At 41.4% G+C, this 144,179-nt stretch overlaps 1 protein-coding gene across 3 annotated transcripts; it reads left to right on the top strand.

The window, feature by feature from the left end:
* The first annotated feature begins 25,686 nt into the window (after positions 1-25,686).
* STK39 (serine/threonine kinase 39) lies at positions 25,687-134,654 on the top strand. Of its 3 annotated transcripts, XM_075430189.1 has the most exons (18): positions 25,811-26,014; positions 48,903-49,015; positions 53,996-54,104; positions 55,420-55,561; positions 57,711-57,766; positions 63,726-63,835; positions 63,937-64,038; positions 64,233-64,366; positions 67,721-67,769; positions 67,876-67,941; positions 87,861-87,983; positions 88,111-88,143; positions 90,085-90,152; positions 112,304-112,356; positions 114,273-114,341; positions 129,075-129,139; positions 133,194-133,252; positions 134,223-134,654. In XM_075430189.1, the coding sequence occupies exons 1-18, from the start codon at positions 25,900-25,902 to the stop codon at positions 134,224-134,226; spliced, it is 1,470 nt and encodes a 489-aa protein (XP_075286304.1). In that variant the 5' UTR covers positions 25,811-25,899; the 3' UTR covers positions 134,227-134,654. The 3 variants fall into 3 exon arrangements, with proteins under 3 accessions (XP_075286306.1, XP_075286304.1, XP_075286305.1); XM_075430191.1 differs by having other exon boundaries at positions 25,687-26,014; positions 133,194-134,654; XM_075430190.1 differs by lacking the exons at positions 25,811-26,014; positions 48,903-49,015 and adding an exon at positions 50,095-50,194 and having other exon boundaries at positions 133,194-134,654.
* Positions 134,655-144,179: the final 9,525 nt, after the last annotated feature.

The following is a 144,179-nucleotide window of genomic DNA, read 5'->3' as shown; positions in this document are numbered from 1 at the left end:
GTCATGTAGTTCATATAAAAATACATACCAAGGACACCTATGTTAATTCATCTGTACACTAAAAACTGTATTTTCCTGATGACAGAATCATCTTGTCATCTTCAATAGATGCAAGATTGAGCCTTATTATCTATGCATTAAAAACCTAATGGTTTTTGCTGAATACGTATCTGAGTAAGAGCTTGATCTCAATGCCATTTGGATCAAATTAAAAAATCTCCCACTAACTTGAATGTTCAAGGTTATTATGTCCTGCAGTGGCAAAGTACTATTTAAGTAAAATTACTCTTTTTTCCAGTATAAAATAAGCTCATTGAGCTCAACATAGATACATAGCCTGAACATGTATTTGATTTGAAAATCACATAATGCTGGGAAATACTCTGTATTCTCTCTTCTGTAGCATTGCAATATATGATCTATATTCAATGTTTAATATTTTTAATTAGGATCTAATTTCACCAGGATAGCTCCTAATCCAGATGGAGCATGCTGCTTGGAAGAACTAGTAAGAACACAGAATTGTGAATGGTGCTGCCTCATAGCTGTGGGTGAGTTCCTCTTGTATCTACCCTGCTAATTAGCTTTCACAATGAGTACCTTCTGCATGGTGCCAAGAAGCCCACATTCAGATGGAAGGGGAACTTATTTGCACCTTGTTATGAGTAGCTGGTTATCCTGAAGGAACAACATCTTTGTTATAGTTTGGCCATGGCTGGCAACAGAAGGGTCACGTGGCCGCCCTGCCGCCCTTCCCCCGCTGGGGTGCGCTGGTGGGTCGGCATAAGGGCAGTTTAACAGAACAACAAAGAGAACAGTAACAACGATACTGATAAGGAGAATACACAACACAAAATAGCAGAACCGACAGAGCAACTCTCACCGCCCGCTGCTGCTGCACGCTCCCGAGGCACGACAGAGTTCCTGCCACCCAGCTCCCCCCAGCCAGCACCCAGCATGGTGGCACATGGTATGGAATATGCTGCTCTGTTTGGCCAGGTTGGGTCAGCCCGCCTGGCTGTGTTCCCTCCTGGCTTCTGATGAAAAATTAACCCTCTCCTGGCCGAACCCAGGACAATCTTCCAGTGTCTTTTGAGATGCAACCTACAACATGATGTGTTTGACGTCACCCATTTATAAAAAGTCGTGGGGAGGAGATTTCCTATTCTTTTCATATTCAGACCTTTGATATTACTGCTTGCCGGGTCTTACCTATGCTCAGCAGTGCTACTTGCATTTGGCTGTCCATCTGGAATGTCCGTATTTACCTTAGTGCCTTTTTAGCAGATAACTTCTGAGCACAGCAGGTACAAAACCTCACTCTCCCTCCCACCAAATATTGTCTTCATATAGGACTTGATAACTTACATCTGGAAGACTGAAGTATATAGGAAGTTAAAGCTGCACTCACACAGACTTCTCCTGGGAGCCGGCATTTTCTGGCCACTTTAGGAACAGAGGGTGAGGTATCAGCTAGTTTCCTTCTATTTTGTAGTGTAAAAGAGGACTGTGTAAGGGACTAAGGCATCTTGCATCCCTCTGTTTCCTTTCATAGAATCGTTGAATCATAGAATCATTAAGGTTGGAAAATACCTCTAAGATCATCAAGTCCAGCTGTCAACCCAACACCAACATGTCTGCTAAACCATGTCCTGAAGTGGCACATCTACACAATAAACCATTGATTACTTTCTGTAAGAGACATATTGTCTAATACAGAAATAGTTTCTTGCCAAGACACCGAATTTGACATTTTCACAAATATTGTTCTAATCTTACTGATACAAACTCCTACATAACATCAACTTCACACAATAGAATCAACAGGACAGAAACAGACAGGAGGCTAATTTTGTTTCTTTAGCTGCTGACGTGCTGCTGTTACCGCTTACCAAAAATAAGTTGTCTTTTCATTTCTTGGTGCCACCGTACAGTTTACCACCAAGACGCTTATATACACCAAGACATACGGAATGCCTGAAAAATGTAGGGCAAGAAATTAGCAGATATAACTTCTCTTGCTTGGAGCAGAGTTTTGAAAACAAGGTAGGAAAGAGATGAGAGGGCAGATGACCACAGACTGTGCTGCTAAGCAGAAATAGCAACAGAGGTGGCTAAATCATCTTTAGCGAAGTGTACTTTTACATGTTACTGGGAGGTTTCCTGGAGAACTGTACTTCACTAAATTAATAATAAAAACTACAAAACAAGTAAATAACAGTCCAACACCTTACATGCTGTGTCAGGTGGACTTTTACATCACATGGTCTAAAGGAGGAGTTCTTGCAAGTAATTCTTTACATAATAATTAAAGGGAATTCAGAAATCCACTGCAAAACATTGAATGCTGCTTTTACCTGAGTGTACTCACTGTGAACCCTGTTTTCAGCTCTAGTTTGGGCACATGACAGAGCCCCCAATTCCTTCAAAAACAATTTTAAAATCCTCAAGAAATCTCCATTCAGATATATACTATCTTGGGTTTTGAGTTTTTTCAGACAAATCTGTTCCTCCGTACAGACCAGGCATTGGTTCAAGTTGTTGTCTCAGACCTGGAGGACAGCATTTTCTGCAGTCTGTCTGTCTTTACATGATTATTAGCCAACATTTTCTGAACTAGGATGACCTTTTCTATTGGTATTGAGGCATACGAAGTGGATAATCCTAGCAGAGGGAGACAGAAAAAATCTATGTGGTGAGCAAGTCCATTCTCCTTTAAGGACAGACTGCAGCCCCAGAAATGGATGTATCAGATTAAATTGTCACTACAATTTGATTTTGCCAGGCATCTGCAAAAAATATTTATTTACGTAAGGGAGAGCTTCAACTGTAGAAAGGGGAGTAACAGCTCTCAATAAAAAAAATCACCTCTCTTAAAATTGTTTTTGTTTGAAAAATGATGTTTTCATTCTTTCCTGAAACAGTTAAAATATTTTAATTATTAGTGGAACTGCAGAGGTTCCGTGTCTCTGTATAGCCACCATAATAAGTACCCAATCAAGAGCAGGAAGTCAAAATAAGAGAGAGAAATCACAGTTAATCAGGGCATAGACAATTAAGAATCCACTAGCACCACTTAATTTTTCTAGGCTGATTGATCACTTTTCGCTATGAGGGAAGAGAAAAATTTCCACCTTTTAAATTTGAATGATGTTTTCTAGGAAAAGCAAAAGCTCACTTAATCTGTGAATTCATTACCAGAGACATAAAGGTTGATCAAAGCATAGAAAAGTAGGACATTTGAGACAGAGTGGAAAATCATACCACTGCCTCCTTGGCGTGTTACCATGGATCAAATAGGACGAAACTGGTTAAAACAATAGGAGCATACAGCCAAAAGCCTGCCCAAGCAATCACACGGGCAATGATTCTAACTGCCAGGAAATACGTGATTTGCAGTATCTGATGGCTGCATCAGTTGGCGAACCACCTGCTATTATGTAATGCAAACAAAATATTTATTGCATTTTCCCTCTGTACTTCAAAGATCATGCATTAAAAAAATCTGTATGTTTTGCACGTAGGAACTCTTGTGATAAAGTATCCTGTCCACTGTGCTGTAAGAACTAATATTTTGCCAGTGTAAGAAGTTTTATTGATTGTAGATTTGTCTCAAACAATTTGGTACTGCTATTCCTTTTGAGACCACTGCTTTTAACTGCATAGAGCCATCATCTGAGCTTAGAGCTGGGAATCACTCTTCAGCTCCAGTCACTGCATTAACTCTGTAAATTTTAATACTTTATTTTTAGTCAAAGCCTGAAGAAAACAAGTATTCCATAAAGGCTGTAATATGAGTATGATAGGACTTGTGAACTCCTGGAATAGGGTTAGTAGAATACAAGAAGGAGCGTTTATAGATTTTGCAGAAAAAGACCAGATCAAAAAACAATTTAAAAAATGTTGATTCAATAAGGGATTCTGAAATGCAAGCTGAAACTACTTCAATAGTCAAGAGATTGCGTAGGTTCTTCTTCTCTTGCTTACATGCACCTACAGTGGTTTGTTAAAATTGCAATACTTATGAAAAGTGCTGTGGTATATCTGATCACCAAAGAGACTACAGCATCCTTTTTTAAATCCAGTTTCATGGAAAAGTCAGGACGAGAGGCGACTACCCTAGTGCTTGTTTCTCTGTGTGCCTTAGCCACTGTGTCATTGTGCCTCCCTAAATTTCATCTGCAATTTCAACATCAAAATGTAAAGTTCATATGTAAAATTGCTTTACTGGATACTTTTATCCACAAAATATAAATATTGCATACTTAGAAATCTAATTTAACACATCAAGTTCTTACAAGCAATTATCTCTCCAGTACCATAGGAAAAAGGTCAGGAAAAATAAGAGCTCAACCTTTACACATCTTGCCTGGGGGAGTGGAGAAGGAGGGAGGGACCTACCTGCTTGAGGTCCCAGGAGGTCCCTCTCTGTTGCTGTGGAGGTCAGGCAGGTGACAGCCATCTGACTGCTACCTTCAGCCTCCCTCTAAGGAATCAGTTGGTTGACTCCCAATGGTTTGATTTTCACTGCAGAGGTGAAATGAGCATTGATTTTAAAAGTAATCTAGGGCCTTGGATTAGCCTGGGAGAAGAATAGCTGAAAAGGACTGTTATGACATGACAGATTTCAGGTGAGAAGAGCATCTGAAGGCATTTGGGTGCCATCTGAACCAAAGATGACTAGACTGAGGTTTGGAAGGGGTAAAAGGCTGGGGAGACACAAATATCGCAGCGGCAATGGGGGGAAGGGGTGTTTAGGCAGCAGGAATCAGGTCTCAGGATTTTTATGGGAAATTCAATAGCTGAAAGCTTGACTGTCACTGTACAGGACATAGAAAGGTTAGAAAAGTGCAACTAGAACTATTAATTGAGTTAGAGAACATTATTCTGTTACCTGGGTGTTGAGAAGGGGAATTAACATTGCTGCTGAAACCGGTGCATGCGCATCTTGTATACGAACCTCACCCTGGTATCACGCTTTGATCTGGTGTGATCCTAGCTGCCTTTTTAAAATAACTGTGTTATGCAGAGCAGTGTCCATCCCCAGGGTTACTTTCTGTTGGCCTTCCCAAATGGAGCCAGCGCTGGTAAGGAATGAAAGAATTCGTTCTGGACATGAGGTAGAACCTGGGATTTCCTCAACAACCCCAGAAAATTGTATTCCAAAGCCAAAATGCAGACAAATGGCAAGACACAGGTTTTAGGTAACCTTGGTGGAATTTAGAATAATGCTGATTAAAATAAATACATGCCTTCAAGTCTATAGTTTTGGAAAATGAAGTGATTTCCATTTTCTCTTCTTTGCCTCACTCTCTCCAAGACTTGAATCACAGTAGTGATGATTGGAACAGAAAAGGAGGTCTTTTTTCTTTTTAAATTTTATGGGAGTCACTTAAGAAGCCAAAATAACATTGCAGAGAGATTACCTGGTTGATTCTAAGATTTGTGGCATACGGTAACTATGTCAAGGCACTTCTTACAGCACAAGCTGTAAACAGATTTAAAACATAAACCATAAAGAAAAACTGAGGACATAATTGTCAGAGTTGGTATTTCATTAGAAGTTGTTACCTCATTCACAGCTCCTATTTCAATAGTTTATCACTTCAAGTGTTATGTGGTCCACAATTTCTGCTTTCTGACAGAGGATTTTGTTAAGTCACTTAATAATGAAATAGGTATAAATTTTAGCTCATCAGCCTAATTTAATTAGTTGTTTTGCTAAGGAACTCTTGGCACAATCAGAGAAACTCACAGCCCTGTTCTCTTGGATAGCACCAGGCTTAGAAGACTTTCCTGCTCGCGGCAGCACCTGGTGCAGTGCTGATGCCCCTGTCTCAAAGAGACTGATCAAGCTGCCTCTAGGCAAGGCCATGCAGTGGAAGCAAAATCCAGCCTCCCCATGCCCTGAGCAGCAGGTCCCACAACCACTGGTGTATCTCAGCAAGCATACCATAGGACAGTGGTAATGGAAGGGCACACTTTTTCTGTGAATCTGTTTTATATTTGTCTCACTTGCCTGTGCCTCAGCGTGCCCCTTCCCCACAAAGGCAAGAGGAGTGGGCCCTTCTGGGAAGACCCAGGTCTCTGTTCTCCATCCCTCTAGGCTCTGGGGAGTGTTTGAAGTCTGAGGGTAGGTTCTAGACTGGGGTGTCTTTTTGAAGGAAAAATCAAAGCATTAGGAATAGTTTAAACAAATCACTCTTCATGCAAAATACTGTATCTGAAGAAAGATAAACTGCGGAAGGCTTTATCTTGTTGGTATGCCAGCATGATAGTGAGGTGGCTTTTTTTACACTTCCAGAGAGCTGTGCAAAACAACTATTCAACCCTCCAATGTGAATGTTGGAACAGAAGGTGATAGGGTTATTCCAGTAACTTGCAACTTCTCTGAGTGCCTTCACATTGGCAATCCATCTGGTTTTGGAGTTCTCTGACAGAGCTTTGTTTACTGCACTTATACCAACCAAATGATGTTGCACGTTCATTACATGTGCATATATACATCAAGGAATAAAGCTGGTGCGATTGAATACATTGAAAGCTTTCTTGAACAATTAAATCTTCAGTGATTCTTTCTCCCCCTGTCCTCTCTTCCTGTCCAGTTGAATACAGATTTTTATAACACTTGTTTAAAAGACATGTAAAGTTTAGATGTCCTTTCTTATTAAAGGAAAATGTTTCAGATGGTTGTTCTCAGCACTCAGATTCTGCTGTTTAACTTCTCTTTTTTCTAAGACAAGGAAAAGGAAAGATAACTTAAAAAACAGATAACATGATGAGAACAGGATAAAGAGCACAGATAAATAAAAGAGCAGTGGAGTGAACACACATTGGGAGAAACATTACGTTGACATACAATTTCTGTCCACCCTTCCCATCTCACCAGGTCATGTTCCAGTGCTCAGAAGAGCCAGGTACAGCTGTGAACTGTCTGGATCCCTGCGTGTGATGAAAATTTTGAAAAAAATTACTATAATTACACAAACGACCACTGAATTTTTCAGTTTGATCACCATTAAGCATAACAACATAACTAGTATAAAATGTTAACCTCATCAGCTTCTCTTCAAATATTAAAGCATTTGTGAAGTTCTGGTCCTAAACTTCAGAGCTGTTAGATGCAACAGACCCATGTCAAGGAGCACCGCTTCTCCTTTGACTACAGGTCCCCCCAGCAGCCCCTATCCTTTGCAAAGCTGAAATCCCCATGGACAAAACTAAGTAAAACGAAGCCATAGGACTGTCAGGGCCCTGAGTGCATCACCAAGCAATGTCCCCTCGCAGGGGTTTTGGTGCCTGTGCTCAAGGCCCGCTCCGATACAGCATGGCTTGGTGACCTGGACCAGCCTGCTGTGAAGAGCAGTAAGATGCCTCGCCTGGGGTCTCTGGTCCTCGGCTTGGAGATGCACCTAACCTCAGGCCCTTGCTTAAGCTGCAGATTTGCCTGTGCCTCACTTGTTCCTTTCCCATCCTGACCCTGCCTGGACTTCCTGACTCAACCTTCAACCTGCCCTGTCCCTACAGACTCACCCAGCAGTCGTCAGACTGTCACCGACCCTGGCTGTCATCCCTGGGCCTGCCCCCTCACCGGGCTGGGGTCCTGCCAGGATGCTGCCTGCTTGGTGCGCCCACTGGCCCTGTTGCTCACTGCTCCCTGATAGACACAGCTTGCACACAGTCACCTTCCAGAAAGCTCCAAGTCTGGGAATAAAGCCAATGCTAAAGCTAAACACAAGATGTATTTTCTCTCCCTTGCACGCAGATAACTGCACGTGCACTCACCCCCCAGTCTGTGATAAACCCCAGAAACAGCCCATGGGGAAAAGTAATCGAGGTATATGGAAGAGTAAGGAGTGGTATCGTAAAGCTATGGTGGGATACAGATGAGAGGTCACATCTTTTACAGGGCGATGATACTGCCGGAGGGAATAAACGACTGCTTGAACACATGGACTTTCTTCAGTCCTGGAACACAGTCACTACTCCTCAGGCAAAATACAGGTAGGGAGCAACTACTCGGAGTTTAAACCCTTTAAACAAGCTGAGGCAGAAGGGTACTTGGCACCTGTGAGGCTCAGATGCCTGACAGCAAAAAGGGAGGCAGAGAAGCTGTCAGGACTGTAGGATGTAGAGAGTCAGCACATCTGGAACAACAGCAGGCACAGTATGGCAAAAATTATCTGTACTGGATTTATGATTTTTAATAGCTGGTGAAATGATGTTTTGCTCTTCCTAGACTCATCTCTGGAAAGCAGCCCAGGATGAGACTGAGAAGGCAGAGCTGCAGTGGCTGTTCCCTAAACAAGTTCTCCTGAAGGCAAGGGGTGTTTCTGTCCTTGCCAGCTGACTCCGGTTCCGACCTGCACCCATCTCCAAGCTTGCTGCTTCTGCTTCAGCACTGAAGAAGCTGTGACCTAGAAACTTGTCTTCCCTCTTCATCCCCCCAACAGTACCAATTAGAATGGTAAGAGATCACTCCCTCCCACAACCTTGTTTCTCAGAGTATAAAGATATGTATGAGCTATCGTCTAACAAAACCTCTCTGACTGAACAGACTATAAGTAGCAGAAGGATGTACACATCCACCTGCTAAAAATAATTCAAGCTTCTGCAAATTTCTTAGATAGCTGAACTTATAAGCAAAGAGTAGGCAAGGGTGGGAATTAAAAATTAACTTATGAATCTAGAAACGGACGGTCTATTTGCCTCTGATTACAGAGTGTGCCTGGCCCTGTCGCCTGGCCGAGTGAGCAGCAGCTCCTCCAAAATCAGTTCATTGCCTCCCTGCAGTTTGAGGCTGCTGCTAAATGACGTTTGGTGGCATTCTCTGCAGAGAGACTGAAGACTGATGGGGTGGTGGAGTCTGAGACCGTGTTGACTCTGCAGACGGAGGAAGCCTGTCTGTCTGCCTGCGGTGTTACTCTTCTTCCATTAAGCAAGTGGTTCTAGCATCCAGGCTAGCCAGCTTGGCAACTTTCAGGGGCACAAGGTTAAGAATACTTCAAAACTTGCGAAAACAGGCTCTTTCTGTTATGAAATCTCTCGTCTGAAAGTCGTAGTTCTTTGGGTTTGTCTGGCTTGCCTCTGCAAACAACATGAACTTCTAATTCATCAAGAGAGTGGAAATGTCACCTGAACCTTGCTGAGGAATATGAGATCAGCACTAATACAGATCAATATGGGTTACTTTCCTGATTCACAATGCATGTGTCAGGTTGTAATTCCCCTGGCTGAAGGCAGCCTGCCTGATATATTTATCTAGTACTTGAATCAGTGCCCAGCTCTGCAGAATATAAGATTTCCATTTAAAAGTAATAGTAAGTTTTGAGCCCTGAGGCTTGATCAGAGATCTCACATTGTCACTGGGGTGCATAGGTGTTTAAATATGGTTGGATATGTGCCCTAAGAAAACAGTCCTAATGGTGATGGTGAGTGAGCAGCACTATTTCCAGCTCGGGGTCCATCACAGTCAGCAGGGGCGGTTTCTTGAAAGGTCTCCTCATCCCTATGCTGATGCTTCACTTGTACTGATGTCAGTGAGCCTTAGACACTAGGGATGAGTCCTGCATCTCTTGTGAGTCACCTTTATGTTCTCTGCAAATACACCTTGCAAATGCTTTTTCTTTTTTGTTTTTTTTTTTTTTTTTTAAATCTGAAATATTGGTCAGTTGGGGGTAAAAAACATTTAAACTGATTTAAATTCTTCTCCCTGCTTTTTGACTAGTTCATATACCACTGCTTCACAGAAGTTACACAGTTGGATAAATACTTTGCCAGAATTTCTAAATAGCTTTGATGAGGACTAGTACTATCTGCAGTGCAAATGCTAATTTAAGCAAACAAAACAAAAACTATTTTATTGAGGGAACATCTTGTGTAAGCCTACAGTAGTTAATCTACTTTACAGCCCAGAATCTAAGGCACTAATTAAAAGTATAAGTCTTCATTATTTGATTTAAGGCATTTGGCAGACAAGATCTGAATCTAAAAAAGCAAACATCTTTTCTAATGTCTCTCTCTGTTTCTATACATATGCTGTTGTTTAATTGTTCAATACAACATTCATACAGTGACCTCTATCAGGGAATATCAATAAATATGCACACAATTAGTGAGAAAAGAAACCTTTTCTGTTGTTTGCTTCATTAAAAATAGTAGCATTTTACTGCAGCAGAAGAAATGTCTTGCAAATGTTATAACTCCTACATATTTTGAGGTTACATATTGCACTGTTTCAAGCAGCAAAAAATGCTGTTATATAACTTCAGAAGTACAACAAAGAGACAACATAAACTTGTCCCTTTAAGGGAGAAACAACAAAGAGTCCTTTACATATTGTCACTTGCTCGGAGTCTTGGGAGAATTAACAAAAAAGAACTCATACTTTATTCCTTGTCTGACAAAGCAGCGGAGGAAATATTAATTTCCTTTCCCATTATTAAAAGGCTTCTGCTGATTAGAGAAAAACTATCAGATGTAAAAGCAAGTACGAAACCTGTTTGGTCTTCCTTAACCATGGTAACTTTAGAAAAAGGGGCAGGCCACTCAGGAGGACTACAAGGATACCGTGAGGTTATGCAGGGAGAAAGCTAGAAGAGCCAAAGCCCAACTAGAACTTAGCCTGGCTACTGCCGTAAAAGACAAAAAAAAATGTTTCTATAAATACATTAGCAGCAAAAAGAGGGTGAAGGAGAATCTCCATCCCTTATTAGATGTGGGGGCAAACTTAGTGACAAAGGATGAGGAAAAGGCTGAGGTACTTAATGCCTTTTTTGCTTCAGTCTTTAACAGTAAGGGAAGTTGTTCTTCAGACATCCAGCCCCCTGAGCAAGAAGACAGGGATGGGGAGCAGAAGGAAACACCCCAAATCCAAGGGGAAATGGTCAGTGACCTCCTATGCTGCATAGACACACGCAAGTCTATGGGGCCGGATGGGATCCATCCAAGGGTGCTGAAGGAGCTGGTGGATGTCTTTGCCAAGCCACTTTCCATCATCTATCAGCAGTCCTGGCTAACTGGGAGGTCAAAGTTGACTGGAAGTTAGCTCATGTGATGCGCATCTACAAGAAGGGCCAGAAGGAGGATCCTGGGAACTACAGGCCTGTCAGTCAGGGAATATTATGGAGCAGATCATCTTGAGTGTCATCATGCAGCACACACAGGACAACCAGGTGATCAGGCCCAGCCAGCATGGGTTTATGAAAGGCAGGTACTGCTTGACCAACCTGATGTTCTATGACCAGGTGACCCACTTAGTGGATGAATGAAAGAATGTGGATGTTATCTACCTGGACTTTAACAATGCCTTTGACACTGCTTCCCACAGAAATCTACTGGAGAAGCTGGCTGCTCATGGCTTGGTTGGATGTACACTTTGCTGGGTAAAAAACTGGCTGGATGGCTGGGCCCGAAGAGTGGTGGTGAATGGAGTTCAATCCACTTGGTGGCCAGTCACGAGTGGTGTTCCCCAGGGCTCAGTTTTGGGGCCAGTTCTGTTTAATGTCTTTATCAATGATTTGGATGAGGAGACTGAGTGCTCCCTCAGTAAGTTTGCAGATGACAGCAAGTTGGGTGGGAGTGTTGATCTGCTTGAGGGTAGGAAGGCTCTGCTAAGGGATCTGGACAGGCTGGATCAATGGGCCGACACCAACTGGATGAGGTTCAGCAAGGCCAAATGCCAGGTCCTGCACTTGGGTCACAACAACCCCATGCAGCGCTACAGGCTTGGGGAAGAGTGGCTGGAAAGCTGCCCAGCAGAAAAGGACCTCGGGGTGTTGGTTAACAGCCGGCTGAACATGAGCCAGCAGTGTGCCCAGGTGGCCAAGAAGGCCAACGGCATCCTGGCTTGTATCAGGAATAGTGTGGCCAGCAGGAGCAGGGAGGTGATCATGCCCCAGTACTCGGCACTGGTGAGGCTGCATCTCCAATACTGTGTTCATTTTTGGGCTCTTCACTATAAGAAGGACATTGAGGTGCTGGAGTGTGTCCAGAGAAGGGCAACAAGGCTGGTGAAGGGTCTAGAACACAAGTCTTGTGAGGAGCAGCTGAGGGAGCTGGGGCTGTTTAGTCTGGAGAAGAGGAGGCTGAGGGGAGACATTGCTCTCTACAACTCCCTGAAAGGAGGTTGTAGTGAGGTGGGTGTTGGTCTCTTCTCCCAAGGAACTAGCAATAGGACAAGGGGAAACAGCCTCAAGTTGCACCAGGGGAGGTTTAGATTGCATATAAGAAAAAATTTCTTCGCAGAAAGAGTGGTCAGGCGTTGGAACAAGCTGCCCAGGGAAGTGGTTGCAGCAACATCCCTGGAGGTATTTAAAAGACGTGTAGATGCAGAGCTTAGGGACACGGTTTAGTGGTGGAATTGTCAGTGTTAGGTTAATGTTTGCATTCGATGATCTTGAAGGTCTCTTTCAGCCTAAATGATTTCATGATTCTATGGTATTAATAGACTCTTGGAATACATTCAGATATCTGCTTGCTAAAAAGCTTGTAGCAAAGAGAGGAGTTCCTGCCCTTCAGCTGAGGTGGTGTAAATGACCATAGGAAAGTCCTTAGCTAATTTTGGTGCTTCAACTTTCTTTCTGGACAACATTTAAAAATATATGGGTATTTTTAAAATTTCCAGGTGATAAATGGAGCTTACTTAAATGGCTTACAACTTAAAAATGACAGTGATTCTCAGCTGAAATACCACTGCCCCTGCTGATATGGAAAACTCATTAGTTCTGCTTGTTTTATATCAGGGGACTTGGCAGTCTTGACTCAGTTCTGCAGCAAACCATCACTCTTACATCTCATTCTGTACGTGTCTGGTCTCCCTCCTTTCTGGGAGCTGGGCAAGGTGCCATATGTTCCTTTCACTGTCTCTGGCTGCAGATGACCTTATCTGTCATCTCTGATATCTGTGATGACTTATTTCCATTTTTGTCTTTTTTCAATGAGGCATTAATTCTTAGGTACTCACCACCTTTGTTATTTGAGGTTTTCTACTTCTTCGTAGGTCTGCATGTCTCATCTTTTCTTCTGCCTCCAGCTTCTTCCTCATTAGTATTCTAGTTTGGAGTTTTCTATCAAAAACATCCGCAGGTTACCAACAATGATTCATTGTTAGAACTGTTAAATTCTACTTTGCACTATCAAATAACAGGAGATGGCATCAATGAAACTGAATCTGATACTGTTTCACTACAACCCTTTTCAGTATGGATGGTATTACTTTAAAACGACTTTCAGATATCCCGCTGAATTAAGGGTAAAAGACGACCTGCTCAAATTTGTGCCACGTAAAGTGCAACCTAGAATATTTATCCACGTAAAAAAGTCTGACTTTGACTGCCTAGTTGAGATACTCCTTTAGCAGATCTGTCCCAGCAAATTGAGAATATTAAATTATATATTTTTGCCATCAACATAAACAAGTCTATGAAAGATTTTGCCCATGCCTTTTCTTTTTGTCATGAGGACATACTATTTTGTCTCACTGAAGTTGTGTCTGTGGCATATCACAAGCCTCCACAGTTAATCTGATGTCACAGAAGCTACAATGAGGCCAATATAAAATTTGACTAACTCTTTTGTTTGCTTTTTATATGGATATATAGCCTGTAATTTTTTATATATTTTTCTCTAACATTTTAAAGATCAGTGCTCTGCCGTTTTTAAACAAAAATTTGACATAGGGGTGGGATCTTGCTCCAGAATCAGTAAGTGGAGCTGGGCACCTGTCGCAACCTGTGCTAATCACAGACAGAATCACAGAATAGTAGGGGTTGGAAGGGACCACTGTGGGTCATCTAGTCCAACCCTCCTGCTGAAGCAGGGTCACCTACAGCAGGCTGCACAGGACCTTGTCCAGGCGGGTCTTGAATATCTCCAGAGAAGGAGACTCCACAACCTCCCTGGGCAGCCTGTTCCAGGGCTCCGTCACCCTCAGAGGGAAGAAGCTCTTCCTCATGTTCAGACGGAACTTCCTGTGCTTCAGTTTGTGCCCATTGCCCCTTGTCCTGTCACTGGGCACCACTGAAAAGAGCTTGGCCCCATCCTCCTGACACCCACCCTTCAGATATTTATAAGCATTTACTAGGTCCCCTCGCAGCCTTCTCTTCTTCAGGCTGAACAAGCCCAGCTCCCTCAGCCTCTCCTCGTAGGGGAAATGTTCCAGTCCCCTCATCATCCTTGTAGCCCTCCGCTGGACTCTCTCCAGTAGCTCTTCATCTTTCTTGAACTGGGGAGCCCAGAACTGCACACAGTACTCCAGATGAGGCCTCACCAGGGCAGTGTAGAGGGGAAGAAGAACCTCCCTCGTCCTGTTGGCCACACTCTTCTTGATGCACCCCAGGATTCCATTGGCTTTCTTGGCAGCCAGGGCACACTGCTGGCTCATGGTTAACTTGTTGTCCACCAGGACACCCAGGTCCCTCTCCACAGAGCTGCTCTCCAGCAGGTCCGTCCCAAGACTGTACTGGTGCATGAGGTTGTTCCTCCCCAGGTGCAGGACCCTGCATTTGGCTTTGTTGAACCTCATCAGGTTCCTCTCTGCCCAGCTTTCCAGCCTATCCAGGTCACACTGAATGGCAGCACAGCCTTCCGGTGTGTCTACCACACCTCCCAGTTTGGTGTCATCAGCAAACTTGCTGAGGGTACATTCTAACTCTTCATCCAGGTCGTTGATGAAGAAGTTAAACAAGACTGGGCCCAGTACTGACCCCTGGGGGATACCACTTGTTACCAGCCTCCAACTAGACTCAGAGCCGCTGATGACAACCCTCTGAGTTCTGCCATTCAGCCAGTTCTCTATCCACTTCACCGACCACTCATCCAGCCCACACTTCCTCATCTTCCCTAGGAGGATGTCATGGGAGACTGTGTCGAAAGCCTTGCTGAAGTCTAGGTAGACAACATCCACGGCTCTCCCTTCATCTACCCAGCCAGTCATGTCATCGTAGAAAGCTATCAGGTTGGTCAGGCATGATTTCCCCTTGATGAATCCATGTTGACTACTCCTGATAACCTTCTTTTCTTCCACTTGCTTGATGAAGACCTCCAGGATAAGCTGCTGCATCACCTTTCCCAGCATGGAAGTGAGGCTGACCGGCCTGTAGTTCCCTGGGTCCTCCTTCTTGCCCTTTTTGAAGATTGGAGTGACATTGGCCTTTCTCCAGTCCTTGGGCACCTCTCCTGTCCTCCAGGACCTCTCAAAGATGATGGAGAGTGGCTCAGCAATGACATCCTCCAGCTCCCTCAGCACTCGTGGGTGCATTCCATTGGAGCCCATGGATCTGTGGGTCTTCAGATCGCTTAAGCGATCCCTCACGCAGTCCTCCTCGACCAAGGGAAAGTCATCCTCTCTGTGGGCTTCTTCTCTTACCTCCGGGGCCTGGGATTCCTGAGGGCCTGCCTTGGCACTGAAGACTGAAGCAAAGAAGGCATTCAGTAGCTCTGCCTTCTCCGCATCCTCCGTCAACAGGACACCCGTCTCATTCAGCAGCGGCCCCACATTGTCCCTAGCCTTTCTTTTGCTGCTGATGTAGTTGAAGAAGCCCTTCTTGTTGTTTTTGACATCCCTTGCCAGCTTCAATTCCAGGTGGGCCTTGGCCTTCCTCGTCGCATCCCTGCATGCTCTCACCACATTCCTGTACTCTTCCCAAGTGGCCTGCCCCTCTTTCCACATTCCATGGACCTTTCTCTTCTGCCTGATCTCTGCTAGAAGCTCCTTGTTTAACCATGCAGGTCTCCTGCCTCCTTTGCTCGATTTCTTTCTCAGGGGGATGCATTGCTCCTGAGCATGGAGGAAGTGATGTTTAAAGAGCGACCAGCACTCTTGGACCCCCCTGCCTTCGAGAGCCCTGGCCCACGGGATTCCTCCCAGTAGCTCCTTGAAGAGGGCAAAGTCAGCCCTCCTGAGGTCCAGGGTTTTGATCCTGCTTATCGCCCTGCTTCCTCCACGCAGGATCCTGAACTCGACCATTTCATGGTCACTGCAGCCGAGTCTACCTCCGACCTTCACATCCTCCACCAGTCCCTCCTTGTTTGTTAACACAGGTCCAGCAGAGCGCCTTTCCTTGTTGGTTCCTCCACCACTTGCATCAGAAAGTTATCATCGATGCTCTGTAGAAACCTCCTGGATTGCGCCTGCCTAGCTGTATGGTCTTCCCAGCTGATGTCAGGGTGGTTGAAGTCCCCCATGAGAACCAGGGCCTGTGACTGTGAGGCTGCTTGCAGCTGCCTGTAGAAGGCCTCATCAACCTCCTCCTCTTGGTCAGGTGGCCTGTAGTACACACCCACCGTAATGTCACCCATGTGAGCCTGTCCCTTAATTCTAACCCACAAGCTTTCAACTTGTTCCTCATTTGCCCCCAGGCCAAGCTCAATGCATTCTACTTGCTCCCTCACATATAGAGCAACTCCACCACCTCTCCTTGTTGGCCTGTCTTTCCTAAAGAGTCTGCAGCCGTCCATGACAGCATGCCAGTCATGCGAGTCGTCCCACCACGTTTCTGTGATGGCGACCAAGTCGTAGCCATCCTGCTGTATAATTGCTTCCAGCTCCTCCTGTTTATTGCCCATGCTACGTGCGTTGGTGTAAACACACTTGAGCTGGGCTGTCAATCTCACCCCTGGCCTTGGCACGCCAAGCCTATGCTCATCCCTAGTGAGCTGGGCAATATCCCCTTCCCCCTTTGAACCTAGTTTAAAGCCCTCTCAATGAGCCCCGCCAGCTCGTGGCCAAGAATCCTTTTTCCCCTTTGAGACAGCTGAGTTCCACCTGTCGCCAGCAGGCCCGGTGCTGTGTACACCTCCCCATGATCAAAGAAGCCAAAATTTGACCGATGGCACCAGTCCCTGAGCCACCTGTTAACCAGGTGAGTTTTCCTGCCCCTTTCAGTGCTGTTCCCTGCCACTGATGGGATGGAGGAAAACACCACCTGCGCCCCTGATCCCTCAACCAGTCACCCCAGTGCCCTGAAGTCCCTTTTGATGGCCTTGGGACTTCTTTCTGTGATCTCGTTCCCGCCAACCTGCATTACCAAGAGGGGGTAGTAATCAGTAGGCCGCACCAGACCAGGGAGTTTCTTCGCAACATCCCTAACCCGGGCCCCAGGGAGGCAGCAGACTTCCCTGTGGGATGGGTCCGGTCGGCAGATCGGGCCCTCTGTTCCCCTCAGAAGGGAATCACCTATGACAATTACCCTCCTTTTTTCTTAGCCGAGGCAGTTGTAATACATGGGGCTGTCTGACTTGTTCTAGGCAACACCCTGGATGGAGCCTCACCTTCATCCACATCCTCTGTGGCCGGTCCCTCACATTCCAGAGCCCCATAATGGCCTTAACTTTGCAGGCTCTGCTCTTCAGATATGTTTTTTGCAGTCACAGTCCACATATTGTTCAAGTAAATTATCTGGGTTTTTTTAATCTAATCTTTAGTTTTCTCCCTGCATTTCAAGCCTTTCATTCCATTTCTTTGTTTTCTGTATGTTGGGCATTGCCCTCATTTGTGCTGCTGTTGTTGGAACCATCTGCAGGTCTTTGTGGATTTTGAGCTCTGCCACCTTTCTCCCCTCGGGGCGTTTTCCACCCTCTGCGGATTTCTTCCTGAGTGGACAACCTCAGTTGTCTCAGCATGTCAGCAGGCTAGCCAAGATTTTGGACTACTGGAAGACCAGGAATGAAGTTTTGTTCACAGTTCCAGACACAACCCAATGCACTGTAAGGAACCAGAGCAAGTTCCTAAAGGCGCACTGCTTAGACAGGTTGCATATTGCCTTATAGTTCCAGTTTCCTTTGGTTAAAAGACATCACACTTGTGCAATTCAAATATGCATGTAGAACATTGCTCAAGTCTTCATAATAGAACTTTGTAGTAAACCTATTCTAAGTAAACAGTGTCTGATGCTCATGATGTGTTAAAGAGTTTTTAGCTACTATAGGAAATGAGGTGATACTCCAATAAGTTGTTTTTTTTTCACTGACACTGCAGATTCAGATGAAAGCTCTGTTTAAGCGCCTTCCTGTTGTCTTTTGTACTGTCAGATACTTAGTTATCCCAGAGCTTCCAGCTGCCCCATTCTGCCCATCAAATACTATTCTTGCTTTTTGGTTGTTACTCAGCAATATTCATCCTGGGCCCTACACATCACCGAGCAAGCTGTGCCTGCTCCCCTTGCTTGTAGCATGCTCTTCCCATACAGCTCTCTCTGGTGCCACTCAAAGATCACATCCCAGAACTACACCACTTCAGCTGACGCTTGTGTAAGTGGTATGACCTGTATCAGCGAGTACTTTCATACTGGAACTATGCCACGTGTAAGCGTAATCACTGGTAAAACAAAGCTGCACCTACGCTAGGACTTGTTTACCAACGGAGATAAAACTGCATTTTACTGGCATCAGTTCCAAATATGCTTTCCTGTATATCGGCATAATTAGGCTTTTATATTAGTTCAGTAACCCCCCTTAGATAAGCATAGCAAACAGAACCAGGCAAAGAGTGGTTTCTGCTGCTATAACTAGTTTTGTATGTGCGATTACACTGGCCAGAGTGCCGCGTCAGAGCTCTGACTTTGGTTGCTGTGTTTGCAGAGGACGCATTACAGGTTATAACCGCAAAACCTGCTTATACCAGGGTATCTGGTTTTCTGTATTGGTAATGATTGAAACTAAATTAGGAGTGCTTTCTTGGCATGTTATACCTAGTGGTATATACTAAATGGAGGGCTTTTCTGGGTACAGCATCTGTGAATAATGATGTCTGCTGTGGGTGTTCTGTTTGTTTTAACGATATGCTAGTAACACTTAAAAAGAGGTTGTGCCTAAACTGTCTAATTTCTGTTTCTTGTCTATTAAAATCACAGTGTCGATGAGCTTAGGTTTCTGTTATTGATGGATAAATTAGATTTTTAAAGAAATCGTAAACCAAATAAGAGATGCGTTAGAAAACACTGTTGTTTATATCGCTACATTTAAAGCCTTCTTTGCTTCAATTACACAAACGATGCAAGACCAAACGCAATTGTTAAAGGTCTTTTAAAGAAGACTAAAATCTAAACATGTGAGTCAACAAATGTTTTTTTAATACTGTGAGCATTTAAGGAGATTATTACTGTACGTTTTAGCTTTTGTTGCAGACAGGAAAGATAGGAATTATTGTTTAGGAATTTTAAAGCACCTCACTGTTCTGAGGAAGAGAGATTTTTCTTTAGATTTTGGTTCTATTTTAATGCCTTAACTGGCATTTTTCCTAGAGTGGAGACTACTCACTTGTTACCAAATTTTTGTTTCAGACACTATTCCACAGCTTTTCTTGGTATCAAGAAGCTTTGTGAGCTTTAATTGATTAACAGGAAAGGATGGCAACTTCTGACCTTTCCCCTGTGGGTAGATTGCCATGTTTCAGCACTTTATTAGAGTAGAAGAAATTAGAGCAATAGGCATTTTTCTGAATCAGAACATGCAGCTATGCTGACAGTACTTTTACTCTGCCCTGCAACTCCGGAAATTAACAACGCACTCCCAACAAGAGAAACACTCGAGACTTCATGTTGCTAAGCCCATGTTGCTAGGGTCTGAGCACACCAACTGGATTTGCAACCTCCTCCCCTGCTCCTAGGGGTTTCGCTGACTGTACTCAAGGTCAGCTTGGATATGGTGCTGCTCTGTAACCTTGGATCAGAGTACTGTGAAAAAGCCAAGCTGCAAGAAAGAGCTATGAGAAGCCTCGTCTGGGTCCTCTTCTGCATTCAAGCTCTTGCCCACAGTCTTTGCCTGTGTTACACCATAGCTATGCTTGGTCCATGCCTGAGCCTACTGCATGGTAGTAGTGCCCAGCCTTGCACCCTGACCTTGCCTTGCTGACAGAGCTTCCCAGCTGCAGCTTGGACCTGCCCTGTCCCTACAGGCTCGCTCAGCAGTTGTTGGACTGTCACCGACCCTGGCTGCGGTCCCTGGACCTGCCCCCTCACCAGGCTGGGGTCCTGCCAGGGTGCCCCCTGCTTGGTGTGGCCACCGGCCCTGCCGCCTCGCTGGTGCCTGTGGCTCCCGGCTCACCTGCCCTCACGGCTCCTTGGCACGGCTTGCTCAAGCAGGAGCTCTCCCTTAATCAGCTTTTTTCCTTGAGGATGGCCTAGGTTGAGGAGCTCTTGCAGTCCTGTAAAAGCAGAGCAAGCTGCCCTGAGAGATAGGAGCCTGAGCTTTTTACAACACTCAAGCTGGACTGGGAATCTTGTTGAATTACTTGAGGGGAAATTTAGCCAGCAGCTCTGGACAGTTTAATTTCTCATTTGCAAATCATAATGCTGGAAAGAAAGCATAAAATACGAGCTAATTTTATTTTAACTGCCCTTTTGATTTCCCAGAAAATGCTGCCCATCTGACCCCAGGTTTTCCATCAGAAAAAAAAATTTGGAAATTTAAATGTAATCACAATTTTTGTTTAATTGTTTGGTTTCATATACAGATGGCATTTAGATTAAAAATTATTTAATCTTACATTCCCAAAACTAAAATGAAAACATTTTAAAGTGTTTCAATCCCAAGAACTCAAGCACTTTATAAACATTCCTGAATTGAAGCTTGTAGCTTTCCAGGAAAGTATGAACCATTCCTTCCTTAATCCTATAAATAGAAAACAAGGAAAGGCTAGGGTCATTTACTCAAATGACGAATAGCATTTTATAATTATTTGTTTTGGATTTACTGTCATTTTATGACCATCTAACAAAGCTAAAACTGTGCTTCTGCTTAAATGGTGGCACATCCCATTCCCTGCTATTGGTCACATTTTTCTCATGTCTCTCCTGTTTATCCTCTCTATCACTTGTTTGACTGCCCGCTGAACTAGCTAATATTTTCATCTGAACCAATCCAGGAATTAGCTGTCAGCCAGGTTAGGTCCCTGATCTTGCTGTAAGGCTGTGTGAAATACAGTCCTTTAAAAATGTGTGTTATATTCCCAGTTTTGCTACAGATTTCTTGTATGACCTTTAGCAAATCCCTTCAGCTTTCTCTGTTTCCAGTTGTGAAATTGAGATAATTATACTCCCCAGCTTCTTGGTATATGAAGATTAATTTATTAATATGCATGAGATGTTCATATCCTACAGTGATGAAAGCCATGGAAGCTCCTAGATCAGCTCTTCTGTATGTCTGAGTTTTATCCATTCACAGCTACAGAGTTCATTCCTGCTAAAAGCCTCAGTAAGCTAGACACCTCCACAACATCTTAATGATATTAATCCAGAGTTCAAAAGCAACAACAATCTTTTGTTCATTGTCATCTTCACGGTGACTGTATCCTAAATTCATTTCAATCAACATAGCGGAAAGTGTGATTCCTGCACGTTCCCAAAGGCATTTGTTGCAAAAAGGATATTGTTGCCACTACATGAAGGGCTAGTGTGTAAATACTGTAAAAGCATGCACAGTTCTGAATTTTGAATGTTTTAAGTGTATAATCGTTGATGTGCCATCGTGATTTAGGTAATGAGACACTGGTGCTTATGGTGCTGGAATGAGCTAGTCATTCTTACACTGGTGATTTTCAAGTTTTGGCTGGTTTGGTAGCAACAGCAAGTTAACTGCAAAATGCATTCCCATGGTCTCATCTGAAAAGTTGGATGAGGAGGATGTGAAGACTTAACTACCTTAACAGTGGCTACTACCGCACAATGCCAGCCATGACGTTGAGGAACGAGCTCTGTCGAGACTGAGGCTGCATTCACTCTCCAGCTCTGCAGAGAAGCTCACATAGGCTCCATTATTCTCAAGTGACATCTTCAATATGCCTGTCCAGGCCTCTCACATTCAAAGCGGCTGAGACAAAGATGTGAGCGGTTCCTACATCTGTGGCCTGAAAAATAGGATGGTCAAATAGGAAAACACGTAAGAAAAAGTTTTGGTGTTCACTTGAAAGAGAACAGTACTTCATTCTGTTTCTAATAGAAAAAGTCACTAATCACAGTGGCGTGTGTTGTGGCACTGACTGTACTTACCAGAAAGGCAATGGAAGTTTCTATTGCAAGGACCGGTAACAGCTTGGGGTATGGCACACAAGGAAATTACAAGTCTCATTTGACTATATAACGATCAACTCTAGCTTAGTGGTAACTGGTCCAACAATCATGAATATCCAGAACACAAAATATTCCTACCTGAGTTTAAGGAGTCAATTTGCTGAGTGGAACAGCTTGCAAGGGTTAACAAGGAGGAGGGGAAGAGAAGAAACAAAGGCATCAAGGCCTTCAACCTAGGAAAAAAAAAAAAGTGGTTCATTTTGTAAGGTCACTATGCTCTGACAGACATTAACGTCAGTGAGACTTAATAAGAATGCAGCTAACAGTGACTTTTGAATCAAAAGTTTTCCAGTGTATTAAGCAAGATGCTTTTTGTAATGTGAATTGCTAAGATCCTCATGTCTTCTACGTGAGCAGCAACTAACCTAAGCTGCAAGCTTTGATGGAGGCAAGCATCCTAGTGACCATAATGGGCGTATTACCTATTTAACTGCACATTCACTGGAAGAGAAAGGGAGGTTTAAAGCATTTAGTCCACTCCCGTTAGCACCAGCTGCTGTTGTGTCCGCCTTCACATCCCATGATGTCCTTTCAAGCACAGCTGTCCCTCACTGCTACCGAACTAGAGGCTTTCAAACCTTACCTACATAATCGCAGAGGGCTGTGCTACACCGTGTGACAGTAACTGCAATATTAGGCCATTTTTTGGGAGAGAGGATGGCCTTACTTCACTTCTTTCTTTGAGGCAGAAGAGACAGCTGAGAGAATAATTCCTTCTCACTCTGGTTTATTCTATGCTAGGTTACATGGCTGCTTAGGTTGCATCTGCTGCTTTTCTACTCAGGAAAAAGAAAAGGAGTAGGTGGTTGTCATCCCTTGCATATGCTACTATGTTTATGAACCCCAGACCTCACGCTTGTCTCTGACTTTATACTGGTATGTTTATGTTTAAAGCTAATTAATTGGTCTGAAATGCTATTGTAAGCACCAATGTTATTCCTGTCCAAATCCTTCAAACCTAGAAATGAAGTCTGAGTTATTTTGCTCTAAACTTTTTTTTTTTTTGTCTCTATCTGCAGAGGGTACTGCTGGGGACCATCGAAAGGTCTGAGCATTGGCTTAACTCTTCTGCCATGGTGGCCTACAGGTTTTTAAATATTTAGCCTGGCTATGTAAAGCCTTTTTTTTCACTTTAGAATCAATCATTTTGTCACTGGACTCAGTGGCCCAGACAATCTCTTGGAGTCCCATGTCCTCAAGCAGTAGGAAAGGCCCAGCTGTGTTTAGACAGGACCGTTCTGAACGGTCTTCAATTCAGAGAACAGTGATATTAACTGAATCCTAGCTTTTTCTCTAGAATCTCCCAAATCTGCAGATTACTATTCTTTTTGGTGCCGGAAGAGTCTTGTGGAAGAGCTATTGCCTGCAATGCTCCGAAGAGCAGGCAGAGCCCCCAGCTCTGCAGGGCTCTCCTCCTGTGCCCCCAGCAGGAAACCTACTTTCCAAAGGCAGCTGGACCTGCTGGTGGGGACCTGCCGCTGCCAGGCCCTACTCCTGCTGCCTCTTCTGTCATCTCACCCGACCCCGAGGCTCTGATGTTTTTCTTGAGTTGTACCCTGAACACACAGAGCACTTTGCACAGGACCCACTGTTTGTAAAACTGCTATCCTGGAAAGTTCTTCCTGTAAAAGCTCTCATTTCAACAAATTGCAGAGTGCACGTGCACTCCAGAAATTCCCAAAGTTGCAGGATTAGTGGGACAAATGGGGACAATAATCGGCACAAAAATGACTACAGTGACATCAGATGTAAGCCAGCAGTTCAGACAGTGGTATGGCAGGAGCATCACAGAAATTCATGGCTTGGGAACTGAAACCACCCCTGCCACCACCCGCAACAATGCAGTACAGATGCAGGAGCTGGCTGTTTTCCATCAGCAGTGAGTAACCCATTTCTCTGTGCTGATTGATTTGGCCTGTGCTGTTGCTGTCTTACTCATTTTTTTTTTCCATGCTATTGCTGGCAGAAAGGCCTTCTCTACTAAGAAGAGGTTTGTCTAGTCTTGGCATTAAGCTTAATATTGAATGACAATTTAATACTTCCTCTTCCAAGTCTTGCTGACCTTTAGTTTTGTGGCAGGTAATTTCTAATGCATGTATATGAAAATATTTTAATTGCCTAGCTTTTAAAAATCAGATTGAGAGGAATCATTAGCTTAGCACAAAAACATGCAGTGCTTTGTTCTACTACTGGGAACCTCCATACTGACCTTAACTGTCCCATGTGAGAAACAGAAGTTCAATGCACAAATGATTCCATGCTTGTAAGTTGCTGATACACCTCATGAAATGCCAAGCAGTGGTGAGGAGTTTGCGCCTCATTCAGCTTTCTCAGCAACACAGCAAAACAGAAGTAATTTGCTTTCCTGTTTGGGATAACTGTCTATGAACTGAAAGTCTTCATTGAATAAGCTACACAAAACAGGTTAGTTGGTAAAAGAGGGTTAACCTGAACTGAAATAGGACTGAATAAAGTATCTAACAGGTTCTGTTATGTGTCTTTTTATGACTTTAAATCATTCTTCATCATACTTCCTAACAATTTACGAGATTCAGTTCTGCTTTTAATCAGTGCTGTCTTTGAAAGCTTTCCTGCTCATGTATTTTCATTATTAATTCTACTCACCTTCAATTCCTGCTGTAGTAGGAAGTGAGATTTTAAAATCTATGGAAATCTGTTCTTACTAGCCTTCCAGATCTCCATAAATCTTAAAATACAAAGCATTCAAAGTAGGAGTGAGACTATAGACTGCACAAATAGCTACTTCCTAAATTACTTCACAGTAAGTAAAATCCTGCTGCTATTATACCAACAGTGGCACTACTAAGAGGGTGGAAAGAAAAATAAATTCTCTACTAATAATAACAGCAGAGTTCCACCTAACCACAGATTGTTTTTAACCTAGGTTTTTTATAATGGGAAGCAGTAGAGAAGTTTAATGATAGCCTTCAATATTTGTTTAAACCACTTGGTTCTGGCTAGCCAAGGGGAAGGTTCCCGGGCCGCACAGAGTCCTCGGTGGCAGCCAGGCAGCACCCACCCTGAGGCGCAGGGCCGTTCCCGCCACCCTCCCTGCTCCTGGCAGGCAGCGACTTCACCGCTCCGCGGGCCTGGAGCCCTCACCGCTGACGAAAACAAGTGGGGTTTTTTGCGTCCTCAGACTGAAACGCGAGTCGTCTTGCGGCAGTGGTGCTCCCGGCTGTAAGGCTGCCGTGCCCCACAGACGCCGGTGCGCTCACGCCGCCGGCCTCACAGGTGCCTTCGGGCATCCCCGCCATGCGGTGCGGCCTCCTTCGCGCCCTTCCCCGGCCCCCGGGGCTCTGCCGGCGGGGCTGTGGCCTACACGCGCGCAGCCCACCGCCCTTTGCGGGACCTCGCTGCGCTCCCGGCCGCCGAGAGCCCCGCACGAACCCGCGGGAAGGAAGATGGCCGGAGGTGCAGCGGCTGACCGGCAGGTTACGAGGCGGCGAGCCCGCGGGGTGCCTCCGCCGGGAACCCCGCGCTTCTCCCTCAGGCGGGGGAGCGTGGGGGGAGCGTGACGCGAGCGACCGCGGCGCTCCGCCGGCGCCGCGCACCGACCCCGGGCCGGGAGCGCCGGGCCCGTCCGCCGCTCTCCCGCTCCTCTCGGCGGCGCGGGGCGAGCGGCCGGGGTCGGCGGCGGCGCCCGCCTCTGCCTCCTCCCCCTCCGTGCCCTGCCTCCTCCCTCCGCCGGGCGGCCGGCTGCGCCAGGAGGCAGGGAGGGAGGGAGGCAGGGAGGGAGCGCGGGCGAAAGGTGTTGCTGGAAGGGAAGTTTGAAGAAGGTCGCCGGGTGCCTGGGCGCTCCGGCAGCATCATGGCGGAGCAAGGCGAGTCACCAGTCCACGTCCAGCAGCCCCAGCCGGCGCCCGCCGCCCCGGCCGTCGGCTGGCCCATCTGCAGGGACGCCTACGAGCTGCAGGAGGTTATCGGTCAGTGGAGCGGGAGAGCGGCGGGGGGCGCCGCGGGGCGGGGGATGGCGCGGCGGCTGCCCGGCCGGCCCCGGGCCTACCGGCGCTCGCCCTCCCGCAGGCTGGGGCTTGCTGCGGCGGACGCGCCCGGCACTGCGGTGGCGCCGTCGCCGGCTGCTGCAAACTTTATCCGCCCGGCAGCGGGCGGGCGGGCGGCGCGGCCCCGGGGGCGGCGGCTCCTTCTAGAAACGCCGCGCCCCGCCCGGTGCGGCCCGGCCCGGCCGAGGGTGCCGCCGCCTTGCGGGGCGCGTCCTCATCCGCTGCACCGGTCCGCGGCCACCGCCTCAGCCCCGGGCTGCTGCTGTGCGCCGGGACCCCGGCTGCTCTGCCGCTGCACGCTCGGCGCGTTGTGCCCGCCTGTCCGTCCGCCTGCCTGCCTGTCTGTCCGTCTGTCGGTGGGCGCACACGTGCTTGTGTCCGCTTGGATTACGCTGCGTTTTTCCGGTGGTTTCGTGGGGGAGGTGAATCTCACTCGAGATCTGCCGCTGCGGCCGCCGTGGTGACTCCCCTTTAACATGTTTTTCATGTCGATGTTTAAGCCCTGTGCTTCTCTCCTGCGCCGTGCGTTCGCGCCCCGGTGCCCGCGGGCCGGGGGGGATGGGTGGCAGCCGCGCCTCGCCTCGCCCCGCCGGCCGCCGTGGTCCCGGTTTGCCGGGCAGGGGGGCGCTCGGCGGGGTGCCCTGCTCGCCCGGCCGGCCGACACACAGCGCGGGTGCTCCTGCTCCTTCCCCTGCCTCTGGGCTGGGGTATGCTGATTTCTGCTGTGTGAAAAGGTGACCGTTTTTAACAGTACGTGTGATGGAAAGTTTTTTGTGTCCTGACCTAGATGTTGCTTGTTGCTAATGAACTACTTTAGGAAAACTTGCTTTTATTTGTATGTAGCATTTGCAACCACCAGCAAATACTGCAGATGGCAAAGGCCGGCTCTAAGGCTGTGATGGCTATTCCTCGTGAACAAGGCCGCTTAAATGAAAAAAATCTGGGAGTCTTGCCTGCTGGTGCCGTTGGTTGTCTTCGGTATTAGACGCCATCTGCTACTTGTTGCCAGGCTGCTGACAACCGGACCTGCGTGTTATTGGTCTGGGTTGTGAGTAGCGTGTCCTCAGCTTTGTCGTGAAGCTTTTTATTTTCCATGGGCAGAAACAAACTGGTTGGGAAAAGTACTTCTCCCTTAAAACGGGATGGCTTTCTGTTGACCCAGGTGGTGCCTTTGTGTTTCTGTTTGCGCTGCCGAGTCTGTGAAGAGGGACTGGGGAGGGATGAGGGCGCAGGTGTTGAGGTCCCGGCGGTGGCCGGCCTGGACCAGACTGGTGCTCAGCGTAAAGCGAGTGCTGCCGGCGGAGGACTCCCGTGGGCACGGGGGTACTGGCCAGAGGCCTTGGCCTTAGCTCTGTCTGGGGAGTGGACCTAAATCAGGGAAGTGGAAGCGATTCTACTAGCATAAGCTACATCTTTGCTGAGGAGCCAAATCCCTCTTCTAAGGTAAAAAAGGCCTCAAAGGTATTGGATTAATCCTTGTCTAGGGTGTGACATGAGTCACAAGAGTTATTTGCATAGTAGTTATTTTCTGTTTCAGTCCTATACAATACCTGAGTGAGAGTTTAATGTAGAAACTCCCATTTTACCTTCTGCTTGCCACTTAAAAAGCTTGTGTCTTTTGATATGCAAAATGTATTTCTCAATATTTATATATAAGCATCCATCCGTTGTACAGGTGGATGCTAAGTAGTAGTAGCAAATACCTATCTGTAGAGAATCATAGCGTGTTTTGGGTTGGAAGGGACCTTAAAGATCATCTGGTTCCAACCCCCCTGCCATGAGCAGGGACAACTGGTGCTATTAAATGTTGATATTATTTCTTTAACTACAGTGAATGCCTAGTGAGGACATTAAAGTCAGGTTATATTGAATTGGATTCTTGGACACACTGAACTTGTCTGACCAGTGGAACTTTCACTAAGCTTAGGTTCCTTACATGATTTTCTCTCAAACTCAGTGAGATTTATTTTCTACCACTTGACTTAAAAATCTTTTTCTTAGTCAAATATGTCTTTTTTCATTAACACTTTGTATTTGTTGTCTTAACTTACAGGAGACCCACTATGAGATTAAATTTAGTCTCAATACTATCAAAAAATAGTAAAAAAAAAACCCAACAACCCCCCCCCCCCACTTCCTGTGGAAAAAAAAACGCTTATAAATTCTATGTGTTAGACTAAATGTGGATGTAATTTTGGAGAAGTTGGATGATTGTTGTTGCGATTAATGAACCTAGTGAGGGACTCCTAAAGCATCTTTTTTATGCGGGAGGGGAGAATGATACAGTCTGAATTGGTTCAGCAGCAAGTTATATCCCTTTGCATTGGCCATACCAGGGTTAATTGCAGTGTGAACATGAGTTTTTACTACTTGCTGAAGCAGAGCCCTTTACTTCTGGAAAGCACTACATACCTCTCCCTGAGGAGCTGGGTCATGGCTTTGGGCGTGGGTTCAGTTACAACAGCCCTTTGCCCGTTAAATGGGAAAAACAACACCACATTGAAGCATCCTTATGGGCTTTGCAGGAGGAACGGTACGTAGGGTGAGGTACATCAGCAGGGTTTATCACAGTGCTTCCCAACAGAATAGGCTTTATATCGTGTGGTAACTAAAACACAGATGCACAGGTACTTCAGTGGCCTGTTTTAGGGGGCATTTAGAAGTTTTGGTGGTGATCATAAAATGAAAATCATTGTTAGTCATGTGGGCTGTCTTCATCCTGTGGATTTAGCAGACTGGAGAAGTTCTGCTCTTTTTCTGTGTGAGAAGGTGAACTTTTCTTATTGCTCATCTGTGTCTAGCCAAATGCTATATTGAAAACCAAGGCCACACGATAGCAATTTCAAACGATACAGCTTTTTTTCCTGCTCACCATCTGTTGCTTCCTTCGTGATGGCTGGGAGAGTCAAGTGCCTGCTAAAGAGACAATGCTGGATTTAAGGAGCGCTTCATACGAGATGTTACTGTTTGCTTTATTTTTAAGGTGGCTAGCCAGTTCTTTGTAACTCTTGGTGTGCGGTTTCATGATATGTTTAATCTGCTCTAATAGGCAGCTGTTGAAAGGATCGCATTGATCTGACAGAGAACTAGTTCTGCTGCTGGGTTAGTTTTCTGTCGGATCGGGTTCCCTCTGACTTGCTGCATGGCTGCGTGATTGATGGATCTGATGAAGCAAGGAAGAGGCCCTTCCTATTAATGTCTATGTACAAATCTTTTCTGGAGCAGGAGGAAACTGTTCTGATTGCTATCTGTAAATGTGTAGGTTAGAGTGTTAAGAGAAGAGAAAATTCTTACCTTAGTTCAGATTGATACAGGCTGTCCATACATGTACCTATCTGGAAGTAGGAAGGGGATGCCTAACTTAGGGCAGAAGGATCCAAAGCAACCTTTGGGTAGGAGTTAAAGAGAGAAGAACTGTAACTGCTATTAAGGGAGAGCTGGATTTAATTTAGTGAAGACTTGGGAGATACGTTTCTGTGATTTTAATGCATGAAGTTAAAATGTGTAGTGGATTTTAATGTATGTGTTGGCATTTTTTGTAAGCTAGATATGACTTAGATTAAAAAGAAAGCTAATAAAAGCAATACTGTGAGAGATGTTCTTCTTTAGTTTGGGTTTATAACAAAGTATTCCGAATAAAATAACTGGAATAGATTTCTCTGAATTTATGTCACTTACATATAAGAGTTTTTTTCCTCCTCACAAGCAATAGAAATCTTCACAGAACAAACGTTTAAATGGTAATCAATGTAAAAACCTGAAAACTGGATAGTGTTAAAATTATATTTGTACCTTTCAAATTGTAATGAGCCCTACATCGCATGGATGAGACAAAGCAGTGTTAAATCTAGATGTTGGGTTTTTTGTGTGTGTGTGTTTTGGTTTGGTTTTTTTGTTGTTGTTTTTAAAAAGATTTCTTAAATTGATATGAACAAGGGGCTTTGCCTTGTTTTTGGAAAACTGCATTGGAATTGAGGCTCTTCTGCTAGATGTAACTTCATGTTTGTCATCCTGCGTTGATAATTGTGAAAGGAAGATTCTGTTACTGAGAAGCAGTGGAATATCTTGTGATTAGGCTGGGTGCTAGCTTTCATTATAAAATTATATTTTCATCTCTCCCACTGCAACTGACTTGGAAAATTAATTTGGCTAGAAAACAGCCAGAATTAATTGGAAAATAAAGGGTTACTGCTCCGTAATGGATTATCTGTATTGGCTGCAACTCATTAAAAAAGTTACCTGAGTTGAACTGAGACTTTCATATAGTTTTGTCTTGCTGACTTTGAGCTCAAAAATATCTTGTGGTTTGTTGCCTTGTAAGGTGCAATGGTGCTAAGTCAAAAGGGGTGGGATTTTGAGCAGAACTTAAAAGTTATTGCAGCAGCGTAAGCATATTGTATGTGCACAGATTTAATATAGCCTTCATAACATTAATCATAACTTAATACATCTGTAGCTTGACAGGAAGAGTTTATTATCGTGTAAATTAAGATTTTATGTTTTGGGAAGTAATTGGTCAAGATTTTCTGTCAGCTAATAACCGTTTGAAGAAATTACAGAAATGTTAAATCCACATTTAGTATTTTTATAAGGAGTGGCTTTTAATTCAGTTGTTAAAGATGGTCACGGTGCAATTTAAAAATACCTTGTAGAGCACTCACAGTGCTGTGCTGTTAATGAGGCTGTGCAGAGCTGGTAGTTGATTATTTGCCTTGTCGCCACATGATAGTAATAGTGTTGGGGGAGGGAGCTCTGTCTTGGCTTTTTTGAATGAAAATGAACTTTCTGCATTATAAATACCCATATTGGAGACAAGGCTGTATTTTTCGTTGCTTCAAAGAAGTTAGGCTTTGTAAGTAATTCAGTGATCAGACTTTGTTATATAATTTAGTGACTTTTAAAAAAAAAAATTAACTCATGCAATTGGAATTCAGACTTGTCGCGAAGAAGATTAATTATATTTTACAAGAAACTGAATGATGTGAAAATGAAGAAAATTATGCGTACCTTGCTTTGGATTTGTCACAATTGGAAATAAGAAGCAAATAAAGCTTGTTTTAAAGTTAATTTGTTAACTGGAAGGGTAGAGAAGCACATAATCAACACATCAGGCAGTTGGCTGGTGCTATGTGGGGCTAATTTGCAGAAAGTATGCTATGCTTTCCTGTGCTTGGACTCTGCCTACCTGCTTTATGCATGGCCCTCCTGCCCGTATCCTTTCTCTCTCCCCCCATCCAAGTTATTCCTACAAATGCGGTCCAAAACCTCTGAGACCTGGGAAGTCCTAGCTCCACTTCTCACTAAGCTTTTCAATAGCAAGGCTTTGCATCTTCAAAGTCTGCCCGCTGCTTGTGACCAGTGTTGCGAGGGCACTTTGGTAGCAGGGGCCAAGTGCAGACCTGGGAGAGCAGTTTTAGGCTGGTTCGTGTGTTGCTCTGAAACAACATTAGAAGTGTTTTACTTTTTTTTTCCTTTCAATGAAGAATCACTTTCCCTTAGGTCAGAGACCAGTTGTTTTTTTCCAGAATCTGCTTGTCAAATGGAGCTTCTCTTTGTGAATTGGAAACAAAACCACATCTGTTCTGACTGGCTAGAGGGCCAAAACCAGTGGGCTCTCCATGCAAAGGAGATGCGAGTGGCTGATATCGTGGCTACATGGGTAGGCCATATTTCATTTTTGTGTGACCCATTTGGTTCTCTCTCTCTTCCCCCTTCCAAAAAAATTCAGAACTATAAGGCAGCAGTAAATGGAAGCTGGTTTTATTTCCAGTAATAATAGCAATTCTTGGCATTAAAGAATGGACCTTAAAACTCAAGTGAAGTTAGTTACTCTGGTTAACTTCTTGGGTTTGCTGAAGTCACTGGGATACTGCTGAGCAGCAGCAGCAGAGGAGCAGTCTTGGAATATGTCCTAGATATGTCACTAGGAAATTTACTGGTGCCTAAAATTAAAAGTGAGATTTTTTTTAAATTTTTTTTTTTTCCCCCTAAAGAAGTTGCAGTTGACAGAATTTTATACTGCTTACCCTGTCTACTGTCAGGTCAGAGTTACTTTGTGAGGGTTGGTTGCCTGTCAGAGTCACCATCCCTGGAAGTGTTCAAAAAACGTGTAGACGTGGCACTTTGGGACGTGGTTTAGCAGGCATGGTGATGTTGGGTTGATGGTTGGACTTGATGATCTTAGAGGTCTTTTCCAACTTTAATGATTCTATGATTCTGTGATTCTATGATGATAGGTAGTTGAGGGATGGCAGTAAAGGGGAAGAAGCTTAATCTTCATTGAGAAGTGTGTGTGCTTCCTGGCATTTAGGTAGACTTGACTGGTGACTCTTTTGTAGAAAGTTTCCATGGCAGTGGTGAGATGCTGACAATGCTGATGAAGGTGGTGGGTTTTTAAAGGGTCCCTCTGAACAATTCCCAGGTGCGATTTTCCAGGGTTGCTGTTTGTGACAGTCCTGCAGCTTGCTCCTGAGAGAAGCTCAGTGAAAAGTTTGAACAGTGTTTCTCGGTCATTAGCTGAAGTATTAAGTCTGTGGCATTGATGGAGTTAATATTTCCAGTCCTTTGCCCCCTAGGTATTTGACGAGGTACTGACTTTACTCAACAGTTTAGTGAAACCCCTGTATGGTAAATTAACTGTCTCCATTAATCCTTTGTCTTTACGATTAACAATTTCTGAATTGTTTTATTAGCCTAATTATTCCTGTGGATATCTAGCTACCTCTGAGACATTCTGATCAGAAGCAAAATATCGGTGAAACTTGAGCATGCCCTATAAAGCTGCCTTAATGATTATGTTGCATAGCTTTTAAGCTGAGCTATGCTAATGCACTTGAAGAGAAATGAGGACTAGAAGCAGACAGAAAATTGAAGGGTTTTCTGTTCCTAGTCATGCTTTCAGAAGTAGTGTGAACTTAAAGGTCTCGAAGGTCAAGATCAATGCTAAATGCCTGAGGGTTTTCTTAATAGGAACAAATCAGTACTATAGATGTAAGCAAACTATGTGCCAAGTATACCCGCCTCAGGGTAGAGGTACAAAAATAGTTAATTTACCAGACCAGAAGAACATTGTGTATATACTTACTGATCATGGTTTCTGTCTTGTAAGTGTAACATGCACAAGATCATAAGCTTGAGCTATTGCTTTAGTCTTCTGAGAAGAAACATTCAGATTCAGAAGGATCACATTTCAGTTAAAAAGCTGCTTCCCTTCTTCTTTGCTTTGAAGACATCTTATTGCAGGGACTGAATTTAAACTAATAATTTATTGCTGTTAGTGTCTTGTACTTCCAGCCTCTGAGCTACTTCAGACTAATAATAGGAACTTCACTAGAATTAGGTTAGAATCACCTGATGAAAATGTAATGATATGATAGCATTTATATTTCTCTGGTGCTTCCATTGTTTCATGAGAAGCAGGATGAGAAGTAGGTAAATTTTTTGTTTGCAGTGTGTGGCCACAATGGACTCACATTCTAGCAGGCGTGTTCTGTTGGAGTGAACTAGCTGAAGACGCTTTGTAGCTCAACACTGCAGTATTAATTAGAGGTCTTCATGACAGTGCAGTAGCAATACTGCCTTTGTTTTGGTAGATGGCTATTCTTCATTCCTGGAAGAGAACGTTGCGCTATGTGATGACATCCGGAAGACGTAGAAAATATTACATTCATGGTATTAGAATTGTTCCAAGTGTTTACTTTCAAATTAAATGAGAAACAATAAAATATGCCAACTAAATCAACACCAGCATTTGTTTATAGTGCTACTTCAGGAATGAACAGTAATTCTCTTTTGACAGCTTTTTTCTAGGCAGGAAGTCTCGTTCAGCATAGCAAATCTTCAATTTATCCTGCTTGTATGAGGTGAAGTGGAGTTAAGCAGAATTCTGTAGAGTTCACATGGTACCCTGGTGAGGTAACTTTTGGTCCCACCGTCAATACCAGATATCAAGTTCTTGTGTAGTTATGCAGAGGTGTTTCCGGTGTGAGTTTTGCCTTCCAGATACCGGGATCTGTATGCATATTGAGTAATGGTTTCTGTATTTATGATGGACCAACAGGGAGAATGAAATGATCACAGTACATATGTCTTTTCTGAAGATATTTTAACTTAAAATTAGATCGTGCAGTTTATCTTAGGGGAAAAATATCTGGCCGTGTAACATAATAGAGTATTTAAAGATTGTAGTAGAACATATGACAGGAAGGGGGTTTTGTTTTTATTTTGCATTTTATTAGGAAGAACTGGTTCCGTGTTAGAAAAGTGCTGGAGAAAGAAGACATTTCCTTACATCTGTGAACTTCGAAGGAAAAGCTTTATTTCTGGTGCAGTGTCATGAACCTATATTTGGTATGATACGATGACATTGCTGTTGTAGACTATGATTCAAATTAACTGCTAGGTTAACTTTTTTCTTCCTTAATACAAAAAGGTTATTTCCATTTTTTTTTTTTCTTATAGATCTTTGTTGTGTAGACAGCTGTAGCTCAAAATAGCTGTTTCTTCCAGATAGGTTATTCAGAGTATGTTACTCTAGGGCTTTTCTTTGTGGTGTTCTGAAAACTCACAGCTGAATGAGGTTTGGACAGGCAAGTAAGAAGGAGATGGGGAACAGCAGCCACCTTAGCCCTGTTGGTTGTGTCTCAGCTTGGACAAACTACACCTTTTCAGGGAGTCTCTTCTGTTGTGTGAGCCTGCAAAACTTCAGCATGTCCATGGCCACAGAGGTGATTAAGGGACTGGAGCATCTTTCATTTGAGGCTGAGATCTGGGACTGTGCAGTGTGGAGTAAAGGTGGCTCAAGGGTTCTTACCAACATGTATAAAGACACGATGGGAGGAAATGAAGAAGAGGGAAGCAAACTCTTCTCTGTAGTGCCCTCAGACAGGGCAGGAGGCAGTGGATACAAACTAAAAGCAGTGAATCTCGATCTTAACACAAGAAAACTTACTGTGAGTGTGATCAAACACTACAAGAGGTTGTCTGGTGAGGTTGTGGAGTCTCCATCTGTGGAGATACTCAAAACCTGTCTGGGCAACCTGCTTTAGCTGACTCCGTTGGAGCAGGGGGATTGAACTACATGATCTCTAGATGACACTTTCAACCTATATGATTCTGTGATTCCATGGTTTGAAACAATTCTTGGTGGTATCTTTGTGCGAAATGGCAGAAAAATACTTGGATGGGGCTTTGTTATTTCAAAAATCATCTTAAATTTAGGAAGCAACTCTGACAAAAATGTCCCTGCTAAGAGAAAGGCAGATTTGGAGGCTATATGTGGATTACAAATTGGTTCCACGATAGAATTTCATTGTTATCTTAGCTGTGTCGATGTCTATAAGTTTCTGGTGAAATGGGAGTGAACCAGTTAATGTCGAGGTGTCTACAGTGTATTTGGGTCTGCAATTTTACTTCAAACAAGACATACGCTAGTTCCTTGGACCAAACATCCTAGCTGTCCTTGTTTTTTGAAAATATCCAAAGACTGGTCTGGACTATTACCTCTTTCAGGGGTTTGATCATGTTTCTGCTGGCGCAGAACATCCAGTTCAGGTTCCTCCAAAAGGGGTTTATTTTGCACACACAAGAGCCACTCTGCAAAGCAACCTAAAGCCCTGTGAGGAAGATCAAGGAGAGGATATTCACTTCAAAACTGCCCTGTTTGCTCTGAACCAAAATGCAGATGTACAGGCAACCAAACAGTATGAAGTGCAGATTGATGCTCTTTTTTGAATTTCCCGCTAACTTCAGTTTCTTTACATTCTGTTGGTTACTTCTCTGTTTTTTCTACTCTCTTGAAATTTTGAATTCACTTGTCTCTGATCGGACGCTTTGCCCTGGAGTAAGAACTGCATCCCAATACACGTATTTCTAAACCGCATTGTTGGTCTTTTTAATGTTTGAAGTTTTACTGTTAAGATTTTCCTGGGAGACCCTTTTGTTGATTGTTCACACTTAGGATAAAACTCTAGACCTTTGAAACAACAAATTTGGATACAAAATTTTTAAGGGAAGAATGATGTCAGCTTTCCCATTCTTTTCTAGATAAGCTTCTTCAGTTTAAATTGAGATTTATTACCCGATGTTCTTCTGTTATGTAGCTGACTGAATGATAAGGAAGTTTATTTTAGCAGCTTTTCATATGAATGTAGAAAGAAGTGCTACTTTTTGTGATGCATGTGTCTGAGTGAAGTATTTATGTTTCTTCAGATCAGTAAAGGACAAATGTAACGCCCCTGCTGGTATGCTTTCTGGAGGGCTAATTAGGTAGAGGAGGATTGCTCAGATTGCTTGTAGAAACACCCTCTTCTGTGAAAGTACTGGAGATTTTGCTTTTCCTTTTGGTGACAGATAGATTGAAGTCCATGAATTTTTTTTTTAAGTGTTTCAAAAAGTATATTGTAATTAGTGATGAGAAGAACACACTTTTGGATTAACCTGGTAAGAACAAACTTATTCTCCCCAAATGTGAGCAAAATTCACCTAATTTTATCACACCCTGTGAAAATGAAAGCTGTCAAGACCTTGTACACATTTTGGTTCTTTTTTTCCTGTGTAACATTGTATGAATGACAAGGATAAGTTTAAAATAAAAAAAAAAAAGTGAGACCTGTTAGATCATTGATACAGTCTTTGACCTAACCACAGCATATTAAAACAGCAAGGAACTGTCTCTGTTTTACACAGATGTTCTTTTGTATGGCTTTTGATTCTGTGAATTTGATTGCAAGTTTTTTGGTACAACTGTAAGCAGAAAAAAAAAAAATCCGGATAAAGACGTTTACATTATATTACCTGCTTATCTAACCTACTTTGTGAGGATGAATGGATAATAACACAACAGACGAAATCCATTTTAGTGTTGATAATAAATTCTTAAACCAAGTCATATCCTTGACCTCAGCTCTGTTTCATGCCTTTTGTTGGGAAAATGCAGAATGAATAGGGATTTGCTGGATTCATTCACGTCAAGTACAGTACATCCACGAGCCTCCTTGTCACCCGACGGCCCCAATGCAATCATACAACGGGAGGGACTCCTTCCTGCAGTGTGCCAGCCGGGTGGCTGTGCAGCACCGCTGTGCTGCTGGCCTTGCTGCGGGAGCAGGGAAAGTGTGGGTGAAAAAGCCTGCTGCAAGTTCTTAGGCTACTGCTTTTTCCGCTTCTTCTTCCCTAACAAATCTGCAGTGTGAGTGAAGTCGGATTTTTTTGTGTTTTGCTGGAAGGCAGTGCAGATCTGATTAGAAAACTAATGTTAACTGCAGAAGGGCTTGGGTACCTTGGAGCTTTTCTTCCCCCACTTCTGTCTTGTGAGCTAGTTTAACAGATAATAATGTGTCTTACCTATGTGCTGTTGTTACCTGTGGTTAAGTTCTTTATTTTGGTCTTCTCAAGAGCGCTTTCAGAGAAGCTTTAAAGATAATCCATGCTCCTGCCAGCGTATTCTTTACACAATCTAACCTAGTGACAACCCAAGAGAGTAGATCTTCCCTTTTCTCCCTTGGGTGCTGGACTCAAATGGATTTGTTTATTTAGTTCAATATTTTTCATCATGCCCAAAGAAATGTATTCCTTTAAATCTCTATGTAATGAACTGTTATATGTAATGATACTGACTGTTCAATGGCACACATATCTTCTAGATCGTAAGTTTGGTGAATTCACAAGTTACCTTTATATACTGATATGAAAGCGGGAGGCATTTTAGGCATTTGTTAGGTGAGTACAGCTAAGCAACCTCTTTGCGCTCTGACCTGATACATGCTATTTCTTGGTGGCATTGAATTCTCAATTTCTGTTGCCCAGCTTTTGGAAATTAGAGTAAAGTTAGTGTTGAAATGGAGTATAGTTTATTTTACTCCTGTGCATAACGCCTTGTTTCACTTTTTTTCCTTTTTAACAATGGCAGCTCATATGGAGGGTAACGTGATTGAGAGGAGAGATCATTCCAGGTATAGAACTTGACTTTTCACTGCCAAGTTCAGTTTCGTACTCTTTAGTTCATTAAGCCCTTATATGCAGTACTTTATATTACTTAATAATCACAACCTTGGAAAAATGATAGTGAAGTGGACTAGGTATATGAAGTGATGATAAGATACCCCAAGAAGGCTTGAATGCTGTGGGACTTGTGGGGAAAATGTTAAGTTCTGCAAATTGGAACAGAGACACTTGCTTTGCATTTCACGTTTGATGCCCATTCAAATTGATATATTGTAGGTTTTAAGTAGCATATTTTATGAGAGATTCAATGTGTTTTGGAGTCAGAACTGAATGTTTTTAGCTTGTTTACTTGTTTGTTTTAGATTCAGCTGTATTTATTAAGTTTTCTCTGTGTGTTAGTTGTTCCCCGCCATACTCTTTATTAGCACGTGAGCAGGGTAATTTTGCGGTGTGTGAGAAGTAAATTCTGCACCAGAGAATAACATCAGTGTGCTCCCAAGAATCTGTTAATCAAGCTTACCAGTTGTCAACCGACACTAAGGGGACAGCAAGTTCTTTTAGGGATCCTTGGCAAAACGTTGATGGCACTAAAACAGAGTTACAATTAAAGTTTTATTTTCTTGACAAGATATGGTTAGTGTAGCACAGAACTTATGATTGGAATGGCACAGGATTTCTACAAGCAGAATCAGTATAGTACAATTTATAAGTAATGTAATACAGAATTTACAATATGACAACTTACGATTTACAGTCACCTAGATCCTAACTCATAATTTCTAATTACCTAAGTAATATAGAATTTATAATACAACTTAACTTACTATTTCTGATCACCTGGACCCTCTGTAGTTCAGGTCAAATCTTAGTACATGGTCTGCATCAATATAATAATCATATTCTAGACTTGAAAATCATATGAAAGCACACGAGTTGGTCACTCAGTCCTCAGAGGAAGCAGATGATGGTGGAGGCGTCCCTGGGCGGGGGTCATGGGCCTCACTGTCCAGCAGTGGTTCTGGTCCAGGTGCCTCACGTAGGACTTGTAGCTGCTTGATTTTGTGGACAGTGCTCTGTGTGCTGTGACGGGGTCGTCACCACCGCCACGTTGGCTGGGTGCCTGGGACCTTCAAGGCCAGTGAGCCAGGGAGTAATCAGCCTGGTGCCCGGGAATCTTGAGGCTGGTAGGGAGGGAAAGAAGAAATCTGTTTGGTTTGTCTACTTGGTTCACAGGACCTTCAGGGCCTGATAATGAGGGAAAGGGATTGAATACGTGACCTGCTCAGTCATAGAGAATGGCTGCTTGCCCTATAAAATGGTGTTAGTTTTGCTAACCTTATTACCAGGGGTCAGGAACAGGGGGTAGTAGTCACACCAGCCTTATCTTATCACCTCCACAAGGCAAATTCCAGTTCTGATGACTGCAAATTCTGAAATAGTGGTGATTGTGGATTTTTTTTTATATACACTTTTTTACAGTTATAAATAATACTTCTTATGAAGAGATTTCAGATGTGGAGCAGAGCAAAAGGAGTTTCATCTTGGTTAGTGTTTTTAATATCGGGTTTGCCTAGATAGTCTGACTTGGGTTGCTGTAGTTCCCTTTCAGCTTCTTTATTTAGACAATTCATCCATTTTAAATGACAAGTCAGGGAGAAGATAAAGTGGACTGCTTTTGTTCAGGTTTTCCTTACCTGCTGTGGTACTGATGTTTTCTAGGTGTAGAGTTCTAATGAATGGGAAGATGCTCTCATGCCAGATCTGGAAACGTACCAGGCTCCTCATGAGCTCCACAACTAGCATGTAAGAGGACTCAATGCCACGGAGTACTTAATTAAAAGATAATTTTGGTGATGACACACACAGATGAGCATTAAACTGCCTTCACTTTCCTTTGCAGCACAATTAAAAGATAATTTTGGTGATGACACACACAGATGAGCATTAAACTGCCTTCACTTTCCTTTGCAGCACATCTACAACTTTCTTTCAGTGTGAAGTACCAAGGTGTGTTTGGAGTATGTGCGGCTTCCTATTCAAAGACAGGCAAAAGGAGAAGCATTATGGCTACTGTCTGTTTCTGATGCACTTCTAAAAGTTGATCTTCAACTTTGTTAGCATCTTATCTTACCCAAAAGACTTGAATTCCTTTATAGGTACCTTTTTAAAAAAAGGACCACCTGCCTTATCTAATTTTTGTGATTGATCGGGCTAAAAGTTTTCCAGTGTTGAAATGCGGGACTGTCATACGGGTTGCTAATTGTGTCTCTGGCTGGGTGTTGTCACTTTGAACACTAATCATAGATAGCACAAGGGGGTAAAATCATGTTCTGCACTAAATAGAGTGGAAGGAGGTAGTGGGCATAGTCTCTGCTTTTCTTTCGTCCCTTTCTGGACTGTGTGCTTATTGCCAGGTTTACTTGAATGCCCCAAAATTAGTTATTGGTCGTCCTTGGACATTTTGATCTGATCTTAGTGTGGTGGTGTTGCACCAAGCTGAGAAGTGCTGAGCTCTGTATGGCCCTAGGCGGAAGTCTCCTTACCGAGAAGGTGTCTGAAAACAAAAAGCCATCAGTTAGGCTGATACTTTATTTCAAAGCTGGACACAGTTACTGTTAAATAAACCTATGCCTAGTCTAACTGTATCTGGTTTTACTTTCTACCCATATTTCTTTGATGCCTTTCTCAGTCAAAGTAGAGTTCTTTTAATATTCTCTTAACCGTGACTGGTGGTGATAGCTGTTTATTCTTCAGATAAGACAGACAGTTAGGAAGAGTTGCTGCGATATAGTGTGTCCAGCCTCACTGATGGAGGGTAGGAAGACTTTTACATTTTCCAGATCATTGGTATGGGTTCTCTGCTTTCTTCTACAATATTGATTTGTCTTATTTCCTGAATAATTAGTTTGTGAGTGATAGTAATTTGCTGTACTCTGATGCTAGAAACCTCTGTGTTCGAGAAGGTAGATTCCTGTTCTCCTGTGCTTTCGGCAGAAGAATTTATTTTTTTCTCCAGATTTGATAGGGAGGGAATTGTAACATAGTACTGCATAACAAACCTCAAATTATTTCCTATAATTTATCTAGCCAAAACATCTGATATAACCAGTCCTTTTACTATTTTATGAGGGTGGGGGGAGATAAAGAGCATAGTTCAAAATGCCAAGTCATTCCCATCTGCTCCTGTTTTTCTTGTATGTGGGGTTTTATTGCTGATTGTGAATCCCTCTGCCTTTTTTTTTCCTGCATGGAGAGTATGATGTATGGTTAGTGGTCAAACTTGCTGTATCTTAGCCTTAGTACAGGTTGGTTGAATGCTTTCATAGAAATTCTCTTATACATGTTCTATAATATACAATAATTTTGACATGGACGTTTCGGCTGCTTCTCTAAGAATTAAGTGGGATCACAGAAGTATTTGTATACTGTTATCATTGTTGGAGAGGATTTTTTGGATTATTTATGCCATATGGTTTTGAAAAGTAGTATGGGATAAGCTAGACCTCAGAGACTTTAAGCTACTCTCTCACAGAAAGGTAAGTACAATAATTGGGTAACCCAGTGTTTCTGTAACCACAGTGGTGATGATTTTAAATGTCCAGTGGCAGAACTAATTCATTTTGTATAGCTCCATAAAGAATTAATGAGATTAATTGTTGAATGATGAATATGTGGAAGTAGCAGTTCTATGTATGGATATAGAATACTTAGTGTATTTTAAGTGCATTATGCCATAATCCTAATGACTGGGATGAAAACCCCTAGTACTCAATGAGGTATAAGGGGAGAGGTTTGATCCTAGCATGAATTGAGAATGTAAAGTGGGTGGGAATTGTTAGTAAATTGTATTTACGTGCTTATCCTGAGGTTCTTAAGAACACAAGCATTTATGTTGTGTGAAGATGGAGAGAGAAAACATGAGTTCATTTTCTGTGAAGAAGTTAAGTTTCAGAAAGATTTAGTTTTAGTATGGTGATCTAAGAGAGCTTTAATGATCTGATTTATAACTTATTTTTAACCAGTGAAAGTAATGTGAAAGAAATTGAGTGATACTGAAAGATCCCTAGAGTACTGTGGAGTAAAAGCTAGAAACTGAAAGAAGTTAAAGGTTCTTTGTTCTCTGTTTCTTAACTAAAAGTATTGCTTTGCCACCGACAGAATTGATTCTTTCAAGACTGAAGAGACTAGTTCTGCCCAATGCTGCCATGGAGTATGTTGAAGTACTGAACAGTTCAAAACGCACACATAGTAATGCTGGAAATATGCTACACAATATTGCATGCAGTATACAACATATACAACATAGCTTTCAAAGCTTATATATAAGCACAGATGCTTTGCACGCTGCATGAAAAAAAACCAGATGTTTTTATGAGTGGAAACCTAAGCTAGATTGCATTTGCGCAGGCACAGTATGTGTGCACAAGTGCATTCTGCTTTGTGCAAAATGAATCCTGTGGTTACATTGCGTATGAGTTCTATTAGGGGACTCTGTTTTTCAGAACTGGACTGTGTAAAAGAATAAAAAAAAATACTTTCGTAGACGCTTCGTCCATTTTCACAGATTTATTTCTATTTACTACTAGCTTCTTTTACAGACAGTTACAATTTAGTCTTGGATTTGAGCCTGACAAAATTTGTGTGCACTGATTAGCTACATTTAGAAGCTTCTGTATGTTGGGGGAGCAGAAGAGTTGTGTAAAAATGCAGATGGTATAGGTCAGTATGTAAGAGTGTGGATAGACTCTGAGGTAAGGTATTTAGTGTTTTCCAGTTATGACTGCTGCCTAACCCTTCAGATACTTAGTCAATAAGAAAACTTAATATTACCAACAAATTGCATCCTCCTCTTCAGAGATTAGGTAGAATGATGGGGTTGAAGAAGCTGACTTTGGGTGGAGTGTCTGAAGGGACCTAATGAATGCAGAAATCTTTAAAAGAAGCTTGCACTGAGCTACTAAAAAAAGACTTGGTAAATCATTATGGGATAATGAGGTTACTGACTTGCATTTTTGAGGATAAGAAAATTGAAAGGAATAGTTCTAGATTTATTTTGAATAGACTTACTGCGCAGTGGTGAATGAGTGGGAAGTGTCAGACCTGTATACATAACAGGGAATAACTGAAGTGCCACATGCTTGTATGAAGAAAGATGTGTGCCTGTGTGATGTGCAGGTCATAATGTCCAGCCATCTCACCTCACTGTCTGTCTTTTTGAGACTTGACTAGTGGAGGGTATATAAAATGTTAGTGTCAGTTATTGATCACACTTGTTCAAAGATCCTTCTTCTGTTTACCAGCTGGAGACAGATTCTGTGAGAGGTAAATTCCTGTTTTTTGTTTTGTTTTTTAAGAAGAGAGAGAAAAAATGCATTTATGTCAGGTTTAGAACAAGTTGAAGGAACTTACTCAGTTAAGCTTAAATCCTTCATGAGTATTTGTGTTTGTGGGGTTTTCGTATGCTTTCTGTGAAGCATGTACAAAGTGGAATGCAGAAAACTGCTTTTAGGTTATATCCTTTCAGAAGTAGTGAAGTGTGGCCATGTGTAATAGCTCTTGAGAAGGTTTCTATTGCATGAACCCAAATAGTTGAAAGCAATGGTGACAGCTCTGCTGCACTGAGCCCAGGATGGCAGGGTGTGTGTGGTTCATAGCATGAAGGAACAGGTTGGCTGTAAGGGCACGCTTTCACTAGAGAGGAGGATGGCAGCAAAAAACCTGAGGACAGGATGAACCACTCTGACTTGATGCCTACCACTCCAGTTTCACAAGAGACAACTTGATGTGGACTGAAATTGTGTTATTTCACTGCTAACTTTTGAAAGTGCCAAAGAGAACTTGTCTGTAGCAGCAGAATGACTTTTCCAGTAGTGGAAAAACCCCATCTTTCTTACAAAGCTGTTTTTCTGAGCCTGACAATTGATAATGCTTTGTTTTGTTCTTCTGCAGGGGACAGCTGGGTGTAAAGGCTTTGTAGTTTATACAACCTGAGCCTTCGTTATACTAGCTTGGTTTGCTAAATAGAGACTGGATGCTAAAACCAGTCTGTGCTTTAGTAGTGGTGTGGTTAGTATGTTCTCTGCTGTGAGGGTTAGTTTTTAGAAGATTTGTAAGGTTCAGCTTACCTGAAAACGTCAGGCCTTCTGACCAGGAATGCTTGGCTGTAATCTGTTCGACGCAATCATTTTCTGTGACCCGAGTTTGTTATGCTGAATGGTTGGCCATGACCGTTTTCTTTCACTGTATGATAGTGCATTATTCGTGTAGTGTTATCTCTCGACTGAAATGCTTATCTGGGTAGTCCTGTTTATAAGAGCTACTCCTCTGGAACACTTCACATTTCTACTTGTTTAGTAGACTAGAGAAGGGCATTTCTTTATTGACACAAAAGAAGTCTTCTGACCTGATGGGAAAGCTGCAGATTTTCCGCATCTTTATCCCTGGCTGTTCACCTTGTGAGCCGGAGGAGGGCAGGGGGACATGTGCTAAGAGGAAGGAGGCACATAGCCACTAAGTAGCTGGCTCCTTTCAAGGGTACTTGAAACTGCTTTTTCGAATGGGTTTTATATGTAGGACCCACTGAGAATGCCAGCGGCAAAAATTGCCTTTACTATCAAAATACTGTATTGCATAGAGTATTCAGAAGGCAGGAGAAAGAAGAAACCAAGGTAGATTGGCTTTATGCTAAACATAGAAAGCTTTTTGCATTGTCAGTGCATCATATTCTTGTGGTGTAGAATGTCCCCCTGCAAGTCATCTGAGGAGAAAACACAGGAAAATGCACTGAAAAGCTTTTCATATAAGTAAACTTCAAACTCTAGTTTATGTCCTAAAATCTTGCATCTTGTCCTCTTTTAGTACGCAGAAGAGGAACAGATCTTCAACTTGCGCTTAAGGGTAACTCAAGACTAATTTTGCAATCAAGAGTTTTTAAGTAGTAGTAAGCACATAGTCTTTGGTTTGGGGTCTCACAGAACTTTAGCAAGGGAGATAGTGGGATGGGGTCAGGGATGTGACAGTACTTTTTTTTTTTTTTTGTAATCTGATTTTTCCAAAATATTTTGAAGTGTTACTTACTGTCATTTTACTTTAACTTGAGGAAGCAGTCAGGATTTCATTCTGGTGTTGGCTGAATAATTTTTATGCGTGCTTTTTCCGTTTGTCCTTTATGTGGCCTTTGTATATGAATCTATTTTGAAAGTGAAGATCCGGTTGTTTCCTACAAGTAGATAAAACTACTGGCATAGATGAAAAAGATACATCAAGAAAAATCTTGGTGTTTGTTCCTGTATCCTGAATAGCTTAAATTTGGTTTCTTCCCCCTGCCTTGACCTACAGTTGTGTATCCAAAGTAACAAGAGGATTTGTGTCTTGATGTCTACCAAATGAGAACTTCATTAAAGTCATGTAGATGAGTCTTACCTGAGCTGAATTGTGCTGACTTGGTAGTTCCTTCCTTGGGATGTCGTATTTAATTTTAAAAATCTCTCTTGAATTCTTTTATTACTTATATTATTGGAGTTTTTAAAGGCTTTGTTCTGCAAGCAGACAGAACAGGACATGTCAATATTTGTCTGTGACCGCATCCTGCAAAAACATGACTAGTTAGTCCTGTTGAGACTCTTTTTTTTAAGATGAGCTCAGAATTTTGTAATGAAATTTCATACACCGAGTTAAAAAGCTTTGTGATTTGAGTGAAAACATCATGTGAACAAACAATACATGAAAATAGCTAAGCAAATAGTAGTTAAAATATGGACAATAACTTTCAGTCATGAGGTATTGTCGGTGCCGTTTTCAGATGTGCAGAGGGAAAAGCTCTCAATTGTTCTTAAGTTGGCTGGTAACTGAATCCATGTTTGTAGAGCTTGACAACAAAAGGCTTTTTGTTCACAATTTGTATTCATCTAAGACATGCCAATTACTGAGCATAAATAGAACATAGTGTATGAGCAGGCCAATATAACATGTTGCTCAATTCGTGACTTACCAGAAATTCATAATTTATATTAAAATAGAATTACAGGTAGAAACTACTCGTCGGGGGATTTTAGATTTCTGCATGAATGAGCACGATGTAATTACTTTGAGGAAGTACACACTGCTGTATTTGATCTGGCAGCAAGATGTGCAACCCGGGCAAAACTCCTTCTGAATATTACTTGCAATCATTTCATTAATTTAGTGAGGCAATACTGACTGGGGAAAAGCCAGTGGGTGCTTGATAAAAGAGGCAACAAGACCTTTCACTCCTCCTGTTTGCAAATAAAGCAAACCAAAGAAAATTAATGCTTTCCCCAATATTTGTTCAATTCCGCCAGGCTTTGTTATCGTTGTAGCTGTATGACCATATGTGATTTGCATGTCAGGTAAGCATGACTGACTGCTGGGCCATGCAGCAATGTGCATCTTCTTATTGTTGGGGTGATGCTTGTGCCTCCCATGCTCTTCTTGAGAATCAGCATGCTTTTTGTACGATGTTACCCTAATCAAGATGACTAAACAGGAACACAGGTGAAACTGTAGAAGATTTGGCATGTACAATTTTACTGCTATTTTTCTGTTCATTGCATAGTGGGAACAAAAACCTGGTTAAACAGGGACTGACCTGAAAGAACGGAAAGAAATAATGTTTGATAAAGCATATACTTCCCACCCCCCTGTGTAATGTTTTTAATTGTGTTAACTGTGCAAGTCATGTTCTTGATTAAACAGATGTGTCCAAAAACAAAAATGTAATGGTTCCCAAACTGTTGGGGTTGATGTAGCTTGAGAATTAGCATGACTAGGCCGCTTAAGCAAAACAGCATAACTGAACAGGCTGCTGGAAAGGACAGCTAAGAATAGCCATTGAGAAAGTTCTGATAGTGCACATGGTGTAGGTTAGCAAAAACAAGATGTGTTACAGAATCACAGAATCACAGAATCACAGAATAGTAGGGGTTGGAAGGGACCTCTGTGGGTCATCTAGTCCAACCCCCCCGCCGAAGCAGGGTCACCTACAGCAGGCTGCACAGGACCTTGTCCAGGCGGGTCTTGAATATCTCCAGAGAAGGAGACTCCACAACCTCCCTGGGCAGCCTGTTCCAGTGCTCCGTCACCCTCAGAGAGAAGAAGTTCCTCCTCATGTTCAGACGGAACTTCCTGTGCCTCAGTTTGTGCCCATTACCCCTTGTCCTGTCACTGGGCACCACTGAAAAGAGCTTGGCCCCATCCTCCTGACACCCACCCTTCAGATATTTGTAGGCATTTATAAGGTCCCCTCGCAGCCTTCTCTTCTTCAGGCTGAACAAGCCCAGTTCCCTCAACCTCTCCTCGTAGTGGAGATGCTCCAGTCCCCTCACCATCCTTGTAGCCCTCCGCTGGACTCTCTCCAGTAGCTCTTCATCCTTCTTGAACTGGGGAGCCCAGAACTGGACACAGTACTCCAGATGAGGCCTCACCAGGGTAGTGTAGAGGGGAAGGAGAACCTCCCTTGTCCTGCTGGCCACACTCTTCTTGATGCACCCCAGGATCCCATTGGCCTTCTTGGCAGCCAGGGCACACTGCTGGCTCATAGTTAACCTGTCGTCCACCAGGACACCCAGGTCCCTCTCCGCAGAGCTGCTCTCCAGCAGGTCCACCCCAAGCCTGTACTGGTGCATGAGGTTGTTCCTCCCCAGGTGCAGGACCCTGCACTTGCCCTTGTTGAACCTCATCAGGTTCCTCTCTGCCCAGCTCTCCAGCCTATCCAGGTCACGCTGAATGGCAGCACAGCCTTCCGGTGTATCTACCACACCTCCCAGTTTGGTGTCGTCAGCAAACTTGCTGAGGGTACATTCTAACTCTTCATCCAGGTCGTTGATGAAGAAGTTAAACAAGACTGGGCCCAGTACTGACCCCTGAGGGACACCACTTGTCACCAGCCTCCAACTAGACTCAGCGCCCCTGATGACAACCCTCTGAGTTCTGCCATTCAGCCAGTTCTCTATCCACTTCACCGACCACTCATCCAGCCCACACTTCCTCAGCTTCCCCAGGAGGATATCATGGGAGACTGTGTCGAAAGCCTTGCTGAAGTCAAGGTAGATAACATCCACAGCTCTCCCTTCGTCTACCCAGCCAGTCATGTCATCATAGAAAGCTATCAGATTGGTCAGGCATGATTTCCCCTTGGTGAATCCATGCTGACTACTCCTGATAACCTTCTTTTCTTCCACTTGCTTGATGATGGCCTCCAGGATAAGCTGCTCCATCACCTTTCCCGGGATGGAGGTGAGGCTGACCGGCCTGTAGTTCCCTGGGTCCTCCTTCTTGCCCTTTTTGAAGATTGGAGTGACAAGTGTTCAAGGACGTGGAGGCGGTCTGTTGCTGTTGGCGTTAGTGCATAGTTACCAATCATAAGGGAATGTGGGGCGTGTGAACAGCGTGTGATTTATGTCTGTAGCCTATCCGAATAAGCGTGATCGCGTGTGCAGATATGGAAAATGTATATGACCATGCATGCGGGATAATAAAGAATCCGACTGTGCATCGTATCAATGCATGTGAGAGTCGTTCCCGTCCTTTCACAAATGCTGAAACTTGGCACCAAACCAAATGAAATGTATTGAGGTGGTGGCTGTGACTTGATAAATGAGCACATGGTTTTCAGTTGTCAGCTTGGGAATTTTTTGTGAAGTATGGAACAGGAAATTTGAGGTTTTTCATCTCCATTTTGAGAAGGGTGCAGGCTGGCTTGCTAGTGGAAAGGTGTGCGTGTGGTGAAAGCACTGAAGAAGGATAAACAGCAGATTTTACGTTGTTCGTCAGCGTGGGGTTCTTATGTTGGTCACTGGTTTAAACTCCTGTTGTATTAAGACTGTGTTCCTTTTCTGCCCTTTTTCAGGTAGCGGTGCTACAGCAGTTGTCCAGGCAGCGCTATGCAAACCCAGGCAAGAACGCGTAGCAATAAAGAGGATCAACTTAGAAAAATGCCAAACCAGTATGGATGAATTACTTGTAAGTAAATCAGAGGGGAACAAATTACATAGAGGCTGTCTTCTGTTTTGATTTTGTTTTCTGCTTAGTCCAAGAGCGAGGGTAGAATTTTATGCAGGATAATAGTGACAAAAGGATTTGAAAATAATCCAAGAGAAGTGTGCCCTTCCCCTAAAAATATATTTTACTAATGTGTATTTTCTAATGCCACAAAATCAAGAAGTGCAAATTTGAATCTTGGGGTAACTAGCTGTTGAGAACTGCGGGAAGAACCTTACCCCTTGCTTTCTGGAGACTGGATTTTCAAGGGATTACTGTCTGGTTGTCTGTCTTAATACTGAGGAAAGATACATATTCCTTTGGTTAAACACTGTTTAAAAATATAAGGGTAAAATATAGTAGGTCGTCTTAAAATGTCTAAAGCACCAGAACATGGCAAAACCTAGTATTAGGTGATTTTCTAATGATAACTTTTGAGGGGAATGGTAGGAATGGCTACACTGCCATCTACACAAGCAAACTCTTGTTAGAGCTAATAACACACGTTTGTCTGATAGGCCGTAAGAAGCCATTTGAGGAATGCTGTTTGTTTGGGTCACTGGTCAGAGGAGGAAGGGAACTGCAAGAGGCCCTTTGTAAAAGGGACTGCAAGAGTTTTTCCTCTGTACTGGTTGTGGCAATCCAGACAAAGTAGCAAAGAACTGTTAAAAGACAAAACCTATTGCTTTCTAATGCTCCTAGTTAGGTGCTTATAAGACTAATGCGTATTTATATATAGGCAGCATAAGAAGAGTTGAAGGACACAAAACCATTCTAAAAGTGAGAACACTCTCTTCTGTTCCACAGGTTATACTACTGCCTAGAGACTGTGGGCTTTTTCTAATGCAGAAATTCCTGCCTCTGAAGGAAATGATCTCCTCAGCAGGGAATTGCCAGTGCAAAAGATATCTTGAATTTGATACAGAGGGTATGGTCCATCCAGTTTCTTCAGATAAAATGGCTTGTTTACAGTGGAGGACCCAGAATGCTCTTCCCTTGGTGATTGGTGGCATTCGCCTTCAGTTTTTCACAGCTTATATGGGACAATGTTGTGTTTTTTAAGAGGACTGTGGTAGTGGAAGCTACCTCTGAGGTAGTGAGACTTCTGTCAACTAAAAACTCGAAAATTCTGAACTGTGTTTAGAAAGAGAACAGCCCAAGGTGAGATGCTGTGCATGATGTATTAACATCTACAGCCCATAAAGAACATTTCTGTAAAAGCAGAAATACTAATCATTGTAATATAAAATGGTCAAAAATTGTTCTTTTTTGGTTAGAATTTGAGCTAGTAATGGGAATTAAGAATTAAAAAGTTATGACAAGTGAAAACAGACAAAACTGCGAACAATCTGCAAGAGAAATGCTGGTGGTCTAGAGAAATGACTGCAGTTACCAGCTTGTACAAAGTTACCTTAGCAAGTGCTTGAGTATCTTTACTGCTGACATGTCTCCACTGTCTGCCAAATGAGGCGATAGGTCTTGAATTTTTGGTCCCATCTTGCTTTCTTTTGGTACGAAGACAGCTGTCCATACCATCTTTTTTATTTTTTTAACATAAGTCAGTTTCTGCTTTTCTGTGTTCAGATTTTGTGTTTCTTTTATTTGTTGATCTGTTTTGAGCTGAACATAAATTCTGGCTTTCTGAGTTCCTGGTTAGGAGGGTAAAAAAACCCAAAAGGGACATGTTTAATATAGTTAATTAACATAATTAATGCTTTTTTTTGGTCTGTGAGGGGAAGTGTACTTACTCTGACTTAGTATAGAGATTTTAAACTTTTGTTTAAAAAAGCGCTGTTATTCTGGAAAAGGGCATCACTGACCTTCAAGACTCTTGTTACAACTGTACTAACATTTTTATTTCAGTTGATAATACTTAAAATGCTCTTGGGTTTTGTTTTTTTTAGCACTGTTTTTGAGTCTGCTCAGTTTTCAATCACTTATTTTTGATCAAACAGTTTGCATTGGCACAGGGATGCTCTAAAAGTCTGTCTGCTCTCTGAACATGCTGTTTTATAAAATGCTGCTGCAAAGTGCTTATGGATGGTGTGCAAAGGCACCCTTCACAAATTCTCAGCTGTGTGGCCTTCAGAGAAGTGGAAAATACAGCAAGCCTGGTTGACCCACGTAAGCAGACTTAGGATTTGGGCCAGTGTCAATTAAAATAGAAAGGCAGTGGGGGAGGGAGTTTAAATAATACTAAGGTTACACAAACTGCTAAACTCCTGAAATTCAATGCTCTGTTTCCTGCAATGTCCTGTGTTCTCACTATTGTAAGCTAGGTGTAACTTAACCCCATGAGCCAAGGAAAAAGTTCCTGTCCTTAGTATTGTCCTGACTGGGTATCCTCCCCCATCCCCTTACCTCCGGTTTTTTGAAACAGACAAAAACCTCAGCACTACAAACCAAAGAATGTTGTATAGAATGGCTTTTCTGATTGAATAGATTTTCTAGACTGACTGCATTTCTGCTCTGGCTAGCCCCTGGATGCTGGCTCTCTGGAGGAGTCTCTTGAGCAGCCGTGCCCAGCTGTCCGGCTGGGGGGGCACCCGCAGAGCTGGGACACCTGCGTGCGCCCTGCGGCCGAGCGCCCAACGGAGCCGTCTCACAGTTGCTTATTAACTGTGTCACCCACCTGCCCTTAGGCTGACACGCGTTTTTGTGCAGCTGCTCGGTGAAACTGGATCAGGAGTAACCTGGCGGAAAAGAAGGGAGCTTTTAAGCTGGACATGTTTCCTGATGCACTGCGCAAACACTTGTGCTAGCACAAGGGAGGGAGAAGCAGACGGGTGAGGGAGAGACTTCAAATTTTGAGCGCCATTGTGGCTTTGGTGCTGTCGAATGTCGAATGTCTAAAGCGACAAGAGTATGAAGAAGGCTCCGGGGTGTTCGCCTGGATGTCCTGCTGCAAGCTTTCCCTCTGACAGTGTGTTTGAAGTGAACGCTTTTCTCTCTCACCCGTGCATATCATGGGCCTCAGCCAAATTACTGAAGTTTGTGGAGGCTTACCATCCCGTGTGTGGTAGTAGCTCTCTGGAACTGCAAGTCTGAAATTAATACTTTCCTGACTAAAATTTAATCCCGTATCTCTCATAGGGTGCTTTCTATTTGTTTATTTTTATTTTGCAAAGACTTTCTTTGGAAAAAATGACCAAAGCTGAGACACAAGGTGCCTTTGGCCATGGTTACTGTGATAGCTCAATTTTTGCTGATGAGTTGATGCAGGCACACAAAATATTCAAAGCACTTTTCAGTCAAAGATTGTGAAGCTTACCACAACCAATTAGTTACATTTCTGCACTATTACTGAGTGAGTAAAACAGATGAAGTGTATTTTGCGCAGTAGTGGCAGGTAGACTTTTTGAGCCATCATTATATTACCAGCATAGGGAAACAATAAAACAATGTAAGAAATTAAATAGCAGTAAAGAGTGGGAGAGTTACAGTAAAGATTTGGTATGGATAGTTGAATTAAAGACCTGAGGCAGTAATCTGACTTGTGTTTAAGCTGAATTGTCTGCTGGGAAAGAGAAATCTGCCCCACATATATTTCTTCAGTTTTCCACTTACTGTCTCTGGGGAAAAAAGAAAAAGCAGCTATTTTGCAGATTGCTCAGTTATTCAGGCTCATTGTATGACTATCCAGGCATTCATCGTTCTGGGGCTCGGAAGTTGTCTAGGCCGGAGGACTTTTGACAGCAGGATTAGCTGAAGTGTGTGTCAAACTACAGCCTGACTTAATGGTCACCAACAGATATCAAGAGATTAAATCACAGTCTTTAATACATATAATTAACTTTTTATTAGAAGGCAGCTGTGATCTTGAGTGCATTGCAAATAACAACAACAAACCCCCCCTCTTTCAAACACTTGCTGAATTGAGGTTGAAAGTTGAAAATGGCATCTGTGGCAGCTTTACTCAATGTCAGTGGGACTGCTGTAGTGCCTGCCTTGTGCTGGCGCTGGTGAGTCAGCATGTAGCATGGGACTGACCGAAGGCAGCTGCTTTTCAGGGAGAGAGGGGAGGTGGAAGAGTTTGGTTTTTAGCTGGATCAGCTCCCTGACTGGCTCACCCTCCAGGAGCATGTCCTCTGGCACTGGGGATGGATCAGGGCGGTGTGGCTGTGGGTGGACAGGGAGAAGCAGGGTTGTGGGAACTTCAGTTGGTTGAGGCCAAACCCTTCGGTACAAAGGAGGCCTAAGCGCTCCTACGTAAAGGATTGGCAGAATAACCAGAGCTGCCAGAAAGGTGTTACAGAACAATTATTGAAAGTCTGAATAGAAAAGGCCTCTGCTTGAAACAGCAGATACAAGGCAGTGATTCTTAATGTGTACAGCTGTGGCGTGTCATAGATGGTATTGCTTGGTAGTGCCATGTTGTGCATCTGTTGGTGACTGTGCTCCTCTAGTCAATTGTTTGCTCTGACTTTTGGTCTGTAATATTGCTTTTTCCTCTTGCACTTCTGTTTGATTGCGTGGTTCTGGTGTCCACCTGTCCATCCCGCAGTAGCCAAACCAGTAGTGACATGTCCTTTGTCCAACAGCTTCCTTCCTCCTTTCCCACCTGCTCCCATTCTGCTCTATTCATATCCCTTTTGAAAGGAAAGGCAGTAGGTTTTGATCTTTCATTGTGTTTTGTTGTCCAGACTGTACCTACACCTTCAGTTCTTGGAAACTGCTCATTCTTCATTGCTCACTCTGAATTTGGGGATTTAACAGTAATTTATTTGCTGCTCTCAGAAGCACATTGATGTAGTTACTCCTGTATCTTCCCTTGTGTTCTTCGCAATAATGTTTTGTCTTGCATGTAGGCCTATAGGTAAATTGAAATGTTTTGGTGCCTTGATGCAGATTCTGTGTATACTTCAGTTCTGTTACAGTATTTCAGTTTGGAAATTAAACTTTCTCAGAGTTAAGCAGAACTGATAGCTGTCTGTGTTATGTTGGGCTTTGTATTTCTTACAGAAAGAAATTCAAGCAATGAGTCAATGCAATCACCCCAATGTGGTGAGCTATTACACATCTTTTGTGGTGAAGGATGAACTTTGGCTGGTTATGAAGCTGTTAAGTGGGGGTAAGTTACTGGTTTTACTTGTTTAGCTTCAAGGAAATTGTATGTTTTTTTTTGTAATGTACATTCTTTGAGTTAATTGACCTAAACCAAGTAAGGAGCGGGGATGGAGACTACATAGGATGAACCTTGAGACATAGGTGTGTTATAGCAGCAATGTGCAAGCTTAAGAAGTTTGTATGTGTATTTTAATAGTACAGGCTAAGAATTAGAGAGAAATTCTGTTGATCGAACTACTGTAACTTTTTATTCTGAATCAATATATTAAAATTCTCTATTAAGACTATGTAGAGAAAACTGACAAGAATTAAGTCACTTCTGTGAGTGTGGCCTTTTTTTGAGTTCCTCTAGAATCCACTCTACTTTTGTAAAAATGCATATATTTCTGATTTCATAATGAGTGTTTCTCGTTCGTTATTCAAGGAAGACTCTTCCTAGGATGGGCATTATATGTGTTGCATCCTTTTTTATTGCTTAAACTAAACAAACACTCGTTACAGTTTTTATGATGATGGTGAATGGTATAAAAATCTTATTTGGTTCTGAGAGAGGAAAAAGGGGCTGAACTGAATGTGCTTGTGGCTTAGAAAAGTGAGGCTCCAAAATAAGATGTGGTGGTCCTGGTTGCTATGTGATGTTCTTCAATATTAGTCTTGATCGCAACAGGCTACTGCACCATCATGCTAGAAAGCAAGGACGGGAAGTGCTCATAAAATAACACTTGTTACGTCACATTTGATTGGATTGTTCAGTTCAGTCAAAAGCAAGCACAGACCCTGAGAGAAACCAGTGATTTGTGACAGGAATTTACTGTGAGCTGTTGAAAAATGTTTGGATAAAAAGAAAATGTTGCTGTTGGATTCTTTGAAATTTATAGTAACCGAAGTTCAGTGCAAACTGTGTGTCACAAGGGATGTTGTCAACAGTTGTTCGCAGAGAATATCTCCTTCCAGTCTTGTAGCTGCGTGTTTACGTTTTGAACACATGAACCAGAATCTAACCTGGATAATAAATGAAAACTTTTGCTGTACGTGTCTGTTTAAAAGTGCGGTACTCCTGAATTTTTAATAAATGGTAGCTTAGCAAGCTGTTAGCAGTTCTTTCTAGTAGATCATGGAGTGTTACAATATTCTTGACAAAAAACAGTCCTTTGTTTCTCATTTGAACAAGGTAGCAATGTGCTTTGTTCTGAGAGCTAGTTACATGAGGTCTTTCAAATGGCAGTAGTGTAGAAAGAATGAGGAAATATAAATTTCTCAAGAATCTGATATGATAATGCTGTATATATGCTTTTTTCTTTCTTGGATCTGCAATGTAGGTTCAATGCTTGATATAATAAAGTATATTGTGAACAAAGGAGAGCACAAAAATGGTGTCCTTGAAGAACCCATAATAGCAACAATTCTTAAAGAAGTTTTGGAGGGCTTAGACTATCTACACAGGAATGGGCAAATTCACAGGTAGGAGAATATGCACAGTGAAGAGCATTTTCAAAGTTGTATGTATGGTTTGTTGGTACTGGTCAGCTGTAGTTGCTTGGCTAAGTGAATTGTTTTGCCTCTTTCACATACTATAAATGCGATCAGTAATTATCAAATGATAATGCTCAGGCAGATGCTGTAATCTGGACTGCAGCTTGTTACTAATACTTAGTGCTTGCCTGGTCTCTCTGATAGGTGGGGTAGGTCTGTGCTGCACCAAGTGTGCCAGAACTGTGGTCTGTACTCCTGTGCCTGCTGGTACTCCAGATAGCTAATCTGAATCTAGTTTATATTATATGGTCTGTGACTTGGTTATTGTGCTGCACAGTAAATGGGTAATCTTGGGCACTCGGGCACTGCTATATAAACCTGAAATTTATTTTTTCCTGATAATCAGGAGGGTCTGTTACAACTCTACAGACCTCTCTTTATGACCACACGTGAAGCTGGGATTGGTACTATGAAACTGCACCTTGGTGTATATATTCTCTCTGCACTGACTTCCTTGGTGTAAATTGTGCACATCCCTCAGGTTGGTCTCTATATATATATCTGCTGTAGCAATCCACAGGTGGCTTCCACTGTTTGGATGTTGGAAGTGTTGTAGTCTGACCTCTCTGATTAATTTTACTGAGGTGAATTTGCCTTTTAAGGAAGGTGCCTACAACAGGTGCTCTCTTTCGAGCATTAGCCTGTTATAAGAGAATCTTTTAAACAAAAACAGATTCTCTGCAGACAGAAACTCTGAGGATGGAGGTAGTGCAGATGTAGCACAGTAATTGTTCTTCATGTGTACTTATGTCTCATCTTATAAATGAACTGCCTCTGATGTAAATCAAGAACTATTTCCTCCTTTTGCAGAGAGAAAATTGAGATAAATGGAGAAATAAAGAATAATTATCTTGACTTCTGGTCTGGAATGCCAAAGATCTGCCACAAACCTTAATTCATAGTCTTCTGTTAAGCTGATATTCTTGTGGAAGGAACATTCATTAGCTTTTAAGGATAACAGGACCCTTTGAGGTCGGATTTGGGAATTCCATTTTTCTATTTTTAAAGGACCTTAAAAAGATAGAGAAGTCTATTTGTTACATCTGAGATTTCTCCTTTTTTATAACTTCTGATTGTAAACTGTGCAGTGCCACAGAAGTCCCGTTCAAGATGATACAGTGTGCTTTCCTTTTCCTATGTATGTTACAGGTGAAAGCTGTGGTAGTTCAGGGAATGCTGTATCAAGTGGTATTTGCCAGTTGGAGGTGTTTCCAAAATTGTTTAGGGATTTTGTTCTGTCATTTCAATACAGGCTTGTTTATATATAAAGGAACTGGTTAGGTTACCTTTCAGTAGCAATGTGTTAATTATTTTCAGTAAATCTTGGAAAGATTGGTTTGCTCAAATTCGTACTGTTTGTGGTGTATTCTGTATGAAAGATTTATCCTGTGCATTAAGAATGGGGTGCACATTTCTATAACATAAAAAACAACAGCCGGAAAGGTTTCTTCTTAACATTAAGCGTGAATAAGGAGTTAAATGGACATAGCTGTCTGTTAAGCACACGCTGAATTTTTGACAGATTCGGTGTCAAATAACTTTTCATCATGATGTACCCTGTAGCAGAATATGGTTGCTATTCCTGAGCTTTAATAGCTTAATTGAGTAGAAATCTACAGTATATTTACCTTTCTTGAAGATGGGTCTCTTCTCTGAAGGGATCAAAGAGGAGAACTTATTTTCAACTTTTCTTTTCCGTGGTGCAGTTGGATGTGAGAAAGCATTAATTCTTGCTTTAAAGCTCTGAAAGCTATTCAGTTTGTGAGATTATAAAAGGCGGTAAAACAGACTTTGGACCTAAATATTTTTGTTCTCAAAATTTATCCCTGAATTCTGGTCATTTTATGCCAAAGCTGAATTTGGGTCTTTTAATACAAGAGAGAGAGAGTTTGTGAGAGTTTGAGTTCTGCACTTTTTTTTGTTGTAAATCCATTACATTTTATGCTTCAGTTTCTGTCTTTTAAATTTTAAAATGTTATTTTGTGAATCTGCTTAGTCTGCAATATTTATTTATTTACATAAAATGTGCACATATGTAGTTTCATACATAAAAGTAACCTCTGGTTTTATGTTCTAGAGATTTGAAGGCTGGCAACATTCTTCTGGGTGAAGATGGCTCTGTGCAAATAGCAGGTAATGGTGGTGGTAGAGTAATGGCTAAATAAAAGAGAAAGGTAATTGCAGCTGGACTGGGGGCAACAGATACAAGTTTTTCTGTTGGCTTTTAACTGTTCCCTTTGGAGTGCTGGAGCTGCAAGTAATCCAGTTTCAGATTTCAGGATTCCTGGCTAATGATACACGATTTAGAAATTGCCCCATATTTTCATGTGTGAGATATATCTCACTGATGGTTATTTTTGGCATTTCTACTATTTGTCTTGGTATCAGTTGGATACAATTTAGCATCTTAAATATACTCTGAATGTATCTGTATGCTTCTTGAGTGGTAGTCTGTAAGAATCAAATGATATGGTTTTCATAAGAGCTTAAGTACTGGGCAAGATCCCATATCCCATCTCTCAAGCTGGTATCAGCTATCTGGAAAAAGAGAGCGAGCAGGTGGTGATACCTGCTCCCTCTCTCAGCATACTCCCAGGCCTTTCACAGTTTACATATATAATTAAAATATATCACAGAATCACAGAATGGTAGGGGTTGGAAGGGACCTCTGTGGGTCATCTAGTCCAACCCTCCTGCCGAAGCAGGGTCACCTACAGCAGGCTGTAGAGGACCTTGTCAAGGCGGGTCTTGAATATCTCCAGAGAAGGAGACTCCACAACCTCCCTGGGCAGCCTGTTCCAGTGCTCCGTCACCCTCAGAGGGAAGAAGTTCTTCCTCATGTTCAGCTGGAACTTCCTGTGCTTCAGTTTGTGCCCATTGCCCCTTGTCCTGTCGCTGGGCAACCACTGAAAAGAGCTTGGCCCCATCCTCCTGACACCCACCCTTCAGATATTTGTAAGTATATATTAGGTCCCCTCTCAGCCTTCTCTTCTTCAGGCTGAACAAGCCCAGCTCCCTCAGCCTCCCCTCGTAGGAGAGATGTTCCAGTCCCCTCACCATCCTTGTAGCCCTCCGCTGGACTCTCTCCAGTAGCTCCTCATCTTTCTTGAACTGGGGAGCCGAGAACTGCACACAGTACTCCAGATGAGGCCTCACCAGGGCAGTGTAGAGGGGAAGGAGAACCTCCCTCGACCTGCTGGCCACACTCTTCTTAATGCACCCCAGGATTCCATTGGCTTTCTTGGCAGCCAGGGCACACTGCTGGCTCGTGGTTAACCTGTCATCCACCAGGACGCCCAGATCCGTCTCCGCAGAGCTGCTCTCCAGCAGGTCCGCCCCAGGCCTGTAGTGATGCATGGGGTTGTTCCTCCCCAGGTGCAGGACCCTGCATTTGGCTTTGTTGAACCTCATCAGGTTCCTCTCTGCGGAGCTTTCCAGCCTATCCAGGTCACGCTGAATGGCAGCACAGCCTTCCGGTGTGTCTACCACTCCTCCCAGTTTGGTGTCATCAGCAAACTTGCTGAGGGTACATTCTAACTCTTCATCCAGGTCGTTGATGAAGAAGTTTAACAAGGCTGGGCCCAGTACTGACCCCTGGGGGACACCACTAGTTACCAGCCTCCAACTAGACTCAGAACCGCTGATGACAACCCTCTGAGTTCTGCCATTCAGCCAGTCTCAATCCACTTCACCGACCACTCATCCAGCCCATACTTCCTGAGCTTCCCTAGGAGGATGTTATGGGAGACTGTGTCGAAAGCCTTGCTGAAGTCGAGGTAGACAACATCCATGGCTCTCCCTTCATCTACCCAGCCAGTCATGTCATCGTAGAAAGCTATTAGATTGGTCAGGCATGATTTCCCCTTGGTGAATCCATGTTGACTACTCCTGATAACCTTCTTTTCCTCCACTTGCTTGATGAAGACCTCTAGAATCAGTTGCTCCATCACCTTTCCCGGGATGGAGGTGAGGCTGACCAGCCTGTAGTTCCCTGGGTCCTCCTTCTTGCCCTTTTTGAAGATTGGAGTGACATTGGCCTTTTCTCCAGTCCTCAGGCACCTCTCCTGTCCTCCAAGACCTTTTAAAGATGATAGAGAGTGGCTCAGCAACAACATCTGCCAGCTCTCTCAGCACTCGTGGGTGCATTCCATCGGGGCCCATGGATTTGTGGGTGTCCAGATTGCTTAAGTGATCCCTCACGCAGTCCTCCTCGACCAAGAGAAAGTCATCCTCTCTGTAGACTTCATCTCTTGCTTCCAGGGCCTGGGATTCCTGAGGGCCAGTCTTAGCACTGAAGACTGAAGCAAAGAAGGCATTCAGTAGCTCTGCCTTCTCTGCATCCTCCGTCAACAGGACACCCGCCTCATTCAGCAGTGGCCCCACATTGTCCCTAGCCTTCCGTTTACTACTGATGTACTTGAAGAAGCCCTTCTTGTTTTTTCTGACATCCCTTGCCAGATTCAGTTCCAGGTGGGCCTTGGCCTTCCTCGTTGCATCTCTGCATGCTCTGACCACATTCCTGTACTCCTTCCAAGTGGCCTGTCCCTCTTTCCACATTCCATGGACCTTTCTCTTTCACCTGAGCTCCACTAGAAGCTCCTTGTTCAACCATGCAGGTCTCCTGCCTCCTTTGCTCGATTTCTTTCTCAGGGGGATGCATTGCTCCTGAGCATGGAGGAAGTGATGTTTAAAGAGCGACCAGCACTCATGGACCCCCCTGCCTTCAAGAGCCCTGGCCCACGGGATTCCTGCAAGTAGCTCCTTGAAGAGGCCAAAGTTAGCTCTCCTGAAGCCCAAGGCTTTGATCCTACTTCTTGCCCTGCTTCCTCCACGCAGGATCCTGAACCCCACCATTTCACGGTTGCTGCAGCCAAGTCTACCTCCAACCTTCACATCCTCCACCAGTCCCTCCTTGTTTGTTAATACAAGGTCCAGCAGAGCGCCTTTCCTTGTTGGTTCCTCCACCACTTGCATCAGAAAGTTATCATCGATGCTCTGCAGGAACCTCCTGGATTGTGCATGCCTAGCTGTGTGGTCTTCCCAGCTGATGTCAGGGTGATTGAAGTCCCTCATGAGAACCAGGGCCTGTGACTTTGAGGCTGCTTGCAGCTGCTTGCAGAAGGCCTCATCAGCTTCCTCCTCCTGGTCAGGTGGCCTGTAGCACACACCCACCGTAATGTCACCCATGTGAGCCTGTCCCTTAATTCTAACCCACAAGCTTTCAACTTGTCCTCATTTGCCCCCAGGCCAAGCTCAATGCATTCCAGTTGCTCCCTCACACATAGAGCAACTCCACCACCTCTCCTTGTTGGCCTGTCTTTCCTAAAGAGTCTGTAGCCATCCATGACAGCATGCCAGTCATGCGATTTGTCCCACCACATTTCTGTGATGGCAACCGAGTCGTAGCCGTCCTGCTGTACTGTGGCTTCCAGCTCCTGCTCTTTATTACTTCATCAGGGTTTCAGCCTTCTAAGCCTGAATTGCCTCGTGCAGGTCAAAATGTCAGGGAAACCAGTAAAGGAACAGATAGGTGAGATGAGGTAAAGAGTACATAGCAAAGAGCAATCATACACAGAGGTTGATGGAAATGTAGAAGGTATGGGCTGTATGATGCATTCAGAGCATACAAGAAATGACAGTTTCAATAAAACTTGGCAGGAAAAGAATGTGCATTTTGAGGAGTCTGGACAGAAGATCCCACTCTTTGGTTTTGTGCGTAGGTGGCTGTGTGAACTTGCCTATTTCAGCAGTGGTTTTCAGGACGTTCACTCCTGTGGGAATCCATACCCACAGAAATGTTTGGAAAAGACCTGGTTAAAAATAGGCATAGCCTATGCCTCAAATACTTAAGCCAGATGGAGGAGAAAGATTTATCAGGGACAGTTGTTTGGCAGCCCAAGCTTTCCTTGGCTAGCCCCATTCTTACAGGAGTTTGATGCTTTATTTCTCTCCCAGTCTTAACCGTAACCCTACTTGTGTCCTTGGCTGAGCCTTAGGCTAAAGTCTACAGCCACGGTCGAGGTGAGAAAGTTAGGGGGAAATGTTTTTGCAGCCTGTGCCTTCCCTTAGTGGGCTCCTTGCAGCCCCGCTCCCTTGGAGACCATAGGCTTCATCTCCCTCCTGACTCTACGCCTAACACTGACTCTGGATGTTGGCCTTGGCTGAGGCTTGGGCAGGTACCCGGCCCTGGCTGAGGTGAAAAAGATATTAGGGGATAAATGATTTGTAGGCTATGCTTATTTGGGCACCTCTGATTCATTTAATTTCAAAATGCTGTAGCAGTGCAGTTAAATCAGGGCTTCTCATTAACTTTGATTTTTCTTTGGTATTAGATGTGACTTTTAGTGCCTAACACTGTTGAATTGTTCAGCTCTTTCCTTGTAATACATTTCCCTTTCCTCTTCATGTGACTTGTTCTCAGTAATACTTTGTCTCCTACGTGATAGGAAGCTTGCCACTGTAGGTCATGTTTTTTCTTAAATAGCCTGTATTTGTGAAAGCTGTGTTTGGGATGCGAAATTGAAGTGTTGTTTTTAGTAAGTAGCTATAAAAGCGTTCTTTCTGTCTGTAAACATACAACAGTCTTTGACTAGTATTACAGTGAAATGGTCACTTGACTTTAATTAAATCCTCATCACATCTTTCTTGGTGAGGTGTTGCAATATCTCATTCTGAAGCTTGTTGAAGAAGAGATTTTACTTAGTTTTTGGGTTGGGGTTTTTTCTGTTGTCCTCCCTCACCCATTTGTATGTGTTGCTTGTTGTCCTTTTCAAAATGAAGGTTATGTTAATAGGGAAAACCAGCAGTAGAGAAGTGAAGGTTAACTGAGGATTTTAGCTGTGTATCTCAGTTGCTGAAAGGACCTGTAAACAGTTGTCCAATACAAACTATTTATCTTTGGTACTGAAAGGACATAGATTTTTTTTCAGTCTCTCCTTCATTTATGCATTTATTTTTGATTTCTGCCTGTTCAACTTTTCCTTATATGTAATAGTTCATCTTCAGAAAACTCTCATTAATCCTGGCATTGATTTTAGGGCATTAAAAACTTAGAAACAGGTGTTTTTGAGGCTGTTCATGCTTCTGAGAAATAGAAACAAATCCTGTCAATTCTGAACTTACAGATTTTTGGGAAAAAAATGTTTGGTTTTTTTTTTATTCATCAGGCAAACTGCAGGGAAAACTAAAGAATATTGCTTGAAGCTTGCTTCTTACTTGTCTGCTGTATTTCTGCGTGTTTTAGCAATGTTGAAGAGGTCCAGGATTTGAGTCTGTGATGCTTAATGTTTGTTTAGTGGAAAGTGATGATAAAATTACATTTTCTGTAGTTATTGATTTTTTTTTTCCCTCAACCTTAAACTCGGTACAATAGGAATGCAAAAATGAAGTAGGTCTATAGTAAACTACTGGATTCTAAATAGCACATTCTAAAATACTTCTCGTATAGCTCTGTTCAAAATGACAGTATTCCTCTATACATTGATAATCTGCTCTGCTTTCTTCCATTTATCTCCTGCGTCTCCCATACAGCTGCCACTGAAGTAGTGGCAGGCTAACAGAACACTAAGATTTTTTGCGATTTTGGTATATGGAAAAAACTATTCATGTTGTGGTCTACTGTTAAATATATATTGTTGATTTTGCTGATTATCTATGATTTGTCAAATCTCCGTAAGTATTTAAGTTGTATATAGCATTCCCTCTTGTTCAAATGGCATTCAAATTTAATAACTATACAGAAGTAGCTCCTTATCTTTGAATAATAGCAGATGCAGACCAGTCAGACCTTGGCTCAAAGTGTGTGTTCGAAAACCTTAAGTGACCGAAGTACTGGAGTCCTTTGTAACCATATTCAGGAAGACACATGCTAGGAGGTTAAACCTGAGGGTGTCCTAGTGCGGATCTCCCAGATAAAACTATACTGTCTGTTCCGTAGCATTTCAAGAACAATGTGTCATGCAACGAAGGTGAGCTCTGCAATGGAGAGTTTCTACAAGTAGACCTTTATGAACCGACTTAATTTCTGAAGTGTGAAACTTTTGCTTTGTTATTGGTAGTTTAACAGATTTCAACTTTTTTCCCCCCTTCCCAGATTTTGGCGTTAGTGCATTTTTAGCAACAGGAGGTGATGTTACTCGTAACAAAGTAAGGAAAACATTTGTTGGTACTCCGTGTTGGATGGCCCCTGAAGTAATGGAGCAGGTATTCCTAATGTTAAAAAAAAAAAATTGTATATTTTTAATCTTTAATTTTTGGAACTTGAGACATCACTGCCTTGTCTTTCCTTTCTGGTTCTATTCCAGGTGCGAGGTTATGACTTCAAGGCTGATATGTGGAGCTTTGGGATAACAGCCATTGAGTTAGCAACAGGAGCAGCACCTTATCACAAATACCCTCCTATGAAAGTAACAGTCACTTTGCATTACTTCATACTGTAAGCTGTATTATTAATGCTGCTAGATAGTTAGCACTACTTCATTTTTGGTAGCAACTCAAGATATATAAATATACATGTTCTGTGGAATATTTATTCTCTTCTAATTTCTACATGTTTTGAATTGGTTTTGCTTACAGTACCTCTTTTTTGGGTTTACTGTAGGTGTTAATGCTGACACTTCAGAATGACCCTCCCACTTTAGAGACAGGTGTAGAGGACAAGGAGATGATGAAAAAGTATGGCAAATCCTTTAGAAAACTAATTTCATTATGCCTTCAAAAAGATCCTTCCAAAAGGTAGGTCATTATTGCCATGTACAGTGGATTTGTTTTTTTTAGAAGTATTCAGACTAGTTAAAGTTCCAGTGTTTAAACATCACCTTTAAGTGTAGGATTTGAATTTTATAAATAGCAGCTTTTGGTCATCTTCATCAGGGGAGAAGAAATTGCCTCTTAATTGTTGCTTAAGTTTTCTTCTTCTGGGTTGTTAACCTAATTTGTTTATAATTAAATATACTATTGAATTAAACCCTGATCAAACCAAAAGTCCTTGCTCTATATCTTAATTGCTCATCTGAGGCAAGATACAAATCTTGATATTGTGCATAAGTGTAACAAGACTGTTCAGACTGATCAGACAGAACTGTTGGTAACCAAACATATCAGTCTCTTGGCCTTTAAATTAAAACTAAATAAATAATTTTGTTGATTTTTCTCATTCTGTGACATAAGCTTAGTGTTGCCTTTGACTTGGATATTTCCAGAGAAAATTACTTATTAAGAGGTATTTATTTTTTACTGTAAAGTTAGGGGCCCCGAGCTTGTTTAGAGTTTTCCTTGTGTTGATGTAGGCAATTGTATATCATGGTATCTTTCTGATTTGTTCTTTCTTGCTGTGTTTTGTGAATGGGATAGCCGAGATGATGAAAATATTAAACATCTATTCCAAAACCATTGCTGAGGTCCCAAGTTCCCAGAAGGATTGATTTGTTTATCCTTTATTCATTTTTATGCAGACCATTTTTGTAGGTTTCTTTTGCTGTAGAGTTGAAGGAGGCACATTCTAATTAACATTATTTCCTAAGGTTATTTGATAGATCCCTTCTTTGAAGAGTTTCAGAACTGGTATTTCTGGGAAAAAAAGATTGTTCTGAGAGCGCAATCCTGATTGAGTACTGCATGGGTCTTTTGTGGTGTGTACTTCTCTTCACTGATGTTACGCTAGCTGAAGTCCAGGATATTGTTTCAGGGAATCAAGTTGAAAAGGTAACAGGAGCAATACAGAGAACAAGTATAATTAAGAAAAAAGATTGTGTGGCAACATCTTCATGCTTGAAATTCTTCAAATCCTGTTTTTCACAGCAGGATCATTTGTGTACTGTTTCCAAATTCCCAAACCCATTACAATTGTGGTCTAAGTAGCAAGTCCTGATGCTTTTAAGCTTAGCGCTGCAGTTTGGCTGCTTACAGATAAGAATGAAATGTGTTCTGGATAATCGAGCTTCTTTCAGTTACCAGTGTCCAGCAATTTTCCTTGCAAGATTAAATTCATACGGAAACATGAGAAGTAAATAATTCGAATAGTTTTCCTTCTCTCCTTGAATACATAATGCTGAGTTACCTGATCTGTAGTTACGACATCAGTGTTGAAACATGAGTGTAATTAGTTTAAACGCTAGTTTATTACACTGATATGTAAACACATGCAATATCTTCATACTCAGGATTGCCTTGAATTGAACAATTAGACCAGCAGATAAATGATTAGATCTGTGTGCCAGTTACTCTTAACCGAGGGCCAGTGTCTTTATATTGTGGGGTCATTTTTGTTCTTTGTGTTTCTCCCAAGTCAGGATTTAATTTTGCATGGAGATACCTCTATAGTCGTCACGTCACTTGTGGGAGAAGTGTCTGCTCTTTGAGGCAGATTCTGGGGCTGGTGTTGCACTGTTGTTGTCTCCGACCATGATGTTTTTCTTTTGGGGATCTGTGTATGGGTGTTTCTCTCTCTCCCCAGTGCCAGGGATGCTGCTTACAGTCCTCAGCTGCAGTTCACTGCCACAGCCTGTGTGGAAAACAGGCCCTGAAAGCATGTCCAGACCAGTTCAGAAGTGTCTGGCATAATTAATGGTGGAGGAACAGAGAACGCTAGTTTGGATAAAACTGCACAAAGAATCTAGCTTTTAACTGTGTATATCCCCGTTATGAGGTGTAATGGTAGCGGACCACTGAAACTTGTCTTAAATGTTAATTTGAGATAAAACTTTAAAACTTTGACACAGAAACTGATTTTTTTTTTTTTTTTTAATGTTCCCTTTCCTTTTTGCTCATTCAAGGTTTATGTGTGAATTATTGCTAAGTCTGGTGGTCTCCACAGTACCACTAATAAGAACTTTTTTATTGTAGATTTTTGTGCTTTGTAGGGGAAGGAAAAACAGGTGCTCTGTGGAACTACTGTCTGTGTCTACATTGGATGTTTTTTGTTGGTATCCTGAGTTGTTTCATTATTTCTAGCAGAAGTGAGCTGATACATACATACACACACACTATACTTACTACTCCACTTACTCTTCAGATGTGTCTGCAGAGAAATAAACTAGTTCAGATTTTGGGGTTTTTTGAGATTGAAATTTTCTAAACTGAAGCTTCCACTGTCTTGTTTAGTTTGTGTTATATCCAATCTCTTGCTTTAATTCAAATGGAAAACTATAGGAGATGTTGCTTCTGTTCATTTAGAAATCATGAATCGTGGAGATGCTGGCTTCCCTAAATTTAGCTGTGTCATAATAGTCTTGGTAGTGATATGGGCTCCTAATGGAAACGATGAAAAGAACCTGAAGGATTTAATTTCATCCCAAGAGATGCTTTGCTTTCTCTCTAGAGTCTGCTGCAGTACCAGAGTCTGGCTTTGGCTAGATAAGTAGCTTTTTAGATCCCTGAAGCTAGGGGAGACAAATCCTGCTGTTAGATTCCCTTTGGTAGCTGTGAGATTGTGATTATCTGTTGAAAACATCAAAAATATAAACTTGACAGTGATGGGAAGAGAGAAACTAGAACAGAACTGCAAGTAGAAGTGTGCAATGTCTAGGATTTGACTTTACAACTGTTGCCTTGATTTTTATTTGTCCATTTGGTTGGAAGATGCTGCTGATGACTCTTGGTTTATGCATCACATTAACAGTGTCAGTGTAGTTTTTTGTGAATATCTGCCGACATCAGTGAAGTAAAAGAATTGCCAGTAGCAGGTATTGACACTACTATTTGGAAAATGTAGTTATTTTTCTATTGCTGTGGAGCAAAGTTCAGTTGCATTAATGGAGTCACTTGGGGAAGAATGTGATGCCTACCTTTTTTTGTTTGTTTGTTTTATGGGTAAAATGCATTTGTGTTGAAAGAAAAAGGGGGAAAATTGGCAACTTAGAGACTGATTTTTTTTTTTTTTTTTGGTATTTTTTGCCATAGGGAGGCTTAATTTTTTCATGTGTGGTAAGTGAGTACATGTGAATTAATGCAGTAGCTGTTGCCATTCATTCCCCATTCATACAGTACTAATTCAAAAGTATTAGAGACGTACCATTTAACTAACGTCTTGTACTGTATTCAATGAGAGGGGTCTTTGTTTTCTGTTCTAATTTATTATTGATCTTTCAGGCCCACAGCAGCAGAACTTTTAAAATGCAAATTTTTCCAGAAAGCCAAGGTAAAACGTTTAACCCTATGAGTAAATTTTGCTCTGTCTTAAAATCTACATGAAATTTCTTCTTTCCTTGTATTGATATTTAACTTACCAAATGTTGGTTTTGCAGACTAGAGAATACCTGATTGAAAAGCTTCTCACTAGAACGCCTAATATAGCACAAAGAGCAAAAAAGGTGAGTGTATTCACATCCTTTTCTTGACTGGCATGCAGGAGAAGGCACAGACTGTTCAGTTGCCTGACGTTTTAGTTGACCGATTGACCCATTCTCTTATGCAGTTATTCAAAGACAATGACTGTTGAATGAGGGTTTCTGCAGCCTAGCTTTCTCCAGGAAGCCCTGGGACATTTTTACTTCTTTTCTGGCCTTGCCAAAATGATACAGGGTTATTGATCATCATACATGATATAATTTTTTCCCACTCCCTTTTTGGAAAGCTATGGATGAAATGGTTGTGCAAATAAAAAGCAATCTGTGAGCATATAGGTTCGTAAACTGCAAAACTCATATCTTGATGAATCATCTAGAGAAAGGGTGAAGATACTATAAATGATATTTATAAATGATATTTACTGAGGACCACTTGGTTCTTTGGATTATTTCGAATGTGACACCTAAATGTATGGAAGTCGGGATTGAACTCTGCAAGACTGCTGCTGAGTTATTCAGACCAGTGGAGCCTTATGCTCCAGGTGAAGGAGTTAAACCCACAGCTATGGCATATGCTGGTATTTCTGTGGTGCCTTTGGCGCTTGTGTAACGAGCTTACCAGTTCATGTGCAGCAGAACTAAAAAAAAAAAGACAGACTTCTTAACAGGCTTAACAGGTAAGTATTTTAAAACTCGAGTATCAAACAAGCTACTGTTCATAAGAGCTAATAAACAGGAGCAATTGTAGACTCCTGTAGGCTTCAGTTTCCTGGACTGGCGCTTGTAGGGTTTTCTGTTGTCTGCGTGGGAACCAGTTTGGCGTAATTCTACAACACCGAGATGTTCCTGGGGCTGGTGGCATAGACTTAGAAGAGACTGTCAGCAAGATTCGAATGCTGCAAGTTCCTTCTGATCTTCTTTTAGGTCGAAGTCATTTGGGAAGTCGGTGGCAATGATGGGGCTTTGTGAGACGTTGGAGTAGCAAGCTGGAGTGAGAGGGCTTGTAGAAGGGGCGGTGTGCGGAGCAGGGTAGCGCCTGCAAGGTGCGGAGGAAGGGTAGGCAGTAGTTCGGCTCTCTGGCCATGTGGTGGCAGCAGTGCCCACATAAAAACTATCGAACCGGGAAAAATCGTGGTCGTTTGTTTTTCATTTTACGTCTTGGGCCATACAGGAGTAATTTAGACATGTTCTAGTGCCAGCTAGGCTTCTGACGGAGCCATGTGCCTTGTGAGATTCATCTCGCAGCTGTGTCCTCAAGTCAGTTTTAGAGACTGCATGTTAACTCATACGTGCATGTACGTGTACTTGTTTCTTTAAATAACTTAGCATCTGGAATTGCAAAATCAGTTCAGGGTAGCCTTCCATACACCAGTAGAAATAGTTTTATGACTGGCTTTTTCGGCAATTCTTTCTAATTTGGAACAGGAGTGATTCTTAAGAAATCAAAGGTGTACCATACTGGAGACAAATTAATAGGTCTTTCAATTACAGCATAAGTGGAAAAAATATTCAGATTTTAGCTAGTGAAAATGCTAAATTATTTATATTTTAAAAGGACACCATATTAAAATTCATTAGGGATTTAAAATTTAATTGACTTCTTACAACTTTGAATGTAGCTGCTGTTTTAAGATGTCATGAAATATAAATGTATTTTAATATTAAAACTGTGGGTTTTTATTTTAAAAAGATTATGTAAGTAGAGTTTGGTTGCTCAAACATTAACGTGTAAAATGTTTAAGAGGTCACTCTTGGAAGAAGTAACTCCTGTAATGGAAAAAAGAATGTCACTAGGGCAAGAAATGGGAAGGAGCTGGTGTCATTGCTCCTTAAATTATCTTTTGTAGAACTTCATGTGAAATGCCTGTAACTGATGGTCTGTAGCACTGCTGCTAGCACAGATGTCAGATCTTCTCTGCAATAATTTAATTTTTCTTGCATTTACCACATGTATAATTACTTCGCCTTGCTGCCCAGAACTCCAGCCTTAGTTTAGTTTTAACTTTAAATTCTCTTCTCTTGACGTAGTGTTCTGATGTTTTGCTTTTGTCTTTACAGCTTATATTTGGCAACTCTTTTGACTAAATATGAATTCATGTCTGTTTGTGAAATCCTGAAAGCAGGTACACATGATCTTGTATGCATGAGGAAGATACTTGATGCTATAAATGTGTCCTGTTCTAAAACCCAATTTGGTAATTAAACAACACTTACATTGCGTGTTCAAAATACTTTTTAACATCAGAGCTGTAAACTACATCTTTGTGTACATATTCCCCATGTCCCAGTGTTTCTTTATTTGTTTTTAATTCTGCTGTTTTTGAAATGACACCGTTCTTCCTGGCCCTATCCTAGTAATTAAGGATAATGCTGAAACACTTCTGGAATGGACTTACCCAGAAGGAACACGTCTTGGCTCTTCGCCTGCAGAACCTGCTTAAGTATATACCGGTACTGATCCACAGAAAGAAGTGTTACACCATGCAACTTCTTCCTGGCAATTCTGGGTTTCAGTAGTGTGACTGCTGGCTTGTGAGAGTGTTGTTGGTGTCATGAAGAACTGGGAAAAAGGCTGTGGTGAATGGTTTGAGCTCAGTGTGGTCTGGTAAGCGAAGACACGGTCTGATGCTGCGTGTTGGTCATTGATAGAAATGCGGGAGCCCTGATTGCAGCCTCTGCCTTGATAGCTAGTGTGATGGTAGAGCATCCTGCCCTGTCCTGCTGAGATCAGGGCTGTGTACACTCCTGTTAAATGACACCTTAGCAAGAGTTCAGATACACGATTTATTAATACATGTTGAAGTAGTTTTAATTTTGAACTGAACGCTAAGTCATTTCATTTGTGATGAGAATTGCTATATTGGAATAAAGGAAATTGGAAACAGCTTACAGTTCCACGGTCAGTTTTGAAATCTTGTCACACCAAGAAATTAATTAGAACTGTAAGTACTCTGTATGGCCAGTGACCCTAGGTCAATTTTGTGGTTTTATAATCCTGTTTCTTTAACTTTGAAAATCTCCTGCATGACTGCCGCTTTTACAAAGTGAACAGGGAACAACATGTATCTGCATTTCATTTTATTGCTGTCTGAAGTGTTGCTAGTAAAAAAAAAAAATCTGAGTAATAATTGGGCTTGAATTCTATTTTTTGGGAGGTGGTATTGCTCTGCACTGTTAGCAGAAGCTCTTTAGAGCTTAGAGTTATAAGTTCCTGGGAAAAACCTGTGACAGGATAAAGAGATGATTAGTGTGAGTGATACCAATTTTTATTAAAACTACAGTAGAAATACCCTTACTGATGGGTTGGAATTCTAGCTCTGCAGTGCAGCTAATTTAGGGAAATGATTATGTTACCCTATAGAAGAAATTAACCATCCCTTGCATTTAATGAGGAAAATATCATTAAATCCTAGATTTCTTCAGCAACTCGAACAACATGATTGCACCTCAGCAAGACATACGTATGAAACATTTGCTTGTTTCAGTGATGGATTTAATCTGATAGACACACCTCACCAATAATGGGTGTTAGTACAGCTGGACTCCAGACCTTTTGAAAAGAAGAGAGCATCATTAGTTTGAGCTCAGATTATTAATAAAAATGTATATTCATTGCTATGAATCTTTACACTTTAAGAAATGCTTATTTCATTAACGCTGATGTATAAAGAGGAAGCACAAGATGTTATACTGGCACGCTTTTTCTGGAAAACAGCAGCTGAACTGTGTGTTTTTGGCAAGACTGTGTGTGTGGGAGGCCCCTCTATTGCAGAGGATTCGTTATTCAGTTTACCCAGAACACTGCTACAAATGAAAAAATAGTGCAACTGTTTTTATATTGTTGGATATTACTAGAAAAAATCAAGGAGAAATTGGCGCTCAGACCATATTGGGCTTTTTGTTTATTTTCAAGAAGATGTTGGAAGTAAAAATTAATGGAAACACTTTTTCCATAAAATGTAAATTTGACAAATATTCATGTAATCAGTAAGTAGTGCCTGCGTTAGTGGGTAGTCGAAGTGGAAACTGTTTTAAGGGGCAGACACATGCAGTTGCCTCATCTTTGTTTTAACATTTCAGATAAAGGAAAAAGATTGCTGTCAACATTTCTGCCAAGTGTGCTTGATTTCTGTTGTGCCATAAGGTACAAGCAACTTCATACAGTGTATGGGTTTGTCGATCCTTTCACAGGGTGCTTTTACCATCTCTATAAAGTTCATGAGGCTGTATTCTGTGCCCTCTCAAATGGAGCTAATCTAGTACAGGATAGACGAGCTTTAAAGCAAGCTACAGAACAGCTGGCTCAGCTGAGTGTCTCTTGTACTTCAGATGGCCATAAGTACCTCTACAATAACTTGTATGACTTGGTTTTGCAGGGTTTAAAAGCTCACACATAATTTGTCTCAATCGTTAAAAAGTAATGCTCTCCTGTATTGGATAGTATTCTCCGGTTCATGGGCTGTCATGGTTCAACTTCAGAATTCGTTTGTGCAGTGAATGAGTCACCGTCTCTTGACTAACAACATCGATCTACTCATTAGCTGATGTGTTCGTGACCTGTTGACTTGTTCCAAAATGTCTAAAACATGGACTAACATGAGGCTGGTGTATATTGAGACAACTTTTCTGATTAGAGCAGTAGCTTTAAATATTTGACATTTATCTAAGCTGTTGCAACTTTTGGTTCTGGAGGAGGGTTTCATTACTGTGAACGGAGGTGTAGTGTATCCTTAAAGGTGCCGTTGAAGGAGTGCTGGTTAAAGACTCAAGACAGAATAGAGGAAGTCCAGGCAAGCATGATGCTGGTGGTAGATTCTTTGATCAGGAAGTAAGTCTTGTAATTAACCAGAAGATAGTCCTGTTTTCTTGCACTGGCTTTTAGTGGTTTAGTTTTCTCTCTCTTGCTGAGAACATGCAGGAACGTGCTGGTTTTACATGTTTGCCTTCTGAGAAGTGAAGCCTCAAAGACGTCACTCGCATGACATCCAAAACCAGATTGCCTCTCTTGGATTTGAAATGGTATTCTAAGTGGAAGGTGACTCAATGGAATTAGCTGTTACTACATCTGTTCCCAGTCTATAGGCCAAATCAGTATTTTGCCAATGGAGGCAGCCACAGCTGGCTTAGTGTCACAAGGTTTCCCACTGTGCTCTCTTGAGCAAGGTGGTAGAAGAAGCCTTTCTGCCTGTGTTCATTTGTAAGAGCAACGAGGAGTTCTGGGAGGATATGGAAGTGTGTGTTCCTTGTGATTTTGTACATTTTTGGGAAGTTTGTCAGGAAAGTCATGCAGGGAGGTGAATTACAAAGAGGATTCTGTAAATGCAAGGTGGCTCGGAAGCAGTGTTGCCATCTGTTACCATTTGCTGAAAGACTGATGGAATAGCTGTGTGAGAATTCTTGCTTTTGTATGAAGAAGTTAAATCTTTAGCCTTCCTAGTTCTAAAAACAATAAATTAAAGTGGGGGGGGGGGGGGAGAAGGAGCCCAGGCCCAGCACTCTGAAGAAATTGAACTGTGAACTACATTTTTCTGGTTAGGCCTTGTAAAGCTTTTTGAAGTGTTACACAAAAAAATTGCATGCCATTTGTTTTGCCAGTGCCCCCCTGTGCTGGTGTTCGATACGGGAGATAGTCCTGAAGCTGCCGGGGAGAACGGCGAGGGGAGTAAGGCTGCAGCAGGGCGGGATGTCTTCGAGGGTGTGCTACCCAGTGGTGTCATGGGGGACTTCATGTGGCTGAGAAATGCTCTTGACTCAGGAAGCTGAAATTATAGCTGGAGCTAAAAACTTCAAGGTTTTAATCAGAACAGACAGTTTAAGGCTAGCAGAGCAGAAAGATGGACTGGAATAGGAATAGTTTGTCTGCAGAGTCTGGTTTCTGTTCAGCACTGAAAAGCAGCTCCACGAGGAGATTTCTCACGCCCTGCATCTGCAGGTTAAAGTTACGTTGCGTCTGAAGTGAAAGGGGAAGAACGCCGACTGGGTGGTGGCAAAGCTGTGTGCGTCGCAGCCGTGCAGCGCGGGAGCCGGGGGCAGCAGACGGCAGCTGCACCTGACGCCCGGCGCAGCGAGCGGCTGGGAGAACCTTGCAGGGCTCGGCGCGTCGCCGGGTCCGGGGTTCTGAATGCCACGGGCTGCTTGCATGCATGCTGCTGCGTGATACCTGTCTAGACCGCGAATACAGGGGGGTTGTAAAACCGGATTTTATAAAGATTGCAGATTTACGTTCATTATTTTCATGTTCATTTGTGACTTTTTAGAGCACTGGACTCCAATTTTTGAGTGCCTTAATTTTTTTTTTTTTCAAATGTCTGGAATAAGCTTAGGTCTCTTTAAAACCTGTGTGGAATGCAGAATGCGTATTACAGTAATTTATCTGATGTGCCTAAGTAAATGGAAATTTTGTAGAAAAGAGAAAAGGGGAGAAATCAGAATTTCACCTTGAAAAGGTATTTTCAAGCCTTTGAGCTTGAAAGTAAGTGAAAAACATAGTAAGTTCTTCTTTGAATTCTACAGTAGTAGACTATTTTCCTAAATATTCTTTAACGTGATTGTATTGCTGGCAGTAAAACCCACCTTATAATGGGTTTTCTACTGCTGAGTAGTGAAAGCTTTACATGAGGCTGTATTTGTCTCCTTTCTTTTCCCCTCTGGTCATTTTAAGCAAGTAAGTGGCTTGGATGATAGAAAAGCATGGTGGAACTGGAAAACGGTGATTATGAAAGGAGGATCTAGTGATCCCTCTAACAGAAAGCCTTTCAGTAGTGATTCACTGTCGGGATGCCCGTTCATCTGAGCAGCCAGGAAGTATAACCAGAAGCTCTAAAGATATGGGTCTTTATCTTTCTTCTTCATCTTTCAGAGTATCAAATTACTTTGCCAATTTACTGTATTTTTGATTGGCTTCCTTTGATTCCTGCAGGTACCTTCTTGGCCTTAGCACCTTAATTTGATTGGGAAAGAGGAAGGGGCCAGGCAGAGAAAAGAAAGAGGATAAAAAAGAGCCTCTCTTTGCGTGTATGGATTAGCCATCAGGTCATGCCTGATAGCCCACTTGGGATTCCTTATTTTTGAGGTGAAGTGTTACTTTTGAGAAACAATGCTACTTCTCTGTGCAATTAATTGAAAACATTCTGCTCAGCACAGGTACACATTCATGCCTGGAAGGACTATTGTTAAAATGTGAATTAAAGAATTACTTGCAGTTAATAATGTTTGGTGATTAAATTTATGTAGTGGAACTAATAAATGGAGAAATAATATCTGAAGCGAAAAATCATACTGAATTACTGAACTTGCACATTTGCCATCTTACTGGGATTTCTGCAAAACACTGCAATTTCTTAAAATCAGGTTCAAATTTGGGAGCAGAGATAAGAAGTGTGTTGCAGTATTTATGTAAAACATCATGGTTTTGGAAAGCAGAATTAGGAGTGCAGGGAATTACCTGCAGTTGTTTACAAGATGTTTATATGACAAAATCGTGTCTCTAGTTTGAGCCGCTACATTTTGCAGTCTCTAAGCAGCATTATCCCAGTGAGAGAAGGCTCGTCGAAAGAGTGAAGGAGGAGGACTTTGGACAGGGAATCCCTCAGAGTGGGTGGGGAGTTGGTACACTGACCATCTGTACCAGTTTTTCAGCATTTCCTCTAGAGATGTAGGAATGTGCTCCCTCCCTCCCTCCCTCTCCCTTTGACTTTTAATGGCTTTGTTTTTTCCTCTCACTGATTGCTCCACTGTATTCCATTTCTAGACTGCGAGTGTAGGTAAGATTTCATGGTATTCTTCTCAATTGATGGTCCTGCCCTCAGGTGTCACACTCATTGTCATGTGAGCATGATACTGTTTGTGTTTGGCTATAAAAACAGGCCATCATAAATATTTAAAGCCAATGGTCCGTGTGGGTTTTTTTAAAACAGATTTCTAGTCTTTGTTGACTTGTGCTGTGTTATCCCATAAAAAAAGGCTGCTCTTAAAGAACTAGTAGAGAGAGCTGAAGAAGTCCCATTCAATGCAGAATTATCAGTCTCCTTTATGCAGTACTCTTTCATGAAAGAAAATGTAATGATCTTATGTTTCTTGCCTTTGAGTTGCCAGTAGGATTGACTCCAATAGTGAGCAGAAGTGATAATTTACACAAAAATGGTCAAGATTCCTGTATTTCCAATTTTTAAATGACTTCGGTGCCATTTCAGTTTTTGCAATACTTTGTGCTGCATTAAGGAAGAAACAAATATTTACAGGTTTGCATCAGTGATTCAGATTTTCCATACTGACTTATTTCATTGAAGGTTAATTGTAAATGTTCCACGTTTCAGAGCAAACAATAAATAGCTGCTTTGGAAGGGTGTGCTGGATAGCTGTGAATATATATTTTAATTCCAACAGAGGTGGAGTTTAAATTTTTGAAGAAAAGGATTGTGAGATCAAAATGTGATTTATGAAAGCTTGACCCTGAAGTAAATGAAATATTTTTGGCCATTATTCTAATGTGAAATTTTAAATGTGATAAGTTTCTCTCAGTGTTGCTGTGTTTTGCAGACACCATTTGCATTTGACTTGGAATTGAAGACTTCAGTCAGAATTGACTTGGAATTGAAAGATTTGATGCTCCTGTATCTTTCTAGTGAGATAACAGATACATATGCAAGGATTATTCTCTGCTCCTGATTCTACTGACTCGGGACGTACCACCTGAAGTGCTAATGACACCTCATCTCCTCCCACAGTAAGGTCACCTTGGAATACTGAAATTCAGACCCTTCAGACTGAGACTTTAGGGCATGGGAGATGTGTACACCAAATAATGTGTTTGCTTCCTAGGAGCTTCCCTATGTGCTCTGGTCAAAAAGTTCTGTGGTTTCACGTAGGGAATATACATACCAGAAATGTCTAAAGACTGTTTTCAGGAACCAGAAAGCCTTGAATCATCTGTGTCCTTTCAGTCAGCAATTTGGACAAAAGCTAAGCATGGTTGTACAATGTAGAGAAGCAATAGAAATTAATTTGATGTGGAGTATGAATTATAACTTTTGCAAATTTTCAGGATTCAGAACCAGCCGTACCTGTCCTTTTCAGCATACAAGAATTTTTTCGCCCAGGAAAGTTTCTGTGGTTGTGGGCAGTGAAGTAGAGGACTTGGGTCTCTTCATAATACAAAAGGTGTAATGCAACAAACTTCCACAGTTCTTGCAAAGGGAAGGGGCTTTGTGTCATCCTGAGTGATGGCTTGCGTATCTCCATTTGTGTTCTGAGAGTTTAAGATTAGTGTCTGGTCTTGAAAGGCCAGTTAGTTATCCCAGAACTAGTTTCTGTGCCAGATTAAATTCTTGCTGTCAAAGCAGTGTCTTAAGCCTGCCTGAGCTTTAAAGAAACAAAACCAGAAAAAAACCAAAACCCACAAAAAACCCCCCAAAACACCAAAACAACCAAAACCCCCAAGCAAACAAACAAAAAACTCAAAAGCCAATCCCCAACCCTGTTCCCGCATATGAATATTAAATACTTAGAGTTCTCTCTAACTGCTTTTCTGAGTAACAGAAAACAGAGAAAGACAAAAGTGGAGGCTTTTTTCGCATTATATTTGCAGTATGCAGAGTAGCTTAAGAGGGGGGACGGTAACACCAAATTACTGTGATATCTTAACACCTTTTGAGCGCCGCAAAGCAGAAATGCCAGCATATTATTTTAGAAAGGTAGCGGTACATCCCATTAATAGTGATAGTCTGCATAAGTCGTGATGAGGAAAAACAAGCTTCCCAAGTGCGTAAGGCACGTACAGGTTTGCAGAATTTTTGTGGCTTGCATCAGAATAAAAACGAGACTTAATGTTTTAATAAAGATAGGGGAATTTAAGAATAGCCAGCAGCGAAGGGATTAGGATGTTCGCGTGACCTGTGAGACTAAGTTGGATAGGGACAAGCCTTCTCTTGAGGAGGTGCCTCAACTGTTGAAGAAAGGGTGATGTGTCATGTAGGAATTCACGCTCTGCCTTGGACCGCAGTTTTGGTTTTTGTTTTTTACAAAAATGTGATTGCAGTGTAGGTGTTCTTATGCAGAAAGACTGGTGTTCGTTTGTATGAAAAGATACTGTAGAAAGTAACCTCTCCATGGCCTGCCTTTTACTTCAAGTGCTAAGCTGTGATTAAATGTGTAGCTGTTTTAAGCAAAAGGCTTGTGCCATGAATTGGATAAATGTGGTGATACACTGATTTCCTTTGTTGCATTGCAATGCAAATAAATGCATAGGTGTGGGGATTGAAATTTGCTTTTATATCTTAGGAAACATTCAGGAAAGGTTTGTAAGAGGGATAAAGGTAAAAATGATGAAATATGATTGCTCTAGAGGTTTGAGATATGTGTGGAAGGAACTGGTCTGGGTTTTTTTTGAGAGAAAAATACAGAGAGCAAAATGTTGTGCTGAAAGTATGTTCAGTAATGTCCTATTTGTCATCGTTGTTCTTCCTGTAAAAGAACTGGCATGGTAACTGACATTATGAATTCTTATTATGAAGTTGTGTGAGAAGTGAAGCTCTTGGGACTGATTTAAAAAAAAAAAAAGGAAAAGAAAAAGGGGAGGGGGCTTGGGGATGCGAAAAACCTCGCTTTATCAATTACCAAGTAATACCGACATTTTAAAGAGTAATTCAGCATATCTGTTCTATAAGAACCTCTGGGATCCGTGTAACAGGGGAGTCCTGTCTCCTATAAGAACCATTACCACAGTCTTAGGGAAAAGTGAAGATACACAGCATCAGTTGACTGGTCTTTCTCTTTTCTGCCCGAAAGTCAAATCTGGGCTCTTACTAGGACAGACTGCAGAAAATGAAAAAGATCAGGTGTTTAAATAACCACCTTGTCATTCCTGCTCTCTGGGGCACGTGGGATAGTGTATATCTTGAATACTGTACTAGCAGGTGTAGCTGAAGGGCATCAGTGGTGAAATAAAAGACAATTTTATCTCCAGAAAAAGCTAAGCTTTTTGATTTGTTGGACTGCAGTATTTCTAGAAGGATGTGTGTTTAAAAAAAACAAAAAAACACACACACAAAAAAAGGATTGTCTTCTGTACATATGCAAGTGCAAAAAATGGAGAACAGCACTGACTGTCCTCTAGTTAGAAATTAATGGGGAGCAGGGTCAGGGTGCCACAAAGACTTCTGCAGATGTGTTTTAAGTGGGTGGAGTCTACGCACTTGCCTCTCTCCAGGAGTTCAGGAACAAATTATATTTGGTCTCTTAAGTTATCTATATATGGAGAGTGGCAAGGCACCTTCCATGTTACTGAAATGTTTGATGCTTGTTAATGCCATCAATTTTGCTTATGCAACTGCATCTTATTTACCATACTTCCAGGTCACCGTACTCTTTTGTGGAGCAGAGTTAAAAATGTTGCTTTAAGTCTACCCCCCACTCCATCCAAAATGTTCAGTTGCTGGAGACTTTAATATGAATCACTTACATAATTGAGATGGTGGGGAAAATCAAGATTACTAGTTCGGTCATCTTCCTGTAGAGTGAGTAAAAAGACAACAGATGCATAATACTTACTCCTACTGAAAGAATGGATTTTTAATGTGATCTAGATCCTGTGTTACACCATGTATGAACTGCCATAATGTTTTATGTGTGTATGCATTGGTATCTCACAGTGTGTCCTTTTTATGTTTTTTTTTTAAATTAGACACTGAAATAAAATACTAAATCTGTAAGCGGGCCCAGTTCTTTGCTTTTTTTGAGTAGTTGTGAATAAGGAAGTAGAGAGATCTTAATATTCAGAAAGTGTTCATTCCTTTCCTTGTTACCCTACAAAAACAAACTTGTAAAGAGATTGCAGAAGCAAAAGAATCAGTGATGAATAATAGATTCTTCTTTCCCCAGTCTCTAACATCTACATATAGCAAGCACGTCAGTGCCTAGAAGACAACAATTTATGTTTTGCTTCCTTATGCAGTAGCCTGCTTTTCATCAAGCTTTGGGAAATGTGGGCAGCTTCTGCATTCTGATGCTGGAGTTCTCTCTCTGTCAGGCTGTTTTGGGCTAACCTTCGATGGACAGGATTTACAGTTGCCCTGTTCATCTGGTTAAGCAGACATTCTCCTGGAAAGCTGACGCAGGCTATTGTTGACTGGGAATGTTAAATTATTTGTATCTTACCTTAGAAGGGTGAGGACAAATAGTTCTGTCAACAGCTAAATTTATTCTTAAATCTTTGTGACTCTGATGTATACTGGAATAAGCTTTAACCAGCAGCAACGTATACAACAACAACAACAATAATAATAATTCGATGCTTAATGTTTTTGGGGTAGTCATGATTTTTTTCAGTCGCTAAATTGTCCGAGCATTCTCTGTTGCAGCTGATGTTCATAATGTCTTTTTTCCACAGCTGTGGCAATGTTGTCGGTGGCTTTTTAAGTTTTTCCTCTTACAAACTGGTTTTGGTTGTAGATTACGATGTTCTGAGCTGCTTTTGTGTTGGATGCCATTTAAATGCCAGTCATTCAAATTCATTTTTTATTCTCTCTATGCTCTTCTGATTTATGTGAAATATGTTTTCTAATATGTGCTAATTTGTCTTTGTAAGGCTGAAGGCTTTCATTGTTTTCTTTATTAGCTAAAGTTATAATTCAGTTTAGGTCTTGTTTTGGAAGAAGCGTTTAGGTTTTTAGAACAATAAAACCCAAATTAGAATTGAGCATGTTTTAACTTGTTTCCCTTTCCCCCTGAAATGTTTACGGAGAGAGATATAATCCTAGCATAAAGAACTATCAATGCTGTGTATTTTGACTAAAGCTGATGGAGAAATTGCATCTGTATAGCTACCGCATGCAAGTATAAGAACTTTCTCATTATTTTTGCAGAGATACAAGAAGTTTCTTTCAGTTCAATGCTCTGTCTTGGATTTGCTTTGTGTCCTTGGATAAATCACTGCATTTGTCTGCTTCTTTATTTCATTCTGTGTAATGGGAGACCTTTAGCAGGGTATCAGGAGAAATATATAGAATATTCTCAAATGCTGTAAACATTAGGGTGAAATGCAAGTGTGCTGCCTTTGACATCAGTCTTCCAGTAGTATCTCAAATGATAACCAGTAATGAAATTCCAGATATTTACAATATCCTAAATACAACCCCTTTTGTATATTCTTGCTAGGAACGGTGTTAAGACTGTTGTTCTTACTCATCTTCGTTTGCCTTTTCTTCCCTGCTCATCTGGCATTTCAGAAATTAATTTTGGTCCTAGACTAGTACTACTCAAGAAAACCTTTCTTATGCTAGCTTGTAAGAAAACTAATGAAAGGTTATTTACAATTTGGTTGGAACAAATCAATCTGAAGCAAACTGGATCTGGATGAGAATATGGAATTCAAACTACGTGTAGCACTAATTGGTAATGCCATTTGAGCATGAGCATCCTTCTTCATGCTGCTGAACTTTTCTACCAATTTCAAAACTGACAGAAGAGAGACTGGGAAGTTGGACTGAAGTCCGCTGACAATTGCAGGCTTGCATATGGAGGTCTGCAGACACGTCCTCTCTCCAGCAGGTTGTATCGTGAATTTGCAATCACTGTGTCATTATGATAGAAACCATGGATGTAGTTGCCAAATAATGTTTACAGTCATAAAAATCCCCCCTTATAGAGAAAAGGGGGACATAGAAAGAAGACACTTCAATTGTCTATACGTAAACAGCAGGAGTTCGAGATAATATGAATCAGGAAGAACACAGTGCATTCTGTGAAGGACAGCTAATGTGAGGGAAATGCTATACATGGTTGTAAAATCAAATCGGAAGAAAAGAGAGGTTTATCTGTTCTCTCAAGGGTAAAGTGTCATTGAATCTCATCAAAAGTTGATAAACAGGGCACAAAATCTGGGCTTTCTTTGTTTCTTGATCATTGTATGGTGTTGCTTGAGAGCTATGCAGTACTTATTCCTAAGTTATGGCTTCAAGTCTCCAAGATAAGCATAGTTTGAACTTCCTTTCTTCGTGTCTTCAGGTAATTCTTTTGCTTCCCAGCGTAACACTGGAAGTTGGGATGAATGGTCTGTCTTGTAGACACATGACATTTTTCATTCACATTAGTTTCCTTTAGTACTTTATTTTGAGGGTAGAAAAACTCATCTTGTCCATATTTGTGAAGTGTATCTTCAACGTATATTTCAAAAAACACTTTTGTTGAGCAGAGCTGGGAGTCAAACTCTGTCAGAAATACAAGATTCCTCTGAGGAATTGATAATGTTGCATTGTCTCTCTGAATTTGGGTAGGAATATCTTTGTTGTTTGAAAATATCTTGATGATCTTATTGCTGTCTGTGTGATCTCTTTGGATCTGCTGCTGTTTCTGTCAGTTCTTCCATGGGTTCCTGCAGTGACCCAGTGAGGCTGAGATTATTTGCGAAGTGTACTTTGTACACTGATGAACACAGCTTTCTATAACCTTCCACCAGTAGCCATCTAGCTTATTTTTTAGGTAGCGGTTGAGTGTTATGTAGGCCATCAAGTCCCCATGAACTCTTCTCGTCATTTCTATGTAGTAATTTTTTGCCTATTGCAGCGTTTTCATTAAATTTTACAAGCTGCAGCATTTCAAAGAGTAGCTTAAGCTATTCACCACCAAAGGAAAGAATTTGTAAGCTTTGCCATAGGGGACTACAGTTTGATGGGAGAAAATGGGATAATTGTTTCCCTACCTCTCCCCCGACGGGCATACTGTCATGTTTTTGCTACAAATGCTTGACACCTGAGGCACAGACTCCTGTTGTTGTATTGTGCAATGCAAGTGCTTAACAATACACTGCACAATGACTACAATTCAGTACATGTATGTATATAACTGTTCTTCAGCAAAATACTTCTCTGTATTGCACACCTGTTCTTGTAAATTGAATGGAAACAATCAAAACAGTAAAGTATGCAAGAGTCTAGAGAAACACACTCATCGTTTCCACCCTGATGAAGATGCGTGTCTAACAGAGCAATTCTGGCACCAGGGCCCTTCAGTGGTTGGTTACCTTTGTTCCTTTTTTCCCTTTTTTCTTTTCCTCCCCTCACAGGCCTGTTATAATGGTCCTTAGTGTACTTGCTGGAAAAGGTTTTTCCTATGTTGAGGGTTGTTCCAGCCTGTAAGGACAGAAAGGAAGATACAGAGCTTTACCACGCTCTGTGGTGAACACTTCAAGAGTAATCTAAAAGGTCAGAAAGACTTGATTGTGATGAAGTGAACGTCTTCGGCAGATTTTACTATAGTGACTTGGCATACCTTTGTAAAAACGTGCTCACTTTAATTCTGTGGTGTTTTGCGAGACAGGAAAAAGAGGATTAGAACAGAAGATGCCTTGCATCCTAGCAAACTAGGACTTGGGATAGTACAAAAGACAAGTGTTTGGTGTCCAAAGACAAATGTTTAAGAATATGTTTCTTTAAGGGACAGGATTGCTTTAGTTTTATCCTGTGGTTATCAAAAGTTCTAAAGACTTTTAACTTTATTTGAAGTGTGTTTGTCTTGATGAAGGAAACATGATATGAAAAGAGAATTACTGGAAATTGGGGGAATACATGAAGTACTGAAGGATTGCCTTCACGCTTTTTCTTTTCTAAGCAAAGATACAACTGGTCAATACTGGAGCTTGTTGATTGGACTGATTATGACTGTTCTTAAACGCTTATACGTGATCATAGTCTAATAAACTGTATGAGCATTGCAATGTGTGCTGACCCCTACCACTGATTCATATCTAATGTGGTGCTACTGTTGTCTCCAAACTCTGCAGTTGTCATTGAAATGCTTAAATGCTTGTCCTAGATGCATCACTTCTGAATGTACAAATAATACATTGGTATGAGAAAATACTGAATTAGTTTTTCCTGAAGTAAAACTGTCCTTTTTAGTTAAATGTTTGATACCAATGAAGTGTGTATCCACACTATAAAATGTTTTTCTATGCTACTGTTTCTGTTTCAGAATGTAAAATAACAGCATCATACTATTTATGTTTTTTTTCTGTGAAGAGAAGAGGTATTTATATGAGAAAGTAGCATATAAAAAAAGGTACTGGGAGCAGGTAGTTTGACTTTGCCCTCTGTCCCCCTGCCCGTGGAAGATGTCTGCTGATGTGTAATGTTGATTGTATAAATGAATTAATGATGAAAAAGCTGCAAAGATACTTAGGAAAAGGTGCTTTTTATACTGAAAAGCCAACAGTATGTTTATAGTGTTTGCATGTAGGAGGGGAAGAAAAAATACTGAGCCAAATACTGAAAGCCTAGTAGTTGTGCTGAATAAAACAAGAAGGAATGACCGAAGATTGTGTGAGAGATTTAAAGAACTTAAACTAGCGTGCTCATGAAAGAGAACGGAGGCAAATGTGTGCTGTGTCTGGATATATTTGGTCCCTCTTCATATTTATGTCTGTATCACTTTTGGGGAGTTTACAATGCTTTCTTACCACGGATGACTGGGGCAACTACTGAAAATGATATTCCAGCTCCTCTTGTGCAGGCTCTAGTGTTTGTGCTTGCTCATGATCAGCTAAATTAAAAAGCTGATTTGGCTGCAAGCTAACTGTGTTCCATGTTAAGTTTTCAATTGGATGGTCTGCACAGCTGTAGGAGCACAAATGAAAGCTTGAGGAGACTTGGTGTGGCAGATTGTGCACTCCCGTCATGATGCTGCATTGTCAGTGTTTTCGAGTACATGATTTTGAGGATCCTGAGGGATTGCTGCTGCTAAAACAAGATGATCCAACTTTCCTTTCAGTGCCCCTTTTGTTTCTGCGTCTTGGGTGACAGTCTTTGCTGTTTGACCTCAAGAGGGGCTCATTTAACCCACAAATCTTGAAAAAAAACTCGTTCAGAAAAGAAAAAAAGAACTAGATTTTCTCCCAGGCTGGTGGGTTGAATCTGCTTGCTGTACAACCAGTGGGTTGAATCTGCTCGCTGTCCCAGCGCAGCCCTGATGGACGTCTCGGGATTGTCTCTTCCCACGGCAGCAAACTAGCTGATTGTCTTGGTTGTCGTATCTTAGCCCTTTAAAGTGCTTCTGTGGCTCTGCTGAATTCAAAGCCTAAAAAGCTTGAGCTGTAGAATGTACACTTTATTCCTTTATTTCTTCCCGTGTGCTTTTGCTTTTTCTTAATGTGAATGGAATATGGCAGAATGCTAGCTGTCTCCTGAAATATTTCACGTGTTACTACCAATAGGCGTTTCAACGAATGTGCTGTGGAAAAGACACTAGAAAACCTGAAGAGAAGCAGTGCTATACTAGTGTCAAGTCTGTTATGATAAATTTCTATTACAACAGAAATTTAAGCTAATGTATATAGATTTCATCCAATATGTGATATTACAGTTATACAGGTTTATGATGACTGAAGAGAGAATTCATTTATTTGCAGGCATGGTGCACCACTCTTGTTCTATCCCACGCCCAGGGTACGTCCTCCCTATATGACTGAGTCTTTGTAACTTCAACCAGAACTGAGCCTGAGCAATGCCACTGTTGGTCAAAAAAAGTGCAAGTTAATTTGCTAAGCAATACGAGTGTTAAGTACTCCGACCAATAAAAAGATGTCATAGATAACAACTTCACATTTTTGATGGTTGAATAGGTGGGATACTTGGCTCTAGCTGAAATCAGTATTTCTTTCTTGTCAATATGTGTGCTGGTGGGAATTAGTCTGATTGAAACAGAGTGCAATTCTAAACTTTTGTTTTTCTGCCTTCAGACACCTTTCAAGAAAATAATTTAACGTGGTATTTTATTTTGTGGTAACTTATTTTCTTTTCCTTGAGCTATTTGTTTATTGCTTATTAAAAGGCAATCTATTTAAAAACCTGAAAAGCGCTCCATCTTCATCAGTAAAGCTTTCTCCCATAACTCTCTGCCAGCATCATTAAGCTCCATTAAAATCATTCTAGTTAGAATGAAGTCTTCAGAACAACTGAAAATGGTTGCAGAAGAGATTTTGATTAGTGCACGATATAGTGTGCGAATGTGTCTGTAAACCATTCTGTTCTATTCTGTTTGAAAAGCATGTTTTTTATTGTGGTTGATGTCCTTTCACAGGTTCATGTGTAGCTGTTGGGGAAAATGCTTGTGCTGTTAAACAAAAGCCTACGTCAGGACTGTTCCTTGAAGGGTAATAAATTATATCCACAAGCACCAGGCAAATTGCCTGCTAGATTACCTTGTGTCTGTGCTAATCCCTGATGATGCAGACAGTAAGAGCCCACTGATTGTGCCTGGGCTGATTGCAGCTGAGCAAGAAATTGCTGTGCTACTGCTTCTGTTGACTTATGCTTGGTTCTCCCTCCCAAACACACACGGGCTTCTTGTACCAACTTGGAAGCAGCTAGAGCTAAAACTGGTGCATTAGTGCTCAGTATTCTTCAGTGCAAGACATCGAAACACCTCCGACGGGAATCTGTGAAGCTGTAGTTGAACCAGGCTGTTGTATGTTACTGTGGATACTGGCAAACAGCATATCCTATTTTGAGCTGAGGCCATCTAATTCATAATTATTTTTAAAAGTTGTTTTTATTACATATCTTCTCCAGCAGTTGTTCTTGGGCTGAAACTGCTTTTCTACCAAGTTAGTTCTCCCTTTTGTGTGCTGTGACCGCTTTCATGTGCTGTGAACACTGAATGCTTTGTTCCTTTCATTCTCTTACCAAAGTACAGGCTGTTTTCCTGAACAACTTTTTTCCTTTTTTATAGTTCAAAAGGATATGCTTTAAGCCTTACAAATTCGTAGTGCTGGGGAGCTTACCTGTATGAGCATTTGAAGTTGTGCAGTGGGAACCGTATATTGGTTCAGTAATGTGAAATATTTAGAGAAACTTGTTCCAATCTAAACACCAGTGGGGCTGCTGCTTATTATGCTGTGCTTCCAGCAGTCTTGTGGGTCTCTAAACGCATACCAAGGTGTGGGAAGAATTGTTGGATGTTCTTTTGTTTTGCGCAAATAGGCTGAACATGATCTGGGGAAAACAAACATATTGTCAGGCTCTGCAAAAGAGCAAGATGGCATCAGAAGAGTATTTGATTTTCAGATTTAGCTGCTGGATACTCCTATTAAGCCTCGTTAGACTGTTTGATCTACAGGAGTTTGCACAATTAGTTCGGTGTGGTGCATGCCTGCCTACCTGCTCAGTCTGTATACAGCTGTGTATTTGTTTATTTTTAATAAGGATAATTTCACTTTCAAAGTATCCTTAAGGCTTTTACACATTTTAGAGCTTTTTAGCAGAACAATTAAAGTTTTTAAGACTTGTGTCCCAAGAATAACCTTGTCTCTCTAACTTCTGCTTTCTTGAATAGCTTCCTTGCATTTCAAGGGTTAGTTCCTAGTAATCAGTTGTCATCTGCTTGAGCTCGTTCCTAAGAAGTTGTAAAATATACTCCATTTCTCTATATGATTTAGCTGTTCCCACTGGCTCAAGGCTGACCCCTGAGGTCAGCTATTGTGCAAGTACGCCAGTGACTCCTCCAGCAAACTAATGAAAGCATATAGAATAAAAATAACGAAGAATTGCTGATGAACCATAACACTGGTGAAGACTGAAGAAGACTGAAGACTGAAGGGGTGGGTGTCAGGAGGATGGGGCCAAGCTCTTTTCAGTGGTGCCCAGTGACAGGACAAGGGGCAATGGGCACAAACTGAGGCACAGGAAGTTCCGTCTGAACATGAGGAAGAACTTCTTCCCTCTGAGGGTGACGGAGCACTGGAACAGGCTGCCCAGGGAGGCTGTGGAGTCTCCTTCTCTGGAGATATTCAAGACCCGCCTGGACAAGGTCCTGTGCAGCCTGCTGTAGGTGACCCTGCTTCGGCAGGAGGGTTGGACTAGATGACCCACAGAGGTCCCTTCCAACCCCTACTATTCTGTGATTCTGTGATTCTGTGAAGTCTGTGTAATCGTGAACGCTTGATATTTTGGTAGGTCAGACGAGTACCAGGTTCCAGTGGTCACCTCCATAAAACAGAAGATGGGGACTGGGAATGGAGCGATGATGAAATGGATGAGAAGAGCGAAGAAGGCAAAGCTGCTGTTTCTCAGGAAAAGGTAAGTTTTGTTTGTGCAAGATATTTACAATCTGCAAGATACTCTGTCTTAATGTCAATTGTTAGTATTTCTGGATCTTCAGTGTGTAAAACTGAATAGCTCATATCTCACTGCATTTGTTTTCCAGTCACGAAGAGTGAAAGAGGTGGAGAACACAGAGGTAAAAATTTTTTTTTTTTCTTCCAAGTGTTTGAGTGAAGGGATTTCTTTTTCATTTTTGTTGTTAAAAATGCGAATTGAGGTGGGAATGTTGTTCTGGAGCCTTGTATGGCAAGTACTTGTGAGGATCAATCTGAATGCAGCGGGGCCTGTAACAATCAAGTTAAGCAACTTAAACTGCATAAAATGTATAGAAACTTTAAAGCCATGTTATGTTCATGCGCAGGAGAATTAAGATAGATGACTTGGCTGTTTTTGATGAAACTCCATAGCTGGATCACCCTAATTGCTGTCTTTTTATTAAGGCAGCGATGGCTGTTTCAGAGTAGCAAGAAGATCTCCAAATAATTTTTCATTCTTAGGATTTGTGTCACGACATGTAGCTTGTAATTAAAATGTTTCATCCTATATACAGTAAAATAGTTCAGTACTGTGACATAGTAGATTAATTCAGAGGAATAAAATACCAGATGGAGTTTCATGGCCCTGTGCTGAGAATGTGGGAAGCATCACTGCTATAAATAATTGCTTAATAGAATTACTGGCTTACAGCCAAAGTGCTCTTTTAAAAATGTTTGTTCCTTGGGTGAGTGACACTTGCCACTTCACCTGCAATTTTAGATTCTCTGATTTTCATTGGTGTCATTCAAATCTTTGAAAAGACTCGCAGCTTCCTGCCAGGCTTGGTCCTGTTAGCTCCTGTGATGACACCAGTCTTTCCGTTGCAGAGCTACTTTACGTAGCGCTTCACCATCTGAGATGTTTTATGTAAGCTGAGTACACGGGGAAAAAAAATGGGCTTTCACCACACAGTCTTTTTATGTCTTAGAAATTGAGAGTTCTGGAGTTTGCGACTCAGTTTATGCAGGTAACTCTTTTATTATGAGTTATTTAGTTTATGAAGGAGAAAAAAGCCTCTAGTTGAAGTCTTCTGTTGATTTTTGTTTTCCTAAAGTGTTCCAGAAGATGACTTGGAACTGGGACTAATGCAGCTTGTCACGGTTGTTGTGTGCCTGTTGGTCTTGGGCTGCATGTTCCTCTACACTGAAGTAACAGGTCTCTTGAAGATGCAGAAATAGTACTAGTAGTTTATAGGCATGGAAGGAACTTAATTGAAGTAGAAAAAAATCTACTCCCCCTTTAGTGATTAAATAATTTTCCAAATATTCATTAACTTTTGTTTAAAATACACAGATAATAAAATACAGATGTTGTGTAACACTTTTTTAAAAATAGCTTTGATGTGAAAAACTGTTGGAAAACAATCATATGAGGCTTGTGATGCAAGTCTTTATTTTGGGAGGTCTTGACTGTAACCTTTGAACTGGCTTCTCTGGGTGGTGACAATATGCCAGCTTCGGTATGAAATCATAGTAGGATAGAGGACTGGGCGGTACTCTGTATGTAGGATACACTGTTGCTTGAGACTTCATAGAATTCTTAGTTGAGGGCTGGGGAAGGTGTCACAGTGTGAGGGAGGAGTGATAGTGTGAAAGATATCTCTATTCCTGTGAAAGACACTCTCCGAGCTGTGATGCCCACTTTGATATGCTACTAGTTCTTTGCAGATGGGTAGATGCAAGACTTCCCTAACAACCAAAACTGTTACACAAAAATAATGTGAGTAGTAGCTTGCGATTCTCACTGTATGTGTATTATTTAATAGGTTATTGGAGCTTTGATGCAGGGTGGATTAAAAGCTCTTACACTCAGTGCTTTAATGTGTGCCTTATCATTTGTACCTAATTGAAATATGGCAGTTCTACTGGTATCAGCTAGCTTTTAGACTGTGTTACTGAAAATGTTTAAAAGGTTTTTGAGAGTTAGAGGATGTGTAAAGTATTCTGTGCTAGCTTCAAACTGTTAGCATGGCAAGTATGTCGGGATATATTTTTTTTCTTTTGGCATCCATTATAAGACTTTTTGCTTTTTTCTTTAATAGTCTCAGCCTGCTGTTAGTGACGAATATAGTGAAGTTCCTTGTGCAGTGAATCTTGTCTTAAGGTTGAGGTAAGAGATTCTTTTATTTATTTTAGCATTCCTTTTTATGTGGCTTTATTATTCTTGATCTCCCTCATTACTTTCATAATATTAACATAAAATAAGTGTTAACCTCTTTAATCTCCCAGTATGACCAGTATGAATAGTGTTTCTGTGACTAATTGCTGTCTTTTAATTGCTTACTGAAATAGTGTAAAATGAAAAGCAGAATATGAATGTGGCTTCAGGCTAAGTATACCCTTCATTAAGTATTTTCTTTCTTTTTTTCCTTGCAGTGCAGGATCACAGTGAGAGATTTTTAATGAGTTTTTTTCACACTTCAGCAGTCAGCCTCTGACAGAAATAAACCATAGCTGTATTACAAGTTGCCTACTCAAAACATTTTTCACTGGCAAGTTTGATCAGCCACTGTGGAGAAGTGACAGCTATTTTAGAAAATGGGTACAAATATGTTGTCTGACTTGAATTTATACATAGTTAAAATGAGTCAGATTACCTTTAATTAAAATCAGTTTATAATCAAGATTTTAGTTGTTTAATTATGCAGTCTAGTTCTTGGATAAAAGTGTTTTTTCATAGGAAGCTTTGATAACTTTTTATGTGTTTACAGCCATTTTACTTAAATGGCTATCTTAGTTAAAAATCTTACTGCCACTCACTTTAAAAATTGTTTGTGTCCTGTTTGTATTGACAGGATATCTCTGAGAGGTTGTAAACTCATTGTTATTGCTGTGGGGAAGAGTTAAATGTTATGTGTTTTTTATGCCAAGAAAAAGATAAAAAGTCAAATAAATATTTACAAAATTACAACCAGTATGTTAGAAACAAATAGCAGATTTATGCATATGAAATAGCTTTAAAACAGTAACATTAAAACCTGTTAGTGATCAGAAAAAAAAAACCCATCTACACTGAAAGAGTGTGAAGTTCCAAAATATATTATCTTCCCTTTTCTTTGACTACTTTTCTGGTGACAGCTGCAGAAAATTGCGTGACTGCCAAAGGTTGTTTACTGAAGGGAGGAGTAATAAATTGTATTGTAGGGAGAGAAAAGACTTAGAGATTATTTGGAATCGGTTTAGTTGTCCAATTTACATAACTGCTCAGTTATGCTATCAATATTCTTTTTCATCTCTCTGCTGACAAACAGGTAGATGAAACCATTTACAAAACAGACCAATTTATACTGCTATGTGGATGTACTAGTGAGGTGCTGTGGGTATTTTTAAATTACGATGAAACCTACAGAGTGATTAGCTTCTACCCAGTTACTTGCAGTGTTGGCATATCCACAGGGCAAACATTCTAGTCCTGCAAGTACAGTGAAATGTCAGGGATTATGCTTTCAGTTTTCTGCAGCTCTTAAGCCAGAATTGCTCCTAGGAGACCTGAGTTTCCAAACTCTTATTTGCACGATGAACTTCTGTTCTTGTTAAGAATCCTCTTAATTGATAGGGGAGAAAATTCGCTCCCACTACCCTCCCTAACAGCAAGTAACTAGATTAATGTGTTACAATTATGAAGGTTTAGATGGTTATTGGTAGAGAGGGAAGAAACATGAATTTCAATTTTAGGAACCTCAAAGTTTCCTTTAAAAAAAGCAAAATAGTCTTTAATGGCAGATACACTCTGGGGCCTGGGAATATTGTTGGCAGTGTCTTGGAAAAAACAAAAATCTGATGCATAATGTTGCAGAGTGAATCTTGTTAATTTACGATGACCTATTTTGAGGGAAGACCGCTCTGTGGTGCGAACTCCTGGCCACAAGTGAGCTCTGGCTGTGTCTGGCCTCAGTGCTAGGAGGTGGGCTGAGTTCTGCATCTTTTACTGTGTGTCTGGGATTCTTCTGATGGAAACCCGAGCATGTGAGTAGCTTCAGAACTAGTACGTAATCAACATGTGTGTGGATAGTTGGGGGGAATATAGGACAGCGGAATATACCAAGCAACACTGTTTTCCTTTAGTTGGGACTTTGCAAAGTGCAAATCTGAGAACAAGGGCTACAAGCTCCACATACCTTTGCGCAGTGGTGTTGATTCAGAGTTAGTACTTAAGCATTTCTTTATATTTACATCTTTAAAGGCAAGAGTTCCCTTGTTTATGGAACATTCACGGAAGTTCAGGGCAGCCACTGGCTGGCTGCTGTATATGTTGTGTTTAGCAGCGGATCTGTGATGGCATTTGAATAGCTGTCCTTCCTCCCCACTGTTGACACCAGGAGGGGAACAGCTGAGGCTGCTATGAGCATGGCAGGGCTGTGCAGTCTGCTGAAGACATGTCAAGAATTACGTTCAGATGTCTTGTTCTTCAGTAAATGACCAGAAATCTTAGTTGGGGAAAGGAGCTGATGATTATTGGTTAACTCTTAACAAAATGATTAACGTTTCTTCCATTACTGGATTACCTGTGGGGAGTTACCTCAGCTCATTCACCTGTCAGTGTCAAGTGTCTGTTGGTATATTCTGTTAAAAGCTTTTCATCTTTGACCTTACTTTAGGCACATTAATAGTGGCCCTGGCCTGGCAGTGAGTAGTTGCACCCAAGAGTAGAGGGCCTCCTGGGTTCTGCATTTTTGGGTCTAGGTCTGGCTGCAGTGAGCAAATTCAGAAAAGCCATCTCTGGAGAAATAGCGGCTGTGGTAACAGTATAGTGCTTCTTTATGGGCGTAGGAGTAGGAGTCTTCCTCCTTAGCCCCAAAGAATCTTGATGCTTGGACCTTACCACTCTGCTAAATAAGGGGCAGAATAGGTTTGAGGCTGGCATTGAAGTAAAGTGCGAACAAGCTTATACCACCCCAGGTAATGTAAGTGACAAGCTACAGAGATGCTGTTTTGGGAAGACAGTAGTGTTCAGAATATTGAAGTGTTAGTGGTTGAACTATTGCTGTAATCTATTTTGTACTAGTTCGACTGTTTTTTCTGTTTTGTTAGGAGAAGGGAAGTTGTATGGGGTTCCTTCATAGAAGTCTAAAGAACAAATTTCCTCTATCATAGGATGTAAACCTGGAGGCCCTCAGTCACTCATGGTCGGTCTTGGGTTACAGAGGAAGCCCACCTCTGCATTCCAGCTGTCCTTATGCTGGGATCATTGCAGGGTGAATGAGCTTACATTTAGGGCAGCTGTGTAGGGAGAAGGATGCTCTGGCCCCTAACTGCTTTGTTGTAATTAACTTACCAAGTAAACATTTTTTGAGCATCTGAAAGTAAAAATACTGCTAGATTTGGCATTTGTAGTGAATAAAAGTGGTGTCGATGACTTGCTTTGTGTCACGCAGCATTCCCTTGGGATTGTAAGGTAGTAAACAGCTAATATCCTCGCAGAGGTTTCTGCATTTATCCACCTCCATTGCAGATTTTAAAATATTCTGTTGATGTCTTTTGGTAAATTGATCATTAAGTCATATAGCTGATAGAGATTTGAGCACATCAGAGTATTTTTATGGGAGTTGTTAAAATGAGCCATAAGTTGTGAACCATATTATTATGCAGCAAGTTAGCTACAGTATGAGGATAGAAACAATTTCCTGTGATGCTTCATCTACTACTATTATATAGCTTTTAAAGTATGGCTTGATATCCAGATAAAGATTGCGAACATTAGATGCCATACTTGAAGACTCAAAGCTCAGTATATCATCGAACCTTTTTCTTTTAAAATATTTCACTTGGGGCAATCAAATTATATAAACTGAAGTATCTTGATGAGTTCAGAGCACGATGGTTTTAGATGCTGAGAGTTACTGTTTAAAAAAAAACCCTTCAGTACGGATGTGGGTAAAAATGTAAATACCAGCAAAATATAAGAGGAATGAATTGACCGATGGGGAGGATGAGAGGGGAAGGAAGGTAAACTCATCAAGAGAAGGCTCAGGAAGGTCTCATCTCTTCATTGCTTTCCTTTTGCTTCTGCAGAGAGGGGCTGTGGAGTAAGGTGACAGCAAAAGGTGAGCGTTTCAGATGGTAAGGAGCCCTTCCTGTGTGATGGAGGCTGGCTGGGCTTGGACCTGAGGGGAGAAGGTGTTTCCCCGGGGTCCTCAGGCAAGAAGAGGTAGTGAAGAGAAAACTCTGATGGTACTTGTGGTACTACTGAGTCTTTGGCTGGGGAACGACTTTGGCTGCAGAGAGTTAGTCATGGAAGTTGAGCCTGAAGGGTGGAAACAACTTCATATGAGGTTTGGGAGTGTGGGCCAAAAGGTTTGATGAGTAGAGCCTGGAGATTTGGGACCAGGGCAAAGCCTAGGGAGATGAGCAACCTTCAACAAGAGAGAGAAAACAACAACAACAAAGTAAATGCTCCTCTAGCTTGGGGGTTTCTTTTCCTCTTTTACAATGAGGCTATGCTACACCAAACCCCATCAAATTTTAGATTAGAGTTTTGCATTTTTTTCCTAGTAGTATGTTCCAAAAAAGCTTAATAGTACCCATAAAAATTAAAAATCACCTTCCCAAAGGACGAATTCTGGCAGAAGCATGAATGCATTTCAGTGATATATATATATATATATTTTTTTTTTTTTTTACTGGATGGTCAGGTTCTGTTATTTCTCCCAAGCAGAGCAGGGTTGGACTCATTCAGTAATTGAGTAGGGAATGCCAAATTAACACCAGCCTCTGTTTAGTCCAAATGCTTTGTTGTGGATGAGAGGCACAACTCACATTCTGAAACAATCTTTAAAGAATCCCATGGCACTCTTTATACAAGTGTTGGTATTTAACTTTGTTAGTCTGAATGGTTTCCAACTTGAGTGTCTGATTTTTCTGTCCTTAACTTGTATTTAATATGTTTTTGTTTTAGTAGTTTTCTCAGTGGGACTAACTTGTAAAAATATTCTCTACTGTCAGAGTTGCGTCTTCAGTTGGAGACAGCAATTCCCAATTTATTTTCTGTCTTTTGCACCGTTGTGTCTTGGAGTATGTTGCCCCAGAAGTGAAGTTAGCAACAGTGTGTTTTAGATAATTCCATGCAAAGCTTTATAAAGGCTCTAGTATTAAATACTTAATACAGACCATTAGTATTTTAAAGCTCAAGTTTAGTGAAGAGACTGTGCTTGAATTTTGCAATGAACTGGAAATACTGGTTCTCAGTTGTTGCCTGGTCTGTTTCCTTACCGTGTAACTGTGACCCAGACTGAGCGATCGCTCTGTTGAAGTGCTGATGCATCTGTGTGCTCAGCCTCGCAGAGGAAGAGGAATTTGAGATCGTGTTATTTACAGATAAATGTTTTGTGTATGACTGTATTTCTTACAAAAAATTTTCTTCAGCTAATATAGCTGGTTTATCACACTTGGAAACTGTGTGTCATTTGATCCTTTCTGAGGAATATGTCTTCTGAGGAGCTGGACAGACAGATACAATTCAGCATGACAAGTCCGAGGAGTAGCTGGTACCAGGCAGTTGCCTGTGCCGCTCTACAGCAGGAGAGTTGTTAGGACGTAAGTGAAATGTGATTTCCTCTGCACGCCAGAACATAAAGGACGAGGTATCACTCACTAGCCTGAGCTGAAGCTTGAGTGCTTATCTTCCTGCTTTCATGTAGGCCTGTTTTTTTGACCTCTTTCTTACAAAATTAGTTACATGTAAAGTTACAGAAAGAACGTACTTGGCTGGAGGTACCTCTTAGAGCTCCTCTCATGTTGTTAATGTGCAAGTCTGAGGCTTAGATTTTTAGGAGAAAAAAAAGCCCTATAAACAAGCAAACCCCAAAATCTGTTCTGGCTAGAGGTGGAACGAGCTTGATAATTAGCTCAGTACCATAACCCAAAGTTCTCGATTCTCTTTCTTTCGTTTTTCTTCTAGTTTTTTTGGTATCTTAAAAAACTTCTATCATTCCAGTATCTTTCGTATGAAGTGGGGCTGATGTGTATCCTTCACCAAGGGCTGGCAACGTGTGCTTACAGCCCAGAAGGTCAACCGTATCCTGGGCTGCATCAAAAGCAGCGTGGCCAGCAGGTCAAGAGAGGGATCGTGCCCCTCTACTCCACTCTGGTGAGACCCCACCTGGAGTCCTGTGTCCAGCTCTGGAGCCCTCAGCACAGGAAAGGCATGGACCTGCTGGAGTGGGGCCAGAGGAGAGCCACAAAAATGATCAGGGAGATGGAACCCCTCTCCTGTGAGGAAAGGCTGAGAGAGTTGGGGCTCTTCGGCCTGGAGAAGAGAAGGCTGCGGGGAGACCTTAGAGCAGCCTTCGAGTACTTAAAAGGGGCCTATAGGAAAGAGGGGGACCAACTTTTTAGCAGAGTCTGTAGCAGCAGGACAAGGGGCAATGGTTTTAAACTAAGGGAGGGTAGATTTAGACTGGATATAAGGAAGAAGTTTTTACAATGAGGGTGGTGAGGCACTGGCACAGGTTGCCCGGAGAGGTGGTAGGTGCCCCATCGCCAGAGACATTCAAGGTCAGGTTGGATGAGGCTCTGAGCAACCTACTCTTAATTGCAGATGTCCCTGCTCATTGCAGGGGGGTTGGGCTAGATGACAGTTAAAAGTCCTTTCCAACCCAAACTATTCCATGATTCTGTGATTTAGAATGGCTTTTGTTCTCCAGTGTATTTAATGACAAAACCCACAAACTCCTAGGTGTGTGGTAGATTTACAACTGGAAAGTAACAGAACTTCTCTGTAGGCTGGGAATTGATTCAGTAACAAACATCATAAATCAAAGTATTTGTAGAATTCTTGAACTAAATGTACCTGTGATTACAGTATTGAGCACTGTCCTATATTTTAATTTGCCATTATTTCGAAGGCTTTGCCCTGGGAATCAGGGGGGTGTGGGGAGATGCTTACTGAACTGAATTTTATTTTCACAGCATGGAGACTTGATTTAAATAACCTTTTTAATCATGATTAAATCATGACTGGAATCAGTGAGGAGGAACCCTTGATTAAACTATTGATTTTAATCCTGTTTTTTGTTTGTACCTCTATTATTTCCTTCAAAGTTTGCTATTTAAACATGGTAAATTATGCATTTCTTATTCACTACTTAAGGATGTTTTTATGCCTTGCTGTATTTTTATTGAAAATAAATTAAAGATTTAAAAAATTATTTTAATTATGACCTAAATAATCCTGGATGCAATTGATACACCATCACTTACTTACTAGAGAACTGGTATATTTGTTTATCAGAACAACATTTGAGTGTAAAATTGATAATTACTGAGCCAAGGAATCAATATATTGTTTCTGCTTATTGAATTTACATTAAGAAGAAGATTTGCATGTCTAAATATTTAGCTGGCAAGGAATTAGGCATTCAGCCTGCATAGTTGTGGTTGTAAATTATGCTGGCCATTGCATCTGGGGATGTTACTGATACTGAAATTTTAAAATTACTAGAACTTTTTTATTCCATTCTGATTTCTTACTGTATTATTTACAAAAGAAAGGAAAAAAGATGGGGAACAAAAACCAACAAAGAAACCCAAAGACCACCCCCAACCTCCTTTATGGTAAAGGAAATAGTTTAAAGCTTGAATTGACCTCAGTGTTACAAGTATTTTTATTTGTATTATTAATGGCGTGTGTGTTAATGGTCAACTGAGCGGGACAGTGAGAGGTGCCAACGAGCGGCAGCTCTGACTCAGCGGAGGTGGCGTTGAGTGTGACAGCGGCCAAACCCCCGCACGGATAAGAGCAGCGCCCAGGGAGGGCAGGCGAACAGAGCGGCAAACAGAGGCGGCGCAGCAGCCCGGGAGCGGCGCAGCAGTTCGCGCGGGCAGGGCGAGCGGGGAAGGCGGCAGGCAGGGTGCAGCTCAAGTAGTGGGCATCGCCTATCCAGGAGATATTCTAGCCATGGTTACCACCCGTGGTAAAGCTCTCGCTAGAAGGAGTGTGGGGACCCAGACGGAGGCCCCACGCAAGAACGCAGGTGTCCAGGTCTCTGGCTGCAGGGAGTGCCTGAGCCTGGCGCTCGTACCGGAGGACAGCAGAGACAACGGCTGTGTTCGGTGCGACCAGGTGAATGACCTGCCCAGCCTGGTGGCAGAGCTGAAGGAGGAAGTGGAGAGGTCGAGGAGCATCCGGGAGTGTGAGAGGGAGATTGACTGGTGGAGCAGCACCCTGCCCTCCCTGAGGCAGAGGCAGCAGGAGGCGGCTCCATGAGAAGCAGAGAACCCCCTACCCTCTTGCCACCGGGCAGAAAGAGGGGGCCTAAGAGATGGGGGGGAATGGAAACGGGTCCCTGCTCGGGGTGGCAAGAGAATCCCCTCCTGGCCTCCCTCACCTGCCCAGTTGCCCTTAAGCAACAGATATGGGGCTCTGGAATGTGAGGGACCGGCCACAGAGGATGTGGGTAAAGGTGAAGTTCCACCCAGGGGGTTGCCCAGGACCAGTCAGTCAGCCCCACGTATTACGACTGCCTCGGCTAAGAAAAAAAGGAGGGTAATTGTCATAGGTGATTCCCTTCTGAGGGGAACAGAGGGCTTGATCTGCCGACCGGACCCATCCCACAGGGAAGTCTGCTGCCTCCCTGGGGCCCGGGTTAGGGATGTTGCGAAGAAACTCCCTGGTCTGGTGCGGTCTTCTGATTACTACCCCCTCTTGGTAATGCAGGTTGGCGGGGACGAGATCACAGAAAGAAGTCCCAAGGCCATCAAAAGGGACTTCAGGGCACTGGGGCGACTGGTTGAGGGATCAGGGGCGCAGGTGGTGTTTTCCTCCATCCCTTCAGTGGCAGGGAACAGCACTGAAAGGGGCAGGAAAACTCACCTGGTTAACAGGTGGCTCAGGGACTGGTGCCATCGGTCAAATTTTGGCTTCTTTGATCATGGGGAGGTGTACACAGCACCGGGCCTGCTGGCGACAGGTGGAACTCAGCTATCTCAAAGGGGAAAAAGAATTCTTGGCCACGAGCTGGCGGGGCTCATTGAGAGGGCTTTAAACTAGGTTCAAAGGGGGAAGGGGATATTGCCCAGCTCACTAGGGATGAGCCTAGGCTTGGCGTGCCAGGGGTGAGACTGACAGCCCAGCTCAAGTGTGTCTACACCAATGCATGTAGCATGGGCAATAAACAGGAGGAGCTGGAAGCCATTATACAGCAGGATGGCTACGACTTGGTCGCCATCACAGAAACGTAGTGGGACGACTCGCATGACTGGCATGCTGTCATGGACGGCTGCAGACTCTTTAGGAAAGACAGGCCAACAAGGAGAGGTGGGGGAGTTGCTCTATATGTGAGGGAGCAAGTAGAATGCATTGAGCTTGGCCTGGGGGCAAATGAGGACAAGTTGAAAGCTTGTGGGTTAGAATTAAGGGACAGGCTCAAAAGGGTGACATTACGGTGGGTGTGTACTACAGGCCACCTGACCAGGAGGAGGAGGTTGATGAGGCCTTCCACAGGCAGCTGCAAGCAGCCTCACAGTCACAGGCCCTGGTTCTCATGGGGGACCACCCTGACATCAGCTGGGAAGACCACACAGCTAGGCAGGCGCAATCCAGGAGGTTCCTAGAGAGCATCAATGATAAATTTCTGATGCAAGTGGTGGAGGAACCAACAAGGAAAGGCGCTCTGCTGGACCTGTGTTAACAAACAAGGAGGGACTGGTGGAGGATGTGAAGGTCGGAGGTAGACTTGGCTGCAGTGACCATGAAATGGTCGAGTTCAGGATCCTGCGTGGAGGAAGCAGGGCGATAAGCAGGATCAAAACCCTGGACCTCAGGAGGGCTGACTTTTCCCTCTTCAAGGAGCTACTGGTAGGAATCCCGTGGGCCAGGGCTCTCGAAGGCAGGGGGGTCCAAGAGTGCTGCTCGCTGGTTAAACGACACTTCCTCCATGCTCAGGAGCAATGCATCCGCCTGAGAAAGAAATCGAGCAAAGGAGGCAGGAGACCTGCATGGTTAAACAAGGAGCTTCTAGCAGAGATCAGGTGGAAGAGAAAGGTACATGGAATGTGGAAAGAGGGACAGGCCACTTGGAAGGAGTACAGGAATGTGGTCAGAGCGTGCAGGGATGCGACGAGGAAGGCCAAGGCCCACCTGGAATTGAAGCTGGCAAGGGATGTCAAAAACAACAAGAAGGGCTTCTTCAAGTACATCAGTAGTAAACGGAAGGCTAGGGACAATGTGGGGCCGCTGCTGAATGAGGCGGGTGTCCTGGTGACGGAGGATGCAGAGAAAGCAGAGCTACTGAATGCCTTCTTTGCTTCAGTCTTCAGTGCCAAGGCAGGCCCTCAGGAATCCCAGGCCTCGGAGGTAAGAGAAGAAGCCCACAGAGAGGATGACTTTCCCTTGGTCGAGGAGGACTGTGTGAGGGATCGCTTAGCAATCTGGACACCCACAGATCCATGGGCCCTGATGGAATGCACCCACGAGTGCTGACGAAGCTGGCGGATGTCATTGCTGAGCCACTCTCCATCATCTTTGAGAGGTCCTGGAGGACAGGAGAAGTGCCCGAGGACTGGAGAAAGGCAAATATCACTCCAATCTTCAAAGAGGGCAAGAAGGAGGACCCAGGGAACTACAGGCTGGTCAGCCTCACCTCCATCCCGGGAAAGGTGATGGAGCAGCTTATCCTGGAGGCCATCATCAAGCAAGTGGAGGAAAAGAAGGTTATCAGGAGTAGTCAGCATGGATTCACCAAGGGGAAATCATGCCTGACCAATCTGATAGCTTTCTACGATGACATGACTGGCTGGGTAGATGAAGGGAGAGCCGTGGATGTTGTCTACCTTGACTTCAGCAAGGCTTTCGACACAGTCTCCTATAACATCCTCCTAGGGAAGCTCAGGAAGTGTGGGCTGGATGAGGGGTTGGTGGGGTGGATTGAGACTGGCTGAACGGCAGAACTCAGAGGGTTGTCGTCAGCGGCGCTGAGTCTAGTTGGAGGCTGGTAACTAGTGGTGTCCCCCAGGGGTCAGTACTGGGCCCAGCCTTGTTAAACTTCTTCATCAACGACCTGGATGAAGAGTTAGAATGTACCCTCAGCAAGTTTGCTGATGACACCAAACTGGGAGGTGTGGTAGATACACCAGAAGGCTGTGCTGCCATTCAGCGTGACCTGGACAGGCTGGAAAGTTGGGCAGAGAGGAACCTGATGAGGTTCAACAAGGGCAAGTGCAGGGTCCTGCACCTGGGGAGGAACAACCCCATGCATCAGTACAGGCCTGTGGTGGACCTGCTGGAGAGCAGCTCTGTGGAGAGGGACCTGGGTGTCCTGGTGGATGACAAGTTGACCATGAGCCAGCAGTGTGCCCTGGTTGCCAAGAAGGCCAATGGCATCCTGGGGTGCATTAAGAAGAGTGTGGCCAGCAGGACGAGGGAGCTTCTCCTTCCCCTCTACACTGCCCTGGTGAGACCCCATCTAGAGTACTGTGTCCAGTTCTGGGCTCCCCAGTTCAAAAAAGATGAAGAGGTACTGGAGAGAGTCCAGTGGAGGGCTACAAGGATGGTGAGGGTACTGGAACATCTCTCCTACGAGGGGAGGATGAGGGAGCTGGGCTTGTTCAGCCTGAAGAAGAGAAGGCTGTGAGGGGACCTAATATATACTTACAAATATCTGAAGGGTGGGTGTCAGGAGGATGGGGCCAAGCTCTTTTTAGTGGTTGCCCAGCGACAGGACAAGGGGCAATGGGCACAAACTGAAGCACAGGAAGTTTCGTCTGAACATGAGGAAGAACTTCTTCCCTCTGAGGGTGACGGAGCACTGGAACAGGCTGCCCAGGGAGGTTGTGGAGTCTCCTTCTCTGGAGATATTCAAGACCCGCCTGGACAAGATCCTGTGCAGCCTGCTGTAGGTGACCCTGCTTCGGCAGGAGGGTTGGACTAGATGACCCACAGAGGTCCCTTCCAACTCCTACCATTCTGTGATTCTGTGAACCCTAGTATGGCTGACGTTGATAATTCAAAATGTAATTCAAATTAGATAATTTTTTCTAATACTGTTAAAGACATTGCATTTACCTGGAGAGGCCATCTGTTTCATCCATCTGAATGGGGTGACATATTACATTTGGCAGGGTTGAAACAATTTTAAATAATTTTGTGTGTTTTGGCTGCTTGTTCCCACTTGGTGTTGTGGTTCTCTGTTTTTCCACTTTGCAGTGGTAGGGGTGTTTCTGGGACAGTGTTGGGTCACTATAAAGCAGTTAGGTTTTGTTTGGTTGTTTTGTGATTTCTGGTATTTTTTAGGGGAAGGCAAAGTTTTAAGTGAACGCATTTCGCTGATCCTGTTATGCTCCACAAAGCGATTGTCAGTGCCGCTGTAGTGGGCCCAGTGAATGGCCACATGAGCTGCGCTGGCACACAGGTGGGACAGGAACTGAGCATATGAACAGGCTTTGCTGGTGAAGCCTTTCTGTTGTAAAGGTACTTTTGGGAAAGTTTGTCCTAAAGCAGGAAAACTAGATGATACCTTTGAAGTTTTTAAAACAAAGCTTAAACTTTTTGCCACGCTTTCCACTCTTCTTGATAAGCTAATCAGAATCCAGGAGTTTTAGATGGATGTTATGCAGATTGTCGTAATTTTATGGTGGCTCAGATGTCTTTTTGATTTACCTACAAGTCTCCTTTGGTAGTGTTGGTAATGTACTGATAGGTCATCAGGAGTGAAAAACTCCGAGCCAGTGGCATTGGAAGGATGCACACATCCAGGGAGTTTTTGAGTTAACATATTTAAAGCATTGTTTGTTTTGGATAGGGGAAAAGGTTTCTCTGAGCCTTTCCTCAAAGTCTGTTTTGTGCACTTGGGGACATACACGTCTCACCCTCCCCCCCCCCCCCCCCCCATATTCCTGTAGAACTTGTTGCAAGTCTTTTGTCTCTATTTTGTAAATTAAATCACTTTTCAAGAGCTCTATTCTGAAGTACCCCCAGCCTCCTGGCAATTTTCTCCCTTTCACACTTTCTGATTTAAAGAACTGAAATTTTGCTTCAAGCATTGTGGCCAGTTTACAACACTGTACTTCGAGAATTTTTCACTGGATTAACAGGTTATGATCTCTCTGCTTGTGCACCAGGCATGTAGAAGCGTACCAAGTAATCCTTTGCGTGTTTATTCTGTTAGTTGCTCTGGTATCTCTGTTACCAGTCAGGCAGATGTACATTGCTTCAGTCTCGCGGCTAATTCAGATTTGACTTCTTTAAACTGAGCACTGGTCAATAATGCTTGGTATCAAGAAATAGCTCTTTCAGAGATATACTTGGAGGGGGTATGTCAAACTGTTGGCAAATCTAAGAAAGGCAGCTATAATCCCAATGTGCTGTAACGTTTAACGAAGTGATGAAATTGTGTGCATGGCAGTTGTCCGCTGTTACTGAAATGCTCCCCCTGAATACTTCAGGGTGATTGGTTTTTAGCATTATTGATGCCATCTATGCTTAACTCTGGTCCTTTCTAGGAAAAAGTCAGTTTTAGATCACTTCTGGTTTTGACCAAGCATTGAGATTTTACCATATTAATAAATTCTCAGTGTAACTGTGTACTGCCCTTCCTTGTGTTTCAAGTACTTCTTAAAAATACTGATGCTTTTCACAAGTTAAATCTTTACCACTGCTTTTAAAAAAAAACCTCTGCTAATTCAGGAGTAATTTTGGGGAAAAGTATGGTGATTAATATTGCCCTCTCTGGAGCAACAAAACTGATAGCTCGTTGTCTAAGTTGTTTCCACCTGCTGATGTGTGAGAGCAGGTAGGAATTGTGAGCCTCAAAAAAGATAATGCAAGTGAATACTGGTTTTCATGGCCTGTGCAGAGAAACGGGTCACCGAGAATTGAGGTAAAAAAATTTTGTTTGTTCCAGAGCTTGCTATTTGACTTAGCAGGGAATTAATATAATAAGGAAAAAAAATTGAAGGGCTTATAACGTTCTTTTTATTTAGCTTCTGGCATCAGCAGCTGCAGAAAAAGACCCTATTTAAAAGCATGCTTAGGTATAGATATGTCTAAAATGTCTCTAGTTCTAACACTTCTATCTTAAGAAATGAAGACTTGGGGCTGTAAACCAGTGGATGGAGAGGAGGGTCTTATGTTCATATGTCACTTCTAAAACGGTAAACACAGTTTTCCATACTTGCCTGGTGATGCTTGCGTGTATCAACTAGTTTTCTTGTGTTTCTTCTATTGCACAAATTGTGCATTTTCTTAGTTTTACTATTATATTCCATCCATTTTTACTAGATTGGAAGCACTTAAATTTTTTTAAAGTCTTAAGCAACTTGGGGTTGGTCAGCTATAGATAGAACTGTTGTGAAGTCCATTCCTGCTGGAGGAGCTGTCGGCTACCCTGGAGCTGTGGGCAGTGTTCCTAGCTGATCCAGTTGTGACTGCAACAGTTCAGTTGGTGGCTGCTTTTTGTAACGTACACTTGCCTTTTCTGTACGGTAGGTGCGTATAGATGGTAAATCTTGAACAGGTGACTGCTCTCTCATCCCAATAGCTTAACATCCAGGTGACAGTGTTTCATTGTGACATTGGCTGTTTTTCAGTCTTGAAATCATCATTGGCTGTGTTTTGCCATTAATATTGCTGCTCCCTCTTGTAGTATAGTGGCTAACAAGTGTGCTGCATCATTTCAGGGATCTGCTTTTTGCCTAAGAACATGTGAAGATGAAATGGTATTGGCAGTGTTTTATATATTTGACTTTTGAGTCCTATAACTTGATCTTAAAGCATTATACGCTAAGCATTTCCTTCTGCCACTAATGTATATGGTGGGGGAGAAGTTGTAAACCCATGGGATTTTTTCAGAACCACTGAAGTAAATGGTAAAGATTTAGTGGACTTTGAAGAACTGTACATTTTACTAATACAGAGAGATTTTAGTCCCATTCTACTTGGTGGCAGTCTGGAAGCAGGGCAGACTTCAAATGTCTATTTTGCTCCTACCAAAAGTTAACAGAAATGTCCTTCCATTGAATCTAGAAATGACCTGAAGTCATTAAAAAGAAGTTGAGAGGAATGATCTCTCTCCATAATGCTGAACAGAGATGATCTGCTCTTGATGGTAAGGTAATGTGTAATGGAGGTGCCTGGATATTGATTAGTGAATGACAATTGAGCATGGAAGTGTTGGAGAGAAAGGGGTTTACATAAACATGTGATGAATCCTCAGGAAGCTAATGCTTCTTTACAGTAAATGCTCTCTTCTGTTGTGTTTATGTGATACCACAAGAGCTTTGAAGTTCTGATTCACAGAAGTACTTTAATAAACAGACTTGCTCTTATTACTGCTTTGGTTCTACTGGTGCAAGGTACCGTGACCTCAGAAGGGAAAAAAAAAGAGAGGGGGCAGGGAAGAAGTGAGCTGTGATTTTTGTAGGGGTAGGGGAGGGTTCTTGCTTTCCCTGCCCTAGCTTAATGGTTAAATTCGCATGGCTGGTGTAAGAATATTGCAAGGCAACGAAAGTAAGGGGACGAAGATTTAGATACCAGACCAAACCCAAATTTGGGACCAATGGATACATTCACTTTCAAAGATTCTTCTCCCGCATCCTCTTTGCAATACTGAAAGTGAAGAGCCATTTTACATTTCACTGTTTTGTGTATATTAACTGTGTTCTGTAAATGCAGTTGAAACAAAGTTTTGATTAATCACAACTGATAATAGAAACAGGTACTACATATCTTCAGTACAGGCTACTTAAAAGACAATACTTAAAAGGGGGATTGCATCACTTCATCAGGATTTTCCTTGAATCAAGCTTTATAGCTTGCCACAAAGTAAATTCTGCTATTTAAAAAAAGAAAAATATCAGTAAATTATTGCCAACTGAGAAAGTAAACTCGCAGTTGTTTTCATGGAGCTGTCTCCATCTCCTTCATTGCTACCGTGACCAGTTTTCTCCATGTGTAATACAGGGCACTGACTGAAAAATACACCACCTGTGTGATACACTAATGCTGTAAAAACTAGGTTACAAAGGGAACCACGTTTAACTTGTGCATTATGCCTTAAATATGTGAAAATGAGAAATGGATGACAAGTTATTGTGACAGGGAAGGTGACCTTTTTGAATTTGGTGTGGCAAAGAACATTTGTCCCTCCAGCGTTTGAGTAGCAAGGAAAAAAAATGTAAGCAAGATTTCGTTAAGAAAACCTACAAACTCTAGTCTTTTGTGGTTTTCCCTCAATTATATTTCTTGCATCATACACACAAAGGTCTTGCCCCAGAGATGTAGAATGAAAGTTGGATGAGTACAGCTCTAGGATGTACAACCTACCTATCACTCTGATTACTCCACTCCATTTTGATGTGAACTTCTGCTTTCCCTGCAGTCTAAAGGAACGAGTAGTTTAAATTCTTCTGTGGTTTTAATTACACCAGTAACTGCAGTGAGGCAGTGGAAATACCATACTGCTTGCCCTTGGTTTTCAGGCTATGCTGTCCTGATTTTTCCATTCTAACTTTGTTTTCTTCCATGGTAATTTCAATGCAGTTCAGATTTTGGAGGGGAGGAGCATCTGTGAGACCTGAATTTTGCACAAGTGTGAGAAGTGTGGTGTTTATTTTCAGTGTGGCTTTTTTTGTTAAAACACACAGATCTAGACTTGGCCAGTGTCACGTGTCCCTGATGGTGGGGGAAATTCTGTTCTGGTGGGAAGATTATAGGGAGGGGAAGGGTTGGTTGGTGAAGGGTGACAGGTGGCACCATGTGTTATGGTGCCATTTATAATACAGTTTCTGCAGTTTTAGTTGAAGACTGATTTATTTCTGGTTCCAGAGAAGAGTATGTATTCTGCTGTTGTGTCTTCCAGTAGCCAGACTTGTTAGGGTTTAACAAAAGTAGCCATGGACAAACTTTCCCATTTTAGGGAGCACACATTGATGCAGATTTTTGTAACATGTAGATCAGTTCTGTTGCTGAATTATAACTACTCACGATTTGAAAAATAGATGGAACAAAGAAGTCCTCTTCTGACTTTCTTCTGAGAGTGTTTCTTGCTTGTGATTTGGTTAATTGGACCATGGCCCTCCTCGGTGCCAGGGCCCGAAAGTACAAGGAGTATCCCTTTTTTTACCAGGTGACTTGTTCTTTACAAATGCAGAGTGCAGGCGCTCTGGCCTCTTCACTGCCTCCGCACATGGGCAAATCAAGGACCCTTGCCTGGGAAGAGCTTTATTTTGTTGACCATACCATAAAGCACAGCTTTTGGGTTTTCATAGTTTGGTGTTTTTTTTGGTTTATTTTGGGCTGTTTTGGATTTTTTTTAAATGTTTTCACTTGCTTCTCCTTGACCGGTAAGATCCTCCATGTTCAACTGGAGCTGAGGAGAACGAGGGTGAAAGAAGGAAGATACATATATATAGATCTATCTATATAGACAGAAGAATGAAGATGCAAGATATATATATATAGAGAGAGAGATGGAGATAAATATATATCTCATATATATATATATATATATAAAATATATGTATATTTAATTTTAATCATGCAGAAAGATGGAAAAATAAGTGAAAGAGAAGGTAGAATGTGCCCCAGGCCAGAGCTGCAGCACCTGACTATTGGAGTTAGTTAAAATAGGTTCAGTGGTGAGGAAATGGGCTAGTAAGAGTGAACGCTTGTTGCCCCAGGAGAGCTCTGACTTTTGCTGCTTCCACTCTTCCGTCCGTAGAAACGGTAGAGAATATTCCATAATGCAGAAAAAAAGATGTATTAATGAAAAGAATGATTAGCATCCAAGATGGATAACGTTGGTGTAGAGCAATATACTTTTCACATATGCAAGTGGACAAGAATGGGAATTATGAGAACTGAGATTTTGGATTGGTTTTCCATTGGAGGGATGGGAAAGGATGATTAAACAGTTGAATTAAAAAGTAGCATTTGATTAGGAAAATTAATAAAGTTTCATGGAAGGGTCTGTATTTGTGAAATGCCAGCAGAAGTAAGTGACCATTGATTGAAAGCATGGGTGTCTATAGTGCCTGTAGTGTAGTCTAGGCAGTGCCCGCTACCTGCACGACAGAGTGATGGAACGCGGGATGATGGGGGAGTGCCCCTGATTTATGGTTTCTGACTCCATCTGAAAGAAGAGAATGAAAAAAATCAGCGAATCTTGCTTTTGCTGTAACTAGTCAAAACCCATAAACGATGCAGTTGCCATGCGCTGTATATGTACTCTGTACTGTTTCACAGGTCAGCGTTGTTGATTACTGTTCTGTTCTCACCTGCGTTCTTGGACACTCTGCTCCGTATATCAGTCTTTGTAAACCACGTGTGATGATTGAGTAGCTGAAGTGTGAAAATTTCAGCAAGCAATGCTGAAACAAAACCTGTGTGTCCTTACACACATGCACAACCCCTTCTTTTGGCTTATATTACTTGAGATTTATTTTCTTGTTTTGGGAAAGAAGAATATGCGGTTACTTAGCTATGGTAAGATGCATCTCATCCATGAATACAGACTCTGCCTAAGGACTAAGTGGAAGATGCTGAAGCTTATGGGAAATAGAAGCTGATGTTTCAGATAACTCTGCATAAGAAGTAGTAGATAAATTTGTGGGGGGAAAAAAAAAGTAGTCGTGAAAAAGAATGAAAATCTGCTGCTTGATACATAATCAAGCTATCCCACATGATTTAGACCTTAAGTTTAGTTCCAAGACACCTAATTTTCTTGAATCTCGCTTACATGATAGACATTCTGCCTGTAAGGACGAAAGAAATGATGACATTGAATGTCTTCAATTTACAGTGGCATTATTACACAAACATGATTTCCTATTTCAATTCAACAATGTAGATCTTTTATCAAGCGTGTGGAATGTAGTTAATTGACTATAGCAGGAATCTTGCTATCATTAGGTTATTATTTGAAAGGCTTTGTCTTTAAATGTGAATGCCTAAAATCCCATGGTTTAGGATTTTTTCAGTAGAACCATGTCAATCTCAACAGCTGCGTAATTTATTTATTCTCTAATCCTGATTTTTGTCAATATCAGCATTGTTCTGCAAATCATTTCCTTGAAAACAGAGCATCTTTGTTTCATATCCTAATGACAGGATGGTCTAAGTTCATGGGCGAGGGGCTAAGTGATGAAGTTGGCCCATGTGCTTTTTCTGGCTCTTTGAGGAAGCATTATTCCCTAGAAAATCAGATCTAGCAATCTTAGTGTGCACATCAAGTGGTCCTGATGAAAGCAAAATAGTAACGAAGATTTGCAAAATATGCTTTCACAGAGTGCAAAGTTTTAAATTCTGAAATTACTTTGCGAGACAGATGGCTGCCAAAATGCCTTAGCATGGCGTGCTTTGGTGTCACCCTTATTCAAAGGACTTCTGTGGCATTCCTGCTGTTGGAGGTGACTGCAGAATGAAAAGCAACCTGCAGGAAATTAATAAATTGCACTGTGCTAAAATGCACAAAAGTATTTAAAATTTACTACTTTTTAAAAGAGATGGGCTGTTTTTATCCATGATAATCAAGGTAGATTAGTCTGTAATGGCACAGAGCAAGAAGCAAATAAGAGGTTTTATAAGAGATGGCAAAAAGGTCTGAGTTTGCATTTTATAATAGAAATAACTTTTTCACAAATGCATTAGAGAAACTATGGACCAGTAAGAAATGATGAAGAAGATAAAATTATTAATCACAAAGATTCTAAGTGCCTTTCTTCAAATTCTATTTGTATTTAGCAGAAATAAAGTCTGTGTATGCTGCTGCATGCTAAGAGTGTAGTGGATGTAAGTGAAAAGAGAACTCCAGGGGAAGAATTGAAACGCTGCTTGGAAACTCTGCCTACAAATAAATCAACAAGTCCAAACAGCTGTCACCGAAGTGTATCAAGGGAATTGGCAAACTAATTTGCAGTAACAGTGACACCACTAGAACCAGAGAAGTGTCTGAAGACTGGAGAAGAGCATGAACAGCTTTTAGGGGAGAAGTTGAGTGCATCTTCTGTTTGGTGGAATATATAATGGAATAAATAATTTATGGAAATCAATAAAGATCTGGAAGGTAATGGAACCATAAACAAAAGCACTTACAGGCTTCTAGCAAATTAATCTTGTCAAACTGCCTTTGTTTTGCTTTCCTGAATAGTAGTGTACCATTAAAGAGAAAGAAGCAACATCCTAAGTTCAAAATGGTTCAGTGTGACAATTCCAGATAGCAAAGTTGGATGGCTGAATACATATCAGCCTTCCTTGAATTTTCACCTTTGCTTAAATAAACAGATTTGACCTATTAACTTTCTGTTTGAGACATTTTGCAGTTTGGAGGCAAAGTAAAATACAGCCCATTTCATCCTGCTGGAGGAAAGAGTCTCTATCAGAAGCAGCTGGTCTTTCCCATAGCTGTGTCAGGCTGTCGGAAAGCTGGTGCTTTTCATGAGAGTTCGTGATTACTTACTGCCTTTTTATATGATGGATGTTCTACTTCTGGGAGGTCTGTGGAGAGAGGTAATCTGAGCGTGTGATGTATTAGTTTCTAGACAGATAACTGTAAGAGTGCAAAATCTACAGATCTACTTCTCAGCTGGTTTTAGTGTTTGACACCATGGAAAAAGATATGCAGGCTGGAGCAATTCAGTATAGGTGCTAATCAGAAGCAAAACTTTCTGGTTTACCTCTGCAAAGGTGTGACATAAAGTTTTTTTTCTCTTGATTTGCTTCTTCCAAAGATATCATTAATTTCAGCAAAGGGAAGTGAGCTGTTGAAAGGGAACTCAGAGATGGGCCGTATGTTGATTTTTTTTGTTTTATTTTTTTTTGTGGTTTTTTGTTTTTGTTGAACGGGAAGCCATCCAGGTTTTTCAGGGGGATGATGGGGGAGAAAGCACTGAGATTCGTACAAATTCTCTGTTGAACAAAAATAGACAGTGCAATATTCCTTGTAATGGCCGCAGATTTCCACAACAGAAGTAAATGAGCCTTGTAAATCTGTATCTGGCTAGCTGGATTATCTGCAGCTGTGTATTGGTGACCTTAAACTCCCATAGTTTTTTATTAGTGTGGAATTTTGGGAACCTGAAACTCCTTCAGCTTTGAAGCATTCGGCATGTTCAGTAAATGAGTACTTTTCATTTTAAGCACTGCTTGTGGCATAACTTTTCAGGGTTTGTTATCTTTCTTATGTCTGTGTTGCCAATCATTTTGGTTTTTATCTTCCTGCATGTTGCTGTTTTTTGACTCTGTAATATTTTTGTAAGTATTTAGCAAGTGATAATAACTGTGACAGCTGAGTATGCCTGCCTATTGGATTTAGTTTTCCCACAGCAAGACTTCATGGCCTGGTACGCCGAAATATGAGCTTGCATACAGTTTCCTTGCTGAGGAGAAGAATAATGGACCGCAAAACACATTCTGGTGCTATTAGCTTTTCAAGTGGATTGAGCTATTAAATGGAAAAAGAGTGTGCTACAGCAATTAAGTTCATCCCTACACTCAGTTGACTTGCCATTTCCAAAAATGAGATGGACGTCTATTTTGTGAAGAGACTAATGTTTTATTGATGGTAGAAATTATTAACTAAAACTGCAGCTGGAAACATGCAGGGAATGGAGGTTTGGAGCACAGTATGAGGCTGTAAAGGAATTCTTTAATGTAAGTCTTAAGTCCCTTGTGACTGTGCCATACGCTGAACTGGTTAAAGCACACTTCATGGCAAATGGGAAGGCAGAAAACCTTTGGCTTTCACACTCTTCTGCTTATTTGATGTGTAGATAGAACCTCACTGCTGAGACAGTGGTGGTCAGTGAAAGTTACTCATGTTGCGACAGCTTGATAAACACTGTGCATGGAACACTGCTTTTTAGCATTTAAGGTTTGCTAGATACTTTGTCTCTTAAACAAGCACCTCTGTGTGCACATGGTCTCAGAGAGGGAGCTGTCTAAGTCCAAGCGAACATTTTGTTACTCTTGGAGGAGAAGGGGTAATAGGTGCCATTCAGACTATGTTGAACTAGTAGAGTCGGTATGACAGAGTGTTTTCTGGAGATGAAAAGGAAAATATTTATCATAGGACCTTATTTTATCCTTTAGATTACCCAAGGCACTTTTCAGCTTAAGCATATCTTTCTGTTAGTTTTCCCCAAAATACTGCCAGAAAAATGTGATGGAGTCTCTCCAGTCTGAGCGCTTTGGGAAAGCAGCGTTTTTCAAGTTGAGGAAATTCACACTACAGAAATGCAGTTGTCAATGCCATAGGTATTTTTTGGGTGTTGGAACTGAATAGTTGTTCTGTTCTTCTTTACGTTTTAATATATGCACTGAATGTTTTTCAGGAACTCCAGGAAAGAACTTAATGACATACGGTTTGAGTTCACTCCAGGCAGAGGTAAGGCTCCTTCAGTTGAATTATTCTCTTATTGCTTAAAAAGGTGTTTCAAAAATTAATTACTGCTAAGGGTTTATACAAACTATCTCTCTGGAATGTTTCCTACTGTGCAGAGCTTTATATTGAACTTCACTTGAACAAGAATAGCAGATGTATGTAAATCCTAGTGGCAAGGTTGCATAATGTACAGTTTATATTAAAGACTTGAACTTTATTTTATATTTATAAATGTCTTATTGAAATGATCTATGCAGTATATAAGATCTTACACAGCAATATTTACGGCTTTGGAATTTCCATTTTCATATTTGGAAAACATTGTAGAAAATGGAATGTAGTAACCATAAAGGTGTACCTGGTGATGGTGTTAATATTTGAGTTTCTTCCCCCTTTGTAATAAAAGAAGGTCTGATAACAAATATGAAGTATACACCATTTTTTGAATGCTGTCTTCAACTGAAAGTTGAGTTGTATCTCTAGCTCTGGTATCATTACCAGAAAGAAACTCCGTCATTTAAATTTTAAGCTCTACTGCATACTTGTAGAACTGTATTGACTTTCTGATGCTAAGAGTTGTAAGAACTTGTAAAATTTACTTTTGTTTGAAGAAAATCAAGTATTACTGGGATAAAATGCACAGGAGGCTGATATGTTGAGTAAGAAGGTATCATCCTTGTTACATAGCAACCCTTTGAACTGTGAACACATTTCATATTTCTCAGAAGTCAGTATTCGCTATATTTAGAATAGCCTTCAAAGAGCTCCCACCTAAAAATCAATCCAGATTGGAAGAGGTGTCTCTCTTCCTGTAAATCACAGTAACTTTCATGTGCAGTAGTTCTGCACATGGATATACTCTCTGTTGCCTACCTGCATTGCTCAGTGATTTTGTCAGTGAGTAACACGAAAGACATCTCTTCCTTAACTGGGCACAGAGCATCCTGGTTTAGTCACTTGTTGAAAGAATTACTTGAATAGTCCCTAAGTAGTTATGTAAGCCATTTGAGAATTCTTACTTGGTCAAAAAATAGAGGATATGACATAGTAAAGTACGCCAGGACTGTTCCTAGTAGTCAGTCACTGCGGCAGCCAGAAGGTGGCTGTGATTCTCATCTTCAGAGCTCTCCAGAAATTGCAGCTAGCTCAGCCATACTGTTTTTCACCCGTGTGTTCCTTGAGGAAGTGATACAACTGTGTAACTGCCTCAAAGCTTGTGGTCCATGTAGATATTTGGTGCTGAGGCCATACTACTGTTGAGAGACTTGGCTGGAATTTAGGCTTGTTCCTGCTGTTTCCTCCTACTTACCTCTAAGCCTTCTAAAGTCTTTATCCAGGAGCAAGTACTAGTCACAGGGACTTAGGAATTAATCCACTTGGGTACAGCAACTGATGGAAAATCGATCCAAAGCGCTGAATTTCCTGGGTCACAATACTGAAAAGCTATTTTAAGCCTGAAGCTGAAAATAAGGACTGTTCACGTAACTCCTTTGCCCCACTGGTAACAAAGGAGAAAGCCTACCTAGCACGTCTCTATCTAGATATGTAGAACAACGGAGGGGATAAAGAAAATGGTGAAAGCAACACCAATACATAGTTTATTTTCCTGGTTGTGAAGATACTGAACTTGTAAACTGTGTAGGAATATGTAGTTAGATAATAGAGGAGAAATGCTGGTGGCCAGGAAAGGTCTGTAGGGGTTTTGCAATGAATCAAATCATCGCCTCATGCGATTTGCTGTGCAGAGGCTGATAAGATAATTATCTTTTTTCCTCCTAATTAAAGATAATTTTGAATTCAAGCCTGCATCCATGGATGTTTTGGGACAAAAATATATTTTTGTTAAATTGCATTGGATGACTGATAGTTTTTGTTGTTTTTGTGGGCTCTCACACTTCTTCATTTCACCTTTTGGACAGACACAGCAGATGGCGTTTCTCAGGAGCTGTTCTCTGCAGGCCTGGTTGATGGCCATGATGTAGTTATAGGTAAATTACATTTTTGTTTGCAATTACGCTCTTGTGACAAGTTTGTGTTAAATGGATGTGAAAAGTGCTTTCTTTAATGCTGGTTTTCAGAAAATCCTTTTTGTCCTAATTTTGCTTTCATGTATGCATAGTTCAATCAACAAGCCAATTTTGATACCAGTCCACGGATTGCTTTTGGAAGTCAGAACTCTTTAGTGGTTTGAGAGGGATGATATAATATAGATCTCCTGAAGGATTATTTACAATTTAATGATTGATCATTTTTGTACTAATTGAATTTTTTTGTTTAACAATAAAATGATTTTTTGGTAGAGTTTTGCAAAGTGGCTCTGAAGTTAGTAAGTATTCTGCTTGGGTTCGTGGAAGCAGAAGCGAGCCAGCATTCAGGATCTATGGAAATTGGTCCTAGATTTATTACTTCTATGGTTTAAAAAAAAAAAAGATAATCAGAAATGTTTTCTGGCTGCTGAGAGGAAAGATACTTCTCTATTTTTTTCTATTCGGCGCTTCAGTAATTTTTTTTTTTTTTAAATGAAATTCAGTGCCTTGCAAAGATGATTAATTTGGAAGTACTTATTTCCCTGCAGTTCCTGCTCTTCTTCTGATTGCTCAAGACCAGTAGATATATAGTTACCAAAATCAGAAGTGAGCTAGTAGATGCTAGATGTGTGAGAACTGAATCGAGGAATACTAGCAAATCAATCTTCGTGTTGTGATGAAAGAAGTTCATATAAATTGGTTCAGATATCATTACCAAACTCCTGAATGATATGGAGAGTGTTACAAATCTGTAAGTTCATGTGACTTGCCTGGAAGGTTATCTAAATACATTCTCAGTGCATTTGTAAGGTAGCTAAAGTATTTCAGAGAGAAGCCAATACTTTTTGCTTTTGTATGTTCAGAAGACATGTTGATTCTAGGCTCATATAAGAAACAAAAGCCCTACCTATGCTTTTATTTTAATTTCTAAAGGAAAAGTATTTAGAGGAGGTTAGTGGATGGTACGGGCTAGCAGGCACTCTTCACTTAAAGTCACTTTTTTTTGTGCTGTTACAATGAGGGTTCAGGGGAGAGGGGTAGCTTGCGCTTAGTTTGTTGCCTTTTAAACATCCAGTATGAAAAATGTCATTACCATACAGCTGATGATGTTTTTGTTAGAATTTTCATTGCCACAAGATACCTTACTTCATTTAGAAATAATAAATAAGTAATGTTTTTCTGGCTAAGAGAAGAATTGTTATCTGTTGTCTATCCCACCTGCCTGCGCAGCCAGCTGGCACTCTGTGTTGTGCAGAAGTCAGTCACGGCTGGTGATGCTCAGGGCAAGTCCTGCTGCAACCCAGTGAGACCCCTGTTCCCTTCTTCGCTCCTCCCTTTTCTCGTTGCTGCAAACTTCTCTTCCAATGCAGAGTGCCAGTATTTCTATGGAAATGGCACCGTGAATGGGATTTGTTACCATCTTTCAGGGGGGAGTGATGGGGAAAGGCAGATGAAGATAGATATCACTCATGACTTTGGTGATGGGACTTTGTAACTTGTAGAAGCACAAATATTTAAATAAGTAAAGTTTTCCCTAGCAGGCTTAGTTAGAGACACTGTCTAGTTAATAGTAAAAGTTTATTTCCTTGCTTACTTCCTGCTTTGAATTGCATCAGACTTTGATTTTTTAGCACTACGATGATGGTCCTTTCTGTTCTTTCTTGTTTGTCTTTTTATTGTGGTATTTTTAAAAAGTAAGGAAATAAAATTTCTTGTATATAATGAAAGCATTCAGTTTGAATTTAATTTCATTAATTATAATCAGTTTATATGTTCATTTTTCTGCGATGATATAACTTGCCTCCAGTTCCACAGACACAAATTCTTGCATGACTTTGTACTGTAATTTTCACTTGTGTCTGCTTCATCCGTGAAGTTGTTGAAGTTTTCAGATATATTTGGACATTGTTATCTTCCTAGAAAATTACTTCAAATTTCATGTTTTACTGAAATACAAGTTCTGCTAAGTGCAATTTTACTTTTAATTAAAAAAAACTAAAGTTGGACTTAAGTTACAGTATGTTTGTGATTTGCTGTGGGGAAAACTGGCTAAATGTTGTATGGGCATGGAATAAAACAGCTTGCATGCAACTAGATATTGGAAATTTCAGAATTGCAATGTAGCAATGCAGTCCTAAGAAATATTTCAGTCCCTTAGTTAAAAGCAATAGGTCATATTAGAGAGCAGATGGTGCTGAAAATATAAATCAGCTTACAAAACTTATTTTCCATGTAAAATGATTTTGCCACCTTGTTCACTCGAAATTAAAAGGTTTAAAATCTTCCTGTGTAGGAGGAGGGGAATAGTATAGACGAGGTTGGTTAACCTTCGTCACCAAGAACTGATTCCATTAGCTTCCAGACTGAAAGCAGCTGATAAATTACCTTTCACTTTTCAGCTGAAGCATGCAGAAATTCAGCCCTTATAACATGCATGAAAACGAAGTTCTGAGATACTGTCATAAAAGTTGTTCCTGTAGTTTCTCTTAATGTATGTTGGGATGTGTCGAGGCTGGGAGAAAAAAGAAAGGTGAAAATACCTGTGCTTATGTTGTACGCAACAATTTGTTGGCCTAACAGCTGATTTTCTGAAAGGACACTTTCAGCACAAGCTGTTGTGGAAAGAATGGCTGTGGCGTACGTGAGCTGAAGCTGTTAGTAGGGGCCAGCTAATGTGTAAGTTTATAAAATCTGCTGCTAAGCATCACCACGCCTCACCTTTGGAGTCTTGCTGGATTTGCTTCACTTAACACAGGCTTCCCAGGAAGATTTCCATTCTGATAAGCAATACGTTCAGCTACCTGTTCTGCAGAGAAGCAAAAATCCCATCTTGCATGTTCAGTTCTGGCTATGATTGACTGGTTTCTGTTCTTATTGACAGTAGCATTGTTTCACAGGGGGTGCCTAGATCAAGGGAATCAGTGCAGAGAATTTCATTGAAAAGCAGAATAGAGTTTGTGTTTGCAGAGGTGAATGAATCTTGGAGCTTATATGTAGGCATTGGTATCTAGCTGAGGAGGTATTTTTATGCAGTACCCAAAATAGCTATGTTAAATCGTGGGAAAGATCTGGAATATTTTCAAAATACATTTTGAGATTAAATATGTCTCTGTGTGTATATGCTATATATGTATATTGGCTAGTAAACACTCATCTAGTAATGCTTTATTGTATTTTTGATACCATAAATGAAACTCAAATCCTATCAACAGTCAGTTCTGTTGAAAACCACATAGTTGCAGTCTTTCTTGACTGGTGTATACAATATGCATATAATCTCAGCAAAGCCTTAGGCTGTACTTAATCTTCTAGAGGCCTTGCTTAAATTTCAGAACCTAAAGGTGTATTTACAGTTGCTAAATTGCAGTATATTAAAAAAAACACCCTTGCCTTCCTCAGTACTGCTTAAATAAAAGCCTTGATATCCATGCAATCAAGAAATGTGCCCTTCACTATGTTAATGTACCTTTTAAGGTATTTTTGTCAAAAAGTATCTCTGAATACCTTGAGCATCATGAAAGATGTACCTTCACATTTAAATACACCAGACATTAACTACTGGTAAATGGATATCTGTCTTTGATGTTGGAGCCAGATGCAGGTATTCACTTAGTAACCAGAGGAACAGCTTTTAGTCAGTCAAAACAAAAGCTTCCTGCTGAAAGGCCTAATGTGTTTAGAAGAACCAGCTGAAAAGCCAATAGATCATATCTTGAAATGAGATCATATTTTGAAAGTAACAAGCTTTTTTCATCAACATCTTAAATATTTTCTTAGAAGTGTGAATACAATAGATGCCATAGTAGTTTAAGGGTTTTGGGGTTGTTGAATAATTTTGGGGGGGGCTTGGAGGGGGATGCAGAATAGCCTTTTTATTTGGTGTGGTTATGGTGGTAAGCGGACAGGACTTAAATTGGCATCTAGAATAATAATAAAAAAATATGGCTATGTATGGGTTGTTTGGCCATAAGTGCAGAGCACATATATCTGACCAAATCCCAAATGACGTTATTTCAAGGGAGGTTAAAAAAATGTTAAACAATAAGTAATGTGTATAGTTCCCAATTAACCACAGTATTAAAGCATTTGAAGTTGAAACAGTGGACTGTCTTAAAGTATTGTGTCTGCTGATGCTGAAGGTACTTTCATACTAAAATGGAAAGATGAAAAAGCAGAAGCCCGGTTTGTTACTATATTGTGTGTAACAGCATCCTAACTCGTAGTGGCACTGATAAGCCAGTTGATACAAGAGCCACGGTTACACAGTGAATATCCTTTTGCTTTCCTTGGTTTTGCTCTGCATTTGCTTATACGTAGTTTACTTTGCTGTCTTGTTAGATTACTCATCTTTGAAACTGAATGAGGTGATGCCTTTTGTTCAACTAATTCCAGCTTATCATTTTACCGTAATCAGAAAATGGGATAGTGCTGCCCGAGTAGAAAACATATTGCACTGATTGATGTCCTCAAAGAGCAGTAGTGTTGCAATAGGTAGGTGACTTGGATAGCACTACCATTTGAAGGCACCACAGGTTTGTCACTTGGTATCAGTAATGTTTGGAGATGCACTGGTTTTTGTAATCTTTGAGGGAATTTGTTGGAAGTTTTGTTTTTTCTGGTGTCTCTTCATTCTTGTTCAAACTGAGTGAAATAACTGAATTTTTAGTTAAGCGTATCACATATTTATATGTTCCAAAGCTCAATGTACCCATAAACTTTCTAATGAGAAAATGCCTTTGTAGACCCCAACAACTAATTTCAAATGATAGAGTAAAAACTTTGTATGTACTTTTTAATGTATTATCCAGAAAGGAAATGTATAGATTTAATGAAAACCTGACTGTATTTTAAGGCATTTTTTAAAAACTCCTATGCCTTCAATGTGTGCACAGAACTCCATATCTCTTTGGCAAGATACGCACATGTATTGCAGATAGGAGAATATCTCTAAAATCCCCAGGGTTTAACTAAGGACTTAAATATTTCAACACATCTGGCTCATTTGGAGCTAGTGCATTGAAGGGTGACTCATAAAGACTAGACTGCTGGGAGTTCTGCAAGCTTGAGGTACACCCGCAGGTAATCAAGCTTTGCATCTAATTGTGCCTTCAAAGTTATTTTAGTTATGTGCGTTGTACGTAAAAGGTGCACTTGAGAAAGTATGTTGTGTGAAAATGGCTGGTTTCATGCAAGTTCCCACCTTGCTGTATTTTCAGTGTGGTGGAAACTTAGAGGTTCAAGGTGAAAAAAACAATATTGTGTTAGGTGAATAATCACTGCTGCTGTAATGGTGGTTGTGGCAGAACTATAAATACATGGTGTAAGATATTTTCAAAATGTGCAAATTATTCTCTACACATATATGTGTATTCATGTATCATAATAGCCATAATCAAGTAAATAATAATTTTTGGTTACTTTAAGGGGAGAAAAAAAAAAAAGGTAGAATTGGTAGTTGCCTTCAGAGACAGTTCATCAGCATGCAGTCCATCAGTTCCTACTTAACTGTGTAAATGGAGAATAAATCCATCTGTTTATTAGTGGGATTAGTTTGGGTTTTACCTGATATGGTAGGTGATGAACTCTTAGGCCTGAAGCATGTTCCCTGCCCTTCTAGGTCTGAATGGTAGTTTTAAGGTCTTTCCTTTCTAGTTTAAAAAAAAAAAAACAAAACCAAAACTGTGTATTTGAATCAGAAATTGCAAAGACAGCAGTGTAAGTAATGTTCCTCTTTTCAATAGTAATTTAGTTGCTGTTATTTGTTTCCTTGGCATTCACTTCTCTGCAAGCGGTTAGTGTGTCAAAACAACGATTTATTGAGGTTCTTCAAACTAGAGGTAGTCTATTTCAGAACCTAACTCCTACACATCAGGGAGTCTTTTCTAAATACATTTTTCCTTGTTTCAAGTTTCAGATGCAAGGTCTTGAAGTAGCCTGACTGCTATTTCATCTTCTTAATAGTTTTGTCAGAACAATATCTATAATTCATAGCAGAACTCAGGACAGGAGGAGTTGGGAACATCTGATGGGGAGAGGAGATTACCAAGTAACAATATGCATAGCAGAATGTGACCTGCCTTATTTCTGTACAGACCTACATTTCACCTCTAATCCAGCATGATGAAGGTATTTGTTAGAGCTGTCTTCAATACCTGGATGACTCTCAAACTGTTATCAAAACCTTTGTCTTCTGAAAGCGAGCACTTGCTTTCTACATTCAGTCACTGGCAAATGATTTTTTCAACCTTGTACTCTGACTCATTCTTTTGTATAGCAAATTTATGAGCACAATTTATTGTAATATCTCAGGCTTGTTAAATATCCCTACTAGCAATGTTGGGCAGCAGGTCTAAATTTTTGTTTTTAATGCTTGTTTGAGACGTGACAGGTTTAGACTGCTCAGGATCATCAAAATGCTTTTCTCAAAATGAAGGGGAAATTGTGAAATCTGTATATACTCTTCCTGGATAATCTACCCCTTTCAACACATGCAGAATCAAGGTCTGAAATAGATAAGCATTTAAGTGTCCAAATATATTCTACTTACCTTTTTATAACACTTTAAATGTGCCGTTGTTTGCCTAAGTGTTTTTCACACAGTCTGGAGGAAAAAAAAATCAATCTGAAATATCAACCTTCTATTTTTTCACAAGTTTCTGGGAAACGGTACAGTTTGCCAGTTGCATTAATATTTTAATTTAATCAATAAAAACAGTTATCACAATTTAAGTCTTTTTATCTTTTCCCTCACAGATTGTAGCATGTAAAACATTACTTGGGATCAGATACCCATACTAAATAATTGAGAATTTGAGAGTTGAATAATATGTTATTGGAGTTGCAATAGGTAGATTTCAAGAACTGACCTATTTCATTTTCCATTTTGATACAGTGTGCCTGTTTCATAAAGTATACCACTTCTGTTGGGTGGGAATTTTTCCATCACCTCCCTAAAGAAAAACGGAATCTTGTGTATTATTTTATTGTCAGTTTTCCAATTTTTGTCTGTGACCCCTGGGTATTAATATCCCATGTTATTGGATCCTAGTGTGAAGACATTTGAGGTCTACTGTTATTCCATAAGCTCTTCTATTTTTTCAGTCTGAGCAAGGATAAATATTTAAGGTCCTTATTTGTCTGTAGAGGTCAGTCGGGAACATGTGTCCCTGTTGTTTGTTCCGTGCCTTTGCCTGTTCCGCTCCTGAATAACACAGCATAACTGGTTAGTTGTTAAAGCTTTGGTCCCACTTTCCCTGCCCCCTCTTTTTTGGAACAAGATACCCTGATGCCAAACTGCTATTTAATGACCTTAAAAATGTCTAAAAAGATGTGAACTAGCCTAAACCTTGGTTGTCTGTATAGAATAAGTGGATTAAAACCTAAGTTAAATCCGCACAGATTTTAGTACTCAATAGAGGTAGCCCACTGTGTGCCTATGAGTGTTCTGTGTGTAATTTGAGGTATTGCCTCCCTCCTTTCTTTACTATTGCTGTGTGTTGGGCTGTTCTTTGGAAGGTGAGGATGGTTTTGTTTGCTACGGTTCTTCTTCGTGCCTGGTACTTTATACACCCATGAAACAGCATACGTTCTGGGCTTTACCATGTTTACAATATTTGGCCTCAGAACCCATACAAACCACAGGGCTCAAGTGGTTTTAATAATTACTTTAAGCTGTGGGAATTGCGCTGTGGAATTGTCATCCTGTTCATAAGGTTGTGGTAGGAGACCTTTTTCAGTCTGCCAGTGTTGCTTTTGACAGAGAACTGCTTTGGCCTTTGCTTTTCCTGTAGCTGTCCTCTTCGAGCTGTGTTTTCTGATTGTGAGGCTGCAAATCAAGCTGTTGGCTGTTAAAAGTATCAAATGTTGAAATGGAGATAGTTTCCTCGTCTTTATCTAAATGTACTGATTCAGCAGTGTACTTTGAGAATTCAGGCAAATTTGTGAGCCTTAATCTCCCTTTGATAAATTCCTAATGACAGCCTCTTCATAAATAATACATTTCTAAATGTTTTTAATGTTTCTGCCTTATCCTGTTCCTCGGAAGAGAAGCCAGGCTTGCTGTTGATCTTTCTATTTTCTTTTATTTCTTTTTTTATGAGAATCCTGTCTAGCTCCTTGCAATCCTCTAGCTATAAACACTTGTTAGTTAGCCATCACAGATCTCAAAATGCTTTAATATTTCCCTTGCTACTGTTCTGAAGCAACATAAACAAAAGAGAATTTATGATTAGAATTCTGAATGGGCGAACTAATGGAATCACACTACACTTAAAAGACCTTTTTGACCTCTCTTGGAAAAGCCTTTTAATCTTTCATGCAGACAGTTCATGAGCTATTAGATAATATTAGATAATAATGAGAAAGTCAGAGATCTGGAGGAATTGTTACCAAAGGCTCTAAAGGTTGATTGCTTTGGTTGTTTGCATAACGTACTATAATCCAGTGCTAGCTAGGGTTTAAAACTTAGTTTTGATTTTGTTGTGAACTTGCAAATGCGTGAAAACCACTGTGTAGTATGAAATATAATGAGTATATATATTGCAGTGAACCTCTTGCAATATGTGAAACAGCCTCAAGAGTGTGCATAATAAATTCAGCCCGCTGGACGAAAGCCCTACCAGCAACTGGATTTTCAGTAGTGGTAACTGCTGAAAAGTATTCCCTGTCACTCAGGCATCCTGCTTCCTGAGACCCGTACAGGACACAATACAGCATTAATCCTCACGTCAGCAGACTCCCAAGGCAGTTAATTATGTAGAACTCCATGTATCAGATGAAAATAGCAACATAACTGCCTACACTTGGGGAAGAGGTAATATTTGAAACAATCAGCAGGAAAGGCAATAAATCTGTGGAGCTTTGAGTTTGGCCTCTCTAACAGCAATACTGTTGATGAAGTAGGGAACAGCTGAAGATGGCTATTTCTTTTTGGAATTTTGGACTACATAAAAATTATTTCACTTTTCACTTATTAAAAATATTTTTCATTTTCTTAGAGCTTATAATTTTTCAGGGTTTTTTGTGACAGTAATTTTGTGCCTGAATAACATTTTCCCTTTCCTCATATCTGAATTTCAGGATTACAATATGCAATAGCTTTGCAAACTGTTGGACCTAAGCATGCTGCCAGAGGTTCCCCATCCACTCTTTTCAAAGTGGAAATGCAGATGAGTCATTATCCTTTAGATAGCTCCCCAGAAATCTCATCTCAAGCTTGAGATTCTGCTTGTGTCTGTGTTTATGCCAGATGGCTCAGGCTCAGTTGGCTGGGTCGGCATTGTACTGGAAATAGTTCTACTGTACTTCATATAGCTTTATTTACTGTCTCATTAATTTTAACTTTTCTAGAAGTTTTCCCTGTTCAGAAGCCATTAGGGTTAGATTTCGTGCTGTGTTAAGAATTTTAAATAACCAGGCAGAGTCCTGTCACATTACAGGAGCAAAACAGCTATTTGAGACTGCCCAAAGAATGTTATTCTCTTGTATTTTTTTGTGATCTTGAAGATGTCCTTTTTTGTTTTGTTACCTCAGCTTATATTGATCACTTATTTAAAAATTATAACTGATGTGGTTGGCCAAAATTGTCATATAGCAAAGAGTGATTTGTGGTATATTCTACATAAATATGCATGCTAGAGGACTGTAGTTGTGTGGGATTTTTTTGTTTATTACATCTGCAATTAGCAGCCTGTGTTGTATATATTTATGTGCTGGGTTTGACCTTTTATCCTATTGCATGTTCTGCAAGTGCAGACACTTATTTTGACGGAGTGGTACCACCATTCATCACTGAGCAAAACCTGCAAAAGAACGTGGAATGATTTGTGGTACATAGGTTGATTATATGTTCTTCAGAAGACTTTTGAAGAAAGCGGAATGGCACCTCATTTATTGCTGTAAACAACAAAAAGCCTGTTGTGCTAACTGCTGCTAACGTTTGAAGAGGGCTTTTGCTCCAAGGCATGATTTTGAAGTATACTCTATTTACTTGAGGTTGCTGCCAGCAAAGGTTTTTCCATCACCGCTTAATTTTTTCCTGCAGTTATCTTGTTCATGTTTCTTCTTCTGACTTTTATAGGAGCATGGCCATAACATCTTGAGAAAACACTCTGCAAAATAAAATTGAGTCTAATATATCCAGACTTGTAGAAGCAGTGAATTCCCAACAGGATTTGAAATTGTCAATTAGTGCTGCATGCTGCTATGAATTTCAGAAGTACAACATCCAAGGCATCACTCAAGAGTACTTCAAAGAAAAATGGCTTTGTCAATAGGAACTGTCCTATACTTAACTTAGAGATAAGGTGTAAACTAGCATCCAGAGACATATATTTTACAACGCTGTCCACTTTTCCAAATAATTTAAGTATCAGTGGAGAGAACGATTCCTACCTCTCTAGAAGCTCCTAATGCGAAACTCTTTTCTACTTGAGGGAGAGCATTGCTGTATTAAATTGACACTGTTCACTGACTTGCAATAGAAGATTTGTTGGGAGCATGAGGGAGGGAGAGGTGGTGAGAGTGGAATGGTTATTTTCCTCCCTAGTGTTTGCAGATGTGGTTGGGTTCATCTGCATTTAGAAACTTTAGGCTTATTTTTTGTATTTAAGCAAAATTAAAACTTTGTACGTGAACTGTACTAGGAAGGTTAGTGAGTCTTGACCTAGTAAATCATTTTCCTTGATGAAAAGAGACTAAATGTAGTAGCTGGGGGAGATGTTAATCAGTAAAACCTAACAGCGGTTCCACTTAAAAGTGATTGTTTTTCTTTCTTACCTGATGCAATCAGTAATTCTGAATAGAGCTGAACAGTAGCAGCATGGATGCGAGAACATGGTTTACTGTTGTGAGCGTATGTCTGGCATGAATTTCTGGGTGTCTTTCAGGAGACTTTGCATACTTACTGGTCCAAACTGTGTAGGCTTCATAATAGTCCTAAATTTTTAGAAGTGTATTTGTAAGAGTGGTAAGTCAGTTATATTTAATGCAACTGATAGCTTATTTTAATTGCATTGAAAGTAGGATGAGTATTCCACTCTAGAGTATGTTGTTCTACTTGTAATTCTGAGGATGTCTTTACCGTAGTTAAGGTGGGATCTCCAAACTTTCTGGAGAAATAATTGGAAAGCACTGCAGGCTGGCTTTCAGGAAGGAATTCCAACTGCTTGGATGGCTTCTGCTGCTTGTGCTAGGGGCTCTGTTTCTAAAGGGTGTTAAGGAAACTAGAGATGCCATGGACACCTGCAGCTCGTTGGTTACTGCTGTTTTTCACAGCTGACTATATCGGGCCCCAAAAGTTTCCAGTTACCAGTTGAGCCCAAATCTTCAATGTGTTTAGGTGCAGAGAGACATGCTATGTACTTACTGAGGTCCTAGAACCTTTGGCTTGTACTAAAGTGGAAAGAATAATGATTGTCTCATCCCTGAAAAAGATGAACCATATTTTAAGTAGTTTCTTGAAACGCAGACTTAGATATCAGAATTCAGATAGTTGGCTCTAATTGTTGGCCTTGCAGTCTAAGTAACGACAATGCCTAGCAAAACAAACCCAAGAAGTTAGAAAAATGAAAAAGATACCAACAGGACTGTATGGTTTTGCTAGGCAATTATGCACACATATTTCATTCTTAGTTGATGTTAATTACTTACACTTTCAGGTATTGCAGAAAGAGCAGGCCTTTGGGGGGCTTTGCATTCACAGCGGCTTGATTGAATGGGACTAATGACATTATTTTCGCAAAATTATTTTTACTGTCATTCTGTAAAGACCAGAAAATGTAAAACACAGAACACTAAAAGTCACAGGTGAAACGCTAGTTTTACCTTGAAAAATGCTGAATGCGTATAATTGAAATTGAAAAGATCTCTCTGTAGGAAACTGCAGGTGTGACTATTTTTTATGTAAACGTATTTAAAAATTATGGACTCTTTGCAGGTCTGCTTTCTCATTTTCAAGCATAGCCTGAAAACATCTGGCATTACTCCCTTAAATCCCCCTAAACTTCTGTTTGATTAAACATGTCCCACTCCAGTTATGGCTCATCAGAGAAGCAAAAATAAAGCATATTTCATATGCTTGCTTTAGATGTTTCTCTAGCATATATGCAAAAGTTTTTGGCTTGTGTTCTTATTAAAAGTAAAGACAAGTGAACAAAGAGAAGTGTGTCCCTGTAGCCTTTTCGTGAGCACTGTTCTTTGAAAAGAGGCTTTCTTGAAGACTGGTATCACTCCTTCCTATTATGGTGTTTAATTAACAGAAAAAAGTAGTTAGAATTAACTATTTACACATATTGCTAGTTTATCTTTTGCTATTTTTGCTTTGAAAATTTTGATTTCTTCCCTCATAAAGAATCAGCAGGAAGGCTGGGGTTTTTTAAGATTTTGATTCTACTCATTAAGTCCTCAGTGCTGCTTTCCACCATAGGATAGTTCATTAACACACTTGCTGATAATGGGCTGCTGTTGGCAAGTGCAGGAATAGTAACTTTGCCGGTAGCTTTGCCTAAGGGCAGCTGGAAGTTTTTGCATTCAGGCGAAATAGCCCAGCAGCATGCAGCCTTGCTTTAGTCATTCAACAGCTGCTCAGCATTACATGAAAGGCTGCCCTTCTTGAAGAGGAGGGGAGGGTGCATTTGGAGCTCATCATTTTGTAACATTTTATAATAGGTGAAGTTAGAAATTTGGGTTTAGGACCCAGCTCCTATCTGTTTTTGTAGCACTGTGTCTCCATTTCAGTGAAGCCAGCTAACACGAGCTGGAGAATTTGTTACTTCATTTTTATTTTAGATATGTTTTACGGAGATTTGGATGAGCCAGAGCTGCTCTTGAGTGCCTGATCCTATTTTACAGATTTTTAAAACATACAAAATTGAAGCTATTTTATCCTGGTTTCAGGAGCTATGAGGCTCCTTCTTTGCCTGTGTATGAAGTTCTAAGTATTAATTGTAATGAAAAGCATTATGCATATTTGCATGTATTTTGTCAGGCAGGAGGTATCGCAATAAAATTGACTTATTGTTTGTGGAAGTGAATTGTGCGATTAAAATAAAAACTGTTTGTAATGACTAGAACAAAGAAGATTATCATAGAATCATAGGTTGGAAAAGACCTCTAAGATCAAGTCCAACCATCAGCACAACACTACCATGCCTACTAAACCATATCCCAAAGTGCCACATCTACACGTTTTTTGAACACCTCTAGGGATGGTGACTCAACCACCTCCCTGGGCAGCCTGTTCCAATGCCTGACCACTCTTTCAGTAAAGAAATTTTTCCCAATATCCAACCTAAACCTCCGCTGACGCAACTTGAGGCCTTTGCCTCTTGTCCTATCATTGGTTAGTTGGGAGAAGAGACCGACACCTGCCTCACTACAACCTCCTTTCAGGGAGTTGAAGAGAGCAATAAGGTCCCCCTATCAGGCACATTAGGAGTGAAAATTTTATCATTGTGATGTTAGAAGATGGAGAAAGTAGGAATCTGAGTCTGTAGCAGCAGAACATTGAACATGCAAGTGTTTGCTGTTTGTCTTCCACCTTATGACATCTGTGGAAAGTATTATTTATGGAGAACATCTGGTTTCTTGGATCTCTGCTGTATGGTACTTACCTACTCAGTATACTAAGAAATGTCTGATACTTAATCCCTGTTTATTTCCTTTTTAGAATCTTGTCTAAATAGCTCTGCCAAGTGTGGAGTCTTTATCTAGTGCTAATGTCCTGTTGATGACATCTTGTGCTCCTAAGTCAGTCTTGAACAAAGGCTCTCAATGATTTGATCTGAGTGAGCTCAGAATCTGTGACTGTGCAAAGCTGGGGAGCAAGTTTACTAAAGGTACAAAGTTGAAAGCAAAGAGTCTTTTTGGTCAAGATTAATGGTAGCAATATTAACAAATTGACCAATCAGAAGTGTGACTTAGATGTTTTGATAGAAAAAGAGTTTATTATTTTCCTGCCTCCTTCTCTGTTTTCAAGGAGTAAATACAGCTTCCTTGTCTGGACAGTGGCTCTGTAGGTCTAGGTAAACTGTTTATTGCTGTTACATCACACATCTCGGTCATGCTTACTGCGAGAGCAGTTTTGAAGGTTAGCTCCTTTTGTACCACTCTCTTATTTTTGCTCATTTTTCTTTTGATGCAATGAGGTGTAACAGATCACCAAGAGTCTGGGTGGGTACTAATAAAAGTGCAGAAAAAGGATGGAAGAACACATATACAGCCGAGAGAAACAGAGGGACCAGTGAGCTCAGCCTTCTCTTAGAAACTTGTGCCGGTGGCGGCCTTGTCTATAGTAGAAACATGGTATAAATGATGACAGCCATCAGCTTATCCTTGGCTGCCTGATTCTCCTATTCTCCTTGCGCTTGCATTTGTGTAATTGTTAAACAAATTTATGGAATAGACTAAGCTGAAAATTAGTAGCTATTTTTTTCTATCATTTGGTTTTCAGGCAGATTTTTCCCCTGAATCAGTACACATAGTCACAAAGTATCAGTGACTGCAAAAGAAAGGAGGCAGGATTTATGGCAGCCCAGCTGCCCTCTGACTTTCAGATGACAGCTAGAGAGTGATTAAATGAATTGAATGGTAATTTACAGACATGTATGTATGTAGAATTAAGTAGAAGATTCAACATGAGGCTTGATGTCATGTTGAGTGCAATTTCTGTAAATCATTTTTTTCATACTTTCACAGTTGCTGCTAACTTACAGAAGATAGTAGATGATCCAAAGGCCTTGAAAACATTGACTTTTAAGTTGGTAAGTAAAAGTACGAAGGGAAGAAACTAACTAATTGTCCCAGTATTCAAACAGAGTCTGGATTTTATCTCATTTACAGCTATTTTGCCAAATAAACGTGTTGACGATAAGGTGATAATGTATTTTGACAGGACATTAAGGATATGTACAGTCACTCAGCTCTATACCTGTGCAGCGGGAAGGAGATTGATTCACATTAGTTCTGAGGTTTACATGAGAAACTACAGGGAGAAAACCCCTGGGAAGAATTGCAGAAACAAGTAAAGCAGACAAAACTGTAGTTGTTAGGTCAGCTCTGCCCTGGCTGAAGTGTCCTCTGCTAATGGACGTTTTGTTGCAATCCCGCTTTTTTTCCAACACCTGCCACCATTTTTCTTGCATGCAGGCCACCCTCTCCACTGCTTGCTTCTCCTTACTTCTTTGCTTCAACCTTCTTTCAATTGACCATCTATACTTGCAAGTTAATCTTGCTTCCACCATATTTCATAACTGTTTTTCCCTCCTAACCTCTTTCTGTCTTCTGTACATGCAACATCAGACCCTGGTTTTGGGCCTGGGACTGTTTTCTGTGCTGCGTTTTGTGCCATGGACTATGGGTCCTAATTTTGGTTGATTTTGATGCTATCATGATAGATCTAATTTAATAACAGTAACTTTACATTGCAAAAGCTTAATTCAGAATTGATGTGCTGTATTTGTTTCTATTTCTTGCTAAAATTAAGTTGCAAAATGTACATACCTAAAGCTACTGAATGATTAGCTATGTAAATACCAAACTCTTACCAATTAGCTTTCAGCGGCCCTTGTTGAGAGTGACTCAGCCACATATGAAAGACTAGACTGAATGTTAGATAAGTAGGTCTCCAGAATCACAGCTTTGTTTGTAAAAGCAGCTGCTTCAGATGGGCTATAGAGAGCCATATTTAGTGAGTGACCTAGTTGATGATAATGTATTGATTCAGGATTGTTCTTCCTATGTCATTTTTTAAATATAGATTTGATTAGTGTTAATTGACCGAATCATTTGGACACATTTTTCATCTTCAGTCCAGTAGAATCACCAGAACGTACATGTTTCTTTTAGGAAGCGGTTGGGGTGAGGGAATAAGGACACGTAACTCAAATTAGTTTGTTTCTGGGGCCCTTACTATCTAAATATAGCTTAAAGGCTGATGCTTCTCTTTTTGCAGCTGATCTGTGTTCTTGATGTCTAAACATCTGACTTAGCTTTATTGTATATTCAGTGGCATCTCACCAAGAGCATTTAGATATATGGATACTCTAGAAGCTCTGTAGAAGTCTGGGTTTCTAGTTCATACGCTTAAAATGGAGGCTTGAGATGGCAAAATGTAATATCCCATAGTATCCATTTAATATTTATATATATGTTGAAAACAAATCCACTTGAAAATTTAGGTTGGGGTATTTCTGTGATTCGGTTAGATTTATTGCTGGGATGCAGTGAATGTCACATGGTGTATTGGGTTCCAGTGAGTGAATGCTGTTATAGTCCTACTCCCTACCATAGTCAGAATTAACAGACAATCCAAAATCAATGTCCCTTCTCAAGGTAAGTTCCATTCGCTAGGTACCTGAGGTTAATTTTTAACCGAAGTTTCTTCCTGATATTTTTAACCTACGCTTCCTGCATTAGTTCCCTACTTTCTGGGAAAAGAACGTAACCACCAGAAGTATCCAAATTTATTCTTATCCTTGGATTAATTTAATATTTGTTCTGTATCTGCCTGTTTCTGTATTGTGTAGTGGAGTTGCTAAATGAATTGTTGCCTAGCCTGTCAGTTGTTTGTGTGCCCTACTTAGTCCTTATTACCTCTTAGCAAGGTCTCGCTGAATTTGAGACCACTTGTATACAGCTTGATTATTACAACATTTTGTTGGTAAATATTTCATGGGAATTCAGAGTCTAAATGTAGCTAATCCTGTATCCATTCACAGAATTCAATTGAAAAGTGCTCTTTGGTCTAGGATTAGTTACCACTATTTGTGGACAGGGAATCTGGGTAGTATCTCACTGCCTGCAGATTCCTTTTGCTGGTACTTGGCTGTTGTATATTATTTCTATTCAAACAGTAAGCATTGTCATCTCTGGGGAAAAAAGGACAGCAACCTATGTCTTAACCATTTTTGTCTTTAATTATTGCCAGAATGGTAAAGAAAGTTATTTAAGTGAGATGTCTGCATGAATCTGCCTTTAAGATTTGATCTCCCTCTTGCATATTTGTTTTTGGCAGTGCATCTTTGGTCTTACAGTGATGTCGTTCTAGAGAACATACATAGTATTAAACCTCCCTTAGTTCTCTTGGCTAAGAGAATGACGACTTCCCTGCAGGATCCAGCTGTCCACACTTTGGGAAGGAGGCTGCTTTAATACACAAGTAATCTTGGCAACACTCAAGGAAACACCAAATTATTGAGCAGCATAATTTGCATTTTATGTAAGGATTTTTCATATGAAAAAGGGAGGAAAAAAACGTTAATGAAAGAATGCATTCAGTCGCTAAACGGTGAATTGCAAATACTAAGACCTTTTCTTCTATGTTGCAGTTTGTGTATAGTAGTTGTACTTATGCTAAGCACAAAATATAAGTTAATAGGTTCCAGGTGCATTAAATATTAGACAACATTTATTGTTAGGGAAGGCATTTAGAAATATATATGCATCTAGATATGCTACTTAGCATGGCTTTGAGGAGATTGATAGCTAGCTAGAGTGTAGAATAATGTTAATAATATTAACTCTTTTTATCGTGATAGTTTAAGTGCAAAATTCAAACTTGATTCACTTAGTAAATTCCCAATCCAAAAACTATTGAGATATCTTAATCGTAACCAGTGGTGATGATATCAAGTCTTTAACTTGCTGCTTCAGTGGAATAAGACCAGTGAAATACTCTCCGAAGAGAGAACTTCTGTCCTCTGTGTGTGATCAAAGTAAATTTGAAGGAGTAGCCTGGTGTAATGCTTCCACAGGTATCGAGTGAGTTTATTTTTGGTCATGAAAACTCAGTACATAACGTCACTTGGTGCACCTTGTGTGCACAGTCTGAGAGCTCTTTTCCTTGCGTTGCAGATACACAAACCAGTTCTACTGAAGTGCTCAACTGCTAGTAATGCATAAAAGGATCAAGAGCATTTTTACAGGGTGAACCAATTGTTCTGACAGTTTGTTGGGGGATATGCCAAAGAGTCTGAAGGCATCTGTCATAAGTAATTTACCATTACACACTGTTCATCCAATTGTATTGTTATTTTATCTACCACACAGGTGAAGAATGCATTAAAAACTTTATTTAAAATGTAGTCAGTTCTGTCCTACAGAGGCAAATTTTGTGTTTAATATTCAAAATGTAAAAGTATTTTGCCTACAGAGTGTGTAATATTTTTAAAACAGACCTAGAGTAATGGTTCAGTCCTGAGCAAAGTGGTTTTCTAGTCTTACTGTTATTTGTGGAAAATGAACTGATACTTGTGCTGGTTTGTACAGTGACAGACTTTACAGAAGAATCTCAGCTATACAATTTTAAGTGCTAGATTGTACTGTCAGAAGGGAGCTGTCCTTTTGCAAATATTAGTATTTGTTCTTTGTAGACTGCTTCAGTCTCATGTTTAAGAATTCAGTGGATTGGTGTTCCAGAAAGGTTTGATAGCTGGACTCATGAGACATTTGGTGTCTCCAGTACAACAGTAAAAGGTAGATTCTATGCATGTAGGTTATTTGCTCTTCATGAGTGAAAACAGCATGCTCACATGAAAAAGCAAATTTGGCTCCAGTCTGCAAAGTTTGGATTAAAGAATTTGGTCTTTAACTGTTCATTTCCCAGTATTTTTTTCACGATTTTTAATATTGATTAAAATAGTTTGCTAAAATAAGGGATGCCATTGGCTGACACTGACAGAGGGTACACCAGGCAGTCTGAAAGCTTTCCTTCAAGCAAGCTCTTTGCTGACTAGGTGATACGGGGAAAATTTGTAGCCTGGCTGTCAAATCCTCCTTTGCAGCATGATACACTAAACTTTCTGTTTGTACTTGCAGGCCTCTGGCTGTGATGGCACCGAGATTCCCGATGAAGTGAAACTGATTGGGTTTGCTCAGTTAAGTGTCAGCTGATGTCTGTCCCTTGACCCCAGGCCGAATTGGGAGATTGCGAAGAGGCCAGCTTAGATGCAAAGGAAAATTAATGCACCACACGCTGAGTTCTGCTTCATTCTCTAGCAATTCACAAAGTCAGAACAAGCAAAGCCCACAGCTACACTGCTGCTGCTAACATTCAAAATGCTACTAAATGTCTCTTAGCAGTTGATTTGGATTCCCCCTAAGTGAAAAGCCTGTGGAAATGCACTCAGGTGGCTGTATTTTTTGGTTATAAAAGGAATTTTCTATCAAGCTTACTTCTTTCGTAAACTTTGAGTGATACTATTTCACCTGTACTTGTGGTTGATAATACTGCCTCTGTTCTGTTATATCTAGAAATTAACATAAATATAAAAGTTAAGACTTATTAGCCAAACTTGAATTCTAGATTTAAAACTGACTGTGAATTTTATTTTTCATATATTTATGCATTACACATCCTAGTAATAAGAAAATTATTTGACTTGATTCTGTGCTATTTGCAGTTAATCTCCCATTATTTAAAAAAGTTTCAGGTATATCTTTGAAATATTTGGTAATTTATGGGGTTGTTTTGAAATTAATTAATTAGGCATTAGCAAGCTTTTGTTGGTTATGTGTCTAAAAACCAGTCCACCAACTGATTGTCAAGGGAGTGGGAGGTGCCTTGCAGACATTAATGTTTGAAGAATGTGCCTGAGGCTGCTTAAATAAATAATCTCCATTTTCTAGAAGTACCATACATATGGTACAATATACATAAATATATATATAGTTATCTGAGAGAGGAGGAGGATATACAGTAGCAAAGGTGTTAGAGTATTTTGACTATGCTTTATTGGGGAGTCTATGAGCTAGAACTACTTTGAACTGTTGTCGTTAAGGTAGACTGCTTACTGTGTCCGTCTCTGATCTGACTTACTCTTAATGATAGAAACCGGTTTCATACAGGTGATAAAAACTTGAAGAACGGAACTGAAGCTTTACTTGAAGTTCTGCAAAATACCAAGGTGGAGTGAAAATAATAGGGCTTTGTGCAATGATCAAGTAAAACTGACACAAAGAAAACACTTCTGATCCAAGTAGTCTTAAGCTTAACCTGTGACAGACATGTTATGGAGCTAGCGAACCTGCAAAAGACTGTCAAATTTGGAGACGTGTTTCTTGGAGGTTACAATTTAAACTACTTCCTAGCTAATCCTAGTTAAGCGGCAGCTCTTTAATGTACTGAAAATGGCAAATATATATTATTAAGAGAAGTTATTTATAATGCCTTGTCATAATCGTTGAGGTGTTCTAGAGCCATTTGCGTACGACTCAATGTAATCCCATCCCATCCTACTGTTTACATGATGATTACTCCAAGATGACTGCAAAGGTTAAAAAAATAAAGTAAAAATAAAAGTGTATTGCACAAACAGAGTTGTATTTTGAATTTCTGTGCTCTGGGTGCATTCCGACGGCGGTGTGGCAGGGTGGTGTTATAAATGTCTGCTGCCTGCGTTTAGTTTACGAGCAACACCTGAGGGAGGAGAATGGGAGAAAACACTGCTTGCTTGCGCATGGGAGAGGGTTGCTCTTGACTGCTTGCTTTCCATGAGCATGAGTGCTTTGCATGAGCCATTTTAAAGACTCCTAAGGTGTTTGTACTTCAAGAAATCATTCAGTTACTCGGGGCAGGGGCTGGATGCCTGTGGGGAAGAGGGCAAGAGGGGCCCAGGGCATGGCCAGGGCTGATGCCTGCTGCCCAGGTGCGGGGCTGGTGGCCACAGCTGTGGCTCCTTGGGGTGGCTCAGGCCTGCCTTGGGGGTTGGGGCGGCTCAGGGGGTTGGGGCAGCTTAGACCCGCCTCGGGGGATTGGTGCCCTGGGGCCTGCCAGTGCAGGAGCCCAGCTGCGGGGCAGGGCTTTGGGGGTGGAAGGGCCCTGTGCTCCGGTGGGGCCTGGCCTGCAGCCAGCGGAAGGCAGCCACCCAGCGCGGTAAGTGTGCCTTTCCTCGGTGACAGAGATGGTGTGTCTCTCCTTAGTCTTGGGCTGCCTGTGTGGGTGCGGCATGGTTGATAATCTGCTCAGTATCTCTTCCACACCAATGGTGTCTTCCCTCAGCGCCCTGGGATCGGCCGTCTCTCTCTTGCCTGTGGTTAACGCTGTGTGCGTGCTTTTGTGTCTGGCTCGCTGGGCCAGCTGGAGGAAGAGCTGGGCAGGGGACCACTGGCCACCACCGCCACCACCAGCAGCGGCACCCACTGCCCTGTAGCTCTGGGCAGGCACCAGTCCATGGCCAGGGAGCCTTGGCCACGCGGGCTGAGGGCGGAGGGCCTGGCGTTGTGCCTGGTCTGGGGGGCAGGCTGCAGTCTGGCAGCTCGTTATACGTTAGCAACCTTGTGTGCTGGAGTAAGAGCAAAATAAAAGGTACCTGAAACGTGCATCTGTCCGTGAAACAGTTGATAGCCTGCAACACTGCGATGGGGTGGCTGCTGAGCAGGACCTGAAGGAGTTAAGGTCAGGGCACTGTTGTCAGATTATTTTTGTCCCATGCATTAATGTATGCTTCATGGTGTATGCACCAGTATTGATTAATCCACCTGCAAAGTAGCTAGCTGGTTAGCTTTATTATTCAGGCAAAGACATGAATGCTCAGGGAAGCTGGTTGTTTTCACAGATCTGTAAAAGAAGTGGGAATATATAATTGGATGAAAATTGCATTCCACTCACTGTACGCCTCCCCGAAGGCCGGGGAAGAGGTGTTGGGGTATGAGTAGCAACTGTCAGAAGTGCTCGTCTGCTGTACTGGATGGGGCTGCAGGAGGTGTCTAAATGAAGAAGAATGTAAATACTTTAATTGAAGCAGTCAGCAGTCTTGTACCAAGATAAAGCTGTAGCGGTTGGTGCTCACTTGCAGTCTGGTGCAGAAACATGCCAACGCTTCACTGAGCTTCCTTAGGTCAGTGAGGCTGGTTTTTACTTTTTTTGTTGTTGTTGCTGCTAAGGTCTGTGAGTAAATACAATGTGAGCCCAATGAGTTCAGAAGGACAATGACCTGAAAGAGAAGGTATTTAAAGCTTTAGTGTCTGTCGAAGTTTGTAAATAGTTTGTTCTCACAGCTATGTATGGGTGAAAAAAAGTCAAAAATATACAGTAGGCTGCAGTAGAAAGTAGGGTGCAAATGATGATAAAGTAGAAATAGACACCAAATGTAATAGGAATTTGTTTTCTGAATACGATGTTCACATCCTCTGTTGAAGGACAAGGGAAAAGAGAAAACCAGCAACTATTCATTTATTCACGTTTATATGAAAAGCATTTAGGAGATGGTACGGTTCTCTCACGTATAACGTGACTTGCCCCAAAGCAGTTGTGGTGCTGCTGTTAGGAAGGTGTTGCTGGACAACAGCTGGGGCCTGTTCCTGGCTGGAGCACCTGGCTGCATTTGAAGGAAAGTCTCTAATTAATGAGGTGATGCTGGAACAGGTGAGCTACCATATAGCTGTCTCTGAGGCCTGGAAAATAGGGCTTAATTAGATGGTTCTAAGAATGTAATCATCTGTAGCGATGATGATGTGCCGGTGCTTGCAGCTGGGCACTTGCAGGCTCTGTGGGCTGATGAATGTCAATGTCGGTGGAGCCACACCTGCCAGTGCATGTTGCTTTAGTGTGCTGGAAGTCACTCTGTGCTGTGGACGGAGGTGGAATTCAGTTGATGAAACCCAGTTCTGTAATTTATTATTTTCAAAGTGTTAAAAAGGATGAATATAAACCTAGAATTTAGCTCAGCACAAAACCAGGTCTGGAGAATAACTGGTTTCTGCATGTGTAAAGGAGTGGGAGGGGAGGGACGTTTCCAGCCTTTTACCTCCTGGGACTCCAGTGTGGGCTTTGGGCCAGGAGAGCTGCCTCCCACTCCGGCAGCGTGTGCTTTTCATGCCAAGAGAACAGGAACGTGTGTCTGTTTCCTCTGACAAGTGCTGACCTCAGATATTCCCACCGACGCATACAGAGAGTTGCATTCACACTGCAGTGCAGCTAGCTAGTTGTGATAAATATTTTTGCTTTCTAGAAACATTATCCTATGTGCTACCACAGTTTCCTCTGTAGACCTCCCTGCCCCAAAGCATGCTTTTGCTCTGTGCGTGGAGGTGGAGCAGGGAAATAAGCCAGGAAACATTGAATTTTCTCTTCCCCACGTTCTCTCTTGACATAAAGATGAATGTGTGCCTTTTCAGCCAGCTTGGTCTAATTTAAAATCTCCAATCTGGGGGCTTCCAGAGCAGTCCTATAAAATTTGATTGCGGGGTATCCCTTCAGAAACACCGTTATTTCTCTGAGAAGGGAACGGCTGTGTGCAGTTTGTAAATGGTGTGCCTCCCCCTCATGCTTTTCTTAATCAGAGATTTGTTTTCCTTTTCGCCACCTACCTGTTCATAATGATGCTGGATGGTGAGATTGGCCTGTGCTTGAAATCAGTTAGCTCTGATGATGAATCTGAGACAGACCTAAAACACTGCTAATTGAGTGCATTGAAAATGCTGATTTTTGTTTAGCAGGGAGCAGAGGATGCCCCCACCCCTAGTGTGTTTTCAAAGTATCAAAAAAATATGAGACCTTCTTGATAGCGAATAGCAGTTGGTATATTTTCTTTTCCTCTGGATCAATTGTGATCTAACTTTATTCAGCCAATTGCTGTGGGTTTTTCCACTGCAGCAAGTGGGCAGCCTTTCCACCCTCTTGCCGTGTACTCATGGATCTGCATGCACTAAGAATGCTAATTACTCTGAAATGAGAAGTTGGAAAAGCAGCAGGGGCCTGCATCTTCAAGTTCCCTGTACGTGTGCTCTGATAATAAGCTGATGGAGCAACTGGATTTACTCAAACCATGAAAACTTCAACAAAGTCTGTTTTACTTGTGTTTTATTGCACCATGGTCCAACTGATGAAATATCGAGGCATATTAGTTGAGCGTGGTGACATTTTAGTTATTCATTTTCCCTCAATGACTAGGGGTAACATTACAGTGCACATAAAAATGTGTTTTTATAGCTGCTTTATGATTGTTAGACTGATGCTCGTCAAGCTGCTTGCACAGTCGTCGTAATCTGAGATGTTGAACCAAATTTGGTAGTTGTGAAGTTGCCTGCTCCTGATAACATGCAGAATATGGGCAATGGTGGATCAATGAGCAATTACAGGGACTTGAAAGAGTGCATGGTAAGAAGGAGAAACAATTAATTTTCACTGCATAAACCAACAGGGAGGCAATCTTGTCCTTCTCAGGACATGAATATTTTGCCATCTAATTTTCAAATGTGAGTTTGAAAGGCTATGCTTGTTTATTGTCTTGGAGTGTAGAAAATCACGTATGCAAGTGGATGCATTTATGTGGAGAAACAGGTATGAGAAATAGAGTTGGAGTAGCTGGAAAATACATGCCTCTCCTTTTTATTTTGTCCCCATAGGTACAAATTTTAAGAATTAATGAAAACCAGCTATCTTTCAAATGTGGTGTGGGTTTTTTTTCCCCCCCTTCTGGAAGGAAACTAAATGGTTATTTGGTTCTTTTTCATCCATGTAATAATTCAGATTTGTTAAGGAACGGTGCTGCTTAAGCGTAAAAGTGCTGGGGTTCTTCAGATCTACTTTGAGCAAAAGACTTTTCCAGTTTTGTGATGTTTACTCTGCATCTGTAGAACCAATAGATCTAGCTTTGTTTCCTTTGAGGACAACTGAGGTATAATATCTCAAAATGTAAAGGAATTTAAATTTATTTTGGTAACACAGCTGTCCCCTGACATAAAAGTAGTATGTGTGGGTGTCATCAACAGGCAATTATAAATAACAAACCAGAAGAACTAGAATGCATTCAGTGGTTTTGAGGAGGTGGACTTCGTGCTACTCATGTCATAAGAACAAATAAAACAGGCAAAAAGACTGTATCTCCCAGTAGCAAAACCTCTGTGTTCTGGAAGATGGACTGTGTAGTGCTAAATTGGAAAACCTCTTTAAGGGATAGGTCTGTGTTTCTGCCTGCCTCTCTGTTTATGAAAGTTTGGAACTGGTTTTATGAAGCATTCTGGTATTGGGGGGGGGGGGGGGCGGCGAAGAAGAAGCAAAAAAAAAAAAAACCAACCCGCAAAAACCAAACGCTGAGGCTGATACATTTTGATGTTAGAGCCTGTGCCTGTGCTGTTTCATAATGTAAAGGGCAAGCAAAGTTTTGGAAGACTTACCAGGAAGGCTCCTTATGTCTCTTAACAGTTACTGTTCTCTCCAGTACATTGAAGGAGGTTGAGGGATCTGATCATGCCATTATTATGGTAACCTTAACCTGTTGGTATTTGTATTATTAAGGTTGTTTTGTTCCAGCAAATGAATATCTTCTGCTAATGCCCTGCATTGTGCTAGTACTCTATTGCCGGCGAAGAAAGAACAAAATGTTAAATTAAAGAGTAAGTATAAAACCAAATGATCAGCGAACGCGAGCTTGTTCAGAGCTGGGGAGGTGTGGGTGACAAGGTCCCTCTTCTCCCGTGCTTCCCTGGGGTTTGTCAGTCCTGCTGGGCAGCACTCCTCTCCGACCCACGGTGAGGCTGCCCATCGCTCTGGCAGGGACCAGCGAGCCGAGCCCTTGGCCCTCGACGTGCCCACGCAATAAGCTGGCAGTGCTCTATTCTGGTGCAAAAAGTACCTTCTTGTGGGTAAACTTTCTATGCCTCTCTCTGCAACAGAGATAAAGGACTTTCTACTTAGACCAAGAAATATACTTGATGGTTTTCTAGGATGCTTTGGTTGCCGAGTTTTTAGCATAAACTGAAAGCTGTATCTTTCTGATGGGGCAAGATGTGCAGTTTGTGAAATTAAATAATATTCCTAATCATTTTTTTCAGCTCTGTGGAAAGGTTTCTGTGATTGTGGGTTTTGTGAAGTAAGTCTTCACATTGAGGAAAAGTGCCATAGGTATGTGATTGGGGTTGTTAAACCTGGAACTATTCCCAGCATCTCAGAGAATCAGTTGAGAATCCTGTTGAATTCGGGATTTTTTTTTTTTTCTTGTTAGAGCACCTCTGATTAAAATAAACTGTAACTTCACTGGAGCATTTACTTTATATTATGAGAAATAGAAAGAGGGTGGAGAAAAACACCTTAAATTAGAACAGAGAATCCAGAAGGAAGGACCATTATTGAAATCTCAGCCCCATGAATTAATAATACTTCATAATAGTTTCAGTGGGACTAAAATTTCACTCCCTGTCTGTGTTGATTATGAGCTCCTCCGTTTACTCCTGGGGCTATAAAATGGGAAAGGATCCAGTCATGATTAAAGAGTAGGTGTGATTTGAATGGAAGGTGATTACTAAAATCTCCCTGAAGTCTTTCACCCTGCTTGTGCTGCAAGCTTTTCCTGTTTATAATAGCATAGCAGAGCCAGCCAAGCAGAAAATGACACCAGAGAGGAAGAGTTTTCTGATTGTTGCTGATTAGGTTCAGTGCTAACCTTGTAAATCTGTCTGTCAGATGGGGCACAGTCAAGTCATCCATAAACCTGATGCTTTGCCAAAGATTGAAAGGGTGAGGAAACTCCTGCACTTGTGTGTTGCTTGACGCTTCTTTTTTTTATTTCCCTCTGGAAGGATTTTCACAAAGATAAATCTAGACTCTTGGATGAGACCTATTGAGCTACAATTTAGCGTTATATAAATTACTGTACTTACTTAAAACTGCTCTGTGTTCACGGATTTATGTGCATTGTGCAACAGTGCTTCCTTGTTGGGTTGATAAGGCCAACAAAGCTCTGAATCTGAGGCATATCCCATTGAAGGTAGCGTAGCTTGGATCAGCCTGTGGAAATCAAAGCAGGACTGCGTTCAAGCAAATGGGTGTTACTCTTTCTGCTTTTTTTTATCGTGATCTTTGTGTTCTGTTGTCAGCATAGACAAGCAGGATCTTTTTCATAGGTAAAAATTTAAATATTTAATAATGTAACTGCCGATAATGTCTTCTAGTAAGGCTATATGTATTGAAATCCAAAGATGACTGGGGTTGTTACGTTTGCACATGCCCCATAAGTTGCTTTAGGTAACATAAGAGTTTCCACAGAGTGAAGTAAATCTTATATTCTTCCCCTCTTCTGGCCAAAGACCTAAAAATACCTTTTGGAAGAGCACTCCAGTGACCTTGTGGCAAATAAAATTGACATCAGTGTAAATTGAAGGCAGCTGTGGGATGCAAAAAAATACAACAAAGTGAATTAAACATTCAGTTTCAGTCCAGGAAAGTAAACAGATTTGTTTTCCAATTTAGGGTGTTAGATGTATGCTTTCAGTGTTACAGAAAAGTGACAGTGTTTTACTTGCTATGAAATTGGCATCCTGAAAATGGTTGGTACTGTTTTTGTTTAACAAGGGATATACTTTGAAATACTGGAGCATGCAGGTAATATATTCTCAAATTCAGTTGAGGCAAGAAGTGTTCTTTAGTCGGAGATAAAGTTTTGGCTGGTTAATAATTGCGAAAGGCCTGTTTTGTCACATATGCCAGGTATCTGTGGGGCTACCACTTATCAAATGTACCTTTTTATGTATATATTTATGCTAATTACTGTCAAGGCAATGCATAGAAAAAATATTTATACCATAATATTTTGCAACTCCATATGTCCCTGTATGTTTATGTTTCATAGAGTTTTTTTTCTATGCTGAACTGTCATCATCATTCATGTTCACCTGGAAGTAAACTTGTATTAACCAGGTATTATGTTAACTTGTATTTACCAGAAAAATCTCATCTAACAGAGACGCTCCAAATGGTGTTAGAAGTCAGCACGGTTTTGTAGAAGCTTTATAGAGAATCAGCTTAGGCCAGTGGCCAGCTGGCACCTCCCTGCTAGGTGCCACTGGAACAACAAAGCAGATTTCACAAAAGTAGCGCATGGAAACTTCTTTTTCCCAATTTTTTTTTCTAAAAATTTTTTTAAACCACAGTGGAAGTTGGGAAGTGATGTTTCCCCTGGCCCCCTGTGTTTGGGATGCAGTGCACTGTGCAGATTCCCCTTCCGAGGCAGCGCGCGGGCCGGAGCCCTCGGATAACATGGGGGTTAGTGCAGGTGCCTGGAAATTGTCACGGAGAGCGGTGCGTAAAATCTGCGGGCTAAGGGAGCTGACTGACGTGAGAGGCAGTTCTCCTGCTGTGACGTGTTGGCCTTGTGGCTGGAAATGTCTTCTCCTGTGGAAACTAGGTTGGTTATAGTACTAACATACTACAATCTCTGGCTTTGAAAGGACAAAGCTGCAGCTCGGAGGATTTGTTTTTCTCATACTCTTCCTCTTGCGACTTCTTTCATGCTTTGTCTCCACTGAGGCGATGCTTTGCGGAGGTGATCTTCCATGTGGCCGCCCTGTCTTCTCTCGTGTCTCTCCTCCCAGAGCCCTTCTCCAGAGCTGCTCCAGCTAGGTCCGCTCTGTTTCCTGGAGGCGGTTGAGTTCCTGTGCTTGAAGGTAGCCCTGAAGCTGTCCCGCAGGGTGGACGCGCTCGGCTCAGCCCTGTCCCGCAGGTGTTTGGTCACTTCAGAGCACAGAGGGAGCGAGCCCGGCGTGCAAGTGGAGCGCAGGCAGGATGTGCGTGTGTGGACCTCCAGAACATTGCCTCTGTGTAGTCTCGGTGCTCGGTCTGTGCTCATCATTTATACATACCGTACAGTCAAAGAGGAGAAAATTCTGTGGAGCAGGATAACAAGTGTGGCATTGCCAGCAGATACCATGTATTTTGTTATCTCGTAGAGTGTGTGTATATTGTAAGTGCCTGAAAGCAAGTACCTTGGCTCTGGTTCTCTCGCCCTGTACCAGCACCTATCTCTTGTAAATTCAGCTATTTTCACTTGGTGGTTTTAGTGCTTGCTTTGTACTGAGCTACATGACTGTAAAAAATTCAGGATGAGGACAGAATTCCTGATAAAGTATTTAGTCCCTCCTGGAGGTGTTTGCATGCTTTTATGCTGCTCTTTGTTCATATGCTGCTCTTGCTTCCCATCTAGAAAGTACATGGTAGCAATTTCTTAAACAAACAAAATTCTGCTACTTCACATATCAATTTAATTTTACTAGTGGCATTTGATTTTTCCAAAAATCTCATCAATAACTGGTCAGCTCTCCAAAGCATTTATTTTTCATTCGCAACTTAAATATACACACATGCACATACTATATAAACCAGTTGTGAACCTTGCAGTTCAAAATGTAATTTCTCTTCCTTTCCCTCTGTTCTGAGATTTTATTTTTTGTGAGAGGATGTATCTGTTCAGGTGGGTCGCAGCATCACAGCACTTAACTTGGTGTGAGAGAAATGAGAGCTTTTGGGCCCCTTGTTCTGTCTCCCTCCTCCTCCCTCCCCTTTGCCCTTTCTGTGGACAACTCGCTGTGTAATGAGGAAATCTCAGGGGCCCACTGGTGTCGTGTTGTGGTTGATGCGGAGGTGTGTGTGGGGACTCTTTTCAGAAGTTATAACTGCTGTTGCTTGGGAACTGCTTCTTCCAGGAAATCATTTCAGAGCTTGCTCGCGGCTTTCCGTGATTTAGTTCCTGACCATCAGCACTGGAGACCGAAATGCAGCTGCACTAACTGAGCAGTTTCTAAATGTTCTGTGATACAGACTCCCCCGGATTTGATTTACTCCAGCAGTCATTTGTGGTTTCTAAAAGCTACCACTATAATTGCGAACAAAACCAAACCAGAGCTTTGAAGTCTACGCAGTTATGTGGGGGAAAAATCCAAACCTGTTTTGTAGCTGGTGCTTCAGATGTATACCCGACTGCTCCTGCCTTACAATATGGAGCCTGTGGTATGTACAGGCCGTGGGGTTTTGTTGGTTGTCACTTGTGAATTTGTGTTTTTCTGACTAGTCCTGGGTTCTGTTTGTATGTC

The sequence above is a fragment of the Opisthocomus hoazin genome, chromosome 9 (genome assembly GCF_030867145.1).
Source record: "Opisthocomus hoazin isolate bOpiHoa1 chromosome 9, bOpiHoa1.hap1, whole genome shotgun sequence".
In the NCBI taxonomy this organism is placed as follows: Eukaryota; Metazoa; Chordata; class Aves; order Opisthocomiformes; family Opisthocomidae; genus Opisthocomus; species Opisthocomus hoazin.
This window is presented reverse-complemented; position numbering and strand designations above follow the sequence as displayed.

Excerpts from the sequence above, each read along its gene's own strand:
- STK39 (XM_075430191.1), top strand. The coding sequence starts at position 25,900 with ATGGCGGAGCAAGGCGAGTCACCAGTCCACGTCCAGCAGCCCCAGCCG. Across the intron at positions 64,039-64,232 it reads ACAAATACCCTCCTATGAAA|GTGTTAATGCTGACACTTCA; the intron begins GTAACAGTCACT and ends GGTTTACTGTAG. Across the intron at positions 64,367-67,720 it reads CAAAAAGATCCTTCCAAAAG|GCCCACAGCAGCAGAACTTT; the intron begins GTAGGTCATTAT and ends TTGATCTTTCAG.